We start from the raw sequence: 123786 nt of genomic DNA on the forward strand, positions 1-123786 counted from the left end.
AAGATTAAAATTAGCCTATTTCTAAAAAAAATTACTTTAACTATTAGCATTTTCCTGTTTATATCTCGGCAAATAACCCAAATTTTGTAGCCATATTGAATAACAGCTACTTACTACACAATTTATCAGCTTTTTTCAAGTGAAAGTGATTTTAAAGAGAGCAATGCAAATATTTAAGTATTAGATACACGTACATATATACTGCCCTCTGCAGAATGAAATTAAACCATCTGGGATGCTGTATTTCAAGAGTACTTTAATAAGATAGATACAATAGATTTAGAAACATTCAACTGTTATCAAAGTACTCACATAACTTGAAACATACATTTAATTTTTTCCTAAGTTAGGACCACATTTTATGGAATATCCATTCAGATGTTCCCATTGTAATGGAAAAGTATTTAGCCAGTGTCTGCATCTTTGAAAACACATCCTGAATTACTGACCACCTATGAAATCATCAATAAGTCTCTCAAACTGGAACTTCTAACGATCACTAGAATTTAAGGGCTGTTACAAGGATTTGAAATGAACTCACAAAACTCAGAAATAAATGAGCAGTAAAGCTTGGTCAGGTTATCAATAATAAAATCAGAATAACAAGTTCAGTTAATGCCTAAAAAGAGATAACTGGCCTATGCAGAGCAAGCAGGTAGATCCCTTCCAAAGACCGTTACTTCTTAAAATCCCATCTCTTTACAAGATTAACACAGGATTAATATCAGTGCAGCTGTATTTTTGTCACTTTAGCTAACCACAAATATTCTGCTTCTACATGACATTACCTTAATGCTAGCTAAGTATAACTTGCCATGCTCTGGGGTTATTTGCTGCTGCAATTTTAGCTTGTGCTCATACTTTGTCCTGAGCAATAAATAAAAAAAATCCTACGTGACTAAAATAACTTTTTCCAGAGCCATTTTGATCTTGCCTGTCCCTACTTGCAATTTCTGCTACCTTTGCAGTTTCTGTTACTTATATATATATATATATATATATATATATATAAAACCTCGATTAAGCAATAGAGTTAGGCCACAGGTTTTCTGCTCTATTAGACCCTCTGCTTTCTCAGACTACAGTCTTTATGGTCAGGTTACAGAGTGATGTGGATTTTCCATTTTTCAGAGGATATATAAAGTAGCAGTTAATTAATTTGGAGAGAAGAAGGAACAGCAACATACAATGCCAAACTAACTCTAAAGCATAAAAAAATGTTTAGAATCCAGCCTGAACCAGCAGAGAGCAAATTAATAGCCAGAAGCTAGGCAGCAAAGACCAGATAACTCATCTGAAAGAGCAAGAATACATTCCCAACAGAGAGGTTACAGTGACACAAAGTGGAAAGGATATGGCAACACGGAAAAGTGAATAAACTCACAGAGATTCCTGTTCAAAATACACTCACTGGTTGTTGCTTTTAAAAAGAAAAATCTACATCAAAGTAAGAGAAAGACCAAGGGCTGCAAGTGCTCTGAAATACAGCTCAGCACTGCAAAAAGAAATACTCTCCTGGATTATCCATCAAACATTCTGCCCAGTTCTCCCTGACCCTGTCCCTGGAAGCCTGGGAAAGGTTGGCCTTGGCAAGTCACACACTGCTTGCTACTTGAATCAATTCATTTACTGCTGCTCATTTACTCTCACTACCAGCCATAAACACAAACAGGAAGCAGTATGTATTGAAAGCAACATGAAAGGAGATGGGGAGGCAAACTGGAGTGGGAAGTGGGAAAGAGGAAAGCTTAAACACTGAAGCACGTGCTCCAGATAACTTCAGGCTACTCAACAGCAGCTGCAATAAACCATTACCAATACTCCAGACAATCCTGAAGTAGTTTTGCTGTAAAAGGGCATCCTGATACAGAAGTCCTAACTAACTCTTAGCAAACCTAAAAAGCACTGGTGCTGTTTCTATGTAGGACTTGAATGACTGGACTCCCTAGGAGATGAAGCATGGGAGACGGCAATGCAATGCAGAATGTGCCACAGGCAGAGAATATTTCAGAGTGTCATCGAGAAGCAACTGGACCAAACACAGCCCGATTTCAATACAATGTGTTATCAATAGTTATGACTGCCATTTTTGAAGAGAGGTTCTCACTCTTCCTGTGTGATGATCTGCTAACCTCCTGTGTAGATGCCATGTGCCTGATCTACCCCAGATAAAATGCCTTGTCTGACTTGGAGCAGTTCCCATAGGAAACAAGGGATTTGGACATTTCTCCTGGACTACAGAGCAGAGGCAGTAGCTTGAACTACTTGCCAAATGCCCAGAACTCAGTCATAAATGGCTACTGCATGCATACATGGCAACCTGGATTTACTGCTCAGGTGCAGAGGAGACATTCTGGGCACATGGTGTAAGCTCAGCGAATCCAAAGTGTGTCAGATTTGCTGCACACACAAAGCCTGCACGCTTGGCAAGACTGGCACGTCCTGCTTGTCAGAGCCATTGCATGTGCCCAGCATTGTATATCTGCGTGCTAAGCTGCTGGGGAACTGAAGTCCATTTGCAGGGTCACCATCTGTACATAAAACTGGCTTGAGGGGAGCAGTAGGACAGCCCTTTGGATACAGCACAAACCTACCTGTGAATCCCACCACATTCCTGATCCAACAGCCCTGCAGCCAAAATGAACATGGAGCTGTAGAGAGTTGCAGGAAAAAAAGTGACTTCCCTATAAAGAAAAATAGGGATGGAATATTTGTGAAAGGAAATGTCAAATTTCTACCCTCTTTCTTTCAGTTTCATGAAACTGCTTGAGTACATGATGGGTAAATCTCCTTAGTTTTGCCAAGGATATCAAATCTGAGGAAATGTTATGTCACTCTTGACCTACCAGTTGAAAATGACAAGGCAACAAACACAACAGAGACAGTTTAGTCATAAATAAGCTGGCCCAAATGAGTTGGTCCATCTATAGGAATCAGTGCTATGCAGAGAGACTGTCCTGAAAAAGGTGTACTTTCATTAATCCAGCATAGCCTTCTGCATAGACCAACTGCCTCTTTATGGAGCTAATTAGAGCAGAGCACATCCAGACACTCTCCTTATCTTGCCAGCTGCTCCACTGAGATGCAGAACACACTTGTGTCCTCTCAGTCAGCCACAAGACAATCGCATGAATGTCTGCTATGAAAAATTCATTGTTAATACCCACTCCGTAGCTGGCAAGCTATCATTTGTTACCAGCCTCATGGAGTGACTTCAAAAGATGATGAAAATGTCCTTGCAAAACGGAGAATCTGGCTGCACATTTAAATATGACAAACACAAAGGTGGATGTATTAACCAGACCTTTTCATGGAGACAAAAGAAGAACAAGCATCAGGGAAATGAAGCTGGCATCCAGTCTACCCAGCTGATAGCAGTGATACTAGATGAGTCAGTTCAGACACTTTACCAGGGCATTCACATGAATCAGGAAAAAAAAATAGTTAAGGAATACAAAGTTCTTTCTTATGTGTAACAACTTCTTAACAAGTGCTTCTGGAGTGTGAAAGTGCACCTATCCTGTTGGGGGGAAAAGTTATTAATTCCTCCTTCATGAAACAGCTGCTGGAATTTTCTCAGAACTGGCCTTCATATTTGGTTACACTTCCGGAAAATTATTCTATTTATATACAGTGGAAGAGGTATAACTCACTTTGGTTTCCATTTAACTCCCAACTTCCATTTGAAAGTTGTCCTTCTGTTAACATCAGTATTGGTTTGTGTTGTTTCAGAAGTCAGATTCTGACCATTTTATGGCTTTGCTGTAGTGGTCTGTTGTGGTTTAGGAATGGTATTCTCCAATTTAGTACTCCCACCAAAACCAGTGCTGCTGCCCCTCCCCTGTGGTGCACTTGAGAGGGGAGTTGGAGGCACAAAAGGCAGAGAATAATGTGCTAAGAACAATTTACTGGAAACAATGAGAAAAGAAAACTAACCGTAACAGCAACAATATTAGTAACAGAAGAGTGCAGAAGAGTGATTCACATGCCAAAATGCTCACTGTGGACCCCGCAATTCCAGCCATGCCACCCTGACAGCAAGAGAGCTTTTCCTTCCAGAAGGAGAGTCCCTTCCCCTTGTACCCCAAAACGAGGTACAGAATAACTTCTGGGTCCTAGACATGCCCCCTCCTTGCTATTGCAAAATTAACCCTGTCCTGGCCAGAACCAGGACATAGTCATACTGGAGAAAACTGGTTTTTCTAAGTAATAAAACTGTAAAGCACAGCAGCATTTTAAGATATTAAACCTTACAATTAAATATTGGGTTTGAACCTTGTAAAATCTTTGGATAGCACATAAATTCTGAAAGCTTTTTTTTTTTAATTCTCTCCTTGCAATGTAATCTTTTGATAGTTTTGTCAAGATTAGGCTGAATCAAAGTTAAGCCTTTTTTTTTTTTTTTTTTTTCCTTTTTACCTAAAAGGAGCTGGAATCTGTTCTGTAACCTCATTTGCTACATCTGGAGCTACTATCGGGCTTTTGATCAGACCAAGACTTACAGATGGAAAAGTTCTACTTTAAAATTCCTCACATGTTTGGAAATGTCAATAAAGTTCTTTTAAAGTGTCAGAAACTGTTGGGGTTCCTCCCCCCTGTCACAGGGTCCAGGGGGAGGGGACCCTCGGGTAGAGGCACGGCCTACAGGGTGTCCCTGCTCTCTGGTCACATGTACCCTAATCCCATTCCCCGTTGGTTATTTTGTGTTCCCCTGCCCGGGGAGGACCCTGGTTGTCCCGTGATTGCTCAGTTCTTCGGCAGTCCCCTGGCCAGGTGCCTGGAGAATAAAGATCTCTGAAACTTCTATCAAGAATCAGTCCCTATTTCTTTCCACGGGCCTCACTGTCTAATGCATGTTGCAGGAGACCCCACTGCAAAAAGAAACAATTGCTCTGTTTGTAGTTTTGCTAATACCAGTTACAATGGTATTGTCTCCAGTCAGAAGAAGGTATAAAGAAACAACCAAATGAGCCCTTCTCATTCCCTTACCCCCTCAGACACTAAACTGCACACAAACACCTAGGCACAGAAAGAGATGCACACACATGCCACTCTGCTTCTTTGGAAAGAATATATTAAAGTATTGGCCTTGTGGAATAATGAAGGAAGTATGTAAATACAGCATTCTATTCTTTCAAGAAAAGCTTTAAAAATGCACGTACTCCTCTCCCCCTAAATTATGGTAGAAGATGGGTCATAATAGCTAATGTAGTAGGCAAGAAGGGAGAATGAGCACAATTCCCTAAACTCGATAAAATAAGCAATTACTCTTGTTATCTGAATGGCTCTGTCAGTGGAGAAGTTGTCTGTGTCATAACAGAATCTAACAAAGGCTGTTGCCTTTAAGCATCAAAGGCTTTGGCCTTATTATCTTTCTAAGATGTGCATGTATAATAAGTTTTCCCAACAAATGGCGAGGAAGCATCTCTGGCAAAATATAAAATGGTGATAAACTATGTCCAAATGATTAATTCACAGAAATTCTCCATCACACTGCAGCTACATGTGCCCGTCTCTTCTGTTATGCCCTTGGAGATTTTCATACTAAACGTATGTGCATATTTTTCATGGCCACTGATATTTGAATTGCAGCCTGCTCCCATGCAGAACATAAAACACTTCAAACTGCATAATGCTGACTAAATTAGAAGTTCTCCAGTGGCCTGAGGTAGCAAGGGCCATAATAATGAGTGTGCTTAAGTGGTTTGTGTAGATTTTTTTCCCCTTTAATTTTAATGCCCCGACTTGCTGCTGTCTTTTCTAAAGCTAGGGATTGTCTCATACAATCATAACAACAGGGAAATAGAAACTGCATTATGCTTTGAAAAAATGTGGGATGCAAAGCAGAAGCTCCACTCATCAGGCACAGTGATAGCCAATTCAGCTCTGTCAGTCACATGGAATAGAAAATGCTTTGGTGACTTTGTCCATACTTGTAATTATATTTGGGCTGTTCCATGTATAAAGTCACATTTACTGGATAGAAAGAAACAAACCCTTCCAATTACATTCATATTGCACATCTAAAAAAAAAATACACATGTGAAATCTGATTTGATTAAAAAGATAATGAAACTGGGTACATGAAGCCTGTAAAAATACTGAGAATTGTACTTATGGCATTACAATAGGTCAAAGTGGACATCTGTAAGAGCTGCAACACTTAGTGATTTTGCAATGTTTTCAATGTTCTGGTATTGGTTATTTTTCTTGGGTTTACTCAAAAGACAAATGGATGAAAATGCTTACACTGCAGCAATGCTCACTTCCATGGTAATTGGAAAAATATACACAAACTGTGCTAATATCCACGGATGTTTACAGTCAGGCAGATAAACAGAGCCTGGGCACATGTTAACTGTTTCTATCAACTTCCCCCACCTCTAAATAGAGACCATTTTTGGCCAGCACATCGAGGAGCAAGGAGCTGTTGACTTCACAAATCAATGCAAAGGAAGACGGGCTCCTCAGAAAATCCTTTTCGTGTGCCCTCTTTTGTTCCACAGTGTTTTGGGAAGTTCATTTCTACACTCCCTGCTCTACACAACTGAGGCAGATGTTTAAACTCGCTTCTCAGAGGATTCAGACTGATCCCCATCTGCACCTATCCACTTCATCTAGCCTAAGATCTGAGGACTTCTTTGCAGATGACTGCAAACTTATGCAGCTCAAGTTCTCCTATATCAATATGGCTACACAAATCTTCCCCTGGCAACAGTCCCTGGACCTCTTTCTCAATGTGAAAACACAGAGTAAAATACTTTGGCAAGCAGTACCTAGACTTAAATGGAAGGACTGAACATGATGGACTTCTGCCCTATCTCCAGATTGCTCCAGAATCCTCGTGTGGAGCTCCTGGGTCAGTAAGCAGTAAGGGTGGCTCTGTTGGTATAGCAGAAAAAGATCAGCAGTGGCTCTGCCAACTCTCTACAACAGGTAGGAACTCCTGAAGCAACACCAAGACCTCCCAGGAAGTATTGTCTCTTCTCTTCGGCCTCTCTTACATATCTTGCATATCCTCTTTCCATAACATAGAAATGAATACATCATTTTGGATACTGTTCAGCCATTTTACTTACTCAAAGTGAGTCCAAAGTGAGGAATGAAACTACTTGTTAGTTGTCAGAGAGTACAACCCTACTTGTTGGAGTGTCTTGACCTTGTGCAGCTCTTTTCCTCACTTTCATTTTATACTTTGTGATTCAGGCACTGGGTTGGAAATATAGATTAATTTGTTTGTTTGTTTGGTCTGTCTTCATCCCCAAAATAAAAGCATGGTAAATTTACTGAGTCACAGCTTGGCTGAGGCTGGAAGGGACCTCTGGAGGTCATCTGGTCCAAACCCCCTGCTCAAGCAGGGCCACCTAAAACTAGCTGCCCAGTACCATGTTAAGATGACTGTTGAGTATCCACAAGGATGGAGACTCCACAACCACTTGGTTCTGTCTTCTTTGCAACTTCCTTTCAAATATTTTTATGTGCTAACAAAATCCCCTTTGTGGTCTTCTCCAGTTTTCATCCCAGCTCACTTTCTGTTCAACCTATACTCCATCACCTTCTCCATGACAATCTTGTGGGAGACAGCATCAAAAGCCTTGCAGAAGTTGAGGCAGACAATATCCACTACCTCATCCACCACAGCAGTCATTTCATGACAGAAGGTTATAAGTGGTCAAGCATAACTCCCTGGGGTGATGACTTGTCCTTTATATGCCTGGAAATTGTTTCCAGGATTAGCTACTCCATCACATTCAAAGGGATTGAGGTGAGGCTGTAATTGGCCAGTAGTTCCTGGGGTCCTCCTTCTTGCCCTTTCTGGAGACAAAGTGACACTTGCTTTCCTGCAGTCCTCAGACACTTCTAGTGACTATGTAATTCAAAGATTATCAAGAGTGGCTTCTCGATGATGCCAGTTCCCTCAGTTCTGATTGGTGCATCCCACCAGAGCCCATGGACTTATATATGTCCAGTTTGATTAATTATTTTCCACCTTGATCCTCTTCCATCAAAGGTAAGACTTCCTTGCTCCAGCCTTCCCTCTTGGTCATTCAGCCCTCAGATTTCTGAAGGTAGGTCTTTCTGATAAAGACTGAGGTAAAGATGGCATTCAGTAGCTCAGCTTCTCCCACGTCGTGTCACCAGGGCTCTTGCCCCATTCAGCAGCAGACACATATTTTCTCTAGTCTTCCTTTGCCAATTATGTACTGAGAGAAGTCTTCTTGCTACCTTTAACATCCTCCCCTAGATTCAATTCTAGATGGATTTTGGCTTTCCTAACATCATTTCTGCCTGTTCAGACAGTGTCTCTCTTTTTTATGTTTGAGTTTTGCCAGGAGCTCCTTGTGTAACTCATATAATCATCCTGATATTTTTGCCTGACTTCCAGCTTGTTGCAATGGACTGTTCTTGACCTTGGAGGAGGTAATCCTTGAATATCAAAGAGCTTTCTTGGGCCCCTTTTCCATTCAGGGCCTTATTCCATGGGAGTCTGCCTGACCAGACCCCTGCAAGGCCAAAGTCTGCTCTCCTGGTCCAGAGTCATGATCTTGCTTTTTTGCCCTACTTCCTCTTCTCAGGATTCTGACCTCCACCATCTCATGGCCACTGCAGCAAAGGCTGATTTCAACTTTCACATCCTCAACCTTTCTCATTTGCAATTATGAGGTCCAGCAGAACACCTGTCCCTACTCAGTCCTATATCATTTAGGTCAGTAAATACTGTCCAGGATCCTCCAAGGTAGCATATGTGTTGTTCCTTTGGAAGATATCAGGTGGGTGAAATTTCCCCAGGAGGACCACAGCCTGCAACATGAGGTTTCCTCTGCCTACAGAAGACCTTTTCCATTTGTTCTTCCTGCTTATGCCACCTGTAGTTTACACCTACTACAGCATCACCCAGTACTCAGTAACTGATACCCAAAAGCTCTCAGCTGGCTCACAGTCCATTCCCTAGGCAGAGCTCTATACACTCCAGCTGTTAATATTACACAAGGTCCCAAAAGCCCAGTAAACAGGAAGATGTTTGGTGTCTGAGCACTTATTTTGACTATGAGCATACACTGCTACCCATCAGTAATGGCATATATAATTATTCATGATTGTTGTACAGGGTATACCACCAAAAGTAGGCATGGTTTACTCAGAATACCTGGTATGACTTCAAGGGGCATCAGGTAAATTCCATATCTCCTGAAATATCTGTCTGCATATTTGTTTACCTTAAGGTGTCTGAATGACAGAATTTCCAATCATCCATTTAGTTTGGGTAACTTCTGCATTGTATAATCTGCTCAATGCATTGCTTTTACTGGCAAAATTAAGTCAGGCATGTATTTTAACACATGAAAAGTGAACAGGTATGCTGATTCATCAACCTGAATTCATGTGACAGAGATTCTTAAGATGCAAAAGCCCTAATATTACTGCTTTCAGGTACATGAAGACCCTTGCTTGCCAAAGAAATAAATGGGCAGTGATCTGGCTTCAGTCTCTTTCTTTGCCTCTTTCTCTGGCATAGCTTGTCCAACATTTTAAAGTGCAAGCACCGGCAGCACTTTAGTCTTCGTCAAGTCAAACGTGCTTCACTGAGGCCAAGTGGACAGCTAACCTTTAAAGAGGCTTTTTAAGGAAAGTTTCAATTTAAATTTGCATCCTTAGTCAGAGAGCAGTGTGGTGAGGATTCATCTGCAGCTTCAGGCAGATTTTAATTTAAAACTAAAAATACTACCACAAGAATAGCCAACTCTACTGCTGGTGTGATGTGTAGGCATCCTATATAACACTCTCCTGAGGCAGACATTCCAGCTCTTAAAGCTGAATAAAATATTTTCTTTGTCATACCAAACCTTGCATATCCCCAAAGGTTTTCCAGAGAAGGTTTGAAAATAAAGATGTGTTTTAGGAACTCTCATTTACAAAACAGTATGAAAAATAGTCAGGTTTCAGTACCTTTTAATGAGCAGGTGAGCTTTGTTTAGTCCTGCCTTCAGAAGTGGAATATTTATACCACCTTCCTCAGTAAAACAATGCATCACTTACCTCTTGGGCATTCACATGTGAATCTTGTCAAGATCTACTGCCAAGTTCTGAAGTGTCATTTTTAGGATGAAAGATTGTTAGAGAACTATCTCACAAACAAACTTTCAAGAGTTGATTGATGTTAGAGGCACCTTGCTCTGAGTGAGACACTGTAGCTTGTTCAAATTAGTTTACAAGATTTCTCATTTCAGCTCATTAAAAACACAAATGCTGGATGCTAATAACTCATGGAAGTAAGGTGCTTTTTACGTATCCCTTTGGAGCACACGCTGTGTTCCCTAGCACTCTTAGGATTGAATATGTGTCTTGGGGTGGCCAAACTGGAACAATATGTGATAAAGGTTGAATTTAAAATAGAAAAGGCTTCCACACAGTACTTCAAAGGAGAGTTTAAGTCATGTCTTTAACATTTTACCTGAACCCTGTTTTAAACATACACATTTTCAATCCCACTAAACTACATAAGTTTTGAGCATTTATCTCCTCCAGGTAAACAACATATATCCTTTTCTAAATCCAAACCTAATGATCATAATTATTCTTAAATAAAAGCTCATAAAAGAAGAGAAACATATTTTTCAAGCAAAATGCTGCACAAAGTGGTAAAACCGAAAGGCTTATTTAACAAGGCCCTGTTTGTGTGGCTCAGCCTCCTCGTTAAAGGATTCCCTTTCCCCGTAAGAAATAAATTCACCTTTCCTCCGCAAACCATCCCTAATAAAACACTTATCAAGAGCAGGAAACAAGTTGATAACTTGGTAATGTGGCCACCTGTCAGTTGGGCACTGTTCCAGTGTTACTGATTTCACAGAGGCTGCAGAAAAAGCTGTAGTAGAAGCTGTAGGCCACAGAAACCAGCTTGCAGTAACTTTCAGGTGTAACTGACATAGGATTAATAGATCCAATGTCCCAGATTACGTAGTTTGCTTATGGTGCAAAATTCTAACTCTCCCCATCTCAGAACATCATCTCTTTGCAAGCTGAAACAAACTGCAGATACGTGTTCCCCCTTCTTAAATTACCCTTGCTTTGATGTCATTCATGGCATGATTTTAAGACTACATAAATAAAATACATGCCTGAATGTTAACCAAGCACTGAGCAGAAATATGAGTATGAACTGGTTCCACTCACAACTCTTAAGTAAATGAGTTGTAAGACTTACTTTCTAGCTTCTGTGTAACACCCAGTAAAACCCCTGGCCTGGGTCTGTGAGGAATTACCTAGAGCCAAATGGAAGACACAAAAGATGGGTACTTAAATGAACTCCTTGCAGATGCCCAAGTAGTTAGGCACCTCATTCTCCTTGGGTTTACAGTAATGCCTCCCACATGTTACAATTACTTAACAGCTCTCCAATTTTTATCTTAAAGCCAGTCAGACCACTTCTCTAGCCCACATCTTGTCACCAACTGAACCAGTGTATTAGCTGTGGCTCCTGTGGTTCAAGAGATGCCATTGTCACTATAAAATTTTCATATGAGCATAATTGAGCACTTTCCACAGCAGTTTGGCCCAATTTAAGGAGCCATTGCTGAAAGACAGGAAAAGGAGTAACCGCCGATTACCCAAATATTCTATTGTCAGAATTATATAGAGCATTTGCTCTTTATGTTGTTTAATTCAGTTTGGAGACTGCACCCTTCTTATGATGAAGACAGGTCACAGAGCTTTAGTGATGAAAATGAGCACCTTCAATCCCCTTAATTTATAAAGTATTTAAACCTTTGTACTTCTGCAAGAGCTGTCACTTGCATTATTTGTCCTTCTCTCTTTAATGGATAGTTGTAGTTCCCCTACGTTGATCTGAAATCTGACACATTCTTTTCTAATTAAGGACATCTAATGGAAAAGTTACACTTTCCCATGATGCCTACTACAATAAACCCTTCTAATTATTAATGTATCTAGGCAAGTGACATCTCATTATTTTGGGTGACTTCACAAAACCATCTGACAGGGAATAATGATGACTCAACGCCAAACCTAAATTTGGAAGAATTTAAGTAGATCAGAGATTTTTCACAACCATAAATATTTTTGATTCAGATGGTTTAAACTAATAGATACTCAGACTGGAGGGTTCAGAACAGTTATACTTCTTCCCACTGTAATGGGAATGCTGACTGCAATAGAGAACAACACTGGTGTGTTTTGAAGTGTGCCTGTGAATATGCTCTTCCTGTCACAGTTCCATTTCTTAATCTTCCCATACCTTACTCCTACAGCAAATACACAGCATAGTGACTGGAACAGAGAATGCACAAGGGCAATTTTAGATAATACTTAAAATTTGATTTGGCATTCACTCACCAGTATTATTTTTTGAGTTCTCCTTTCCTGTACGTAAACAGGGGAAGGCTTGGATCCCTGTGTCTGTTCGGAGTTCACCCAACTATCCCGTGGAGCCTGCATTGAGCAATTATGTTACGTGGGGGAGAGACTGCCAGAAAGCTCTCCGAGGGTGGCATTAGTTGTGCCAGTGTAGGTGGGTTCCTCAGCCGCCCTCTCCCCATAAACTCTGCTCAGGGCACAGCAAGAACAAGGCCTTGCAGATGCTTTAGGAGCCTCTCTCACCACCCAAGCCACGCTGTCGCTGCCAGGGCAGCCACAGTGACATGTTCCCAGCCTCTTCCCGGTCCTTGGGGCACAGCTTAGGGCCGGAGGCCGCACCACTCCCCCCGCTCACTTTCGGAGCCCCAGAGCGTTCAAACCGCCCGTGGCGCTGGGGACGGGGCCTTCGCCCCTGCTGGGAAACGCGGGGGCGAGGCGAGGCAAAGCGAGAGGGAGAGCCATGAGCTCCACAGCAGTTCGCTGAGGAAAGGGCCACGCCGACGGCCGGCCACCCTCCAGCCGTCCCAGGGCAGCTCCCGCCCAGCCCGGGCCCGCTATCCCTCATTCCCGAGGTTCCGGCCGTCCCAGGACAGCTCCCGCCCAGCCCGGGCCCGCTATCCCTCATTCCCGAGGTTCCGGCCGTCCCAGGGCAGCTCCCGCCCAGCCCGGGCCCGCTATCCCTCATTCCCGAGGTTCCGGCTGCCGGCGGCCAACGCCGAGCCGGCAGCGCCCCCTGGCGGGAAGCCGCCGCCATGGCGCCCCGCCTGCGCGGCCCGGCTGGGCCCTGGCGCGGCGGCAGCGGCGATCTCAGCGCATCTGGGATCATTGTTATCAGCGCGCTGCAGCGCGCCTCGGCTGAGGGGACAGTGATTTCTGGGATTGTCGATAGCCATGAATAATTCAAGGCGCTGCCGCGGAGGCTGAGGAGTCCGCGATAAGGGTATCGAGAGATCAGCGGAGGTTCCAACTTTTTGAAAGTGAAGAGGGAGTGTTAAACTCGATTCCTGGTGCCCGGTCCACTTGTATCAGCCGGTCCTCGCGTAGCAGTTCGCATCCTGGCATGCTCTGTGCACCTCTCCAGTCCCGGTAGGATGCTACAGGATGCAGAGTCCAGCAGCTGACCTCAGGTGGTCCAGTGCTCCGGTCTGGCTCCCAGCTCAAGCAAGGCAGGGTCAGCTGGGAGGTACGAGCTGTCTGTCCAGGGCTTCATCTGAACCCTCAGGTCTGGAAATCCTGCAAGACTGGGAGATGCACAGCCCTACGGATAACCTGCTACACTGCTTGGCTGTCTTTGTGGGGAAAAGCATCACTGATAGGGACTCTTGTTTCAGGACTGTGACAATTAACTCCTGTCCTCCTACCCTGCAGCGCTGAGAAGAGCCTGACTCCATCTTCTTGAGAACCTCCTTACAGGAATCAGAAGGCTGCTGTCTTCACTAGCTGCATAGCTATCAGAGGGTCCCATGTAGGCCTCTTTTGCCCATGCTGAACAAGCCCCATTCCTTCAGCCTCTCCTAACAGGGAAAGAGCTCCGGTGTTCAATTATTTTAATGTCCCTTGCTGGACTCATTCTAGTTTATCCATGGCTTTCCGGCACTGTGGATCCCCAGACCGGATGCAGTGGGGCCTAACAAATGGTGGCCAGAGGTGATTGTCTCCTCTCATTCTGTGGCTGGTACAGCACAGGTTGCTGTTGGCCTTCTTTGCAGACTCTGTGCTCCTATCTTATGTCCACCAAGGCCCCCAAGTCCTTTTCCACAGAGCTGCTCCCCACCACTCTGCCTGTATTTCTCCTCAGGGTTCTTCCTTCCCAGGTAAGGGACTTGACATTCGTCCCTGCTGAATTTTGTAGTTTCTGCTGGATAACCCACTGAGGTACTATTACTACTGTTATCTAAGCTTGATCACCCGAACAATTTTTTATCTGTCTAGTTATCCACTCATCCAAACTGTGATATCTCACCTTGGATATAAAAATACTGTGAGACAGGGTGTTAAAAGCTTTTCAAAAGTCAAGGTGCTGCCTTTGCATCCACAAATTCAGACATTTGTCATAGAAGGCACATCAGACTGATGCCTTATCAGGTTTCCTAGACACAGAGACTGGACAGGAGTAAAATAATAAAATAGGTATTTATTTGAAAGACCTTCAAAGGTACACCCTGGGAGCCAGAGGCTATTGCCAAAATGGACCCCAAGATGGACGACAGGTCATGACTTCTTCACACCTTTATAGGTTTGGTTCATTTGTATATCAAGGTTAATTCTCCAATTAAAGCTTCAGTTCAATGATGTAATTTCCCCTCTGCTTGCCCCCCTTAGAAGCTCTTTGGATTATACTTTTTGGGCCTAGGATGGTCTGAGTGTCCTTGGAGAGCAGGCCCGGAGAGGCTTTTGTTATGTCTACCCAGCCTGAGAGAGCAGAAACCACAAGAAGGCCACAAGAAACTTCAGAGTTACACTCTAAGCAGTACAGGATTTGAAAAACACAAAGGTCAAGATCCAAGGCATCAAGACTGTCATATCAGACTAGTCAAGCAGTTGGCAAACTCATGCTGACTCTTGTAACATTCCCCATGAATCCTGGGAAGGAGCACGATCCAAAGCCTGGGGATGGTGGTGCTCCTATCTGGGCACCAACACATTTGTGAACGTTTTTGTAGTGTTTTTACTTCTCATTTCAACCAAGACTGTCTAAGAGCAGTTTGCCACTGATGCCAATGTTAATTGTTCTTGGAGCTTTCTGTTGACAGTGTTGTTGCCTGCATAACCAGCTAAGGATGAAACATTACCAGCAAGGAAACTCTAGCAGAAAAGTGATTTACTCAACATTACACAATGTGTCTGTTGTCAAGCAGGAGTAGAACTCAGGATGTACTTCCTTCTAGTCATATACTCATCCCCAAATGCATCACATGATAACTAATGCCAAGAACATAGTCTTCCATTCAAACTTTTGAGACAAATAAATACTTCTTCCATCCAGTGACCTCAGCTTAAGGTTTCATTGCATTATAAATATACATGTCTAACATGTATAACACAAAAGCAACACAATGGTGAAGTGAATTATCTGGATTGCAACATGCACTTGGCTCTGATAATAAGCACTTAAAGCGAACATGAGCTCATTGGGGACGGTTAAAAAACCTAGGGTGACAGACTGAAAAAAGCAGGTACATGAACTGAGACAGCAAAGCTGGCAAAAATATTGTTGTTGGAAATGGAAAGTAAACACTTATTTTTTTATGGGAAATTTCTAGGTGTGTGTGGTTTTATTTTGATTTTTAAAATACTACATTTTAACATAAATATAGCTATACAGCTCTCATTCACGTTTTAAAACTTCCTGTGCAATTTTTAATTTTAAAATGCAGAAAGCATAGGGCAGTGTCTTTCTCCTCTTATTCCCTTCCTGAATCATCCTTGTTTCACCTAGGAAATCACTGCTGTGTCTTTGTGTCTTCTTAAAAGTACAAAACAAAGAATCTAGGTTTTCTGTATGTGTGTAACTAAAAGGAACCCAGTGTAACAGAGCCAGACACAGAAGGTGAAAACAGTATAGTATGGATTTCCATCCTATCATCAGCTCTGCCTTCTGTATTTGCTAGTTGTTTGGCATGTTCTGCTTGTGAAATGGCTGTGCAACACTTCTAATGTTGCATGGTGTCTCCAGGAGAGAAATAAGGAGTTTCTCATGCTGTGCTTATGCACAGTTCTCCCAAATTAATTTAAAATATTCACATGTACATAACAGCTAACATATGAGAAGGCTATTGCTAATTTCCAGATAACAAACAGGCTAAATCATTTGCTTAGTTTTGTTGATATATCCAACCAAGACAGAGTTTTCTGGTGGTGCTTTTTTGGTAGTTTTCTTTTGTCCTCTTTGTCCCCTCATCTCTATAAATGAACTGCTCTTTGTGTTGCTTTGATGCAACAGAAAGGCACTACAAAATTAGTCCATTAATAACATTTGTAATATTTATCGAATAACTATTCATCAGATTAGCAAGTGGCAGGGTCTTTGAAGGTGTTAAGCAATGACATAGTGCCAACAGGGACGTGAGCCACCAACATATTAAAAAGATATATAAAGCAACACAACAAACACATTCTGCAGCTCCTTGTCTAAGAACATACCTATGGCCTCCTTGCATGCACACTGTGTTTGCAAAGAAATTATGCAACCAGACAGGGTGGGTGGGATACTCCATTTCTAGATTATTTTAGCTCAGATTCTTCTGCAGTTCCCTGCACTTAAATCCTGAGTGGCTTGGATGTGGTAATTGCACGAGTACAAATCAGGCCAGTATTTGGCTCTTTAGTTCAATACTTATTTACTGAAAGGTAAAAAGGGACATTTCTTTTTTTATTACAACTTCTCAGCAAGCATTTTGCCACACATAGGAAACCATTATTATGTTTAACCAGTGCTATCACAAACCCCAGCACATTTAGGAGCTGTCATGGGGCACTGCCTAATCTGAGAACACCACTGTCTTCTAAACTGAGCAACAAATTGACACTACTAATGTTAGAAGTCAGTATCTTTGTCTGATCATCAAAGTTTACATTTCAGGATACTTCAGAAGGTATATCTCTCTTCACACAGAGGAAATAAGGAAGAGCTTGGTTGCAAGTAATTATTGCTGTGCAGAAAACAGTACCTGGAGCGATTGGCTTCCGTGGGAGCTGGACCCAGGTCTGCTGGCTGGCTGGCTGAATCACAGGACTACTCAGCATGACTTCACAGTCTGTAATCTGGATAAAACACAGGAAACCACCTGTGGCTACACTAAGGAGAGGCATTCTATTATTGCAGGATTTGCTATCTGTTTCTGAGTCTAATAGCTTACTTCCTAACTGTGCACTGATTTGAATGTATTTGTTTTATTACACTTGTCAGCATGATGAGTGCCAAAAGTGAAGTTATGCTGGGCTAGGAAATACAGGGTGTTGCAGTCTTCAGTATGTACTAGGTCCTTTTCCTCAGAATATTCAAAGCCTACCACAGTCTCAGCATTTTAAAAGACCCTTGCACACTTCATGACGATGCTGGATTTGCTTGAATGCTGATAACACAAAAAAATGTTGGCAAATTTTAGCTGCAACCTGTCCACTCTCTTTGTCCAAGGAACAGAAAGGAAAACCCCAAAGTTTATGTATCACTGTGTAGGCTAAGAAGCAATACAGCATGCTCACACAACAGTAACCATGAATGCTGTTGCTGTGCAATGAAAATGATGGGATTCTTGGAATAGAGATGACAAAGCACCACGAAATTCACTGCAGGAGGATGTCTATAAACCACCAAGGGACTAGCAGAGGTGTAGTATGCGTAACACCCATGTTATTGTCTGAGGGACATATGTAGATGACAAAATATCCTTCCATGGCATTCAAAGAGATGTTGTATGATACAGACAAGTCCATGGGACATGATGGGAGTACTGAGGGAGCTGTCAGGTGTCATTGCAAACCTGCTTCAATTATCATTAAAAGGCTGTGGTGACTGGCCAAGGTTTCTGCCAAATGTGAGAAAGCACATCATCCCTATCTTCAAGAATGGCAAGTAAGAGGATTCAGGGAACTGGACCTTATCAGTCTCACCCTGACTTTGGGGAATGTGATGGAGAAAATAACCCTGAAAATAATTTCCAGTTATTTTAAGATGGTGTTTGGGAGTAGACAGCACAGATTTACAACAGAGGAAATCATGTCTAACCAACTTGATAGCTTTCTATGAAGAGCATCTCACTGGATGAAGGGAGACCAACGGACAGGGTCCCAGACAACCACGTCTAAGTGGCCTGTTTCAGCAGGAGGGCAATGGACAAGATGTACTCCAAAGGCTCCTTCCAGCCTCAGCCATTCTGTGATTCTGTAAAATGCATCTGTGGCATTGCTAGGGACTACACTACTTTGTGTGTGTGATTGACACATACACCAAATAAGCAATTAAAATACATGATAGGAGATAAACACTACCATGTTTTAGGAGCATCTATAATATATATCTATATATCTATATATCTATATATATCTTGTATTCCGTGGCCCAAGCAGCTGGAAAAGTGGATGTCTGCATACACCACTTAACTACCAGCACAGAGAATGATACTTTCTGTTTGCTCTAAGTAAAGGTATATGAGGAACAGATTTTGAACGAAGTCTGTGATAAACAGTAAGTGCTTTGGAGTCCTGAGCTGCTGAACTAAGTGAATCCCAGGGCATTCAATATTAATTCTGACTATTCAAAAAACAACCTAAAAGAGAGGCAGATCCTGGAAAGAAAATCAGAAATCCCAATCTAGTAGCTGTGCTTCCATCTCTAGCTTTTACTCAATTTGTTTTCCTTTTACTCATTCTTCCCATTCTTAGGAAATAATGGTGGCAGAAAGTGACTTGGAAAAAACATATATGGACAAATCTGTGTAGAACAGTCGAAATCAGGCCCCTTGTGATCAAATCTATTGCACTTTATTGGCTACTGTCTGTGCAATGGTTTTGTTCCACAACTCAGCAGGAAACCTCTCCACCGGCTAATTGGAGGCCACCGATTCTGTGGGGTAACAAATCACTTAGGCTTATTAAAGACAAGAACTCACAGCCACATATCAAGTGTATACACAAGCACATAATATTTTTAGGTTATTTATCAGGAAATGCCTTGAATGGGCCTGTTTTCCAACACTCACCTTAACCTATTTATCACCTTCAAGAACCCTGCTCCAGTACAGCACTATCCCTCTGCTAACAGCCCTGATATCACACTCCTCTTAAAGACCAGACAGACCTATTTTGAGAGTGTTGTACATGCTTAAAAACTCAGAAAAGAGACCAATTAAAATGCTATAGATGCAATGCTGGGAATATGGCAATCATACTTCAAAAATCTGTTTGCTGTTGTTTTTATGACTGCGTGTTAACTCCATTAAGTTTTAATGCACACTGGAATGCTGTGAATGACAAGTGGCAAAAATTGCTTTGAAAAAATTCCTTGCTGTGACACTTTAAGGAGGACACTGCATTAACAGTTTATTTCAATAATACAAACTTCTGAGAGACTGGAAATTAAGTGTTCCAAATGAGCTTTAAATATAGCACAAGGAGTTTCGGTTTTAATGGACAAAGCCTGTTCCCACTAAATGTACCCTTGTACTGCCAAGAGGGCTTTGAAATAAAATAAAGTGGCAAGTTCAAGGCTATTAGTGTCAGAGTCAGACAAGCCAAGCAATTGTAAATTAAGCTGATCTCGGTATTAAAGGAATCTCTTTGCATGAACTCTTATGTTCCCCTTCACTCTCAAAACCAAAGTTGCTCCCTTGAGAAGGTACCTGGCTTCTGAGGCAATTGCTGAAGCATGAGAAATACTATAGATGACTGCATGAGTAATTTCCAGCTAACAAAGTATCTTTACTTAAAATCTGATCTTCATTAATGCTCAAAGTGCAGAAAAAGAAAATTAAATTCAAAGAAACTTATAAAAGCTTCTTGTAAAATAACAGTGCTCCTCAGCAAAGCCTTTGGGTTAATAACTACAGATTAGTCAAGTCTATAATGCTAGACTGAATCATAACAAGAACTGGTTTTTGTAGCATTTCCTTCTTTGGTAAAACCCAGAAGATATCACTTTTCATTATGAGGTAAGCAAAGTCTGCCAACAAAGATTTTCATTTGAACTGGAAAGGAGGACACAGAAAATGAACAGCAAATGGGAACAAAAAAAAGTTTTCACCTTTGAAAGTCTGTGACAAATCAGGACAAGTTAATGAAATGACAGTCTCCATCTCTGGCCTCTTTGTCCAAGTGACTGCAATGAACAACCTGATCATAACCCTCATGCAATGGCATGTCTGGCACCCCTTCTGGGTGCTTTGGATGCCTTAGGGCCTGGCAAATGCTAGTAGAGGTCTGGACAATTGAATCAAACTTCTGGTCTAGTGAGATACTGGGTTTTGAGGCCCTGGTGATGGTACTGACTGGACTTCCACTGCCTACAGCAGAGTTTAAAGAGCAGCCCGTGCCAGCCCTGACACAGACACACAATACAGGACTCTGACTCAAACTTACCTCCTCTCAAAGGCAGAAAAAGAAGCCATGGTAAAGAACCTGTTTCGTTTCTCCACTTACGGTGGCAGCTGAATCAGGCCAAAGAAACAGATCTTTCAAACTAAGTGCAGCAGAAGATATGAAGGGTTCCCAAATCTAAAACCACATCTTTTTCTTCCTGTGTTAATAAAGCCAACTCTTCACATAGTGGGACTTGTTGATAGGACAGTCTGAGGAACCCTTTCTTGTGTCAACACAAAGAGCCTATATGTATATGCCAGCAGGTCTCCTTTGGCAGTGTTGCATTCCATTTAACTCTCTTTTCTGCTTGTTATTTGATGTACTTGGGCTAAGATTCCCAGATTTACTGCACTATTTATCCTCAGTCACTACGCAGCTTAGGAATTGGTTAATAAATCTATCAGCTAGAGAAACGAAAGCCTAACTCTTCCCTATCCTAGACCAATGTCTTATGGGGCCACAGTCCATGCATCTTGAATTATTTTTTCACAGTGAGACAGATTCATCCAGAAGAATGAAGCACACCCCTACCTTGCCTTATAGTTCTGAGGTTACTACAGTCTTCTGGGCAGTAGCACACATGAATTTGAACCCTCTTATATTGTAGAGAAAATACCTCTCTCAACCCTGCAAAATGTTTTCTGTACTGAACTGGTCAATGTCTTACTGAAAAGGGCCTGAAAAAAACCCCTAAACACCCACACCTCAATCTACTGTAGGTGGGTACTTCTTTCAAACAATAAGGGTCAAAAGCAACAATGTTAATGTTTTCTACTGTTAATAAGAACCTCCAGTTGTTTCTCTGCCTTGAGGTCCTTTAACCAAAACTGTCCACATGTTTCTTTAGGAAAGGACAACGCCATTAGCTTAATGTTATGGTTTGTACCCAACACTTCAGTAGATCTCTCCTGCCATATTATCTTCAGTAGCAGCTCTTGAAAACTGTGAAAGCAGAAACAATGTACTTTTATGCTAAAGCTGAAATTAATTCTGAAGCAGAATTCTGCTTAAGGAGTGGTTTTCTTCAACCTAAGACACATCGGAAACAAAATGCCACTCTAAATGTTTATAGTCTTATACATTTGGTGACATATGCATCCTTAAAAATGGAACAAGAATATTTTGCACATGGCTTTACCAATTACACCTGCAATGTTATTAGCATGACCAGCAATGACCTCAGGGTGCTAACAGGCTCTGATTGACCTTATCAGCTCATAACCACCTTTTTTTCTGCAATACCCCTCTGCAACCTCTTCTCCTCTTCCTCCTGGGGATTTAAGCTGCCAGTGTTTGAAGTCAGCTCTGACAGAGCACAGCTGCAAAACCTCCTGCAGCTTGGCCACTCCGCTGTTTGCTGCCTGCATCCTGGAGTGGTACCTCAGATGGCCAAACCAATGAAGCCATTGGAGAAACAGCTAGCACACCCAGCTGACAAATCCAGACAGCTGCAGGACAGCAGGACCCCACCACTTTCACTGGTGCTATTATTTTTATCACTGCACCCAAGTTCTATCCCTAGTTCTGCAAAACTCCAAAACCAGTACAGCAAGGAGCATGCTGAAATGTAAAATCTTTAGTTATGTACTGAGAACATTCAGGTAATTGGAGCTCCAAGATCTTTTTGCCTTTACCTGCAGTACTTGAGTCTTCAGAAAGATAAATATAGTGTCAGAGGCTTCTGATCCCTTGGGTTTTAATTCCTGATGATTTGCATTTTAACTACTTAATAAAAAAATAATATTTACTAAGCAGAAAATTATTTCTACTTGTAATTACTGTAACTTCCATTTCAAAATTGCTACAAAATCAAGTTATAAAAATGTATTTTTAAGTATATGCTAGTGTTACTGTCCAAAAAAACCCAGCCAATACCACATAAAAGGTTTTATTCTCAAAAAAAGTCAGCTATATAAAATATTTTAACATTCTGTTTAAATATTGGTGACAGATAATGCATTTCTTCAAATAAAGTGCTGTTTTTACAAATAGGTATTTCATTTTTACTTTTACTGCTGTTCTAACCTCATAATATTGAATAGATAAAGTATATTTTGGTTAACGAAGAATGCAGCATTACTTCTTTATATTTCTTCCCATGAAACCATTACATTTTAAATCTGGACTCCTTTATCTGTATCCAATCAACAGAGGCATATTCAGTTTATGTATTTCCCCATGTAGGAGGTGTCACAATTTGTGGTGGGCTTCTTGTCTTCTTCTGTGCTTTTGTTGCTCTTGACTGTGCTCATGTAGGTCTCCCATGGTTCTTCAACTACAGGCAAGAGTGGAATGAAACATCCATCTTCTTGCATGTTTATCCATTCTTCCTGCTCTTCTTTGTTTTTCTTAAATCCAGACCACTGATGCCTTGAACAATTCAACACTTAGGTTGAACTACAGAAGTAATCTCTTTATTATTTTCTTTTACTTTTTGTGGGTTTTTTATTTTAAGCATGTTACTGCAGAAAATCCTATGTCCGTGTTGTCAGGACTAACCTTTCTAATTTTCATTTGTACACTTGGATTTTCTCAGTCAGATGCCAAGCTTCACCATAAGAAAAAAAATATTTTGTTCCAGTAGCTACCTTTTAGAAGAAACGGCTTCTTGTGGTTTTGAAGAGCAGCCAGGTGCTGTAAGAGGGAAAAAAAAGTCTGAAAAACTGCAACCAGCAAGACTCACAGCTGTAAACAAGAGAGTAATTCCACAACTACTGGAAACAGACCCACATTTCCCAATGTTATACCAGAATCTAACAATTTGATCCTGTAATTAATTTTGTTCATCTTAAGCTGTCTCCTGTATGGAGAAGGAATAAAAAGTCAAACTCATGTGTGAAAAGGTCACCTACTGCCACAAAGCGTCGAGTATCCCTCTTTTTTCAATGTGCACTTTTCCAGCAAGTGATTACCTGAATCCTGTATGATTTTTATGTGCAAGTCTATACTGATTTTGCTCCTATTTTTATGCCTCGCTCTTCAATCTCTAACTCCCTCCTTTGGATAATTTCTACTTGATATTTTTGACTATGAATCCAAAAGTGAAAAGTGAATATACAAACAACTCTGTATCTGCAGATATATATGTATCTATCAATATATACAAGATACTATAATATGTAAAGAGAAACCGGAAGACCAGAATTTCCACTAACTATAGACTGAATGGCATAATTTTCTTTTTCCATCATAGGCATACTCTTCATTTAAACTTTTGTCTGGATAATATGCAGTCTATTCTTTTGATATCTATGTCCTGCCTTTGTTCATTGCCCTTACTAGATGTTTGGATTTTCTCTTTTCTTCCCACCTATCAGAGTGTTGTTTAGATGGTGGAGATTGCACTCATTTGATTGGGTGCATGAATCTTGACACAGGCCCCCAAAATGAACTAAACAATTAGTCCTGGCAATTGGGCATTCAGAAAGTCCAGTTTTCTTTTTTACCAGAATCATGTAAGCAAACAGGTCACCTCAAGCCACAAAGAGAAACTTTTCCTGGGGTAATATAATTTGTTAAATCCCATTCTCTCAGAAAGCTGGACTTTATGCCGCCACTTGTTGTTTCACTGAAGTTGGAGGTCAGACAAAGGAGGAGCATTTTGTTCCTCAGAGCAGTCATTTTGCCTTATGCCTCCATGGGCTTGTCATCTGCTCTAAATTTCGAAGCAGCACAGTAACTCTGTATCTTCCTAGTAGTTTCTCTGATCAAGGACAGGGTGTATTATCAATTTTCCATGCTGTAATGGTAGCCAAACTACCAAAGTGTCAAAACCCACCAAAACGTTCACTCTTGGAATGAATAGTTTTATCAGAATTTTCTAAAGGTGACCAGTCAATTTCCATTAAAAAGAGAGATGAAGGCAACACTCCCCATGTGTACTGTTTGCCTATTCAGAGTTCATTCATGGTGCCTCCAAACCTAATGGCTTACAGGTCCAATAACCTCTCAATTATTTACACTGCTCTGCCTTATTCAGGTCAGGCAAGGACTGGAGCATGGAATTCCCACAGCCTAACCTAGTGCCCCTGGCATGGGGTGGGGAGGAAGCAGTCTCAGTACTTCTGACAGAAAGCAAATGTTTGTTGAAGCCTGTTGTTTTCTGCAATGCAAAATTAGCTCACTTCTAGCCCCAGGGATGATACAGCAACTGATGTACAACAGAAACTTTCTCCCAACTGTGAGCTTTACTATAATTGGAATAGCTCATCTGCCAAAACCCAACAAACACTCAACTCTTCCAGGAGTTCCTGCAGTATAACAGGGAGCTCAGGAGTAACGATCTCAGCAGGAGGTGCTCAACCAGAAGCTACAAGAAGTCAGCAAATGATTTTGAACTGCCAAAAAAAAAAAAAAGAATCCAGAAGAAACTGTAGGGTGTTCCCTAAAGAAGCCTGTTGAGTGAAGTTAGTTGTATCATCAATCCTCTAGTTCTGATAGTCTTGCTTTTATTTATTCTGCCTCTCCTTGTTTTCCTTCTAGTGTATTCCCTAGAAGGGTGAATGTAGATAACCACTGCAGCTCTCCTTTCCTATAAACACTCACCTGGATGCACTTCTTTTTCTGCCGCATGCTATCTCATACCAGCAACAACTCCTGACTCAGTGGTAGCAGGGGAGGGACTGAGCCTGGGCAGGGGGGATGGGAGCATTTTGGGCAGAACTAAAGCTAAGGGGACACTGGAGCTATGGATGGGGAAAGGCGTAGAAGTTGTAGACATTTGCAGACGAGGTGATGATAATCAGTCGACAGACCTCCCAAAATTATAAACTACAGTTCCAGAAAGTAAAGATTAAATTTCTTTCCCCCTGCTTTTTCATTTCTGATTCTTATGGATATACCTGGATTATATTTCACTTTCTTCTTTACACCCCTACAGGCTGCAAACCTCATAAAAGCAAAGATACACTGACAGCCACTCTGGTTTAAGTACTGAACTTTTAAAATTACTCAAAGTATTCACAAAATCACAGGGTAGTGTGGAAAACAGTGAAACCAACACAGCTGGAAGAGCAGAATGTTTTCATTATCCTGTGAGCTACATCTAGCTTTCTAAAAGGGCAAATCATGATGGCTTTCTTGCTAATGGTGTCCAGACAAGCTCCCATGAAGAGCTGTGGAGAAATGAGATGTTACAGACCATGCAAGAAGCATAAAAATTTCACATACTACTTTTCAAGCGTACCACAGGAGGCAGCCAGTTACAGATGCCATGATGTAAATCAATGATTAGACTGTAATGAGCTAGAGAAGTAAGTTCACATCAGAAAAAAACTAATTGTATTTACCATGGAAAAACTTGGGAGGGATACAATTTCAGAAGCCTTCCTTAGGTGGGAGTCCAAGATATATTAACCTGAAGTACTAGCAGAAAAGAATACAAAACAAATACACAAAGGAAGTAATAGCAAATTTCTAAGCCCGATGTCCCAGAGAAGCACAAGGATTAAGCAGCTGAACTGCTGTGTACAGAGCACAGGGTGTTGTTTAAATTGTCACATAACTGAGATGTGGTAACAGTGATGCAAATCTTTTTAACGGTTCAAGATGAAATGTAGGGAAACAGAGACCAGTGAGACGGACAGTAATACCAACCAGATTAGCAAAAACTGTACCAAAGAATCTGAAGTTCTGTGGAAAACAATCAAAAAGAGATTTGAGAAGTCTTGCCTCATCAACCTACTAGAATCCCTTGAAGGTGCCAACAGTCTTGCAGATAAAAGAGGTCCATTTGATGCCTGGATTTTGACAAGGCACTCACAAGGTCCAAGGTTAGCTCTTAAGATAATAAGGAACCCACAGGGTAAAAAGAAAATTTATTGTGTAGATGAATAATCTGTTAGGGAGGCAGAGGACAGAAGGTTGCAGCAAATAGTGATTTTTTCCATAGCAGAGAGATTCACCACTAGTATTTCATAGGGATCTGCAAAAGGATATTCAGGATATGAACAGTATATTCAATATATGATTTTGAGAGGGCATATAGAGTGAAGGGAAAAACCTTCCTAAGTTATCCATGTAAATAAAAAGAAAGGTAAACAGAAGACTGACAAAAGGACTTCATGTGATATCTGTGCCCAAACAATAGGACAGCAGACAAAATCTGATGAAGATAAATATGAAATAATATTAAGTAAGGCAAATGGAAAAGAAGATGTACGTGTGTTTATATAAAATTATAGGCTGTGAGCTCAAACTCAGTAGATTAGCTGGGCTGTAAGAGGTAATTTCAATTAATGCCAATTCAGTCTCCAATTACAGTCAACACAGCACAGTACTAGAAATAACTAGGAAAGGGCAAGAGAATGGAAAGTAGAGAACACAACTGAGAAACAGACATCACTCTGTCATGTAAATCCATAATATGCCTACATTTTGAACACTTTATGCTAGGCTGGTATCTCCCACGTCTGAAAAGGTAATATCAGAAAAAGAAAAGAGAAAAACTATGGTATAGGAATGACAAAGCAGTCTATAAGCCTTCCACTTGGAAAAAAACATGAATGGAGAAGAGTATCACAGTGATCTGTAAAATCATCAGCGGCATGGAGGCAGTGAAGAGGAAACAACTGCTCACTGTATCTTCTGATCCAGTACAATGAAGCAAAAGAAGTCAGGACATGGCAAGTTCACAGCAAATGAAAGCAAGCAGCTCTTCCCATAGCGTCAGATGAGACTGGATGAAAAAGCTGAACACAACTGTAGGGACCTTGGATCTGACTTGGTACAGCTGCTCTTATGCTCTAAAATGTTACACATTCCTGGAAATTACTTCAAGTTCCAGAGACTGCCTAAGGGTTCTGCTGCTACTTTTTACAATAAAAAGCAGCTTACCTGGTGCAGAAACTTCTTTTATCTACGTGTTCTCTTCCTCTTTTCTGTTAGTGCTTCTGTTTCACAGCAAAATCTGTATCATGGAGCTCTCTCACACAAAACCCAAAAGCTAATCTCTGATGCAGCCTTCTTGCAGCATCTTGTCAAAAGCTCAACAGGAGCAACTGTTGCCTCCATTCTTAAAAAAGGATGCTGTCCCCAACTCCGTGCCACCATTCTTGTCCTTTGATATCTTCAAGACACTTAAGGTCAGCAAGTTGCTTGCAGGTATGTTACATCTCTATGCTTCTTTGGTTCTTGAGTAATTCCAGTTCTTTGCACCATGCAATCAAATCCCAAATAGCTTCTGCTCACCTAGTAGTACCTACAGAAGAGGTTCTTCAGCTCTGGGATGTTACCAAGAGACATTCAGAAGTTCCCATGTATGCTGACTATGCTTAGAATGGGAAGTTGCACAATGCACACAGGGACACCTGATAGTGGCTTTCAGCCAAGCAGACTACATAGAATACTGGAAGTAGCCCACATTCACTAACTACCCCAGCAATTCCTAGTTTTCCCCAAGACATCAGCAGGTCATCAGTTAGCAACTGCTTTCACATAGCTAGTGAAATGCAGCTGACTGAGATGGGAACAACTGGGACTAGCTCATTATTAAGGTTTCCTAAAGCATACAATATCTGAATTATTTAACATCGCCCCTAAACAAATGAAATTATTTTGTGAGTGGATGAAAGCAGCAAAATAAGCAATTGAAGAAGAAGCACTATTAACATGGTGAACTTCTCAAGGTAGTCAATGGCTTTTGTTGTTTCTACTAAAACATGGACACAGAAGTACACATGTGGATAGGTTATGCCCCATTCCTTAATCTGGAGTAACAGATGAGTATCTGCCTTTGTTTCAGGTGGCTGGCAGGACAGAGATTTGCAATTTTTATATCGGAGAGCGTAGGAAATGTATTCATTAATTACAGGTCAGCAACACCTTCCTGAATGCTTTGGTTACACGCAGTGCATTTTAAAAGGCATTTTCTCCAGCTTGGCTAGCAGATAACGCTGGTGCTTGGAATACACTATATAGATAATATAAAAATACCACCTGTGCAAAATAACTAAATGCACACTTACATAAATACATAATTAACATAGCTGCCTCAACTGTTATGCTAAATTGTAAATCTTGAATATATTTATTCTACCTGATCATACTAAAGTGTCTGCTATAAAGAGTATGCAAAAGAGTATGAAGAGTATGTATCATACAGGAACACCTCCCACTGATGCTACATACATACATACAGACACTACAGACAGTATACTGTATACTCTGGATTGCTATACTTACATCCATTTTCTGTGTTTAGTAATGTAAAACAAAAATCTTATGCTTATTTCAGATAGTACTGAGGGGTGTATAAACATCTTACAGATACCTCTACTGTTCACGTTGAAATCTTCTCTACAGTCTCAGCAAGAAACATACATCATTAGCCAGGAAAGCAGCTAACTGGCTTGTTTGTCACATTCTGTCTTCCAGCCAAGTATTAAATAAAATATCCACACATTTGGACATTAGGAAGACTTTTTTCACCAGAAGACTGATTAGGCATTGGAGTGGGCTGCCCAGGGAGGTGGTGGAGTCACCATCCCTGGAGGTGTTTAAGGAAAGACTGGACATGGCACTCAGTGCTATGGTCTAGTTGTCATGGTGGTGTTTGGCTATAGGTTGGACTCTGATCTCAGAAGTCTTTTCCAACCTAACTGATTTTGTGATTCTGTGATTCAACCTGTAATTAATTTTTCAGTTAATTTCAGGTGCTACTTACATTGGGAATGACCTGGCGGCCGTGTGTTACTAACACTACTCTCAAAGGAAGAGTGGAAGTTGTGTATAGTTTCCTGTAAAATCTGTCTCTCTCGACCCTGTAAAAGAATAGTAAAATAAAATAAGGTATTCTTAAATTTCTGTTTAAAAAATGAATTTATTATGAATTCACAACTAATGTTTAAATAATGTGTGTCTATGTTCAGCATACTATTAGAAATAATAACAAATCCTTACCTCACAGATACATATAGAAAACCTTGTAGTAATCTTTTCCTGATACTACCAGACAACAATAGAAACATTTTTGACTTGCTGACTTCGGCGGGGGAAGACATGCAGATAATCAATGTGATTGATAAAGCAAGCTTCGTTTATTGGCAATACAGAGGCACTTATATAGTATGAGTGTACATGCTTGTCAGTTCTTGATTGGCTTAAACTTATGAAAGCACATTCTTGTTTCTACATAATTGGGTTAGATAAAAGGCTACATTTGGCAAGCTTCTATTATTTATGTTTTGACTTGAGAAATCAAAGTTCTCCCTCCCTTCTCATGGTCAGTACATCTTATCAGCATAGCACTGTACCTCCTTAAAACTCCCTTTTTGTTCTCAGGCTTGTTTCTCACGCAGGCATTTTCTCATGCCGGCCTTTGCTTGTGCAGGCCTTTGCTTGTACAGTTCTTTTATTGATCTGTACCTTTTGGCTTTATCAATGATCCATGTCCCTGATCCTCTAACCATTCTTCAACATTTTCGTTACTTTCTTCCTATCTTTACTGCATGTCTTAGCATGGAACATCATCCACCTCCCCTAATTTTTAACCTCATCACTAGTTGATCTAAACTTGGGGAAATTGTCTGTGTTCTGTTTGTCTGAGCTTCCACTATTAGAGAGCGAATGGACCTCAAATCTAAAAAAGCTGCTGAGAAGCTTCAGCAGGCCTAATCAAAGACAGGTTCCAGTACAAACTCCCTCTGACAAGAGCACTGTTAACTGTACACATCTTAGCAAATCTGTTAATATTGATATAAAATTCAAAGGCATTAAAAGTGTAAGAAATGAGAGAAGAGCTATTTACCTAATTACAGAGGAATCAAAACCTGTTACATTAACCAAAGGACACCTTTCCTCTTATACTGCATTCTCTAGCTGGACTATTGCAGCCAAATGATTCTTTTTAGCACTGCTGAAATCAATATTCAGAAACTGCAATATTGCTCCTGTTTACAAACAGCTTCTTCACTGGACTAAGAAAGAGTTATTGAAAGAGAACAGGAAGTCCCCCAAAGGCACTTTGTTTGGAAAAAATTAATTTAGCTTTTCTAACTAACATCTGCAACTGAATTTCAAAATGTATGTTGAATTAATTATACAAATAAGCCTTGAAATAATTTACTAAGTACAGTACTCCAAAATGTACCTTTCCTGCATTCAGTTCAGAAATAGCTGCCAAAATTTGCTGTCTTGATCCATCAGTTTTAATACCCAGCTCTTTCAGATCACCATCAGTAAGGGTAAGAAAAGCTTCCATATCCACCTGCATATTAAAAAACAAAAAGAAGAAATAAAATAAAAAAATATAAGACAAATTTACCTATGCAAATATTCATTACTACAGGTTAGAAGTGGTTTGTTAGGTTTATTTAATCATATAACTTACTGTAAATATTGTGCAAAAAGTATTTTTAATGAATTACCAGCACCAAACGGTACACATTTTACCACTCTGTTGTAAGGCTTCTAATCTGCTGTTAATCATTTAACTAATCGTGATAGTAAATCTAAGATATTAATGGATTTTTAGTTTTTTTCCCCATCAATTTCTATTAATACAGAATATATACTCTCCACAGAAATTCCTCTGCCTACAGTAGCAGCTACTTGAAGATGCCTAAGGTTTCTCTCGTTTCTTCACCCTTTCCCCCTAAGTATTTTTGGAATTTCAGAATATTGTGTTTACTTTTCCAGTGTCTCCTGAGAAAAACCTAGGTTTTGTTCATATATTAGTTTTTTTATTAACAACATATCCATAAGGCTGTGATAAGAGTAAATATCTAAAACTTTCCATATTGATATAACCTTCACACACAAAGCATATTAATTCCTACACAATGCTCCCTTGCCTATCATGCAGGGGAACAATAATAACCCAATATATTGTGATGCAGCTAAATTGTCTGGACTTGTGCTGAATCCTGAACTCTGTAGCAATGTCAGTTTAGTGCATGTCCATTCACTACCCTTTGCTTTGACCAAATAAACACACAATATTTGCTCCCATCTGATCCTGCCTTTAATACTGCAGTGAATTAATTTTACTTATTTTCAGCAACATTTCCTTTCATTGCATCCTTTAGCAAGTCAATGTCACCAGTCTCATCTACCAGGACGCCTACATTCCCCAGTTTAATTCTCCTGTTGCTTTTGCAGAGTGGATAAAGAAGCAGCCATCTCAGTGACTCCCACCCTGCTGTTCTCCGTCTGCAAATGAGGTTCCAGCTGTGATTCCAGGGATGATACAGTATGTCCTATAAACTGTTTAGCCACATTGGATACAGATATATATAGAAAAAGCAGAATGTAAAAACAGAGAGGAAAAGAGGAAAAAAAGCCCTATCTACATAAAAGGTGCAGGTTAAGTGCAAAAAGCTCTGCAATTTGCACTATCCTGGAGAATGCCACAAATACCACTTGATCCATGTTTCAAGGTCCTCTCTGCAATCAGGAATGGTTATAGAACTTGAAATCTGAGATTCTGGATCACAAATCTGATGCAACACGTTGTTATACCCTACTTCCACTAAAACAGTAAAAAAAAAGATCTTTTAGAAGAGACTTACCTCCTGTTCCTCAAATATAGGCTGATATTTCTCAAGTGACAATTTCTTAAGGATGCCAGTCAGCTCATCTGTAATAATAAAAAAAAAAAAAGAAATCAACCTCATGGATTAGAAAAGATTTTAATCATCTCAGTATTATGAACTGAAAATATATATTAAAACCTGTATTTCCTGTAGTCATGTATGGTAACAAAAAACCAACCAGATTTATTCTCCATTAGAAATTGAAATACTGGTTTACTCTGTTCTCACCGACTTACATAGACTGTAATTCCATCTAGTCTTACTTTGCTAGGATATACACCATTGTATTGCCCTTTCTACCTCATTAAAAGGATCTTACAAAACCAAACCAGTAAGGAATACCTAAGCACTTCAATGTCTAAAATGCAGGTGCTTGGCCCCAGATGGCTGACCCAGATTGTGCAGGTTAGACAGCAAAACTCCTCAAGCAGGCAAGGAACTGAATGGCCTATTTCTGTGTCATCATCCAGGAAGGTAAAGTGTAGAGCAAGCAACCACACACCTGCTCATTCAAAAAACCATACAACACAGGTCTTTCTGAATCCTCTTCTCCTCATGTGCCTGACATCCAGGCATCTTGAACACAGACAGCTGAAGTCCAGCTAAGATGAAAACAAGTTTTACAAGCTCAGCTTCCAAGGCTAAGAGCATTGAATATTGTCTTTCCTCTTAAAGTCTATGGAAATTACATGTTGCAGGACCTGATAATGACTCTTCCCACACATCTAAAATGTGATTAGCTAAAAAGCATAAAAGCACTTTCAGAATAACCTGACATTATCTCTCTTAATTATGCATTACCTCTCTCAGCTAAAGTTTTCTTTTTATTACTTTGCTATTTAGTCACGAGTAACTAACGATCTGTTTTTTCCCCTTAAGTAGCTAAGTGGTCAGTTAAACTAAGAAGTCAGAGTCAAAATGAAGAACATGAATTATTACACTATAAAATTAAACTATATTTAATATTCTGCATATAAACTCACTTTCATTTTAAAGACATCACTAGTCCACTACCAAATACACTTTGTTTTCATTTATTTAATTTCTTTGTCTTTTGACTTTCCCTTTTCTTTCACCATCAGTAGCAACAGGAAGAGAATCTCACCCTCTAAGCTTCTCAAAAGACATCAAGTACCTCAAGATAAACACACTGTTGTGTACTATTTTGGAAGACTTCTTCTTTACATAGAAAAGTCCACAGACAACTGGAGAGTAAAATTCTAGTTGAGTCTTATTTTCTGCTATGGTTTTGTTGCCTTTTTTTTTTACCTTAAGTTCAACTAACTTGGTATGTCTAACATGACTTGCAAAAGTTGACATGGTCTCAGGCTAAAAGCTTTAGTACCCTGACATTAATCCATGGGAAAAGGTAACCAGTTTTAGAAATGTATCATGGGAACTTCTCCACATTGTTTGATGAAAAATATCATCTTAGAGAGAGAAAACAGGATGTGCATTAGAAGACCTTAGATATATTATGAATGGTTTTTTTCTTTTAGGGTGTTAGCTACCCTTGCATTTTTCATCATGCTGGTGTGCTTAGACTGTAGGCCATAACACAGGAAGAAACTTTCAGGGTCTCTGAGCTCAGAGTCTTACTGTCATAAATAACTGTAACACCAAACACCTTTCACACACACACACAGACTGCTTTCAAGTGTAGGCCCTTCATGTTTTCTCTTCCTCTATCCCTCTTTCAGTTCCTGTATTATTACACTAAGGTTGAACAAAACCTGAAACCTCTCACTTTTACAATTCTTGCTTAACATGTTTGTCCTTTGCTTTATCACTCTCATTTGCTCTACACTTACCTTGTCTCCTTACCCACACCCCTGGAGCAAGCTTAAGTTCTTGGAGCTCTTAGTGATTTTGCCACGTTACCCCTAATAAGCACCTCCTTTTATATTAGTCTGTAGTAGTAAGGTAAGATTACCTTTCTCCAAGTTTTCAGAGCCTTCTTTTACTCTCACATGGTTTCGTCTTTCGTTATTCTCTACATCACTGGCTCTCAGCATAGAGCCAAGCTGTTGATGGTCCACAAAGTGGTTGCCTAAAAAGAAACAAAGAACACCTCTGAACCCTGCTGCCTATTGTTCCTTCACAGTAACAGTCAATGCAAATCAATTTTCTTATTCACTTAAGTTCACTTGAAAGAAAAGACAAGTTAACACTGCAGACCTTCTGTACTTATTCTTCTGATTACTGCTTGGCATATCAGCATTTGTACTGCTATTGCTGAATCAAATCAGAGTCAGAGAAGCCCTTGAATTAAAGGAGCACTTAGCTACAAAAGCTTGCAAACACAATGAACCCAGAGCTACTTGAGCTACCGACAAACAACCTTCCTACAAGTGAACTCACAGTATCTTGGCATTAGTGTGTGGTCACAAAACCCAGCTTCACTAGGTGAGATGAGAGCAGCTGATGGCTTGGGGAATTAGTCTCGTTACCCAACAGTGAGCTCTCTTCCTTTTATGTATCTCTTAATCAACAACTCTTATGTTATCAAGTCATCATTATAAAATGGCACTAAATGTGAAAGGATTTGCTCCAGCAGTCACTAGAACATGTTACAGCTAAGCCATGAAAAGAGGACAGAAAGAAGATCAAATATCACCTGTTTTCAGTGTCAAATGGAATTACAGTGTTAATGGACAAAGCTGGCATAAGTGAAAACAAACCAAAATCAATGGAGACGATTTCAGAAAAAACAAAAATAGCATAAAGTACCTCCATTTCTTATTTAAAAGGTTCTGAGTCAAGTTATTTTCTTCACTTTTTTTGAGATATTTGTAAGAGAAAAAAAAGTTCTTGATATCCTGTTTCCAATGCAGTAATATGACTTTTTAGAAGTTGCAATTTAGACTTTAAAGTCTAGTTTAAAAGGTATTAATCTTACTGGAAAAGTAATAACATTATCATTCTTTCTTATGATTTTAGTTAAAAAGAGGTTGTAATAAGGTTATTTTGGTGATTTAGAAAAAAATATGTACTACAGATCTTAATCAACTTCATGTAGCTATAACTCGCTACAAATAAAAAATGTATCTTTGTAGTGATGTGCTCCCCTGCATTTACCAAAACACCAAAAAAAAGTTCTAGTTTTGTACCCTCAGCAAAGGGTGAAAAATAGGACTTAAGCCATGAAGGGGGAAAAGGAAGGAGGCCATTTTAGAGTGGCCTACCGACATGTTCTATGCTAGCTCTGAGATGATACCAGTCTCTCTGTAAATGGAAAAAATCACAGGTTTTGGGAGAGAAAAAGGCAGTTATTATTGCAGGAACGCCAATCTCACTGTAAAAACCACCATAATATATTTTCTAGAAAGAAAAGAGACCTCATTCTCATGCAGACACACACACACAGTCCAGTACAGTTACAGCTTTAAACATGTAGTGCTCTTGATGAATGAATGTCCTGTAATTACAGTGAGCTACCCACCATCCTCTGTAATAGTACCACTGCTGGAGCCGTTGCTCTTGGCGTGTCTGTGAGAAGAAGAGACAGAAGACTCTGTGTTTTGAACCTTAGGAGATGGGGAAGGTGACGGGGAAGGTGTGAGAGTTGGTGATGTGCTTTTAGACGTAGATGAAGTCCCAGATGGAGGTCTTTTGTTCATCTCCAGTTTTTGCTGCAGTTAATGATACAATCATTTCAGTTAAAAAATAATCAAGAAAGTGTTTACCTATATATGATCCTTTAATATTACTTAAGTTGCCTATCATTTCTGCAGAGCATATAGTCACAACTAGAAGTTTCTGCTTGATGTATATTGAAATAATTGGAGCAATAGTGATTTTATCCCAGATGAAAGTCTTGTCTCCTCAAATTCATAAAGAAAAATACATTTATTAAGGCTGTACTTTTGTAATAAGAAAATTATTTCTTGCAAAGCAAGACTGCCTACAAGTACTACAATTACTCTTTTTCTAAAAGGACTGTTGTGGTTTAAGTCCAACTGGCAACTATGTACCACACAGCCTCTCACTCACCTCCCCACCTCCCATGGAACAGGCAGGGGAAGCAAAAGTAAAACTTGCAGTTCAGATAAAAACAGTTTAATAACAGAAACAAAGTAAATTACTTTTACTCTTCAAATAGGGATTTTCATTCAGATATTTCATTAAATAAATACAGCCTCAATTAGAGATTCTCAAAGCATATGAGATGCTAATTTAAAGTAGCACTTCATGCTGGGTTAACAAGAAACATGTAGCAAGCATAAACTAAGTTTTGGGCGCATTAAACCCCTCACTGCACTGGAATGGAAGTTTCCAGCCAATCCTGAAATTTATTATTACCTAACAGGAGTCAAGTGATTTATTAAGAATTTTGCAAATATGGAACACATTTGGAGGCATGGAAAACAGGAAAACACATGAGTTAAAATGGGGAATAAGAATATATGTGTGTACACATATAGTCAGTCTTTTCCAAAAACAGTCAATGCACCTCATCTCCTAAATTCTTTAATCGACATATATATTTTGATGTCTGCACTGTATGACCCAAAAAGAAGGTGATTTTTTCCTGGATTCCTGCATTCAGAGTTTAAATACCTTGTCACTCAGACTACTACAACAAACTGATAAAAAAGTTGATCTGGATGAGAATGACAGGGGTTCATGTCTTTACAATTTTGCTTCTGCGCTGTGGCATAAATGGAACTTTTCTAGTTAATGAAAGAGGTGCAGATTTATAATATAAAACTTATTTGAATGGTAACACTCTTCCATTACTCTATCCCATGTCAGAATATAATACTTCCTTAGCCCTGCACTGAATTTACTAGAAGTAATGTAACATGATAGAAATCTGAGAGGTCTCTGAAGAGTATCATGAACTCATTTCAACTTTCTGTCCCAAATTTCCATCTAAATTGTTATTGGCCATTTGTGTTTCAGAATGGTCTTCCCTCCCTAGCACATAGTCTGCAGCCATTTAAATTACATCATCCTGAAAAATGTTACTCATATTTTTCTTTTCCTTTCTTTAAAGCTTGTACCACCTCACCCCTTTAGCAAAATTGATCAGTGTAATATCACAGCATTTTTAGATCAGCTATTTCCAAGTTTAGACAGCAGGATCCTAGTGGGAGGACACATGCCATTCCTCAAAGGATATAGACATTAAATTTCCAGCATTTACATTGCTGATTACAACAACAAAGTAGACTGCTAGCTTTTGCAGTCAGTGTGGATCCATATTTGATAGTGTTCTCCCAACAGAAATCTCCAAAAATCACCTCAGTTGAATGATACATGAACATCTATAGTGAGATCCACACTATGACATGTTTTGTTACTGGTGGATAGAATGAAACTTCTAGACATCTAAGCAAAAAGCACCAGAAAAGCTGTTGCCTTTCCAAAACAGTGGCATAAATGTTGTTTAAAAATCTTTTGTTCAACGGTATGATGAACAGCCTTTCCAGAAGATGATCTGCAGCACATTGCACTTCAGTACTCCTTTATCCCCTGATGTATCCCACTGTGAGTGGAAACAGTAGTTAAACTTCTCAGTGGCAGCATTGCTGCAACACAAGGCCGCTGGATCTGCAGTCCAAAGCTCACAGGTATTATCTCTCGGTGGGCTGATTAACATAACTGAGAAAAATGAGACTTTTGGGGGGCACACAAGGAGCTCTTCTGAAATTATTTCCAAGCTAAAAACAAGCTGAAAGGACATGCTGAGAGTTTAATTAAAACATACTGGTCAGACCACCTCTGAAAGAAAAAGCATTTGGTAGCTGCTCTGCAGAGAAGACTTTAATGAGGGGAGAGGATGATAAAGGGGTTTTGTCTACAGGAAAAAGAGACGGATCATTTATAACTCAGGGAGCAGTTACATGGGATAAAAAGGGAGGAAATATTATCATATGCCAAAGAATTGATATGAATCCTTAGGCTTTGGTGGTCCCACTGAGTTAGAAATTGTAGCTCCCAGTCTCATCTTTGAAAAGCAACCAGTAGTCCCTCCAAAATCAGGACTGACAGGTCAGAGACAAAGTGACTATTCATGGAAACTGTTTCAGCATTGGTAGTTGCACCTTTTCCTGATTTTTGTCCTCCAGAAATTTCCGAACAACTTCGCAATTTCGTTTATCATTTTTATGTATTGATTAAATACGAATATTGTGTACTGTTGTCATGTAAGACATCACAGAATGAGATTGCAGAAGTATTAAGTTTATACTCTGGTCATTTTCGTTTCCTCAGGCAAAATTTCAAGAATCTCACTGAAAGATGCAAAGAAAACAAAACAAAACAAAATAAGCTGCTTGGAGATTACATAGCAAAAGTTGGAGAAATTTTGCTCTTGCTCACATACTCTAACATTTGCAGTATAACAGGCATTAGAACATAAACCCCAAATTATGTGTTTTCTTTCTCTTGCTCTCTGAAACGTAATGTTTCCCTGTGTAAATAAACCCATCAATTTCTCAACAGCGTGTCACATCTGCTGTTATGATGCTGCTTTCTAATTCTCTGTCTCTGCACATCTTCAAGATTTAAAATCTTAACCCTCAAAAATGTTGTACAAAGTAGTTAAGAACTTCAAAGTACATGCACAAAAACGTGCAGGTCATGAGGGTAAAGCTACTCATTCCATGGAATTGACAGGGAAGTCAGCACAGATAGTAAAGCCTTGCAAGCAAAACCCAACTTTGGTGATGACCTACTGTTTAAAAATAACACCTTGTGGAGCAGACTGGATACATGCATGTTGCTGTGCTCAGCATATCCTGGTACAAATTATGTCATGCTCTGCATTCAGGTTGAGCCTTTGAAGGGAAGCTAGCTAGAGAAACTAACTATACCACTTCAGGGTAAAATCCAGGAATAACTAACATAAAACACTGGATCCAGACCATAGAAAGAAATAATGAGAAACCATAACAGTGCCGATCTACCCTAAGATCAAGCATTACATTTACTGTTTTTTAACACAGAGTGGAACTAATAATAAAGTAAAATCATGTTTTATTATTAGGTTTCATCTTCTGTAGACTTGCACTTAAAAGTAAGGTTTGTAGAGCTGCAAAGTTTCCACTAACGTAACAAGTGTTCATTCATTTTTGGCTGTGCAATGTTGTGCACCAACCACCCATAACTGAGATATGTCCTATTAAAATTGGCCAGTTTGAAAGTGCAAAATTTTACATTTCCTGTTACCTTTACAACATGTCCATTGCCAACAATCTGAGCACACTGCAAATCTGACAGAGTAGATGAAGGAGTTGACTGGACTGGACTGTGCTGTTGGCTGGGTTTCTGTTCAGGTAAGCCTGCTGCTTTTCTTCTTTGGGCTGCAATCTGAGACAAAACATTATCTGCACTGCCACCTAAAACAAAAAACAGAATAAACCCAGTAAAGGAAACATTTTGAAATGTTTGTTAACTCTCAAACATTCACTTTCATTTAAAAACTAACTGGATGAAGCAAAAAACAATTGTAAGGTTCAGATCTGTCCAGCAGATCAGAAAAAATATCAGAAAATATAACAAAAATCAATTGCAGAAGAGAAGCCATCCCTGTCTATACACACACACAGCTGACACCCTTAGATACAACTTTCATGAGCCACTTCACCATATTGTCTTCAACAACTACCAGGTAAAATGCTTGCAGCTTTGGTTTTAATTCAAAATCAAACTGGTTTAATTGATTTTAATTCAAAAAGTAAGCAACGTGTAAGAGTCAGCTCTATGACATGCATGGTGCAATGACATGGGGTGGGCCCAGTAAAATCTGCATGAGTTGGGCCGACCACTGACACTTCTGTAACAGATGTGAGGCTTCTCTTCCCTTAGGTGGGTGTCCGAAGTTCAATCCTGTGACCACTAAATTTACAGAAGCTTTGCTTTTACAGTGGTAAGAGTGCTCAGAAAAGGTTTAGTATCTTCTACCAGCATCACAAACACTAATTTTTTACCTGAATAAGATACAAATTACTTTCTTATTAAAAATGGTACCTGATCTGTTATGCAGTTCTCCTCCATGCCTGTTAATTCCTGAGATGTTATTGGATCCACCAGAAGAATGGGGAGAATGGTTGAAGTTATTGGAATTTGAAGGAGATGCTGGCCTTCTTGCAAATGTTGGTAATTTGACTGGTCTAGTACCTTTGCTAACAGATGTCTGGAAAACAAAATGAAAAATAATTTTGTTCTTTCTTGAAAAAAATAAAGATCAAACTTCAACTGCTATTTTATTTATCCCAAGTTCTGAAACTTTCACTGAAGAACAAAAGGGATATCAGAAAGAATCTTATTTTACATATACATATATACTGAACATATACTTTTATATATATATTCAATGAAAAAATTACACTATGTTAAGCCATTAATTCTCCTTAATCTTTGGCCAACACAAATGAGCATATATGATGCACCTGAGATATGATATACACAGTATTCTGAGCAGTGGGGAAGAAAAAAAAATGTTATCACCTGAAATGTCTTTCCTGCAGAATCCTGTCTTTGTCTCTCCCATCTTAAAAAACAGCTACCACCAACTTCTCATCCATCATATCTCTATTTCTTACAAATTAAGCTGCAAGAAGTGATACAAACTTTCTCTCCACCAGTTGTATTTTTATATTCCCTGCAATCTAAACAGCTAGCTGCACCACTTTATTGAGTTTTATTAACTGAGGCACTACTGATCTAGTTACACACTACCCAAATCCTCAGCCACATCCTCCTTCATTTCTTTCTTTTACACCATTGGCCACTAACAGCCATCTGACATATGAGCTTTTGCAGCTCAGCTTTTTCATGTCTCTTATCCTGTTGTCCAAACCACTTCTTCCAACTCTTACTGTTTCCCTCCTTCCTATACCCTTAGCAAGACACTTCTTTCCTCACAGAAGGACTGATGGCTAGTCCTCCCCTACTTTCCCTGCTCCTCACTTTATACACACACCAATTATTCAGTTATGTTATTACAACTGTCCTTTTTGGGATGCTAAACACGTACCTTCCTGTTACATCACTTCCCTTCTAATAGTCTGCCTTATTCCACCTAAATCACCTCTACCGGTATTAAGCTAACTTCCACTTAAAAAAAAGAAAAGAGAAAAAAAATCCTCCTAAATGTCTTCCTTGCCCCATTTCTGGAGCTGACACTGAAATACAGTTCTGGACTAGTCTTCTACAGTAAGGGGAGTAAGCACTTCTCCTTTTTCTCCAACTACAAAAGAAAAGGCTGTCAAGGTTGTTTTATTTCCTATCTCAAGACAAACCACCTATTTTTCTTTTGGTTTGCATTTTCACTGAAAACATTGTAGAATCAGTAAAGCTCCTTCTATTAAAAACAGAAATAATTGAGACTTTTTCCAGTCTTAAAGTAGTTCCAATTTAAGGCTATGTGCCTTCAAGCCCACTTGATCACTACTCACTACAATTTTATCTACTGCTAATCTTTCAGAATATTATGTCTGTACATTGGTCTTACTGGTATTTCTTCCCCCCTGCTCAGTTCCTAAAAATTGAGCAATTTTAATTCTTCTTTTTCTGTCCCTGGTCTTCCAAATCAGAGCAGTTTCCCCCACACTCTTGGTGATTCTGGTTAACAGCAAACCCCCTCCCCCCTCCAAACCATAGAAAGAAAGAAAAAAACCCCCAACAAAACAAAAAAAATCAAACAAACAAAATCAAAGACCCCAAAACACCCCAAAAGTCAAACCAAACCAAAGAAAAAGTTGTTTCATTTCACATAAAAACTTTTGTTCCATTATGTTCCTTCCAGACAGATGTGCATTCTTCCTAAGCAGCACTGCTTAAAAGGACAAGCCATTGCTGAGACAGTGGGTTAAAAATAATTTCTAATCAAAGTGGCTCCAGGTCAGCAGGACCTGAGCATAACACAGTATTTTCGTACACATTTTGTTTGCTTACTATATCAGAATTCCCACTGCTGTTAAAATCATGCTTGATGGCTCTCTGTGGCCAGGCAGTTCTCATCTGTTCAGATTTGCCATCTTTGCTGAGTCGTGTTCGGTCAGAATTCCAAAGCTCAAAGCTTGAGGGTGGTAAGAAAGGTGGTATCACTGCTTTCAGCTTATCACTGGGCAGCCTGGTAAATGGAGCACTACTCCTCAGCTGAGAGAGGGAAACAAAGAAAAGGAGGGAAAAAGATAGTTCTTAAGAAAGATTACTGGGAGCTGGTGATGAATTTTCAAAATTTTAAGTTAAGTAAAAAGATGAAAACCCAAGTATTTTTAAACAGAAAGGAAATGAGACACAAAAGTATTACTTGAGAAGAAGTATAACATAGTAACAGAGAGAAACCAATGAACATTGTGGCACCCCTCAGTATTATGACTATTCATTTGATACAACGAATATGGTTCATTAAGTGGCAAAAACTGTCTCTTCCTTTACTAGGCTAAAAATATTTCTCAAGTTGACCTTAACAAGAATGTTAAAAATCAATTTCCAAAGAAATAACAATGTAGTCCTCTCTGTATTTCCAGACAGGATACCTGGACACAGTGAACAACTGTGTGTTCTTGCTGTATCTGTACTGAAGAATGAGACAAAACTACCACAACTGATTTTGCTCCCTGGAGTTCTGCCAGTCAGTCATATAAAATGTTCTTACAAAAGAACTCATATTTCTTACAAAAGAACATAAAGATAATAACCAGCCAAATTTAATGACATCACCAGTGACTAAGCTGCAGGGAAATATAAAGCTACAGCATAACAAAAGAAGAAAAAGCATAACATAAACACACATCCCAAAAAAAATATTTCATGGTTGTCTCTACTAGTAATTTCACACCTCCATTGTACCATGTTCCATCCATGTTTTCCTCACTTCATATTGCTTGTCAGCAACTAAGCAGAAGTTGCATCAATTTTACTTTTTTATTGCTGATCAAACAAAGGTATGGGTAACTCTTGAAAGAAGTCGGTACAGCTTCCCTAACACAACACTTTTAGTACTTTCCAAAACTAAGTTCTTTTTAAGAACTACTGGTGGGTGTACCAAAGCCTGTCAGTTCCAGTCTAGTGACTGTAAACAATCTCTTTTTCTAGAGGTGACTTGGACAGGAGGTAAAAACTGTAAAAATTATGGGAGCTACATGACCCTCTGAATTAGGCTGAAGACACCAAGAACACTGCAACATACCATGGTTGTCAATAATTCATCGTCCTTTCCTCCTTTCGCAGTGTTTGCACCTGAAAAATACATAAATGATGTTTTATTGTTTACATGCTTCTACTTTTGTTTCCAAGGATAGCTCATTGTTTTTAAACAATCAACAGCTTTACCCTCAGTAAGCACACAGCATGAAGATTTCCAGTGACACTGTCACACACCTCAACTAAAGTTAAGCCAAGTCTAACTTTACATCACAGACTGTGGGGGACTGTCATGGAGAGCTGTACAATTTCAGTAGATGTGCTTTACAAGTTGGGCTTTTCCCATTTCTCTTTCTTCTCAGAATTATTTATTTGTTTAAATAAATTGGTTTTCATTACATAAATTAGTTTATGGAAGATACTAATACATTTCAGTGACCTGTCCAATTTAATGGTGTTTACTAAAGAACAGTAACATGGTTATATTAGCATTTTCCTGCTTAAATGATGCTGCACTCAGCATGATCAACAGTGAGTATAAACATCTCTCCTTCTACAGACTACAAATACATTATGTGTTCTTTCACTTATACTAAGCTAAAGCAGAACTAAACCAAGGAATCAGAAATAGTATCATCTTGAGTACCCCACAAGAGCTCATTTCCCGTAAGACAACTGCCTTTACCACCAGCTTTGTTATTTGTGTTCCAAGCTGTAGCAGCATCAAGGTTTCCAGAGGTGTCCGTATCACTCTGTGAGGCTCCTTTTATAGTGGAATTTAATGATGGTTCAGGCTCATCTGGAAAAGGCACAAACTGATTGGAAGGAAATCCATGGCGCAATGTCTGAGTCAACTTCAGCTTGCGGAATCGATTGGACATCCTGCTCCACCAGGACTAGATTGATAAGAAGACAAAACAATTTAGTTCCAATTAAAAGAAAAAAAAGAGGAAACAAAATGTGTAATTAAGTAATCCTTCCAGCAGCAATAATTCTATCAAGGAATTTTTGAAATAAACTAAAAAGTAATGTTAAAGTGGTTTGCAGTTACCAACCGAATCCTTCACCATGATTTGTATGTGTTATATTAATCTCTTCCCTTATTTTTAACCTGGCAAATATTTTAAAATGTTTTTCCACAGTATCTGGAAGGTCAAAGTAGATAGAAGTATTAGGGCAATTTGAATAGGGAATTTTTGCAGCTACATAGCAAATATTTAATTTTCCCACTAATTTCCAATTTCACCATCAATTCTTACACTCTCAGGAATCAATGAGTGGCCTCTCTATTTTCTGCTTTTCACAGGTGTGCATATGAGCTTATCTGATCTGCATCAAAGCTTCTCCTCAAGATTTTCAAAATCAGTGGCGAACTGGAAGAGTTCTGACAGTATTCCTGTCAAACTAAAGATCCACAATCCATACAGTGCTGCTACACAGGTAATTTAAACCAGACTGGAAAGACTATAAACTGAAAAAAAGCAAGGTAAGGAAACAGCAGCTGTGAAAACAACACAAACCTTAGGACTACGTAGCTATATCCTCCATCCATGCAGGTACCACATATGTGGAAACTTACACAAAAGGACTACCTTTGCTCAAAATACAATTTTTCAAATATTCACAGACTTGCATGTTTTTGCAGGCAGACAGTGCAAGCTGCCTCAAGTCTTTATTAAGACATTTCTCTAGACCATACTAAACCTATGCCATTTGCACTAAAAATTATGCGACTTCTAGGTAAATCAGATTTTAAGTACCTTCTGATTATTTCTTAGTAAAATTTTCCCTTTCCCTTTCTGGAACACTTTTCTATAAAAGTCATGGTATAGTGACAACACTTCAAGGCAGCTTTAGGCGATAGCAAATCCAAGTAACAATCCCTTCTCACAATACATATTCTACTCTCTTCTTGGCATTAAATATTTTTCAACTACTCACTGATAAATGTCTTAGCAACTGTCTTATGGTAGAAGTAATATAAACTGTAAACTTATTCTCTGCATTGTAGCAGAAGACCATTAAAACCATTTCAAATCTGCACAGAGCATTAGTAAAGTATAGAGTTCTCACACTTCTGTATCTCTTTGGCATCACAAATAATAAAGATTTACATTACTTTCAGCAACAAAGATCTGATGAAAAAAGGCGTAAGAGACAAATAGCTCTGGAAAAGCAATGAACCCACAGCTCAGCATTTATTCACCTTCCAAAAGGAACTGAAGTTCATCTAGTTTTAACACAGAGGACAATGAGCTCACAAAAGACAGTGCTCGCACTTCCTGGTTTTGGTCACTGAAGCCACCTTGCTTCTGTAAGAAAGATCACTTCCAACTGCCCATCATCTCTCTTCTCCTCACAGTGCTTCTGCTTCCTTAATACACGCTCACACCACAAACTACATCGAAACGGAGTAAGTACAGCCACTGTGTTACCAGACAAAAACTACTGCTCTCTGAGAAGAAAGTAATGACACTGGAGAGGTTTCATCTTGCCTTCTGGTGTTCACAGTATAATGATCTATCTCTGGAGTTTTTAATTTGCTGTTGCAGGAGGTTGCAGCCTCTCCATATACCCCTACCACATCACACATGTACAGAAGCTGTAATAAAGGGCTTTAAATAGACTGAAGCAGTCAAGTAACAAAAATGCATTTCTGGTTAAAAATAGGGTCTATCAAAAGGGTGAAATCTAGTAGCAGTGGGAGAAGGCAACAGTATCAAAGAACTAGAAGAATGGTGTTGCCATTTCAGAAATACCATAGACATTTTTAACTATGCTAGGAATTAAAGAGTAAGGGGGACAACTGGAAATCTCTGCCCTCTAACAATTTTAACTTAAAATAGAAACTGAATGTGATAATTCACACTGCTCTAATACTGACATTGAGAGTGTAACTTGCTGAAGAAGAACAGGCAGAAAGAAAAAAGAGGAAATAAAATATTTGTACATGGAAAAGGAACAACTTTGTTTTTGAGGCTGTTGGGAGGAAAGGGTTAAAATCAAAGAGGAAGAGGGAAGGGTTTCTGCTCAAAGTGACCTTTCAGCTGGGAATGCTAAAAATGTAGGTGTGGAAAACTCCATTTATTATGCCTACTGTTGTTCACCCTCTGCCTGTTTGGAGAAGTAGAATTTCTGTGTAGAGGTAACACAGTCTCACAGACATTCAGGAAGCCTTTTCTTACAGGATGAGCTAAGCCTACTGGAGCCTGGGTCCCTGTGTGTCTCTGGCACCCAGCCTTGTTGTTGAGGTAACAAAATAAATCTACTCCTTGCATTTTAGCTGTGGCTTGGTAGTTGCCTTGGTTACCCATGTGTGTTGACTCACATAGAGGCCATGAAGTGGTGAAAAACAAAGCAGTTAACAGTTCTTGTTCGATAGAGGTGAAGAATGAGATCATGAATATCCACTACACTATCAGCAGGTAAAGGAACAAGGGCCCGTATTGTGCATAAATTAAAAATAAAAGAAACACATCACAAAATAAAAGGTCTACTAGTTAACGACAAAAGTGATCAGAGGTGAGACTGAAAAGTGTTTATTTTTTTTAAACTTCAAAAGCAGCCTACCAGTGATCAGGTATTTTAGTATGAATACCATTAACAGGAGGAAGGCAAGAATATATGCACATTTGCTTAACAGAGTAAGAGTATTTAAGTGAGCTTATACAAATTAAAACCAGACAATATTGATTAAAATTACCCCAGATTAATTATAGGCAACATGACCTCTGAACAAATATTGATTATCTTTAGTAAAAGTTAAAGAGTATGGAAGAAGTTATAGACATCAGCCAAAAGGCAAATATACAATCACTGAAAAAGGAAAATCTGAAAATTTACTGATCAAAATGCTTAACATGACAAGGCATAACTGAAAAAACTTCATATGTCATCACAGCTTGTAAGACACAGCCGGCATAGACTTGTTGAAAATAAATTCTATCAAATGAATCTCTTTTTGACAGAGTAACCAGTCAGGTGAGCAAAAAGGAGGAAAATCTGTAATGCAGCTTGACTTTAATAAAGCTTTTATTGCTATTTCATGTAGCATTCATCAAACAATTGAGAAAAATATGATTCAAGTAAAATTAATAAAGGGAAAAGATCAGAGCCAAAAAATGAGACAAATTGCGAATGATTTGATCTCAAATTGGGAGAACATACTTTGTGCAGTAGGTTTGGAAATGCTCACTAACAACTGCAACGATGAAACAACATGTTTTTCACAGTCTATGGAAGACATCCATCTCGACAGTTTTAAGTTGTAAGCACCTTTAACGCTCTTAATTTAAACACTGCCAAATTGACATTATTCAGTAGAGGTCAAGCTGGCATGCAAGAAGAAGAAATCAGGAGTACTAATATAGGAAAGGAAGCAAGTAGCAAAGCAGGTGTACAAAAGAAAAAAAACTTCAGTCACAACATAGCAGAAACTAAGTATAGATGTACAACATTACTGCTGCAGCTGCAAAAAAAGTGAATTTCACTGGTAACAGGAAACACATCCATGACACAGTTTCTGTATGCTACTATGTGATACTGAGACCATAGTTAGAATCTCATCACTCATTTTAGAACCCTCATCTTGACAGATAACATACAAACTAGAAATTGTAAAAAGTTTAGGAAACAAAACCTACAAGCAAGGAAATTTGCACTGATCAATTTTGTTTAGACTAGAAAAAATAAGATTGAATATTTTAGTTCTCTAAGTATTTATACAGTTCTTATAAAAATGAAGGTGACCACTGGACAAGAATCAATCGACTTAATGGACAACATAAGAGATATAGGTTAAATCAGGAGGAAAAAAATTCTGACCCCAAAAAACAACAAGCAGTGGAATTGGGTGCTGATGGAGATCATGGGATGAGGGGATCTTCTTCACCACAGTGAAAGAAGAGAGAACCGAATGTCTGTCAAAGATGTTCTTGGCATGTTTATTCAGTCTCCACATTTAAAGACAAGTTAGGCTCATGAATTCCCTCTCACTTTCACCTTCCCATGATCCTGCAGACCTCACATTCAGACACTTGCACTGATCTAGACAGAAAAATGCTGTACTGGCAGAGTCGCCAGTATCTTTTGTTTACAGTTCCAGCTCACCACAGAGCAGTTGTCCACATGGAAACACTGCTGCTACAAAACCCAGGAGACTTGGTTCTCTCCAGCCCTTTCTCCACATGCTGGCCCAAAGAGACATAACTGTTATGACATTTCCCTCCACCCAGAAAATCTGAAAATGTAATTTTTACCCTCTCTGAGTTTTTGTATGAAGAGTAAGATATGTAACATACTCATGGTTAGACAAGCTGATTAATAGAGCATTAAGCAGTGATGGAAGAATGGACTATATTGGCTTCCAGATTACACTTAATTTAGAACTATACAGAACACAATTTCTGCTGAAAAAGTACTTGATTATGACTAGTAAGTCCTGTAATATTTTGTAGTTCTGAGACTAAATACTTATACAGTCCAGAATATTAAATTTGTGTCAACACTCATGCGTATATCCTCATCACTGAAAAATCTTTTTTATTTCATCTCACAATCTTTTATGACCCCTATTCAAGCCTTTGTGTCATAAAACTGCAATCCAATCCACTGTTGATCTGTATTCCATAAAGCCAAAAGCTAATCTGAAAATTTCCCATCTAAATAAAATAGGTCCATCTAAACTGATAATGAAGTTGTATCATATTGAATAATAGCATAATCATATAAAAACAACCACATGTTCCTTCATAGTTAAAACTGCAAAACAGATTTGGGCAGAACTTTAAATGGTCTTTAAAATTCATGTCAAAAATGGCCTGGAAATTAACGTGTGTTTTCAAGATCCTAGTAATATTTATACATAAAGGATGACGACATGGACTCCAGGAAATTCTGAGGTACACCATAATTAAAGATGATTCACCTAAATAAACTGATGCCTGTAAATAGGCAACAAGAACAGCAACAACAAAACTCTTTTTCCTACTCTTCTGCAAACAGACAGGGTAAGATGCAGTATCTTTAAGTGGCATACTCTTGTTCTAACTCCATGTTGTTTCCCACTGAACCACCACCAGTTTTGAGTTAAAGATACAGCATGCCAGAAGACATGTAAGCCTCAAGTGCACGCTCCTCCACTACTCTTCATATTAAAATCTCTACTATGATCTTTTTAATTTTCAGTGCCAATAGCCTGTTTCCATTTATGGCTATAAAGGAGCCTACCCTCTGTCCAAATTTAAAAGCAAGATGATAATGGAAATTGAGTTCCAAACTTATGAACATGGTACCTTCCGCTTAATCATGAGATCTCTTTCTAGGCACTGAAATGATTCAATGCAAACTCTTCCCATTGCCTTGACATCTGACAAAAAGGAAGTTGGACACACGCTACGCTCCACAAACCAGAATGCACCATAAACAAGGAATTCAGACAACAAACCCAGTTACATATTAGATCCAAAATACTTCTTAGCCATTACTTCCTCTGCTTACACATTACAGGAATTAATGAGTTTTTATCAAGAATGAATATATTTACCTTTAGGCCTCCCTTGTCATCTGGCAACATTGGGATGTTTAAGGATTGCCTACTTCTGGAACAAGGCAAAGATGATCTGTTGTTCAGTTTATTCTTGTCTTTATCCATGCATGCTGATGCCAATAACCTTACAAGCTCTGTGTCTAAAAGGAAGCAAATTAAGATAATGTTTGGTCTGTTTTGCTTTCCCAAATTACAACCAATACACCAACACTTTCCCTGTAAATCCCATATAAGTAGCAACTGATCTATCTCTCAAACACAAAGCAGATGAACCCCCAAACCTTCTTTCTTTTTTGACCTATTTTCCCATGCCTTCTCCCCACACTGTGGGCTGCAGTCTTATCACCTCTCTAAAGGTATTTATCAATATAAATAAGCATCCTATTCAGTTGGAATCAGTCACATGTGACCAAGTGAACTGCCTCCTCTCGCACTTTGTACAAGTTAAGAACAATATTGTGATGCTCCCTTTTCTCACCTGACACAGAAGAAAGGAGAGAAAAATGAATATTCTTTCTTCAAGCGTAGGTTGCAGAAAAGAAGTTCGAAAGTAAATCCCAAAGAGAAAGAAGATGTTCAGCCTGGACAATGAAGTGACTGAAAAGAAATGGTAAGAAAAAAGATGGACAAAAAAGAATTAAGAAATATAAAGTAAGAGGAAGAAAAACAGAACAAGCACGACAGAAGACAGGAAAGAAAAAAAAAAAATTCTGTAAATCTGCATTTTGTACAGCAGTCAGGTAGAATTTTCAGAAGGGCATACAGAACTGACCGAGAGAGAAAGAAGTAACAAGACAAACTATTCTGTCACAGAAGTTAATTCTAAAATAATTCACTGTATTTATTGTCTAAAATGCTGTACTATTAGTGATCTACTTTTGACAAGGAAAAGAATCTGCTAGTAAGCAAAACCACCACATGTGTAAATTCAGAGACTTCATTAGCAGTAATGGGTTTTGGTTTCAGATAAATCCATTCAAGTACCAAGGATGGTTAACAATAGCAAATAATGTATGCTAAACAAACTACAACAAAAACTAAATGTGTTTCATTCAAGCCTCCCCAAAACACACTACCTTGTTCTACAGCACTTTCATACAAACAACCTGAACCCTGAGGTGTGATTTATTCTCAGCCTTTACAGAACTAGTGAGAGGTTCAGCCAGGAGTTCCCTAGTTTTGCTCTGACTGTGCTCTTTATCCTGTCCCTTTGTTGCTCTTTATCAAGGGGCAATTTCTAGCTCCAGCTCATAGCTCTGTGCTAATGACACCACAGAATACGAGTGCCCCCACAATCAAAAGCCACTCAGCTGGCTCTGGTGACACAAACAGCACAGTTTTTAGAAACAAAGGCAAGAGGAATACACAAAATCTGTTATTCCATAAACGTATGCATTCATCTAACCAATTAACTCAAACCCCACCATTTTCACACATTGTCCTTTCTTGGTCCAGTCCAGCCTGCACAGCAGAGGATACTTCCCAGCAACTGCAATGTATTTTCTAGATTGGAAAGAATGTATATTTGTTTATGTTGTACATTTCTCCAGAGCATTTTGAAATAGCATACCTGGATCATTCAGCAGCATTATCAGGTCAAAAGCTGTGTATCCATTTCTTGCACGACGGTTAAGGTCAGCTCCTTGATTTAACAAATACTTTACAACATTTTTGTTTCTTTAAGGGAAGGAAAAAAGGCATTGATTATGTTAAAGGACAAGTAAGTGAAGAAAGAAGCCCCCAGTACTCCATTTTCAACCTTTTGTAACATTGCTCCTCAATTCAAAATCAGTTTTACACATTCTACAGCTAACCTAGTGTAAAATTTGTTCACAAGCTCTTCAGAAGCTCCCACAAGTCCTTTGTCAGTCACTGTTTACTCACTACGAAGTACATTAATCAACATGCAGAAAGTCAGCCTTAAAAGCCTAATTTGAATAATCAGTTTCTTAAGCTGATCCTGTGGAAGTGACTGCAATATGTTGCTATACACCTTCTCAATGAAAGCCATTAATGCCTAGGGCAGTAAAGCAGATGGAACGACAAAGGTCAGTTCAACAATCATCACATGTCACCACTAATACTTCAATGTAATGTCATTCTCACAACTCACACATTAAGAAATTGCATACAGAAAAGCCAAATTGACTGAAGATAATTTATAAACTTCAAACAGTACTTCACTTAATTACAGCTATAAATTATATAATTGAGAAGGCAGATTATCACTTCCTTGAGGCATTTAAAATGAAAAAACAATCAGCATTAAATGTCAACCAACACAAACACCTTCTAACAAAAGCTCCTCAAAGCTAGCTCCATGAAAGACACTCATCATCCCATTCCAGTTAGCCCCTCTCCCCTCTGATACACCTGATTAAATAAGCAGGACTTGCCTTGTGATTTAAAAACAATACTTGATTCAGCCTATGAAATAACTGAACAAACAACAAAGCTAGGGAACATATATTTAATACAAAACTCTTGAGCAGCAACTGGTCTTGTATAAAAACAAACTCTGACATGCATCAGCAACACAGAGAAAAAACATTCTCAAGCACCACAGGTAACTACGAATTCTGATAATGAAGCTGACATGGATCTCAACATCTCCAGAGCACCACTTCTTATCATACAGATGACATTTTCATTCCTGAATTTACTCCACACAAAATCAGCCTAAAATGGAGGAGGATTGTTACTCCTCTCTTTTAACAAAAATTCTGCTTATCATCACCACAGCTCCTCTGCATACTTCCTATTACTTTTCTCTTCTTTAAAACTATCGTCCCTCCATCCTATTTTCCAGTACTATACCTTGAAGACACATAGAGACACAATTTTTAGTGCCTCTGGCTCACAGAGATCTTGTGTGCTCCCTCCTTCAAGCCCAAGACCCTTTGCACTATTGGTGGTCCTGAGGAAGGGTTAGCTGAGGCTCTGTAGAGGCTAAAGCTTTACAGATTTTATGAAAATTTGCAACTCTCCATGATAAGAAAAAGGCTCAGATGCAAAGTATAGAGTTACAAGGGTAAGTATTTATTTATGCACATGAGGTGTTCCAGCCACATTGGGGCACTCTGAATGTGGCTTTACACGCAGGGCTCTTGTACACTTCAAGTGTATTACTAACATTGGTACTACGGTTGCTCATCATAGTAAAACTTAGCACAGCAACTGTACTTCTGCAGCATTCTTGCTGCTCATCTATTGATCCAGATCTCCCTAGAGTCAGTCCTGCTGTCATTACTTACCTATGACACCAGACAACACTGAGAGGGTTTCATAGATGGCTGTGATGCTGGCATTATCTTGCATAACTAGGGTATCCTTTATCCTTCATGGATAGTTTTGTTTGCAAGAGATCATGCCCTAATTTCCAGGGCTGGGACATCCTCCCTGTCTTTTCACTCAGCTGGTGTCCTTTAGTTAGCTTTACTTAAGCATGAACAATACCAAAGACCCCTAAAATTCCACTACCTCAAACATTAAGCATATTAACAAAATTAATTAATCAAGTTTCATACTATGAAGACTGACTATTAGGGAAGGGAATTTTCATATCCCAGTCCTCCATTAAACTGAACAGCCAGTGTCTGAACACATGCAGGACTCAGCTTTGTGTGTGCTTCCACAGACAAGAGAAGTACCTGAGTACCAGCAAGGGGACATGCCAGCAGCCCTGCACAGCACTTTGTGCTGGCTGCTTCTATTCCAGCTGGTGCTGGGTGACTGCTGCTAAGTGAAACAGCTGCACCAGAAAAAGTGATCTTTGTGCACTTCTGTGGAATGTCTGTCACTACTATCAATAAAAGTCCCAAGAACTACTTCAGCAAGTTTCACAAGGCAATGACAACTTGACCTATTTTTCCTCTTTGTTGCACTTGCACAGTCCAATGAGATCTGCTGACTAAAAACGAAAGCTGGAGCAGAATACCTGCATTTATACAATGACTGCATTACCAGGCAGTGAAGTGAACCTTCACCTTGCTGAGGGCTCATCTACAACAACAGAGAAAAGTTCACCTTCCTAAACTGAATATCCTGTATTCAGAAAGGGTTAAGTATACGATAGATACCACATGTGAAGTACCAGCCAGGCCAGTTTCTAGGGTCTGACTCCTAAGCATCTACTTACATTTATGAAGGAGCTTTACAGAAAATGACAATTATTTCGGTTGCATTTCCAAAAACTCCATGAAAACTAAAGGCTGAATAGAAGAACACAGGAATGGTTTTAAGACTGGAAAATAGGGCACATGGAAGGGTGATTGTCTTGAAGTTTCACAACTTCATGTAGGCTTCCAACTCTGATAGGAGGGGTGATAGTATCTCTCACCATACTGAAAAATATCAAAGGATGGAAGCTGAAATCTGCACCAAGGCTCCTGGGGACTGCCTGTTGCACTATGTTCCCAGTATTTATTGAGCTTGCTTCAGGTTCCCAAATGCTCCACTCATTCTAAAGTCCAGATATCCCAGAAACACAGAATAAGCTGAATTAGAAGGGATCCACAAGGATCATTGAATCCAACTCCTGGCCCTGCACAGCACCTTCCCCAAGAGTCACACTATGTCCCTGAGTGCTTTGTTCCAACACTCCTTGAACTCCGTCAGGCTTGGTGCTGTGACCACTTCCCTGGGGAGCCTGTTCCAGTGCCCAAACACCTGCTGGGTAAAGAACTTTTTTCTAATATCCAACCTAAACCTCCACAGATACAGCTTCAGGCCATTCCCTCAGGTCCTCTCACTGGTCACCACAGAGAAGAGATCAGTGCCTACCCCTCCTCTTCACCTTATGAGAAAGTTGTATCTGCAATGAGGTCTCCTCTCAGTCTCCTCCAGGCTGAACAGGCCAAGTGACCTCAGCCACTCCTCACACAGCTTCCCCTCAAGGGCCTCCACCATCTTTGCTGCCCTCCTTTGGACATTCTCTAATTAATAGTTTAATGTCTTTCTTACACTGTGGTGATCAAAATGTGATTCACATCTGCTCCAAAAAGCTGAGGCCAGTGCAAGAGTCATGAAAAACTGAGGTCACAAGTCTCTTAGTTTCTTGTAAGACCTCTCTGCTTCTAGAGTCAGTATTGAAAAGGTTTTTTTCTACTGGAGTGTAAGAAAAATTGAACTGCTTTACTGCTAGATACAAAGAGAGCACATATCTTACCCATGGTACGTGGCCTGCATTAGAGCTGTCCAGCCATGAACATTATCTTGCTTATCAATATCAGCCTTTTTCTCAACAAGGAGCTGAACAAGGGGCAGCTGTCCAGTTACAGCCACAATCATTAAAGGAGATGCACCGTCAGCATTGGTAATATTAACCTGACTTGGATCTTCATCAACAATCTCTTTAACCAGCTGAAAGTCTCCTGCAAAACAGTGATAAAATATAACCTAAATGAGCAACAGAGAACTGCTTAGCCACTGAATTACTATGTATTTTGATTTGCTGACACTGGTCTGCATTTAGTGGAACTAAAACAGAAAAAAATAAAGTACTAGGGCAACCATAGCACTAAAGTTAAGTACCTGTATTGATATTTCCTCTTTTAGTTAATTAGTACATCTTTCCAGCCTACATAAAATTGCATTAGGGTTAGGGTTATTTTCTTCATTTTCTCTACCTATACACTTAAGGTGCAATCCCATTACAAGAATTATTTTCTGAAATGAATGACTAAGGAAGGCTCTATGAACTGCAGCGCATCCTGCCTGTGAAGACACAAATAGGAAATATTTCTATTAAATTGCCGTAAGATAATGTCATGCAAGGCAAATTGATGATGCTGAGGCACCATGATTTGTCCTTCAAGGATCCCTGTTCCATTTCAACAGGCTGAAATCACAGAATCAACAATTTTAGAATCAAAGTAGGTGGGTACAAAGGCACTCTAAGAGGTGGTAGAGGCCATCCCTTGCCTTAAGCAGGTAGAACAACGCCCTGTCTCACACTGACCCACAAGTTCCTCTTACAAAGATAGTTCATTAATTCTAAAAACCTTTACTGATGGAATCCCACAACCTCCCAAGGAGTTGGTCTATTCCAATGCTCAACTTTCTTACATTCAGAATGACTTTTTCTTCTGCCTCCAGTATTTGAACTACACCTCCAATACAAAACTTCCCTACTCCTTGCTCAAGAGTAAATCATCATTAGTCATCTTTCCTGTTCTTTAAAAGTTAATCTAATTTTCACCTTTCCACATCAAAGAGCTGGAAGTCACTTGAGTTCTTGTCTAGATTAAGAAAAGCAGTATGAAATGTGTTACTGAATATTATTTGAACAAGGTTGTGGGTTTTTTTCTAAATCTTGAAGTAGGACTGCTTTTAAAAAATATATGAAGTAGTCAGGATTACCACAAACAGATAGCTTAAACTCACCCATCTCCTGTATTTTTTTTGATGTCTTATGGTAGGCAAAAGCAGGGAAGAAGATAAAAGAAAAAAAGATCTCTGTGTGTACCATCACAGGAACATGGACAAGAACAAGCAAATCATCAACTGCTATGCAAAGGGAAAAATTCTCACCTTTAAAAAAAATCTTCAGATGGTAAACTGCTTCATGGCAGCTGGAAAGTCAGCCAGAATTCCAGACAAACCCTGCAGGCACTTGAATACACTCACTGAAACTCACACCCACCAACGCCACTCAGCTAATTTCTTGGAACAGGAATGACAGAAAAGCACAGAACTATTTTCTGTATCTTCCAATTTGGTAAAAGACAGCAGGTGGCTTTTTTAACACAGACCGAGAGCACAGACTTTGTTAAACAGAAACCCTGGAACCTACAGAGACTTCAGAATTTACTTTGAATCCTGGACACTCCTTAACCTAGTGAGTTACTTTTTTAACAGTGCTGCCATCCATAGCCAAGTAAAGAAGTCCAAACCCAGTGTGCTGACCAGTATTCATTTGGCCCCTCCCATGATACTTCTTCTGACCCAGCATTAACATTTGGTAATCTCAAAAATCTGACGGATACAAGAAGGGCACATGATCACTCCAAAAATTTAACAGACCTGAGGCTTTCCCAGGAAGACATTTTGGTAGATCACATGTGAAGAGTGGGAACAGAAAAAAATCATGTTTCCCATGCTAGCAAACAGACATGCTCTGAAGTTAGAAAAACTAGATAGGGTAGAAGAATCATGGCAGTATGTGGGGTATGCCCAGCCACTGCCCTGGAGGGACATCTGCTGAGATAAGGAGATTGCTCAATCTCCCAGCAGGACCCCCCCTGGGAAAGCAGCTACTTTTCAGTCACGGCAAGAAGACAGACCCAGAATCCTCTGGGAGACCCTATGCAGATCCTTTGTAACCCATTGACCTTTACCCTCTGACACCCACCCCCTGTATCCCTATAAAGCTAGCCCCCTGCCCCTGCAAGGGCAGAGAGAGCCCATCCCTGGCCTCCCCTCGCTGGAGTACAGACCAACAATAAAGCTACCTTCATGCAGAACAGCCACACGAGCCCCTCGTCTCTCTCCCTGGTCTGGCCTGGGGGTGCCCTGCAGAGCTGAGCTGGAATCACGAGCTGACAATCACTAAAGAGCTGACAGACTCTGCAAGGGCCCCTCTGCCAGCAGCTGAGGGAAGACACTGGGCCCGCGGAAGGCGATTCCTTTTGGGACCATCTCTCCGGACCAGTCACCTCTTCCTGGGTCAGAGCTACTGACCCCTCAGCAGCTGCCATAGCAGTACTTACCCAGTTTCAAAGCATGAAAGACATCAGGTTGACTCTTTTCTGTATCTGAAAGAAATATAAACATTTCTACTAGCAATCAAAAAAAAGCCCAATAATTTCTAGTAAAATTTGTATAGGAAAAACTATTAAAAACTTAAAGTATTATAAAACATATGTTTAGATATACATTTAATAAGAACAAAGAAAGTATTGACAACTTCTTTATTACCTTTGGGAAGAATGACTCACCTGTATGGTTCTCTGTGCAAAGCTAGAAACTACAAAAAGGCACCAGCACAGGCTTTTCAATTTCCATTCTTCCTCAGGAAATTGTACTTGGAAACTCTTTTGTTTCCTGCCTGGAAGTCTAAAATATCCACTAAAGAACCACAGTACAGATTCTGTGGTCTGGTAAAACCCTCAGTACAACAGTGAACACTCAAATAGTATGGGATAATTTTGAAAGGTGACACAAAAGGAGTTTTACAAGCTGCTCCAGTTTTATTTCCTCTTGAGTATTTCCAGGTTAATTTGCAAAGGTCACAAAAATAATAGTGTCAATTTAACTACAGCTTGCTACTTGTGAATTAATATCCTTCAGCTCCCAGATAACCATCCATAGTAAGAACTGTAATTATTACAAATGGTAATATTTTGACTGAATAATCTTTTTTTGATGTGGCTTAACAGTGCTTTGAAACTTCTGACACTATATAAGATGAGAAAAAATAGTGATGTATTTTTCACCTTCCACTGAGGCCAGAAAAATGTATCGTCCTCTATCTTCCAAATTATTATGGACACTACAGAATCAACGGGGTAACAAGATTTTATGGAAAACAAGGAGACACTGAGAGATTTTGTGAGCCCAATTCTGTCATTTTTATGAAATACAGAAAAGGTTCATGTTCACAGCTTGACTCCAAAGAAAGTCATCTTAATATGCTGAACAAAACCAATTGCTGAAAAGCCCAAAATACTCCAAGAAACTCTTATTTTAAGACCAGGAAAGAGAGTGATGGGTCCTACGTTTTCTCCTGATTCAGAAACTGCTCTTATAGAAGGAACTGTGTGTATGAGGTAACCACTGGAAAACAGATTTCAAAAGACTAGTTTAGGAAAGGACCAGGCTCCATACTTGCCATGTGAAAACCGTGGAAGAGAGGCAGCTTCAGGGAGCAGGAGACCATGAGAAGATGCCAGAAGGAAAGATTGCCATCTGGGAAAACCTATGTAAGGACAGGGACAGAAGGCAGGCAACACCCAAGCCACTCCAGGCAGTTCTGAATTTGCTACTGAGAACAGCCCTGAGAAGAGAGCTGCTTTCTCCTGGGAGGCAATCTGCCCTATCTATGGCAATGGATCAGAAGAAAAGTTCTTTTTTTTCCTGTCTCCATATGACAGAAATGATCTTTCTTCTTTACAGGATATTCAAGACTCCAGCACTAGAAGGCTGAAGTATGGTCAAAAACCAATGCAAAAATTTGTGGGGAAGAGTAACATTTTTACTCCCCTCTCTGCCCAAATGAGTTACTACCCTCCTGCTGACAGAAATTCCCCCTCAGCACAGGTGACAAACATTAATCTGCTTTAAAGCAAGTCCAGTATCTTCACTTAAACAGAGTCCTTCAATACTTTAAGTCGTACGACCACAGAAGGTTTTGAAGACTCATGAGGCCAACTCTGCCTGCACATACATCCTGTACACGTAAACACGTGGGCACTAGTGAATTCCATGGATCTCTGGTTCTGTCTACTGTAACCAACTTATGTCTGTCCTCAAGAGACTGGTCATGAGCAAACATCTACAGTGAATCAGTTCTGCCTGGCAGTGTGGCTGTATGAAAGCTCAGGAGTTCCAACTTAACCTGTAAGTCAATATCTGAGTTAACACCTTCTCTACAGCAGAAACAGACGCCTGATTTTTGTTCTTACATCTTCAGGTACAAGGGAAGCTTGACCTGCCCTGCAGAAATGACACCAAATATAGACAACAAGTTCAGGGATTGTGGACATGTCCACATGGCAGTACAATACAGACATAAATAGGTAAGATTTAAGGAAGTCTATATGGGTATCACAAGTGGCATAGAGTCTGAAGTGGACTATCCTACCATGCAGACTTTCTGCCACCATGGCTGGATGGGTGGTAGTACCTGCAAATGGATCTTTCTAGAGCTAGCCACATGCTTATATTTTATAGCAAGCAGTCCAAAGCTGGAAAATCCAGACGCAGCTCTTCCAAACCCTCTTGTTAAGCCTGCAACCACTGCTGGTTTGCATAAATTTCTTGAAAAGTGTCCCCAAAACAGACACATAAAGACAGGAATCTTATCCTGCTAACTTGGAAAAAATCTGCTGAAGTTGGGCCCTTGTACCTCAGCTGAAGCAGGTGTACCTACTCCAACATTTTTAAAATCCAGCTGCAAATTACAAACATCATGTACATACAAAATAAGCTCCTCAATTTCTAAATACACAATCAGAACTGCAAGAAAGTAAAACAAAAACATAACATTCCATACCTGCCTGAGGTCTGATCGTTGTGAGAGATTCCAAATAGTCCTTCATGTCTTTGTGTTTGAAGCCAACAGAGATGTCAAAAGGTGTTTTATGTAGTACATTCAAGTGATCAGGATTGGCACCTTTCTCCACGAGCTGCTGTGCCAAGCTCACCTTTCCACTAACGGCTGCCAGCATTAAAGGACTCCAGCCCATTGTCTTTACAGTGTAGTTACAATCAGCTCCCCAGTCCAATAGCAGATGTACCACTGCCTCATGTCCATGCTGAGCAGCTGCCATCAGTGGAGTGATATCAGGAAGGTCGTCTCTGCTGCTGTGAAGTACATTTGTGCTAAAATGGTCATAATTGTCCACAAAAGCTCCGGATTCCAGCAACAATTTCACCATGCTGACGTGGCCACCTCTGGAGGCCATTGTGAGGACACTGGCTCCTAACTTGTTCTGTGCATTGAGATCAGCACCATTCTCCAGCAAGATGTGGGCCACACTTAGATGTCCAAACCTTGGGAGAAAGAGAGTAGAAGAGATTTAACACCTTGGATTGCAAAAACCAACATACCCTGAACCCAGAAAACTTTGTTACCAAATTGGCGTATTGAGTAATATATACACTATGAGGGATCATACACACATCACTGAATGTGACAATGGCACCTTGCTGGAGGAGAGCAATCATCAGCTAAAGACTGTAAATTAAACCATTCCACATGTACCAGTGACCATGCTCATAAAGCAGGCACCTATTGCAGAGGATGGTCTGACCAAAGCATCAAAGTGCCAGCCTCATTTTCTGCTGCATGGCACCAACTCATAACTTCCATGAACCAGAGAGTCACTTTCATCCTCTTATTTCCAGAGCTGTATCACACTAAAGGATCAAAGCCAATTTGTTTCCAGGGATCTTAATTAAGTACCCTCATTACTACTGAACAACAGGAATAAAAACTGCAAAGAGTCAGTGCTAACTAAGGAAAAAAAAAGACCATTTTATGAACTGGATAGTCAGTCTTTTATTTGCATCATCCCTTGTTTTCTAGTTGTGAACCACCAATGAACTCCCACAATGGAAGAAGACTCTGTGAATACAGACACGTGCCCATGGAGCTCAGAGAAAAACATGGTGAGTGGCCACCACTGTTGTAAAGTTAGCTGAACTTCCCTCAACACCAAGGAGACCAGAGGCAATCTTTAAGAGAAATGGCTCTACTAGCAGAGTGGGACAATTGGCCACATGAACAGCCTCCCCTAAAACAATCAACAGAAAGCATTTTGTTCCTCAGTCAGACAGACCAGCAGGGGGGAAGTGTTTACACAGTTCAGCCCAGCACTGAGCACCAAAACTGAGCAATCAGAAAAATTAATTTCAAGAAACCAAGGTGCTTGAGTTGGCTGACAGCCACATATTCCTTCCTGGTAATTGGGGATACCCAGTGTGTAAGTTGACACAAGCAGGCAGCCAGAACAACCACAAACTCACTCGGCTAGAATGCAAAGAGTAAATTTACTTGTTACCTCATGAACCTGGGGATGCCCAAAGAAATACACAGGCAGAGACACACCAGTGGAGAAGCATGCATCATTACCAGTTCATGCTAAAGAATCACTGGCCTACAGTTCACACAGGCTTATCAAGAATTATTCCCAGTTGTAAGGTCAGTTGAGTGATTTACAATTCTCCTTGACAGTCTTGTGGTTTTTAACCCATTCCTTCCAACACCCAGCACTGTGATGATGAGCATACAGCAACTGGTGTGCCATGCTGTCTTGTGATTCGACTCTGTTGCAGTTGCTATGTCAGGCTTGTGCTATCATTTTGGGAGACTGCTACATTACTAGGCCAAATTAAAACCCTGTGTAACATCAAATATCTTCCAATAAGGAAACTTGGCACTAAACCCTCCTTGCATGGAATATCTACGAGAACTTGGTCAGAGTACTGAACTCTGACACCAGTTTTACCAGCAACCCAGTTTTGGTATCACTTGACTATCAGAGGCGCTGGTACTTTATCAGTAAGCAAAAGACAATCATGCAAGCCAGTTATCAGTGAGAAAATGGAAACCCTTTACTGTTCCCCAGCTGAAGAACCCCACATTTTAATAAATGTAATACCTTGTCAAGACGTGTGCCTCGTGCTCTTGCTGCGGGCATCATGCACTACTATATGCTTGTGCACACTGCGCTTAGCACAACCCAACTTTGACACTGAAAGCAGCCTTTGTACACTACAGCTAAGCAAACGTTAGTCAAGGAAACCCCAAAGAATGCTACTAACCACTTAGAGCAAACATGAGCCCCAGAGTCCCTAGTTTCCTTCCAAAAAGTACACAGTTGCAGGAGGAAGCCTCTGGGGTCTGTCTACTTCCTAGGCCTACCCTGGTAGCCCTCAGTGCATCACCTCAGTAGAGCCTGCAACCCCTGCACATGGTTAATTTTATGCATATATGCTACCTCCTGTCCAATTTCAATAGGGCTAATCACAGCCAGAAAATTAAACATCTATGTAAGTCTGAAGCCTAGCTTTGATCAAACAGTGTATTTCCTTTCTAGTTATCCATTAATAAGAGAAACATGCTCTTCTATTTTATGCTTTCTCCACAGACTTCAACAATATATACAGTACTTTGCCAATGTCAGCCAGTGATTTCTTGAAATCAGTGAGTTATAGTCATCTGATGTTATTGTTTTTAGGGAATGAGCATATGGTTTTCATTAAGGAGAAAAAAAATCTAAGACTGTTTCTGCAACTTATTTTCTTTTTTTTTTTAAACCTTCATAAAATAACAAAATTGTTGAACCTTGTCTTCCTTGTTCTTACTGAGAAACCAGCTGTATGACTCATTCTTTGGGAACTTTCTATGGCCATTAGTTGAAAAGAGAAATGTTGACTTTGAAACAGATTCTTTTCTTCCAAGTATTTTAATGTTATGAAATTTAAAAAAAAGAGACCAAAACAACAAAAAACATTTCTTCTCTCAGTTAAGCATTCAGTTATTACAGAACAGCAATGCCCTCCAACCCTGCAAAACACACCTATGAGCCCAAGGTGTGCTTATAGCACCAGCTCCAGTATTAGCAACACGGGAACCTTCCACAGCCCAGCAATGGGTCATGCAAAGCACAGTATCACTGACCCAGAAAATAACCCAGTTTTGTCATTAAAAACCCTCACCAATGATTTTCCACATCCTCCAGTAAGCCACCTAAGAAAACATGGGAAAGCCAAGTGAAATTAACTGTTTCTGTTCGCTTCAGTATGCTTTACATCAGATGTGAGTTTTCAACAAGTAGGTAAGACACGTATATACGAAAAAAACAAAACCAAAAAACCCATGGAAAATTAAGTAAAGCTACGTGTGTATACCTGGTGTCACAGAGGGGAGCAGTGTTTTGTGTTCACATTATCTCCAATTTTGCACTGGCTTAACCAAGAAGTAGAGTGCACTGCTTCAAACGCCACATTCCTACTACGAAAAGATAATTCCTAATGCCCCTAACGCATAACACTTAGCCAACTCTACACTCGGCAGCCCCTTCTCACCCACCCCCAGGGACGGGAACAGGTGACCACTCGGATCCCCCCAGGACAACTCCGGGATCCACCGGTGACGACCGACCGCGGCCTCCAACATGGCGCCAGCCCTCTCTCCCACGCTGATTCTCCTGGGGTTCCCCGGCGCTCCCGGGCGCCCTCCCTCGGTCCGGGGACCGCGGTTCGGAGGGCGAGGGAGATCAGCGCCTGTGGCAGCCCGAGGGCGGAGAAGGCTGAGCCTCGGCGGCCCTCCCTCCCTTCCCCGCCCCGGGGCTGCTGCCGACTAGGCCGGTGCTCCGCGGCGAGGCGGGATGGCGGCCGGAGACGCACCCCCTCCACCGCGGCCCTGATCCCTCCCTCCCTCCCTTTCTCCCGTACCTGGCCGCTTGCATGAGGGGGCTCCATCCGTAGTGGTTCCTGCTCTGCACCGAAGCACCCTTCCGCAGCAGGAACCGCACCAGCTGCTCGTGGCCCCCCGCCGCGGCGAACTGCAGCCCCGTGTTGCCGGCCTCGTCCGTGCAGTCCACGGGCACGGGGGAGGCAGGCGGGGACGACGCTTCACCGCGGGGCTCCACCGCCGCCTCCTCGGGGCCGCATGAGGAGGAAGAGGGGGCCCCCGGATCGGCGGAGCCGCCGCCACCGGACAGCCCCAAGAGGCGTCGGGCGGTCTCGCAATCGCCCTGCTCGCAGGCGCGGAGGAAGAGCTGGACCTGGGGGGGCACCCCGCACTCGCCCATGGGCAGCGCTGCCGGGCCCCGAGCGGCTGGGCCGCCCGCGACCGCCGCCGCCGGCTCGGCGGCCGCCGGGAAGGCAGCGGGGAGGAGGGGACTCAGCTGGCGGGAGGAGGCCGGCCCAGGGCGGCCGCAGCGCCCCGGCTGCTCTCGCACGGCGGGAAGGGGGAGCCGGGCTGCGCCGCGCTCCGCGGAGCCGCCAGGGTTATCCCAGCCTGGGCCGGGGCGCTGGGCGCCTCTCTCGCCCCGCTGGCAGCCCCAGCGGCGCCCCACGGCTCCTGCCCCCTTCCGCAGGGGACTTCTGCCCGCTGGGCTGCAGCCGTTTTCCGCGCCGTTCTGACTGCCACGCAATTGTCTCCGCATTACGCGTCTTTCTGCCCGGGGTCATGGCAGCAGGCCTTCGCTATGGGGCTTACTCCCTCTCACCTGATACAACAGCCCCTTTTTCTGGCTTCACAACCTGACTTACTACAGCCTGGCGCGGTCCCTCCGTCAGCCCCCACTCCGCGTACATGATACTTCAGCCTTTGCTTGCACCGTCCTACTTTGTGTTTCTTTTAGCTCCAAAGCGGTCTCTCCCGTCAATGAGACACAGGATTCGAAGTTTGGTGTTTTCCCCTACAAACACCCATTTCCCACCTCCTGATAGCACTGATTAGTCTTTCAGTTTAAAATCTTTGAGCATAAAATGTGGATTTCCTGTGTGTCTTCTCTTCAGTTTCAGCCCCCCATGAAATCCTGAAATCTTTTCTAGGTTAAACTGATTTACAACACCTAAAGCAAGGCAAAAAAGAAAAGAAAAATCTTGAACTTCATCACTCAAGAATATAGCGTCCTGTCCTTGTAAGTTCAGACCAATAATTTTCTATGAAAATCAGTGACTTCAATGGCAGGACAGGGCACTTGTTACAGGGTGGAGGGTTTGGGGATAAGAGGACTAGGAAAATTTACAAGGAGTATAGTAAAACTACCAAATGCCACTAAAATGTAGCAATCCCCTAGTTTTAGGCACTGGTATCCTTATCTTCCAAGTTATACAGCTTTTTGGCTCTGATACACTGCAAAACCAGATTGCCAGACTATAACGGCAAAGGGCCAAACAAGTTACACTTGGAGAAAGTCTACAGCAAAAAGAGTCTTGGCTGCAGTTAGGGTCACTTTTCCTTTGGGAAAGTACCATTCATAGCAAAGAAAAAATTTGCATATTTATCATTACAGAACTCATAGAACAATTTCCTGGACAGGGCACATATTCAGTGATACTTCCTTCTTTATAGATACCATGTGTTACATGTGATACTGTATACACTTAAGTTAAATAATTCCTTTAAGCATAAAGAAGCTTACAGTGGCCATCATCAGAGTGAAGATGCATGGCTAGGGAGTATTTTAGTCCAGTCAATACAGCCATCCTTACATTACAACAGTATGAGGAGCTTGCCATTGTCAAGAAAGCTGGATGGTGCAATTCACTCCCTGTAAGATTTCAGAGCCTGGAAGAAGGAAATGGCAAGAGTGATTAATGCAATACATTATTCATGATTGAAGAAAACTGGGTCATACTTACCATATCAAAGTGCATGCTCGGATATAGTCAAATTAATGACAGGATCACTCCAGTTTATCTTTGAGATAAGCTACTGAACATGTTGATCCTACAAATTTATGTTATGTAGCTGATGATTATGCTATCAACTTCTACTAATGGTTTGAAACTCCAGACAAAGATATCATGAATGTAATTAGGAACCTAACAGCAAAAGCTGCAGCACTTTTTAAAAGAAGGTTATAAGACATAGGAAATATTTGCTGGAGTTTAAAAAATGAGAGGGGAAATTATTTGTCCTGAATTCTGCTGCTGTCATCTGATGGTCATTACTATCTTCAGTCAGCATCCTAGGCATTTATTCTGGTGTGATCACTCAGGGATTTCTGTCACTGACTGAGAATCAAGGCAAGGAAAAATAATCAAATTTCTTCTGAAATTAATAAACTGCTATGGAATATTCTCCTGCATGATGCAGTACCAAGCTCTTTGGAAAATACAGGACTTGATTTCTTGACCAATGAAAGAACAACCTAAGCCTTTCAAACTGTTTGTTAGGGTAAGATAATGGAGAAAACTTAAGTTGGAAGATAAGATGGGACAAAACAAAAACAAGATACTCAAGTGCAGATTGTGTGTTAGTTGTTTAGAAGATTTGTCCAAACTGCATCTTCTTCGTCCAGTCAGTGAAAAATGCATTGCTTTTGACAAGAAATTCCTTCACATCAGTTCTGTGCTAATTTGTATAGGTCAATGTTAGATTGCTCCAAGGTTAAAATAATTCTAAATGACAGAAAAAGCCCTAATGAATGAAGAAATTACTTTCAAATAAAGAAGATGAGAAAAGTGCAAGGAACAGAACAGGCCCACCAAAAAATGCAGAACAGATAAGGCAAGAGTAAACATGTGAAGTCAACATTTGTGAAACTTTTCTAAGTCTCCACTGTTAATGATCTCAAAACACCAACAGGGAGATACAAGCTTTATTGATGCTACTCATCATACAATGTGACACAAAAGAGATAAACTTAGAGTCATTGCTCTACAAGACTCAGAACTCATCATTTGCCAAACAAAGTCTAGGAAATCACTAGAGATGTAATGTACCTGTGGAACTAGTAAAGTAAGTATAATATGGCAAATGTGCAATGATGTAGAACTACAAATTGGCCAGGTAACGTGACAAAAAATTCTGTTGTTCTTACAGTAGTAATATGACGTAATATATTTGGACATATACCATGACACATGAGCAAATTTCTACCTCATGTATAATTCAAGATCATGTAATATGGAAGACTGTAAAATTGCCATCCTAATCAAAAGCATCTCAGAAATGTAAAAATGCAAGTAGTTAAGCACTCTGTTCCAAAGAAATCCATAAAACTAGAAATAGCTGACTCACTCATAATCTGCATTACCAAAGTCTGGGGATGGTGGCATCTCAAATCCCCAAGAATGATGGCATTTTTTCATGGCAATTTAGGAGGTAAAGACTTATTTTCTACTGTAAACTCTTACTGATGTGAATCTCAAGAAGGTCATACTTCTGAGAAAAAACCTGAAATTTTTAGTGTGTCTTTTGTGTGAAGACACTTATCTCTGCTTTAATGAAAAGGCAGACACGTGTATTAGAAATACCATCACAGAAAAGAAAATGCTTCCCCAGTATCACTGGGCTCATGTATGTCAACTGTGGTCCTTTCAGGCTGTAGCGGGTTGGGTTTGTAACCAGGCAGAAACACCAATTTAGTGTAGTGGTTTGGTCTAAAATACTCACTACTGTTTATCTTCTGTGAGATAAGAATTAGGAGAAATGCAAAGCAGGCACCAAACTTGAAAGAATATAAAGAAGTTTATTAACAGACCTAAAAGAAGGGAAAAAAAAAATTATACCACCTTCAGAACTCTTCTTCTCCCCCCACCTTCCTCCCTTCTCCCACTGACAATGTAAAAAGACAACCCTTAAGATGTTCAGTCTGTTTATCACTTCCATAATAACCTTGTTCAGTCCATTTAGAAAGAGAAGTCTCTTCTTGCTCATGCTATGAAAACAGTATCACAACGAGACAGCCACCCACTTCCAAATATTGTTCAGTCCATTTAGGAAGAGGAGTCTCTCTGCTTGCATGTGAGTCCCTTCCCCCGACTTGCAGCTTTTCACACAACTGCTTTCGAGGGTCCACTCTTGAAGTTTTTGGGGTACAATTTTAAGGTTGAGCCATTCAGAAACAAAAAAAAACAGAGGCCCTTCTCCTTCCCTGGGAGCAAAGGGTCTTCCTCATCTTCATCATTAGGACTATCTCTGGGAGCATCTCTAGGGACTGAGGTTTTCTCCTTTCCCATTTGGAGCAAAAGTCCTCATCACTTCCATCTCTCCCTGTCCAAACTTCTCATGAAATTACAGCTGCGTCAGCATCTGCCTATCTCAGCGCAGGTGCTTTTGCTTACGAGTTGAACACTCCACCCCCCATATCTTCATGAAATTACAACGGGATACTCTGATATATCATAGCTTCACAACAGACTTTCAGCTTTAAGCATCTCCTCTCTCTCTTCCCTCAGGTTTTCAGCTCTTCACAGCAATAAAAGGGTTAATCTCACCTCGGCCTTGCAGCTTTGCAGCTGGAATGTTGAATTTTTCTTATCGCAGTGGAGAGGGGGGAGAGCCGAGCTGCTCCGGCTGCCCACAGCAGGGCTGTGGGGGGGTTCCACAGCTGGAACAGGCCCATGGCTCCAGGCTGGCTGTGGCCCGGCCTGGCCTGGCCCAAGCAGGGCCTGGCCGGGCCCACTGGCCCCCGCACGGGGCCCGCAGCCACCTGTCCCAGCGCCGGAAACGAGAGAGAGAGCTTGGGGGGGAGTTTGTCTATTCGTAAGTGTGGATCACAGAGGTGGTCACAACTTTAAGTGGCTTAAAGAATTGTCCATATTCAAACTGGCCACTGATAGGTTCTATCAGGTCCCAGAGGAAGCTGTAAGCACCCCTTAGCAAGGACATCCCTTCCGGGACTATGCTTGCTAACCTATGACACAGGCGTAGAAACAGAAACAACCTTGAAAAATTACTAAAATCCAAATGTTAGTAAGTGGCTACAGTGTAGGATGACAAAGATTAATTTCCCAACGTAATATCTGCTTGACTTCTTGGTTCAGAATTTTGATCATGGTCTTCACTTTGTCTACTACAACCAGCTGCTATAACTTTATGAGGAATTTACTTCATTTATATGTTTCAGAATATGCCATAATTTTGACAACCTTTAAAAGAGTATTTGCAACTCAGTATTTTAATTCACTGTGTCTGCACAAGACTGTATGAAAAACCAGTCAGGTTTCTAACATAACATACCTTCATTAACACATCACATCATACCATACTTTGTGGGCAGAACTGCAGTTTTGTTCCAATACTTTGTGACAGCTAAGCTTCCTGGCCTTGGTTTCCTTTATGTACATTATGTCTTCCACTGCCTGCAGTTCATGCTTGCTATTTTGCTTAAGAGAAAAGTTATATGCAAGCAATACATACCTACAGCAAGCAAATGTATTGACTGATGCCTTTGACATGCATATTCTGTCTGTCTTTAAGCTGCCCTGGCTTGTGTGTGACCTTTTGAGCAAGGCATTTTGTGTGTGTGTGTATTATATATGTGTACACATTCACATGTACATGTGCACATACACGTACTGCAGAGATCTGCAAACTGGCACAGCTGAGGTCTTGCCCAAGTAATCCACTGAATGCCACCTCGTTTTATTGACCTGTCACTAGGAGAATTGCACACCTTTCATCAGCCTGATAGAAGATCCCTGAAACAGGCAACAGTTTCTATCTCACTCATCAAGTCTGTGTTTTTAATCTGTTTTATTTTTAGGGTTGGTCCTCTCATCTCAATTCCTCAATCTCTCTGTCTCTGCATTATGCACCCAGCTTCCCTCTTGACCCAAAACCTACCCTGTAAAACAGGGCTCCTGCTGAAGCACCGGAGACCCTTTGGCACTGGGGAAGCAGGGTGTGGCTCATTTCGTGCTTTGCACGTGCTGTGCAGCTGTCTCAAATAAAGAGTTTCAGTGCAAACACATTAAAAAAAAATCCTTGCCACTGGTAGTACAGTGGGTTGAATTATATTTTAAAAATATTTGTGCTAACAAAGGAGAGAAAGAGCAGCCAAGGTGAGAATTGGGGGGGGGGGAGGGGGTGATGCAGGGCAGTGCTATTTTATGCAGTTAAAACAATGGTGACCAATGACCCGGTAGCTCCAAAGCCATCTCCAGTGGGTATGTTTTATATAACTTGGATGAATCCTCTTCTCCTTAACAAATTTCCTATCTATGTCCAAAGTATTCATACATCATGTTTCCTATCATGTTTTTCTGATAACTTTTTTTTTTTTTTAGAATATGTAAGCGTTGACTGTTTCTAAAGCTAGGAACTTTATTCTGAAATACATTATTTGATATGTTATTTTTACTCCAAAAGTGTGAATTTAGGAAGCTGTTTAACTTATTGAAAATGCAGTCTTTATCAGCTGTTACTTCTTCCCATTCCATTTCCATTTTAGATTTTTGCTTTGTTTTGGCTGAAATCACAGATCTAACAAAAGAAAAAAAGGAAAACTTTGGATGAGGTAAATTTTAAATCTTTTGCAAAATTTAATAGCTCTATTTTTTCTGTAATGTATATGTCATCACTAAAAATAAGAATACCTTTTAATAACTATACATGTGTCAAATAGTTCATCTTATCTTACCTCTTCAGGTGTTCCCTATAAGTAAACCTATTCCTTCAATGAGTTCTTTTATTTTCGGTGAACTAAATATTACCTGCAATTCAAATATACTTCAGAGAGCAATAGATACACCCTTAATTTCAGCTCTTACATTCATTATAATGTGAATTCTTATGGACAATTACATATTGTTGTGGTTAGTCTTCTTCTCTTAGTGTTTTTTGAAAGGTTTAGTTAATAGTTTGGATACTTTTTGAGATTTAAAAAAAATTCCCTTTTTAAAAATAAACTGTTCAAATACATTAATTATTCCACCAATCTTCTGTTTTAATTTGGACAACTAAGGGCACAATAGATCTTTCTAGGTAAGTAATTAGAGTTTTTATCTGACGTGCTTGGTTACCCTACTTATCTATGGCTGAAACTCCTGAAGCAACTGAAATGATAACTCACTAAACACTAAAAAATCATAACAATTTTTTTTTAACTTCCATTGTTATTAAACCTGAAAGAAATAAGAGAACTTCTTAAAAGGAACTTTTCCATGAAAATTTTACTACAAGTTTTATGGCTAGCAGTAAACTCATTCACTTGCCTTATTAATTGTAGATTCTTTTTTTCCTCTGGGGCTTATTTGTACGTTCAGAAAGAATTCTTTACACCTTAAGTATTTCAGCTCAGAAAGTTCAGTCTTCCCATCACATTTACATTCCAAAAACTTTTGAAAAGGTTTGAGAAAACGTCTTTGCCTTCATATTCTTTACATCTTGTACAAACCTCTTTGTGAATGCAAATAATTGATTCTTAATGATTTTTACATTAACCTCATTATTGTACTTTCTCTTGATGAATTTCCTCTGGTTTATGTGTTTGAACATCATCCCCAGACAACTACTAATATTTGCTAGCATTACTTTCAATTCCCACCACGATGGTGATCACAGAAAGTCTTCACCCTTTACTTTGCTGTAAGAGCATTATTATGGCCAAGAGCAGTTCTGTCACATTTGGTTCTCTATTTCCTGCTTTTTGTTTTAGACCTTTTTTTAGTCATGTGATCATGTTCTTGTGCTTCTTCCATATTGTTCTAATACTTAAAATACTTAAATAAAATACAGATTCTTGTAATATTTAAGAACCTCTGCAGCAGAACTCTGTTTTGTTTTGGTTTGGTTTTTTTTCTCACTCTTCTTAATTAACTCTTAGTCCCACATTTTGCTCTTTACCTCTTCCCAATCTCCCAGATAACTTCCTTTGGGAGTCCAGGAGGATCTCTTCTCCTTTGATTCATTCCAGGAATAGGCTTCCTTTATTCAGAAATGATGGTGAGCAAGGAGACAAAGCAAACACTGGGCATGCAATCACTGGTGCCACCTGACTCTTCAGACCCAAAGCTTGCTAGACACAGCTTCCTTTATATGCAATGTAAATTCTCATGTCCAACATACTGGTATTTATTAGTTGTCTACAAGGCATATATTTTATGCCTATATAATTACTTGTGATAGCTAGCTGTATAGCTGATTAAGAAATAATCTGTCTATATGCACAATCACCTGCAAATCCACCTAAATTACTCGATTTATACTAGCTTGCCAGAATCAGTCATTGGTTTTCAGCACCCTTCTGTCCAGGGCATGGCCTCCACAGTAGTAGAGTTTATGTTGTCACATACAATATCTATTATCATGTAAAATCAGAAGGAGCTAATAGCTGTATACTCTGACCCTGTTAGTGATGAATTTTTTCCCTTCCTTAGTTTTATTCACTCCTCAGCAGTGCTGGTGAGCACCGCCCAGTGCTATGTACTGGCTGAAGTTCTCTCTCTGGGGATGGCTGAACTCATCTGCTGGGTTGATCTTGACAGGCTTCCAACAGCTGATGATGTCGCAGTGAACAGTCTCTTTGTAAAATGTGTGGAGCAAATGACACCTCAAAACCCGTTCCAGCTCCCTACTGAATGTGAGAGAGAAACTGTATCCAGTTATGTTACATTTACATTAAACTATTTCAAATGCAAAATCAGGAATTCTCGTGTCATCTCACAGCATCCAGATCACAAGTGTAGACAGATGGGGCTGCATCCTGTTAGGGCCTGAAGTAAAAAAAAAGCAGTAAGGCTATGTTGTTGAGTATGAAGCAAATCTGAAAGTTTTGACTAGTGGTACTGTTGTTTCTCTCCCCCATAATTCTGTCAAGCCAGACAATGGACTGTCCATTATCTGGATAATAAATTTGGGATATTCGCTAGTCTTCTGGATTTCCCTCTATGAGGCCACATTGGTTGACTTCTTTTTTCAACCAAGAACACTCCTTTCTTCAAAAAAGCTTGTCATTAATGCCTATAAGCTTCTTAGCCCATGTTCTGCTCTACTTCTGAAACACATGCTATTCTAGAGGCAGCAGAATGGATGAAGCCTGGTTTCCTATCAATTTGTTTCCTTCAACCCCAAAGCTCTTCCTAGTACCTTGTCAGAAATAACCTCCCTTGCTGTCCTGCAGCTCTGGATATTTCTGTCCGTAGACAGCCAGCCTTGGGGCTATCCCAGTCACTTCCAACGGCCGAAGCACCTTGCTGTGGCCCTGGCAGCTTTTTGCCAGCCGAGCTTTGCCTTGCTGGGGGGTACCCCTGCATATCTGCTATGCAGCTACCAGTGCTTATGAAGGTCCCTCAAGCTTCAGGGCGACCAGATCACCTCTCTCTTGAAGGGTGACAGAAGGTGTGTGAAGGGGACGTGTCTTCCTTCCTCCTCCCCACATCTCAGCTGTGACCTGGCAGAACCGGGATGGCCTCCACTCCCTCCCTTCCCCGGGATGGGTCAGAACCAGTACTGGTTCCACCGGTTGCGTCCCCAGGGAGAACGCGGAGTAGGCTGGAGCCGTATGCGTTCCCTGGGGTGCTGGAATCCTCGGGGGCCAAGCAGCCTTTCGACCGCCAGGAAACAGAGGGCCATAGTTCCAGGGGAGGTGGCTGGCGGGCGGCAGGGGCTCAGCACCCCTGGGGGACAAGCGAGGCGGGTTCCCTCCGAGGGTACCACTCCCCGCCCCACGGCAGCGCCCGTGCCCGGTTCTTCCGCGCCGCGCCCCTCCGGGCTGGCCCGGGGCGGGGCGGGGAGGAGGGAGGAGTCGGCGGCGGAGGAGCCGGGCGGGCTTCCAGGCGGGGCAGCGCTGGTGGCGGGCGGCTGTCGCGGCGTGGGCAGGTCCGTGAGAACTTCGCCGAGTCCGCCCGGGGCGGAGGCGCGCCCGTGTCCCTGAGAGGGCAGCCGCTGCCCGCTCGCCATGGCCGGCCGCCTCGGCCGCGGGATGTGCTGGGGCAAGCGGGGTCGGGGCTGCCGGGGCGCGGGCACGCTGCTCGCCCTGGGGCTGCTGGCCGCCCTCGGCTTCCTCGTGTGGCGGCACGGCCCGCCGCCCCGCCACGCCGCCCGCCGCGCCCCGCCGCAGCCGCCGTCCCCCGACACCGAGCTGCTGCGGCGGCCGGTGTACGCGAAGCCGGCGCTGGACCCGGGGGCGCTGGGGGAGCTGGGCCGGGCGGTGCGGCTGGAGCTGAGCCCGGCCGAGAAGCGCCGCCAGGAGGAGAGCATCCGCCGGCACCAGATCAACATCTACCTGAGCGACCGCATCTCGCTGCACCGCCGCCTGCCCGAGCGCTGGAACCCGCTGTGAGTACCGCCGAGGGCAGGTGGGGCCGGGGCAGAGGAGCCTGCCGCTGCTGTGGCTCACAGAGCCGCTCCGCCAAACTGGAGTGTCTGCTGGCAGCGGTCAGCGCGGGGTAGTCGTGTCTCTCTCGAGTACCTCTCGCTCAGGAGCGTGGAGGCTTTTGGAAACTTTCCCATCCCAAATGCTCTTGGATTACAGCGTTCGCTCTCAGAGTTAAGTGTATTGGTGACTTTGCCTGGCTGCCGCACCTACTCAAGGCAGCCCAAAGTCGCGTGTTGGTGGTGCGTGTGCAGGTTGTTTTCCCCCGTAGCCCTGGTAGTGTGGTTTCAGTCCTTAAGCAATGCCGCGCTGCCGTGTTTCTCCTGCTGCTGTCCCCTGCTGCTGCTGCCGCTGTCCCCTGGGTAAGTCACCGTGGGCAGCGGCATACTTTTTCAGTCACTCCCAGCTTTACAAATGTTACGCTTCCCAGACTTCAGCTGTGCATTGTATTCAAATGTCTTAAGGCACACAGTTTAAAGAAGATTGTTTTATAAGCAGTTTTACCAGGAGCGAGCTAGAAATGGTGCTCGCGGAGGTATGTAATGGTATTCTGAAGTGCGACTGTGCTTGATCCGGGATGCATAGTTGCTGAGACAAGTTACATTTACAGTTTGACACCAGTGACAGATGATGACATAGGCAATTGTGAACGAAGGATTAGATAGTGTTTGATGAAGTGGCTCTAGCTTACAGGCAGTGGTTCAGTGCAGCTGTGAAGCCAGCGTGGCGCAACAGGTCTGACTGTTCTGCCCTTACACAAACACTCAGTGTGGCACCGTCTTGGGCTCTCCTGGGAGTGAGCTGCCGGCTGGTGAGGGGAACGGGCTAGCTAATTACGGGTATGTACTAGCCACACCACAGGGGATGGGATGGAGCCATGACTGCTACTGATTCCTCACAGCCCTCACTTCTGTTACACCTGAGCTTGGCTTCAGCTGTTTTGTTTCGTTGCAACAGGTTTGTACAATATGGTAGCAAAGAGCTGTGGAAAAAGCAGGGATCTGGCTCTCCCATGCATTCACTTCACGCTGGTGCATCCTGCCCAGTATTTCACCAACTCTAGTTGTAAGTGCTGAATCTAAAACATGACTCTTACGATGCCTTTCAAAAAGTTGCAGTGCAAATGCAAGGCCTTTTCATCATAAGTTTAAGCCTGACACTAGGCTTGTTTTGCTTAGTTATTACTCCCCTCTTATAAGCAGTCTGTAGACCATAGGTCAAAAAGGACCATTTTAGTTTCATTTCCATGGGAAGAATTAAATCATTTCAATGAGTTGTTTTGGACTTCTGCCATTTCTCTATGACAGGATGTTAGAAGAAATGGAAGGTCACAGTTGTTGAACAGGGGACATTACAGATGCATGTGGGTGACTATTCTAGAAATGAAAATAATTTGAATAGGTGGATAGATTTTGCTGCAACAGCATACTCTTTTTGATTTGAATATATGGATGCTGAAATGACAAAATATATCCAAACCAAAAGGATCACAAAGCATCAGTGACATAATCTCAGAGATAATTGCCTTCTGAAGCTGGAGCTGTATTGTACTGTTGTATCTGCTGGCAGGTGCTGCATGCCTCTGTGCACAGTTAAATCTAAATTATAGCAAAAATGTCACAGAGCATCTCTCCCACTCACACAGCAAATGTAAAAAAAAAACGTTCCCAAGGGCAATTTTGCAATGAAATATTAACTCCTTCTTTTAAGAAGGAAGACCATGTAAGAGATTAAAGTTAAAAAAAAAAATTAAAAAGGTATCACCAAACCCACAGCAATAGAAAATTCATTGCACTTCATTCCAAGATCAGAGGCTATACAGTTTGAAATCTCAAGAGTAGGGAAGAGTAGGGAAAATCTTACTTTTTTTTTTTTTTATTTTTTATTTTAAGATGGGCAATGCTTGACTATTAATGAACATTTTGGTGATGGGTGAGGCTGCAATGATAGGAGATAAGTAGTAATGGTAGATGGCAACTAGGCTTCAGCTGTCCACCAAAATGATGCAAAGGCTAAAAGTTAGGTGTGATCAGTGAAACAAGTTCTGTGCCCGAGGACCAGAAGGTGACAAATGCACCATTTTTTTACTGGAGTCCCAGAGGAGAACCAGAGAAGTGTGTGCTGGTGAGCCTTGGATCTTTTCCAGCCATGTTATTTACAAAGTGTGGTAAGGGAAAGAATTAGTAACAGATGGGTAGGTGTGATCTATTGAGAAAGTTAACAAGGCTTTTGTCAAGGATGACGTGTCTCACAAACCTGTTTGAGTTCTTTGAAGGTCATAATTATATGGATAAAGAAGTTGTTGTTACTTGATGAGTTCCTTAAACCACTGTGAAATAAGGTGGAAATTTCTTGCATTTATAAATAACTGAGTAGAAGCTGTGAAGCGTTTGTTTTGGGCATTTTTTTGTTTGTTTCTGTTTTGTTTGTTTTGTTGGGTTTTTTTTGTTTTGTTTTAAGGAGTGAAGAATCACTGATAAAGTCCCACAGAAATCTGTGTTGGACTCAATTTTGTTCAACTTACAGCATGGCCTTCATAAAGAAGTGACTAATTTACAGATCTTCAACCTGAAAGACAGGTGCGCTGCTGGAAGTGTACCTCCTGCAGGGCTGCTGCAATACATGGTTGATGCATGCAAGTGGATAAAACAAATTCTGCCACTTCCCTGTTCCAAAAATCCATTTACTGTAAAGCATAAGGAAGTCCACCCACTAGAAAATTTAAATCAAATATTCAGGAGATATTGACAGGTACTATGTTTGGAGACTCTATTCTGGGCTGTGGGCTTTTGGTCTGTTTCAGCATATTCTTGTGTGTGTGGAGGCAAGTCTGGAAATTTTAGATACCAATAAAATAGGAGAATAAAAGAAAGGGAAACAGAAACAACATTACCACCACCTGGATGCCCCACTGTTCCTTTTAACATTATTGTCCTCCCTCACTGATCAATGAACCCACTCTCTGTGTGTGAATTGGTGAAAACATTTGAATCCGGCGAAAACTGGAGTTTTGCTAATAAGATACAGAGTATCTGAGCCAGTAAGCTGTTAAATGTGATACACAAAATGATTGCACAAGGTGTTGGTTGCTGTATCAGAAACTGATGCCAAAAGTCTTTTCCTACTGTTGCATGTTTTACATCGTGGACCTGCCATGGGAACAAAAGTGTGGCAGGTAGTTGCTAATATCTGTGTCTTGTAATACTGTGCAGGAAGAGAAGAATAGTTTGGCCGAGATTACTCTCTCAAATAATGTATTGATTGATGATATTTGACTGTGAATCCAGGAAGTTTCAAATTTAGGTCTTTCTCCCCAACAGTGAAAATATTCAGAAAGTCTTTATTCCTTCTTGTTCCCACCACCATAACATGCTTTTTGTGATGACTGCTCCTGTTTCTATTGACCCACAGACCCAAAGAAGTCAACAACTACTATTGTTTCCTTAAGCAGTTTCTGCTTCCTTTAACTGAGCTTGTCATCAGCAACTTATAATGTTTCATCACCTAGTAATTCTTTAGTTTTATTGAAAGCATACATATAAACAAATAAACAATATGTATAAACAATCTATAAAATGTCCATTTGGAAGAATCTTATGGATAAGGATGTAAGTTACTAAATGATGATACAGTTTGTACGAGGCTAGAAGTGAATTAAGCCATAGGGTCAGAGAAAGATGGAGGTTGGAAGGAAACTGTGGTGTCTAGTCCAACCTCCAAGTCTCCAAGGATGGAGATTTAACAGCCTTTGAACACCTCTTTCAAGGCTACATCACTTCCACAATGATTTAATTTTCTTTTTTTTCCCCTGATCATAATGTTGTCTGGATGGCCCAGCTTGTCTTCCCAACATCTACCCTTCATTTCTTGAGTTTGAACTCACAAAGGGAGCAACAAGTACAGGAGTTTGAAAACCAGCAAGTGTCCTCTGTCAGAGCTTGACTTAGTGAGGGCCCTGTTGGGGCTGATGCCCTGTAAGTGCACTGTGATGAGCTCTGGGCCGTGGGGTTTGGCTCCTGCTGCTCTGCCTTCCTCCCTCTGCAACAACACGACTGCATTGTGTCCCACAGGGCTTCTCGTTGTGTGCTTGTTTTACAGGACTGGAGGGCTAGGCAGACAACTGATCATTCTCTTAGCCTTTTACAGCTTATTACAGTGTGTAAGAAATATATTTCCAGTTTTTCTAATTGGGTTCTTTTAGGTTAAGGGCTATTTTCAAGCACTGCTCCTGATTTTAGACATTCTACCTTCTTTTTTTTTTTTTTTTCTTTCTGTCTTACAGTAGGGATGCATTGCTTGCTTATTTTGGGGATGGTTTCCATAAATCACACAAGGTGCCTTTTGGCACAGGAATAGGCACTTTGGTGCTGACTCAGCATTTCATGTTTTCTCTTTCATGGTAGAAGCCTGATTCAGCCCTTGGGGCTCATTTTACTTGTGATCACAAAGAAATGGATTTTTAATTCTTTCCTGTCTTTCCTAAGCAGCCACAAAAGCTTCCAAAATATTGAATGTGGTCTGCATAATATTTTTCAGCTTAAAAAGTTTTTCAGCTTTAGAGGTTTATTCTTTAATTCTAGGTAATTTTCTATGTTTTGGGAGAGAGATTCTTTATATAAATATTTTGTATATGTATGATTTTATGTATATGTTTAAGTATGTGTGTATATCTTTAAGTCTTTGTATACATAGCTAGATATACACAAGTTATATATAAATTCCTCTGTCACCATCATTTATGCCTATAATATTATTTATTTTGGTGGACTATTATGTTTGACTTTAGCAAAACAATCTTGTGCTTAGATTTTTCTGCCTTTCAAAACTGTTTTTCCTGTTTGTTCCCATATTTGAATTTGCTTCTTTCAGAGTCTCACTTTCTTCTATGGTTTGTCTTCTGGGCTGTAAATACTAAATTATACCAGGATGTCCATTTGATAATATCTGCTAGCAAGTTCCCAGAATAAGCCTTGATACTAGGTTTTGGTTCCTTTTCTACTCCAAAAATCCAGCTACTCCTGCCAGGAGTTTTAACCTGACCCTGTTCTGGGAAAAGGTGCAGCAGTTGAGGGTTTCCTCCTCAGCCCACAGTGACTGTCTGTCTTCACCCAGGAGCTTCTCTTTCATCTCTTACCTAAAGATGAAAAGGTGAAGCTGCAGTGACTTTTTTTTTTTTCAGCATGTATAGGAAATAGAACTCTTTGAAGAGGTGAGCTGCAGCAGCTCAGCCTTTCTGGCACATCCCTTTCCTGTAAACATGCACATGATGGTGCACCTTATGCCCAGAGCTGGCTTTAGCAGGGGTGTTCTCATGCTTTGCATCTGATCAGGAGAAACAGCACACTTCTTATGAGCAAAGGCTTTGCATTAAACACTTAAAGGTGTATTTGGTCTAGCAGTTTTGTAACACTGTGATCACATGTTTGATGTTGGGATTTTTTGGTTTGATTTCTGAGCTTTTCTGAAATAGGTAATTGGTCACTAGTAACTATATTAATCATAATAGCTTTTAGTTATTACTTTAGTGCTAGTTGGCAGGATTTCTTGAATCTATAAACAGGCTTTAGACCTTCAAAGCAGTGTTTCTCTAGGACATTTCATTCTTTCCTCATACAGTAAGTGGAGTAAAAATAATTCTTCACTATAGTTGGTTTTTTGTTTGTTTTTAATAAGAAGGCTTGCATTTTATAGCAGTACAAAATGAAGCAATGCTTCCACTATTCCTTGGATATTTAGCATATATTGCTATTTTTGTTTCCTGTCTTCTGTAAAAGTGTGCCACTTTTCTTTGTCATTATGCTTTTAGCAATCCCCAGCAAATAAAAATAATCACATGTTTATTTTTAACCATTTTTCTTTCCAGCTTCTGGTAGACTTCCTCAACTTCCTTTGACATCTAGATTAGTGCTTGGTTTTGACTGATTTAATTTTAAAATTGACAAAGTTCCCAGATCTGTGATTGATAGTAAGCAAAAATTGATTTTTTTTTCTTTATTCAAAAACTGCCTTTACTGTAAATAATTGTCTATAAGGATCAGGTGCATCCACACCTTACTTATAGTGATGGATACAACAGCTTCTTTCCATTACTGCTTTGCAAAATATTTTTTCTTGTCCTGAATCAAATTACTCACACTAAGGTAAGTTTTTAAATGTAAGTGTAGGAAATAGTATGTCTCTGTGCAAGTTTAAGTGTATCTCACTATGTTGGAAGAAAATTGAAAACATTTGAGGAAAATGTAGCCACTGTTTCAACTCAGCAAAATAAAATAAGAATCAAGTGGGTTTTCCCATTGTCATGTGTAGAATTTCCTTCTCATCTGCACATCCAGAATCCAGGTCAGATAGGAACTTCTGTAGCCTTTCTCTAACAATTTGGAATTAGGAGGCTCTATGGATTTCTTAAATTTGTGGGTTTGAGGATACAGATTTAGTCAATTCTCATACTTGGTCTTTCTAGACATTTTTTTCTTAATGTATTTTTAATCTGTCTTAAACGGGTCTGCTTTCTGTGCCTGCCTCCCCCCTGCCCCCCAACTTCTTAACAGATACTTTCTTCTGTTCCAGACTTACTGTCTTTCTTCCTTGCTTCTCACAAATGCAGCCCTTTATTATCTGAAATCTTAAGACAGCTTTTGGCCCTCTATCTTGCCAAGACCTTCTTGTCATTGGGAGAATCGTTCTATAGAACATTAAATAAACGGTTTCAAAACCTAGCCAGCCTCTGTTTCCAGAGACTTGATCATATCACAGTGTTGTAGACTGTACAGGGGTGCTGTCTCTAATATGGTTTGTTTCAGCAGATGTAATTTAGGGAGCTCTTAGCCAGCCTACTGGGCTGGGACAGGTGGTGGGGAAGTGTAGGCCAGCATGCTGAACTCACCTGCTAAACTCTTCCAGCCTTGCCCTGAATGTTTGGGTCATTCTGGCAGTTATCAGCAACTTGCTGCTATCTGCTTTGCTAATCACACCAAGACACACCTTCTGTAAACATCAATGCCTTTTCCTGCAATAGCTGAACATACGTGGCCTGTGTGGGTGTGTAAAACCAGGTGGAGCCTCTCCATGCTCAGATAAAATTATTTTTTTATTAAAAAATAAAAAGGAGAAAATCTCTGAACTGACAGTTGGTTCAAGGTAGTCTTATGTGAGAAAATAAATTTGTCATGAAAAGCTGGGTAGTGTTTGGAGGAGACAGGAATAATGTGGTTTATCATATCCTTTAATTCCACTAGAAATGTTGCACTTCTGTATCCCAGGTTTTGGGTGGTGTTGCTTTTGGCTCACGTGCTGGATTTTATCCAAAAGTTGCTCTCCCACAGAGGGGTGAGGAGTGGCTGTTCAACTATATATTCAGCTTGGAGTAAGGGACATGGACTTGGTAACTGTGTGGGGTGGCTTAGAAACCAGTGCTGCCAGCTGTGTCATGCTGCAGGGCTTGGGATGCTTGTGGAGGGATGTGCAGAACCCCAAGCTGCTGCTTGGGCAAAAGTAGAAAATGGGGTAGAAGATCCCAATACATCTGTGTCCTCTGCTCTGGCTTTGGGAAGGTGGGAGAAGGAGGTGTTTTCTCTTGGGTGAAGATACCTGGCAGATTCCAAAGCCCACATTGCTGCCTCTGCAGTTTATGGAGTGGGAATGAAGATGATTAAACTAGATTGAGATGCCCATGGATGCTGCCATTCATCCCCATCAACCTTATTGACTTACAGCTACAAAATGTCACTTTTGAGCACACCTCTTACTGACGGAGCAGTTTAGGTTGATGTTTTAATTGTTCAAGTTAGGAAGAGGAAGGGAGGTTGTGTGGTGAGTCAGCATGTATATGGCCCATCATAACAAGCCCAGCCAACGTGGCTCCTAGCCCACCATGTGAAAGCCAGCCTGAAGTAGAACCCTGGCAGTATTTTCTAGATGACACTGTGATAGGGCATATATGTCACATAAGTCAAATTGGATCAGCTCCAGCAGTGACACGTGCTGTTTTGCACTTCTTGAGAGAAGCTACGCAATTCTGAACTTGCCTCAGGCCTTCACATTGAAACTTCAAAACCAAAACTTACATAGTATACCTTCAGAAAGCATTAAATAATTTATGTGCAGTTTGTGTTCTTAACAAATCTTTGAAAACTCTCAGAAAACTTCTATTATTTTCTTAAAATATGAGTAACTGTGCATATAGAAGATCAAGTTTGAAGATTAAAAGCCTGTTTTCCCTTTCTGTATTGTTGTCACAGTTGTGGTGAAAGTCTTAAGTAAGAGCATGTCAGCAACCATTCCTAATTAACTCATGGCAGTGTGCCCAGTGTGCACACATTCATGCTCTCTCTCCCTGTGTATAGATACACATCTCTTAGAGAAACAGCTCCTTACAAAGAAATAAATTGAGTGATTACATTAATTGACACAAATGTTCTTGAAAACAACCCATTTAATTTTGTTTAGGCATTTCCTGAGTGATGTCTCCTTAGTTTCTAATGAATAACCCATTGTAAAACTTGATAACAGAAGACTGTGTAGTGTAGTAGATTCCAAGGTTAATTTATTAAACTTGTCAGCTCTATACTCTCGGTTAGACTGGGACTTAAAAATGCAGTGTAAAAAAAGGTAAAACCAAAAACCCACAGGAATTTGGATGTATGATGATACACTTTTACATGTTTGGCTTCAGTTTGCATTTTGTGGACTTAGATGTTTGAGTAGCTGCTGTAGTGAATCATTGAGGAAGGGTGAGTACATAGTGACCCTGGTTTTGTATTTGGATACATACTGGCATTATTTTCTGTTTCTTCCCATCTAGAGATTTAAAGTTATGGATGAACACATTTAGAATTCTAAAATATAGATGTTGTCTTAGTGTAAATTGATAAGAAATGACAGAAGACAAAGGTTTTGTTTGTTCTATGCCTGTCTTATGCCACAGTGATCAAGCAGGAGGGTCCCTGGAACACCCATCCGGTGTGGCAGAAAGTGCATGAGGGAATTGAAGGATGATGCAGAAGCAGGCTGCTGCTGGAACATTGTTGTGTCCTAACCTTCTCCTCGGAAGGTGGTTGGGGCAGTCCTGGCCATGTTTTCTCTGGGTGTCACTCCACTGTGCAAAAGGCTTCTGCTTCTGCATTTTCTAGTGAATCTGCAGAGAGCAGGAGTGACCAGAGGACAGATACTGAGCAGGTGTCACTCCTTTGCATTGCCGTACCTACTGTGGTTATTATTCATTATATACCAGTGTTTGTCATTGAAATCTGAGTCCTATTTAAAACTTTATGCATTTATTTTGTTAACTCTAAAAAAGCTTCTTGGATGTGCTGGCAACAGGTTTTTCCTCGGTGATTGATCCTGGTATCTGATAACTGTTTCCAAAATCAGGTTGACTAAAGATATGGGTATTTCTCTGAAGAAAATGAACCCACTCAACATTCATATGTTTTTAATTTAAGTCATTGTTTATTTTAAAATAGATATAATTATTACAAAATAGTAAAGTTCCTGTGATTGAATAAGATCATGAGAGTAGTGAAAGAATACATTGGACTTCTAATGTGTCTACATTTACTGTCCATGCTTGGAAACATCATGCTTACAGGCAACTAATTTCCTCATGTCTCTGTTATGTTTCTACCAACCATTTGGTAGTGATGATGGCTAGGTTCAAAGTGATGTATCACAGCCAGTAGTAGGGACTATAGGTAGTTTCCTATAGTCATTTAACTTTACTCATAGAAAAGTTAAGCAACTGTTCCATAGTCAAACCTCTATAGACAAGATGGAAGTGGGGACCCACTGAAGTCTCTTGGGCTGTGCTGGATTAATGTCTTAAGGAGGGTAAATTGAGTTGCCTTCTGGATCTGCAGAGTCCAGTGTAGAGAAATGGCTGAGTGAACAGGGACATGTGTACGTGCACAATCCAAGCTATATTAGTGAACTGTCCTTGACTAGGGAAAAAGGAGAGGAGTAATGCTGATGTGGCAAGCAACAGGATGTTGGGAAGGGGGATGCTGAGCATAGAAAGAGAAAGACTTATGTTAGTCGTGTGCATATTAATCTGTAACCAGTCACTTGCTGTTAAAGGCCGTGTGAACAGTAGCTGTAACCCAATAGTGCGGAGCTTGCTTACACATGCTTGGGGAATTAGAGTATAACTGTGGGTCTGACAATAGAATAAACGGAGTTCCATCATATCTCTATGAGAAGTGTGGTTCATCCTGGCAGATCTCTGGCCATTGTCCAGATGATCAGCTCAAAGGTTACACAAAGTTTTAGGATGAATAATGTGAGATGCAATTAATTGTGTCTGAATGTGATCCTCCCTATTGGAAAGGACGGTGTTATGGGTTTGAGTGTGACATTGGAGAGCGCCCTAGTCAGAAGCCAAAAGCAGGTTGAAGTATAGTATGCATAAATATACATTCCCAGGATCTGCAAAAACTTATTTTGGGACTGCTGTCACCAGTTGCTGTCATTTTAATGACATACCATAATTGATATGCATTTGTTTTTCTGAATAATCCAAAGTAGGAGTGAAATGATTCACTTGGAAAGTAGGAGCTGGGATACTTGGCTGACACATGGAGAATAAAAGTGCATCTTGAAGTTTGCAAACATGAATACAGAAGATGGTTTGCTAAGGCACTTCTGTGGTAAACAGGAGCTGAGAAATGGAAAAGATGAGTTATGACCACTAGGCTTTAAATCAGGTTTTGTACTCGTAGTGGGTTTTTTGAAGCTTTTATGTCTTACAAAGGGGTAATGTTTAGTGTCCATATGTGTGCCACTTAATTGTTATCCAGCAACACTTCCAAGCATTTCCATTTCAGGGATTCATTAGTTTTTTAAAGATTTTCTTATGCTATAATTTTTCCAGGGTTTAAGTGCTTTGGGTTTTTAATCTCTGGAATGGGATTAATTTTTGAAGTTCAGTAAAACTCTTTCATTACAGAAAGATAAGGAAAAGTGTGCTTCACTTTAGCAATACTCTTTGAGACTGCTAACAGTTGAGACCTTCTAGCAGTTTAGCAAGAAATATATGTCCTGGAAATAATTTCTGAGATAAACATGCAAATCTGCACAGAAATTGAGTAACAGGTTTTTTTCCTGTTTTTTTTTGTTTGTTTGTTTGTTTTTGTTTTGTTTTTTGTTTTTTTTTAAATAAGGTTATTGGGGCACCACTCAGGTCAGGGTGTCTGTGCTGTCCAGCAGCCTGCCCTGCTACCATGTGGGTTACTTCTCTGCACTCCCGTGCTGCCTTTCACCACGGAGCTGGTAAATTAAACCCATTTTTTAGTGCTGGCTGTTTTCTTGACTTTGGAAACCTAAGAAACGTGTGCTCTGGTATGTCCTGTAGTAGGCTGACCTTTTCCTGCAGCATGGGGTGTGCTCAAGGAAGGAGGCAGCAATGCACAGTGAATCACAAACAGTGTGGGGCTTGCCTTGCTCTTTGCCAAATTATGTTTCCTATCTTCAGCATGTAATTTTCAGGCAAAGCTGTTGAAGTCTTTAATCGATAATTAGACTTACATGTTTCTTTAGCCCTTTTGGGTTTCCTTTTTTTAAATAATGGAATATAGCATTATTATTCCATGACTCTTCTGGACATATATTTCAATGAATGCTTTCCTGGTGGGTTTTTTTTTTTAAATTTATTTATATTTTCCTTCAGTTTTCTAAAATGGATATATAGAGACCCTATTTCCGTCAAGAAATGAATTCAAAATTACCTGGTAAAAGCGACTGATATATGTGGAGATTATTTTTCCTGGCAGGACTGAGCAGAAATGTCTTTCAGTAGGCTAAAGTAAATATGTATTTCTAAAATTGGATTCATTCAGACGGTTTTTCTGCATTAAAATAAAAAAGTTAATTAAAATGTCACTCATCACCCCTTTTCATTTTTTTTGTGTCAATACATGAATGTCTGGCTGAATAAATCAATTCTGTCACCAGGTGTTGGTGTGAGACAGTTCCCTCTGTGAAGGCCCCTCAGGACAAGTTACAGCCTGGAGGGATGCGCATTTTTGTCCTTCACTAGATAAGTGTGTGTGTATGTGTACCTACCTATGTATCTATGTATGCATGGGTGTTGTTGCAGGGCGTTCCTTTCATGTTTGAGAAGCAGCCTTCTGGGTGCCTCCTTTGCTCGAGTGTCATTTGTCCTTGTTGCTTCCTCATTTTCACATATTGATTACAGACGTACTCTGCAGACTTTTTGTTTTCCTCGTAAGAATTTTAATGTTAGGTATAATCAGATTCAGATTTTTTTTTGCTTTCTGTACAACAGATCTTAATAGATACTGCCTAATCTTTAAAGAAACCTGTAAGTCTTTTTTAATTGCAGACGCAGCAGACTTAAATAGTTTGTAAAAATATTCTCAATGTGCTATGGGTGTAAGCAGTTTGATTTCAATGTCATTTTCTTAATCTTTTGGGGAATTTTTGTGCCCCTACATTGACCTAAGGGATTTTGCTGTCACATTTTCTACTGATGAGTTTTGATTTCCCTTTTCAGCTCCCCACAGAATATGTTTTGGATGACTCGCTGCTGTTCTGTGTTGGTAGGAGGGATGTCCTACCTGCTTTGATATCTGTTGTGACTTAGAAGTGTACAGAAGTTGAAGTCTGTCCTTCTGCCCCTTACAAGCCTCGGTGACCCCAGGCACTAAAAACTGCTAATATAGAATGCTCTAAGCAAAGAGAGAAATTGTAATAAATGCCACTATTATTTTAAAAGTCTTCTAGACCAGGGGATTCTTTTAAGAATTTATACATTTGGCTCAGCTATAAGTTTCTTGGCATCCTTATGTTCATTTAGGGAAGTTCATATATGTATTTATAGGAAATACATTCTGGAGCTTAATCCAAAGGTTTGCAAACTTTCTGGCTCTCCATAGGGCCAAAACCATGCATTTCTATATCTGGTTTAGGTTTTTGTGGATCTTAATATTAGATTTTGCCAGTTGTGTGGTCCCTCCAAATTCTGCTTCAGTGTACATACATTTCAGTTTTGTTGCTGGTTGTTTGGTTTGGTTTTTTTTCTCTTTATATGTTGCTGTTCCTTCACAGTTATATTTTTACTGTCTAGCACTTGTTCTATTTTCTAAAGCACAAGTTATCGGTAGTTTATGCTACTGTTTTTACTGCACTTAGGTTTTACATTGCCTTTATTTGTTTTCTTTAATTCGAAGCACGTTTTGGCCATTGCTAGTTCTTCTGTTTGAAATTGTACAAAGACAGCTACTGCAGCTACACCAGCCCAGAATACTTCGTATTATTTTTCTTTTTAGACATTTTGGTAGTTTTCAGAATTTTATTCATAATGCTTCTGTGGAAATGGAACCTCTGGAAGAGCAACTTCCTAATGTGTTCTCATACAATTTTGCACACACATGCATTTCTTTTAAGGTCCTTTCTGTGTCCTTGTTTGCAGTTAGTAACTAGCATACAAATGGATTTGAGAATTGTTTCCTGAAAATTAATAAATGCTTTTACACTTGTACTAAGTGTTATCCCCCCTTTACAGATGCAGAGAGAAGAAATATGATTATTATAGCCTGCCAAAAACCTCTGTTGTGATAGCTTTTTATAACGAGGCTTGGTCAACGCTTCTGCGAACTGTTCACAGTGTTCTTGAGACATCTCCGGATATACTTTTGGAAGAAGTTATCCTTGTAGATGATTACAGTGACAAAGGTAGGAAGGATAAATCTAAGTAATATTGATTGGTTTTTGGTCAGCCAGTTATAGGAGAAAAAGTTATGCTGTTCAGGTCACATACCAGAAAACTGTACAACAAAGGCATCTCACGGGAAAATAGTTTTTCTTGTAGTGTGCCAATGAAAAATTTGGCTTCTGGACCAAATTTAGTTTAGAATGGGGAGGGACATTTGCTGTGTTGTAACAGGAGTGCTTGCATGTATAGATAACTACAGACTGATCAGAGCTCTTCAGATTTCCTGAATTGAGCAAGTTTTGATTGCACCAATGCTCCCCTGGTGTCTCATATAATGACAGTGACCTAGTTCTTTGGTCCTGTTTGAATAGCGGGACATAAAGGCAATGCTGGCATTTTCTACCACACATGAATTGTGTTAAGAATAAAACTTTTATACAGAAAGTTTTAAGTAACATTTGAGAAGCATTTATGAATCTGGAAATGAATTGGAGAGGCAAATGTGAAGCATTCAATTTCTCAAAAGTAACCGTGATTTGTGTCCATCCAAGTTCTGTGCTTTTTCCTGTCCTTTCTAAACATGTATAGCAGAATCAGAGCTGGAAATGCCAGAATCTTTAGGGCACTACTATGAGTAATATGCTACTGAGGAGAGAGCTTCCTTAGCATGACATAAACAAATCATTTCAGGTTATATTATTCCCTCTTTTTTTTTTTTGCTGGTTACAGAACATTTAAAGGAGACTTTGGAAAACTACGTGGCTGGCCTACGCAAGGTACGTCTGATCCGCGCAAATAAGCGAGAGGGGCTGGTTCGAGCCCGGCTGCTGGGGGCGTCTGTGGCGAAGGGAGACATCCTAACATTCCTGGACTGCCACTGTGAATGCCACGAGGGCTGGCTGGAGCCGCTGCTGGCAAGGTGAGTTTATGCTCTGGGCTGGTTTTCTCTCTTACTGGAGAAGAAGGGGCGAGACAGTTTGGCCCACTTTTTCAGTGGAAAAATGACTCATGGTTTACCAAAGGTTACTGCAGTCTGCTCCTTGAGGCACTGCAAGTGTTTGTCTCCTGGCTGTGGGGAAGCAAATGGAAGCGTGAAAGGTCAGGACAGGACATGGTGGGTTTTTTGCCTTTTTGTTTTGGTTTTTTTCCTGAGGACCAAGCTGCTCTTTTTCTTCAGACAATGGTAAGTTTTGGTTTTCAGGAAGACTAGTCCACACCCCCAGCTTTGCAATTACCTTGGTAAAGGAGGCTACTTCTGTCAGCCTGGGTGGTGGTGGATGAGCAGAAGGTCAGGAAAGATGTGCGCCCCCTGCAAGGAAACATTTACGTAAGCAGACTGGAATACAAGTCAATAAACTCCATCTTCTTAGTCCTGAGCAAATCCACCTTTCCAGACTGGTTCTGATATAAAGCATCATGGTGTAGGATAGGGAGGAGTTAATGTTATGTCAACACTGACTCTTGCTTGGAAACCATCTGTCTTGGGACACTGTACTTTATGCCTGTGTAGTCTCTTGTCTATACTGCAGATTGGTCAGGCTGTTCAGAAAACTTCTGTTAATTAAAAGCAAGCAAGCAAACAACAAAAACCCAAGGAACCTTCTCAAAACTCTAACAAAAACCCTCTAGAAACCAGAATAGTAGCGCTCTGTTACAGCTGAGAATATTTATTATATTCTGGAAGCCTCACCCATGTGTAGCCAGCAGCTGTACATGCACGACTCTTGCTATGGGTTCAGCCACTGGTACCTCACCACAGCACCTGCTGCTCCTGCCATGTCATGAGGTTTTTGCCCCTTTTGCTAACAGCTCGTGTCTTTACCCCCTTGGATGCCATTAGCAGATACTGATAGATGCAGGACCTGAATCAGACCTCCTAAATATGGTATATAGAAAAACAGCTCTCTTCAAAACATAATCAAAGGGGGAAAAAAAAAAAATCTTTCCTCAAGGCCGGTGGTTTGATTTGGATCCTGTGACGATTCCCACCAGATACTGTAGGCTATAGAAAAGGACCTATACAAACAGTCCTATACAAACTGGAGAGAGACTTCCAAAAGCACAGTGTCTTTATCTGTGGAAGGCTTCCTGATTCCTACTGGGACTTGTGTTCTCAAATTCCCCATGTCTCTTTGAAATATTACCTAGAATGCAATTTCAGTTTTTGGTTTTTCTTGAAGTTGTCATACTTACCTTGTTTCTAAATTTCACACCGAGTGTATTCCAGGCAACTATGAAAGGAAAAGGGATAACCATCAAATCATAAGCGTGGGTTTACCAGCTGTCCCCTAAAGAAAGTGTATGACTGGGGAGACGATTCTGTGATTTCTTCACTTCTTTAGCGCACCACTAGATGGCAATCTTGAGGAAGGATTGGGATTTTTTTAAACGTGATCATCACCACCTGTAAAAAGTTAGCCTTCTCTTGGAATTCCTGCCGTATTTGCTGCAGATGCAGACGTGCATCTCTAAGGGGGTATTTCTGCAGCATATCTGACTCAAATGTATGGCAGCAATACAACTGTGTTAGCATTTTGCAGTGTAAACACAGTTGTATTTGTAAGCTGCCTGTGCATTGTACCATCTAGTTAATTCTTAACTTACAGAAAAGGCAATGGCTTTTCACTTACTTCATTCCTTTCATAATTGAAGTCATATGCCAGCTACCTAATTTTTTACTTATTTACCCTCTTGTTACAGGAGGGGAAAAATATTTTTACATTTTATTATTTGGTTTTCTTTTCTTCTGCGTGTGTGCATCATTTTCATTGCTTTGTACAATGAGGATTTGTACAAAGTTTTATGCAAGTGAGACAGGAGATAACAATATTTGTGTAAGCCTTTTTGTGTGCTCTACCAAACAAGATCTCAGTGGGAGATCATAAAGAAGAAAACATCTGTTTCACATATTCCCTCCAGCAACAAGAAACCATTTCATATTTAAGGCAGTCTTTCTCAGCTCAGACAATACTTCTTTGGAAGTGCTACTGTTCCCTGCTGCATTTAACCATCACAAGCTACTCTAGTTTCAGAGTATGAGCCCTTGGTCAGCCTACAGGTTTTAAGTTTAATAATCCCATGAGGAATGAGCTCCCTTTGAATGACAGAGGCACTGCATCTTTTACTTGTTTGACAATATGATGTGTTCAGTTTTCCTTCACCTCTGAAATATGTAAATAGAAGATGCAGGGCTGAAGTGCATACCTGCATCTTTAAGTCACACAAGTTACTTCATTTCACTGAACTATCAGGGGATGTCTAACATTAGAACAGGGAAGATGATAAACAGGGATTTAAAAGAAAGACCTTGGCTTGAGCCTGTGTGCTTGCTGTTGCTCCTAGTACTGAGGGAGGCTGTTCTAGAAGGTGAGGAGAAGGCTAAGAATCCCCCTGCCTTCTGTAACGACAAATCCTTTTGGGAAGGAATCCTGAAAACCCTTCATGGTATTGAGAAATGGGAGGAAGAGGTTTATCTCCTTGTAGAAGTAGATCTACAAGAAATGTCATCAGCTCTGATGTATTCTTAGTATGATAAAGATCTTGACTATCTTTAGATCACCCTTGGTGATAGGACTGTCATTCTGCAATGCTATCTTGTTTCTCCTTTTCATCTCCTATGTTGCCAGGGTTTCTGGAAGCCTCCTTCAGGTATGTTTCATTGTTGGAGGTGTAATTCCCATGTTGCAGGTTTGTTTTTTTTCTAAGCTCAGGGCTTCTTTTTGAGTTACTGTTATAGTACTCAGTACATTTGCAGATGATCACAGTTTCAAGAACAGCCATGACTTCAAGGGCCAAGAGGATGGCCAGTTTATTATTTATTGTTGCAGAACAATGCTCTCTTGAAAACAGTTACCTGTACAAAAGAAAATAGACAGTTTTTGTTGATAAAGTGGTGCTGGCTATGACAGCCAAGCCAGATGCTGAATGTGTTATCTCAAGCCATCTGGCATGCCTTGCTTCCACAGTCCAGGAAGGCTGATGCTTGCCAGGTGCCTACAGTGGAGTCCATCCTGAGATATCCTCCTGATGATCCCCAGTAGGAAAATGGAGGTTATTCTTGTATTTCTTGTATCATCATTTCCTTGCATTGCAGCATGAATTGAAAAGGAGCAAAACTTCATGTTTGGTATCTGTAAGCATTCTTTGTTCTTGTCACTTCTAATTTTTTATTTTTAGAGAAGTTTCTAATGGAAGTCACCTTTTTGTTTTAAAAACATACCAGGATTGCTGAAGAAGAAACAGCTGTTGTCTGCCCTGTTATTGATGTTATTGACTGGAATACATTTGAGTACTTGGGAAATGCTGGTGAGCCACAGATTGGTGGATTTGATTGGAGGCTGGTCTTTACTTGGCATAGTACCCCTGAAAGAGAACAAAAACGGAGGAAGTCCAAGACTGACGTGATCAGGTTAATTTTTATGCATCCTGTGAAACTATGAATGTGTTTTTGATTTCACCTGAAAATGCCAGGTGCTGAAAGATACTTGGGAAATGAACATATTACTGAAAATTATGTATTTTGTGTAGTTCCCCTTTTTTTTTTCAAAATAGCTCTTGCTTACCATGCTCCTGGAAAAAATATTGCTCTAAAAGCTGAAGTTCCTGTGTCATCTTCCATATGGACAACTTATTGCAAAGTAGTCTCTTGACTCCTCTAGGCAAACTCTTACAGATGCTTATCAGGACATGGAAAGAGTTTAACTGATTAGCTAATACTGGAGGATGTCCTCTGTGCAAAGCAAAGAGCTTTGTGTTGTAAAAAATGTATCATGGGCAACGATGAAAAGGGAAAAAAATCACTAATCTGATTAAGAAGGTAAAAGTAGTTTTGAAGATTATTTTTTTCCTGTGCTGTAATGATAGTTGTAGTTCACTGTGCTATTTTCAGTGGTGAACCATTTTGCCAGTTCTTTACTGGGGTGAAACTATACACCTGCTATCCACTATGGTTTCTTTGAAGGGCTAACTTGCAGAGCTAGAGCTCAGGCCAATGTCTTCATTATGGGTTTTAGTTTTGTTTTATTTTAAGACAAGATGCCATCAATTGGTATTATTTGTCACTCAAAGGTTGTATTTTTAGGAGAGGTGAGATAATAGAACAAACAAGGCATCTGGAAAATGGGAATGATAGACAAGATCCTGAAAGCTGAGCATCTGCCATGTTCAACCTATCCCCATCTGCTGTGGAAGTTGCCATATTTCAGCAGTTTATTGTGGTTTGGCATTTTCAATACTGTGATTTTGTTTGTACATTTATCTGTTACCGTATAGACCACAAAAAATACGGAATTATTAATTTTTCTCAGTCTTTTCTAGGTTGCTTATCATATGCAAAATACTCAGTATTTCACAAATATTAATGAACTTACCCTCAACTGAGTGAACTTTCTTTTAAATGGGAAAAGCAAGGTAGTAATTTAGTCTTTCTCAGCATGTATTAGTCCACATCCTCCTTAAAAAAAAAAAATTCAAAATGGAGTAAATATTTTTAAAACATTTAATTCAAATATGTTGCTTTTTTTTCTTCATGATAAGAAGAATTGTCTTTGACATGCCAAGAAGAAAATGATGAGGGATAAAGTTTCATGGTAGCCTGAGGACTGTGAGCTCAACAAGTGTCTGGAGAAAGCAGCAGTGCTAGGAGTGGTGTCACCAGCAGCTGGGTTTGGAAAGACGAGATCTGGAGGGAAACAGAAGGACTTGGCTGGTTATGGAGTTTGTTATTTTTCCTTCTGTCTTGTCTCATCTCATTCCATTCTTTGAAACAACATATGACAGTGTGAGACAGTGCTGCTTCAAAAAGATAGCTGGTAAAATTAGTTTTGACAGATTAAGAGTAATTGATCACTGTATCTCACATTTGTTTATATTTACCTCAACAGCAATTTAGTAAAATTCATGAAATGTCAGCTGAACTTAGTTCTAATCAGCATTATATGCTTGACACTTTAAAGAGAGTCACCCTAAGACTGTAAACAATTAGGAACAATATTGAACAAATACAAATTTATGCATGTGTGCACACTCTGCCCTTCTGAAAGTACATCCCTTAAGTGCACTGTCACCCTGGGCCTTGTGGCCTTCAATGAGGAATTAGTTATGACTCCTGATTTCACTTTATTTTTTTTTTCTCCCCCAAACTTAGTAAAAAATTTAAGAACATACAGACGGTAGATTTTCTTAGAAAACAAATCTCTTTAGGAGCTATATTTACTTAATAATTGATATCTGAGAGGTTTTTTCAATTGATATTAGTGGGATCAAGGATGTTGTTTTTAATTACTAAAGCAGAAATATTTCTTTAATTATTACCCAAGTGAAATAGATAAGGATACAGCACTTAGAATTTCAGAGCCAACTATACAGCTCTGCCGCAAGGGAGCTAATGTTCTGTTATGTGAAAAGGCTCTTCATTTACACACAAAGACACTGCAATAGGAAAAAATCGTTTTAACACAATATTTTTACATTCTGGTGCTTTTTTCAGATACAGTTTTTTATTAGAGAATTAAATTCAAATGGCCTTATAATAATTGATGGATTTCTCACTGTTACTTTGTATCCAGAAAAGACTGAGAAAATAGAAAATAAGAATATATTGTATTTTTTTATCTGTTGCATTGGTTTAATATTTTTTCTTTTTATTCAATTCAGAGTTACTGTCCTCTTTTATAGGTCTCCAACCATGGCAGGTGGATTATTTTCTGTGAGCAAAAAGTATTTTGATTATCTTGGTTCCTATGACACAGGAATGGAAGTCTGGGGAGGAGAAAACCTTGAGTTCTCATTTAGGGTAGGTGGTTTAATTGAAAGTTTCTTTTCCTCAGAATACAACAAGTTCTTATTTCTTTCTTCATGCCCTTTTACTTAATGAGGTAGCTGTAACGTAAGCAAGTGTTAAGAAGGGAGTATTTTGGAAGGTGTTTATATGAATCTTGTTCTTGCACTTGAGGATAGCTGTGTTTTTCTTAAAAACAGCCATTTTAAAGCAATTTTTAAAAACATGTCTTTGTCTTGAGCTCTAGTATAAAATGTAAAAAGGGGTGTGATACTAGTGGGTGAAGTTTACATCCCGCAGCTTGAAGGAGGTCATTGGGAAGAAGATTTTTAGTTCTTTGATGTGACTCAGAGTTCTTGCTGTGCTTGATAGAGTGAGCAGTTCCCAGTGGGGCAGGAGAAGGCAGCCCCTGTACTAATTTTAAGGCTTTATTCTGTTTCACCTGAGAATAAGTTTGTATAAAGGTTATAAAAGGTGGGAGGGAAGATCTCCAGTAACTGTAGAGCTGTACTGCACAGGAAGCTGGACCAAATGCTCAGGTGTGAGGCAGATAGCTGTAAGGAAAAGGATTTACAGCCAGAAAAGAGAGGAGACACAGGACAGTCCAGACTGGTTATCAAAGCAGTGTTGTTCCTCCTCAGCTCAGCTGTTACCAGTGCTGTGGCTGATTCCCACTGAGCACTGGCTGCCTGTGGTTTGCCTCATATCACACTTAGGTCATTGAAGCAATCCAATGGTGATGTAAGAGGGAAGCTGTAGGGCCACTTTTGGCTTTCAGGGAGTTCACAACCTGTTCTCCTGGATTTTCTGTGTCTGTTCTGCCCATCATCTGTTATATTTGATGGTCATGTTTGCATTTCTGTGAGTTATTGAATTGTGGTACAGGAGGGTTTTTGGTTTTTTTACCAGGTGACAATGATTTCAGGGATAAATAGCATTTTAATGCTACAAAACTACTTTCTTTAGAAAGGAGGCATCAGCAGACTGTCTCTCTTGATGTCTGTGTGTTAACTAGAGAAGCATGGAGTCTTTCTAGCTGTTGTTCTGGTCTCCTGCTGCCTGCAGTGCAGAAATCGTACAAAAGAGGGTATAAAAATAAGGAACAAAAATTATTAGGAATGATAACAAGCACGTGCCTAGAGTTGATATGGTTTCTCTCTGGAGGGAGATTTCTCAACTGGAAATGCTGTTTGATCTGAGTTCATGACCACCTCCTTTTCCACTTAGGGAAAAGTTTCTGGCATGTAAGCCCAAACACAACCTACTTAGTAGTCTTGGTCTAGTTCAGCAGGCCTCCACCTGAAGTGCAAAGCAGCTGACCCACCTCCATCAGCCCAGTGACCCTCTGAAACAGAAGTCTTTGGTTCCTGTGTATCCAGAGCTGCAACTCCTTGTAGAAAACCTCTAATATGGCACACTTGGCATGCAGTTCTTGGCTTTCTTCTCTTTGTGCTTGCTTTTGGGGAGACCAAGGCTTGCAGACAGCCTGACGCCTTCCCTTTGATGCAGAGTGCCCCAGTACCAGCTGCTGCTTTAGACTCAGCCTTTCATTGTCATTGACCTCTATGCAGCTCTGGCAGCCAGTCTCGTTTTTTATGTCACTGGTTCTCCTGAGCCAGGACTCCTGGGTGGGGTGCAGCAGCATGTATGAGCAGTGCCTTTACTCCTTCAGCTCGCAGGACTGTGGTCTCTTCATGGGACAGAGGAAGCATCAGAGGCAGCCCAGCACACAGGAGAGGCACAAAGGGAGCAGCAGAATCCCCAGGAGGCAGCGCACAAGCACGCTGCCATGCCCTGCAGGGGCTAAGCCAGCACGTGGGTGCAGGTGGATCAAGCACTCCTGGGCGACAAATGATTTAACAGGACAGACTGTGCAATGGCCAACAAATATGCCTGGCCATGGCAATTTTCCTAGTGCAGATTGCCAGTAGCATCTGGGCATTTGTACACAACATGCTTTGCTCTGTTTGAGTTGGAGCCCTTGTACTTGTGCCCTGTGTGGTGAGGATTTTTGTGGAAGAGAGCAGAGTGCTACGATGTTGTTTAACTGTGTTCTTTTGGCTGCCCACAGTGTTCCAAGAGGTTGAAAGGGATAAATCATTGTTAATGTTGTTGTCCTTTTGTTTTCTAGACCTGTCAGACCTGAAAATTAGGAGCAGAGCTACTCAAAACCACTGTAAATTAATTTATTGTTGTTCTCGCCTCTGGAAACACCACTCTCTCCCAGTGACATGAAAAGACTTGTCCTCAAGCCTCTTCTTTCTTGCACTTCGATTATTCTGAACTGAAGAAATTCTCTGTGGTTTTGAGAGGTGCAACAAGGACAAAACTTTTGCTAAAAGCATGATGACTAAGAGAGATGGAGGCTACGTGCTGAATGCAGAATCGAGTCAATGTACCTTGATTTGGGATTGCTTAATGCTATTTGGCTGGATAAAATTTCACTTCATAGGCATAATGGGCATTGAAACTCCTCTTTCTGAGGGATTCAAAACATGCTCTTTCATCTTCTCCTCTTGTCCTCAGAGCAAAGGGGACCTGGTTACAGCTTCCCTCCCCTCTCTGCTCTTGGTCCTGCAAGCGGCACTGCAATGTAAGTTTGTTTCTGGACTAAGGCTTAATATCCCTGTGGTCTGTCCTTCAGCCCACCATGTGCAAAAAGGCCTTTCTTTTCAGAAATGTTATTGCCCATAAGCCTGGATGATATGCCTCAGAACACTCGGGGTCTTCTCTTTTGCAGTATTTTTGTATTGCTTCTTTTTGTCTGGATCTGGAGCTCTGCCTTGTGTTGAGAACACCCAGGATGGGTCCATGTGTCTGGGGTGCCTCTCCACTGAGCCAGCTTCCAGCAGATTGTGCATAAGCACCACAGTGGGGGCTCAGCCACAAGTCATCAAGAAAAATTGTAGCAGAGAGAGCAGCAGAAACATAAAGTTTTCCACATTTTGCCCTTTTTTAGGATGTGGCATCCTTTTTATGTTTTTTATTTCTTCCAGATAGTCTTAAAATGTTAGCATGAGCTGGTAGAGCTTTTATTCCTTAGCATTCAATGACCCAGCACTAGGTCAATTGTCTAGAGACCTGGCAGGGATGGTGATCCCAAGGCGAGATCTGAACATTTTCTGTAGGTTTTCATAATGCCACCATCTGTCTCTGAAAACAAAAGAAAATATGCCAATAGCATGCATCAATATGAAAGTGAAAGTAAAAAAAGGAATGTCACCCTGTTTTCTTATTGAAGGAAAAATGTGTGCTTTTGTAATGAGAGCTGTGAATTAGCCAGCCCTAGTAAAGAAACAGATCTGCATGTATGTGAGTGAGCTTGCAAAATATACATGAAACCTAATGTGCTTTTCTGTTACAGAAGGTTGAACTAGTTTTATGGAGAATCTTCTGCAGAGCCACTTATTTAACACTTAGTAATCAACGTTAGTTTCTCTGTTAAATTCCTTGCTTTATTTTATGGCTGTTCATTTGTACCTGATTTTATATAGAGGTCATAATGTTTTCCATTCAAATGAAAGCAAATAAACATTTTGAGATTTTTTTTTAGCTGAAATATATTTAATTTTCTTTTGTAATAGGAAGAGAAGATGATTTTTGTACTGTTTTTATGGAATACATAGAATTTAATGAGCATTGCTTAGCAGCCTACAGTTATTTTTTAGAGAGCTTTAATTACTAAAAATTCAGCTGTTATGGAATTCTTTTTTTCATCAATTTAACAGAGGTATGGTCAGTTTGTTTCATCCCTTTGAAATCAGACTTTATCATGGAAGAGCTGAAGCATGTGCTTCTTTCTTAGCTACATTTTTTATTTCAGCAGTCTTTGTTATCTGTTCCTAATATCTTATTTAAAAGTAGATTGATCTTAGGATCAATTAAAAATTCTTATGTGGAATATAACGTTGGAAATTGTTAAACTAATATACTTACGGTTCTTACTATTTGCTGACAAATCCTGAATGGTAGATTGTAGCTTTAAGAAAGTAATCTTGAACAGAGAAATAATAATTATGAAAAATATTGTTTTGAAACAAATCTTAAAAAAGGAGGTCGTAAAGTGAAAGTGGATAGTTGGTTTCACAGCAGCTTTCAAAATGGCAGTAGTGTAACTTACCTAAGAAAATATGCAAATTATTTAGAAGATCAGTACAGAATTCTAGATTTCTTGTATAATTCCTTTAATCATCTTTGTTCAAATGGCAAATATACTGCTTCCCTGAAAAGCAGCAAAAAGAAGAGAGAAACCTCACATGAAAAACAAGAAATGAAAATTTTAAATCCAGGAAGTAACAATTATCCAGTACTCCCTATAGTTGAATAACCTATGTCTTTAAGGAAACTCTGTGGTTTAAAGTTAAACATATGTATTAGAGTGCTTACACTTTCGTAATTAAACACAGAATTGTGCCATGCATAAAGTCTGATGTTGCTATCCAAAACCAAATCAATGGAGATGACACTCATTGATTTTCAAATTTAGAAATTTGAGAGAAATTCTAAGTAACTTTAAAAAAACCCTTAAAGTTAACAGTCTAAAACCAAGTCCTATCTTGTGTGAGCTGAAAGCCTTCATCTTTTTAGATCCTTAAAAGTCCCGGAGAGAGAAGTGGGAAAAATGCCATCACTGATCTTTTGACACTGTTAGCAACAGAGCTTTTTATTTGCTGCCTCATAGCTTTCACTCCTGCTGTGTTCATTTGAATAACATGTAATTAAAAATGTATGTCGTATACAAGAAGGTTGTCAGGGAGCAAACCTCTACCCCTTAAACCTATCTCAGCTAATTTCCTTTGTCTTCCATTTACAAAGGAATGATGAGCTGCCACTTATGCATGGTTGAATACATGAGCAGAAGTCTAAATCTTTTATGGAAAGTCTATCAGAGCCATTGGTGACAGCCTCAAATTAGTTCAAGTACAGCAACATGTCCCATCTTTCTCCCATCTGACTAAATTTCAGAAACCTTGTTTCACGCACTCTCCAGAAACAGGCTGTCTGCCATGTTGTGGTCACAAACAATATTAAATAGGAAATACCCAGCTGTGCTTTCCTTTCAGGTAATCAGACTTGAGGTTAGAACGGGTGATGGGAAAGTGGCTGTGTAGATGAACTGCCAAAAGTCCTTGGTTTTCAGAGGAGAAGGGTGTAATTACAAGAATGTGCACGGAGTGCTGAGGCTAATGGATCCACTTGGTGGTTGTTTCTGGATTTTATCTTATGGGCTGTTCATTTCCCGACCTGGGGAGCCAGAGAGGCCGGAGGATATCTACCTCTCCTCAAACCAGACCTTCAGAGCACAAGGGCAGAGTGGTGGTTGGCAGGGTTCTGCCAATTCCACGTTCAGGTGCAAGTACTTCCTTGGCATCAAGCAGGAATATTGGTTTAGATGGGGGAGGTTGTTTCATTGTTGTCGGTTGGACCACCATAAGTTAGTAGAAGTATTTTGCTTTTTCTTTTCATGTGTTGTTTCTGGGTGCCATTCCTACCTTTCCAAGGGAAAAGATTAGTGTTATTTTATCACCAGGCACCTATGCCTCCCTTCTGGATTGGTAAATTTACAAATGGGAGCAGGACTGACTGTTCTTCAGTGATATAACAAGCATACCTGTTTTGTCAAGTCAGGTTTCCAGTAGAATATGTAGATGATATATAGATGTATAGATTTCTGGTAAGAATTAGTTATCAGCTATTGGTTTCTTTCCGAGATAGCTATTTACATGGTTAATTTGAAAAAGAAACATGCTTCTCTTTTCTCTCCTCTTTTCTCTCCTCTTTTCTCTCCTCTTTTCTCTCCTCTTTTCTCTCCTCTTTTCTCTCCTCTTTTCTCTCCTCTTTTCTCTCCTCTTTTCTCTCCTCTTTTCTCTCCTCTTTTCTCTCCTCTTTTCTCTCCTCTTTTCTCTCCTCTTTTCTCTCCTCTTTTCTCTCCTCTTTTCTCTCCTCTTTTCTCTCCTCTTTTCTCTCCTCTTTTCTCTCCTCTTTTCTCTCCTCTTTTCTCTCCTCTTTTCTCTCCTCTTTTCTCTTTATTTTTTATTTTTCTTCTTTTTTAACAATGTCTGCATAACTTATATTGTAGACCACATCTTATCATAAGAAAATAAAATTAAGAAAGGAAATTGCTCTCCAGATAAAACCAGAGATGTGGTTACATCCTTGTGAACTCAGAGCTAATTACTAAGAGCAACAAGGATGTAATTTTTTCCAGTTTAGTCATCAAATGAGACACAAAATTATTGTTTGTGTTACTTGTAGTATGGTGTATTCTTGAGATGGTGTTATTCTCACACAGGCTTATTGTTACTATATCCTTGAGCTTGCAAAGACTCAAATTAATGATACACACAATGTCATTCTTTGCTCAGATATGGCAGTGTGGAGGAAGTCTTGAGATCCATCCTTGCTCCCATGTAGGTCACGTTTTCCCCAAACAAGCTCCGTACTCACGGTCCAAAGCTTTGGCAAACAGTGTGCGTGCAGCTGAAGTGTGGATGGATGAATATAAACAGCTTTATTACCACCGAAACCCACACGCTCGCCTGGTGAGTTCAACTCCATTGTTCCTGCAATTTCAGTAGCATTTGTTTTCAACCTACTAACTATTGATTAAGCTAATATTTAACATGAAGTGATTTTTATGTTTATTTCTTATTTCTTCTGAAACTCCTTCCCAGGCATAGAATAAGTGTATGATTTTTAATTGCTTGGAAAAAATTAGAAATTCTGTAAGAGTACAAAGTGGCCCAATCTGTGTCGATATTAAATGAATGAATTAATAAATGAAAGAATAACGTGAAGTGAGGTGATCAAAGCAAGGAGAATTGTGCACTTCTGGGAAATGCCTGATACAGGATTCTCTCAAAAAGAATTATAGACACACAATTAATGAATGCAAATCAACAAGTTTCAGTGGACAGTAGTACAGCATGGTAACAATATTTAGGAAAATTACCCGTCTTGTGATAATTGTAAAACTTTGGACTGATATAAAATAAAATAGATTTTTCTGTTTGTTTTACTGCTGCACCATGTTTAGTTAAAAAAAAAAGAAAAAGAAAACAAAACCAAAATCAATATTAAAAAGATTAATTAAAATCAGTCATGGGAGCTCAGATGAAAATGTTCCTAATAAAATGTTTCAAGTATCAGTTCTGTTGGTTTTGGATGTTCTTTTAAGTTAGTATTTTTATTTGCCTTGAAATGAAGATACAAGATCATTTGTTGCAGAATTTTTAAGGGTGATTATTACTGTGAAAATTGAGTATGTCAGAACAGTAAAGCAGTGTGCAAATTCATAACTTGGATGTATTTATGATGAGGGGCCTGAAGGCTGGAGGACAGTAACACTGCAATGTCCTCACAGTGTCTAGAAAGGAATTAAATGAACTTCTGGCACAAGGTCCGAAATTCAGGCCCCAAAGAAATCATTGTCTGCTGTTGTTTCTGGAAGGGCCTGATCTCTCCAGAATGATCTCTCTGCATGGAAAGTTTTCGAAACGCTGCCTTTCTGGTTCTGTGTCTGGGGTGGGCTGCTGGGCACCTGTCTCCTTCTGCACTGGATCAGAGCTGAGGGACTAGTGTGGGGCACAGGGAGTCCCCAGCTCATCTGAATGGCCAACCCCAATAGACACACCAGGGGAAAACTGTTGTTGAAAACATAAGGCTTTTAAAAGATATGCTGGAGGATGCTGGAGAAGATGAATTTGGTTAGCTTTCATCTTGTGTTTCTTTGGATTAAATTGGGTAATTAGATTATTATAGTCCACACATTTGTAATAATTGGTTTACACTAACATCATAAAAGCCATTTAGGTTTTATTATCAGAGTCTGAGTTGGAGAGAAATATGGGATTCACCCATAGGCAACGCCAGGCTGATTTCAGCTTGTCATACACAAAAAGAGCAATAAACACTGACAATTTTTCTTGTGAAGTGCTGGGCATCTTACATTACATGTGTGTAATGACAGAGCTTTAACTTTAAAGGATATTTCTGTGACAGTATGGGAAGTTTCGTGTATTGTCTTACTGTAACACAGTGGATTCAAGCTGAAACTCAAGCAGGTTTTTTTTCCCCGTATCAAAACAGCTGCTGCTAAACTTTGGTTTCCATAATACTCTGTGCACCACTTGTTGCAGCAGTTGAGTTCAGACCTTTTTACTTCATCAAACCCAAATATTCAGTTCTGTAGCATAACAGGAAAATGATTGATGCTGCAAAAATTGGTTCCGTGAAGTTTCACTTCAAGATTAACGTTCAGACCTTGGAGCTAATACATCATGCTGTTTGTTTATTCAAGCAGGCATCTCTGCCTCTGCTTTACAACTGCTTTGTGTTTTCAGTGGTATTTCCACAGCTTTGAGAAATGCAAATACATTTGTGGTTTGATGTAAGAGTGCGTCAAGTGACCTATAAAAATCTGGGGGCTGCAAACGCTATCGCATACCTGACTATCTGAAGTCCCTAGTCAATACAAAGAGAGGCTTTTGAAGACAGACATAAAAAGATGTGAACTCTGCTCCAATCCATAGACAGGGAAAAGTCTGCAGTGAAAGCTTTTCTCTGGAGGTTTAAGATTTCATACTCCCCACCCCTCAAAAGGATGAAGTTCAAAGGATGCATTAGCAGATTTTACGAATTTCACCACTTAAGTGTAAAACTGTACAGGTAATTTGCAAATGGATGGTGGTATAATTTAAAATCCTCAAGATTCATTCTCTGCTTTTGAGATTTTCAATTATCTATCTAAAGGAAGTTTTATTTTCCAATATGCCTTCTCAGTCTCCAGCAATCTGTATTCAAGGGCTTCCTCACTTCCAGATTCAGGGAGTTTTCTCAGACAAACTGTCTTCTAGAATATTTTAAAGTTTTACTTGCACAGTTCCAATTCTTTTTTGTCAACATTTAACAAATGTAAGGATAATGAAATCAAATCCGGCACCCAAACATGGTGATTTTTCCTGGCTAGAAATCCTACTCATCACTGTAGCATACGGTTCCTAATAATGTATACAGATAATTTAAAAGAGCATCTGTTCTGGATCGGGTTTTTTAATCTTTTTTTTAAATCTTTTTTTTCTTCTTCTTTTTTTTTCTTTTTTTTTTTTTTTAATTTTTTTTCAGGAGCCATATGGAGATGTGACAGAAAGGAGACTTCTACGAGAGAAGCTGAAATGTAAGGACTTCAAATGGTTCTTGGAGAACGTATATCCAGAACTTCACGTACCCGAGGACAGACCAGGTTTCTTTGGAATGGTACGTGGCTGCTGAGAAGGGGGCCTACTTGCAGTTCTCTGAGCTCTCCTACTAAGTCAGTGTGAAGGTGTTTTTGTGCCAAAATTAGTTTGGGATTTTGGTAGAATTCAGTTAAAATTGGTAGACTTTAAAATGTGGTTTCTATCAGAATCTTTATTTAAGGGAATGCTGTTTATGAAGGAGTTCTGTGACAGAGTAGGAGAACAGGTAAGGTTGCCAGGAATTACTCCTTTTAAGTGACATCTTGGGACTGTTAAAGGCAGCAAAGGATGAGGTTTTTATTTCTTGAAACGTTGCATAACAAAAAAAGAGAACAGTAAAGTGTTCTAATTTAGTTGTTGAATTGAAAAGGAAAAGAGTGTTCTTTAACACGTGTTTGTACATTTTGTCTGATGAAAACTATGATGCTCTGCTGATGGGAAGAAGAGCTGGTGCTAAGTGCTTCCAGATCATAGGGGATTCTGTATATCAAAACCAACATATTAATTTTTAATCTGGAGGTCGCTTTAGACCAGCAAGGGTTCACAGGCAATGGGTTCAATATCAGAATCCTCTTCTCTTTTTAAGAGTTGACAGCTCTGTATGCTTCTTGCAGCTTACAAATAAACTATAGCTCTATGTATATCCATAACTCCATTACTGCAATCTCATTTGGAAGGGATGAAGGCAGAGATGTTGCAGCAAATACCTGTTTCCTCTGAAAAATCACCAGATACCTGCTGCATGTTAGGAACACAAAACTGCACCTTTCCACCAGGCAAAGATGTATTCAATACCTTCCTGATTACCAATGCCACATTGACTTAAAAGTACTTTTGCTGGTAACTCGATCACTCTGCAGATCCAGCTAAACTGCATTCCCACACTGCTGCATCACATCCAGCCCTTGTCTTGCTGCCATCTGCCCTTCAGTTACTCAACCTCTGCTGAATCTCCTTCAGGAATGGAAAAAAAAAAATCTGATCTCTGTGGACATACAAAACATTCAGGAACCAAGTCTCTCCACAGTCTGCTCTAACAGCTTTGTAACTTATTGAATGAAAAAGATCCTAGTGGGGAAATGCTGTGGTTTCCCCTGGGGAACTGTATTTCCCCTGGGGAGCTGTGGGAGTTCCCACAGGGAGTGCACCAGCTGTCAGAAAAGCCCTTAGGAGCCTCTGGGAGAGTTGCCACCCTCCTCCATTTGTCTTGGAGCTTGCAGGAGAGGTGGTATCTGTGTGATCACTGGCGTGGAAGGTATTATCCACCATTATCCAGTACCTTGAACAAACCCTGGTACAACATTGGTTCTGTTTTTGCTCTTTTGTGTTGAATTTCCACTGACAAGGTCTGAGACTGTTGAAGCAGTAAGATATTGTAAGACTTACCTTCCAGGAGCATTTCAGGAATTTTATTCTTCCCTCCACCCCCATCCTTCCCCCTCCAAAAGAAAGGGTTAGACTGGTGCCAGTGATAGTGCTTCAGCCTCCTGGGGAAGAGAAGGGATTTGTGCAGTTTCTTTTATGATTTAATTGTCATTCTCAGGTAAGGGGTTGACAGTACCTAGAAATAATAACTCTTGTTCAGAGCTGCTTGAGGTATCTAGAGTGTAATTTAGGTGTGCTCTATATATTTCTCTAAAAACAATTCATAAATGCTGTCACCTAGTCGTGAGCATAATTAGAATACACCACTTTTTGGGAGGAGGAAGAATTTAAAATGTGATTGAAATACAGTTGTACTCTGAGAAACTGAGAGTGCAGAAATGACACCTACTGATTCAGCTGATTTGTGGATATTGAGTCCCATCTGCTAGCTTCAATGAATCACTGATGGTGTTCTTTACTCCCACCTTAGCTGTGCAGTGCTTTTATGGTCCACAAAAACACTGTGTTTAAAAGTGTCAGCTTTGGTAACAGCTCAACTTAGTGTGAGGTTATTTAATTGTTCAAAGAGAGTATGGGGATTTTTACCTCCCTTAAAAATCTTTTTACTTTTGAACTGAAGTTGAAAATATTTCTAACATTACCCATATGTCACCCATGTGTTATTCAGAGTCAAGAATTATTGAGCAGCATTCAGTGCTGTGGACTGACAAGCAGACTCTTGTGCTACTTTTCCTGATACATAGATAAAAATATCCATACTACCCTTAATTGTCTAAAAGGTTAGCTGCCTAAAATTTTACTTAAACATACTGAATTATGAACCTTTTTGCCTGAGATATGATTGCTTTCCTGCAAACTGCCTGAGACCTAGAAATGAGATAAATATTTTCTTGCTTCTTCTTGGGCTTCAAGCAGCTTTGAAACTTTGTAGGACATGATTGACTTGAATAATTTCTTTGTGGGGGCAGGAAGGAGTGAAGCTGGTAGGCATTCAATGGGTTAAAGTAAGAAGATGTCAGCACTTCTGGAAAGGCTGATAATACCTTTTAGAGCACTGATGTATCTTTATCTGGCAGAGCATCTGGTTTGGCCATCCTTCAGCATGTACTTACTGGCAGAGTGGATAGCCGTGCTTTGGTAGGTGTGAAATTGTAACAAGAGTTGAGCCCCAGCTCTGCACAGATTGCCCACCTAGACAGAGCAGACTAGGTCAGCTTACAAATCCTAACTACCCTGGGAAGGGATGGTGTGGGCATCTGTAGGAAGAACTTTGAGCCAGCTGGTGTGTTCAGTATTAGTCAGTCTGGTGACACTGCTGCATTGTGCATCTGGATGAAGACAGAGGAACTGGGCAGCTCTGTGATCTTTTCATGTTATTGGTGACCGTGGAAAGGCATGGCTGCAAAACAAGGGAATAGTCAGGGCTCTTCTCTCCTCTAAGGTATATATTAGGTATTGTTGGAATTGAGGTGCATATCTGAGGCTAAAGAGTATGGTCAGTCAGTGAATTTGGCTTTGAACTTGGCATCAAGATTATTTTTAAAAAGAGAGGTGACACAAAAATCAGGATTTTGCTCTAATTTTCTGTACGTTTGATCACTTGGCAGTGAGACCATACTACGTTCTGACACCATAAGTTTTTCTTTGCTCTTCTCAGTTTCTAGCTGATATTTCTTCCGCTGAATGTGAAGCAACTAAGCTGATAGATGTCTGTTGTGACTTTCCATCCAGTTGCTCTTTCTGCCATCTATCTGTAAAGGCATCTGTCACTGACTGAATCAGCTGGGAAATCAAAAACTTGAATTTTTCTTTTGACAGCTTCTTTCCCCGTTTTCCTCCATGACCATCTCATCTTCATTTCCAAGTGCTCAGTCATAATTTTCTTTTAATTTAGGCTAGATATAACCTTAAAAAAATCGGAAGGAAGATTTTAAACTGTGCCTTTAAAACTATGAAGAATTTTTTGTTGCTGCATCATGAAGGAGAACATTATTTAAATAATCTAAAGAACACATGGTATATATGGTCAGGCTTGTAGAAGAAGAGAGCTATGTGGTTTAAATTACATAATCAAAGATATTATTGCATGTCTGTTGTTCCAAGTTCTCAGAGGTACCGGGGTCCCTTCTCTAGGATATACCTCTAAAACTGCATTATAATCCAATTTGTAGAGCTGCCACTTGAGATTGAAATGGTAGCCAAGATTAGGAGTGACTAGATGTGGAGATCTTATGCCCATCACAGGAAAACATGCACCACTTGGTTGGCTGTACAGCCTCTGAAAGCTTGGGAGAGGCTTTCTAAAAGGAATTCAAGTGTTTGATAGTAATCTCAAGTGAACATACCATTGTTTGAACCACACACTTATATGTTTTTGAGCCTGCCAGGGAGATCTGGACTTGCTGGGGTGAGCCAGGGAATCCAACAGCAGTGTGTGGTTCTTTCAGGGGATTTTAGTCATCAGTGCCTTTTCAGCATTGGCCTTAAGAAGTTAACAGGTGATATGACAATAGCATTCACTCGGTAGAATCATTCCCTGTGACTCCTTGGATTACCTTTGAGGTAAAAGCTTATGTTTGATCAGTACTAGTGAAGCTGTTTGGCTTGCTGCAAATTCATATCTTAGTGTGTCCCACAGTATCATCTGTCCATATTACTAATAGATCAGCACCACTGGCAGAATAAAGAGGATTCTGATCTGTTTTGTGGATATAGAGAAAGGTTGGCAGCGCTCCACTGGCCGTATTTATCAACTAATGTAATGAAGGTTTAATGTCAAAAATCTGTTGTTGATGGTTTGTTTACAATGGACGTTGTCTTAAAAAAATGCAAGCCCAAACTAAGAATTATTCATAGAATGACATCTGTATTGTGTAGTTATATGCAAGAGTCCAGATGTTAGGAAACAACAGATTTAAATTTCTCCAAGCAGTACAGGATAAGGTCTAAGGTGAATATCTCAGCAGTTGCTGTTTATTACCTGTCTCAGCCTCCAAACAGTGGTAACTACATGGCATGTAGAGTAACACCAGCAATGTTTCAATAGGAGACACATGTTGTAGAAAGACACAGCCAATAGTCCTGCATGGGTAGAATGTTGTAGATCTGAACGATGTGTTTCAACGGCAAGGTGATCAACATTTTTTCTTGCTTCTGTTTCTCTAATGCAGCACTCTGCAAAACAACTAAGGTAAGTCACAGAGAAAATTTTGTTCTTATTGCATGACTTGTTTATGGTGGATGTGGGAATAAACATAGCTTCAAAAATGAGTGGATGATCACTGTTTTGATAGAGCTGTTGCACGTAAAAGAAACTTAAACTGTATATTCTCATTTAACAAGAGAGAAATATTTTGCAATTTCTCTCATACTTTGTTTCTGCCTTAGAACAGAGAGTAGGTTTGTGGTTTTTGTTGTGGTTTTTTTTTATAAATGATGCTGCAGCCAGATTTTCAAATCTTTCTGTGTCATTTCAGATCAGGTAATTTAAAAGCTTTGAATATACTATTCCTACTAATTAGATCTTAAATACGAATTGGACTTCCTGATGTAGTGTGGGTATATCTACCAATGTCTGACAAAACAGAAGAGCCAGGTCAAAATATAGATCATGTATGTGTAGGAGGATGTCAGCACGTATCACAAGCGTTTATGCATGAAAGAGAAAAAGGAGAGAACATACATGGTAACACCCTGGAGTACAGCCTCATGTTCAAACCATCTGAAATGAAGCTTAAGTTTAGTAAGCTTTTACACAGCTTTTGTTCTATGTGTTTAGGCATTGAGTAACGTGCATAGGAGAGTTACTGTAGTTCTGGTGGTGCACGGCATTTTCAAATAGATTATTTGAAATTTCAGGCCCCAAATGAGAGCTCACACTTGAGCACATGCCAGGGGCTGATGGCAAAGAGCAGCAGTGAAGGCATTGGATTGCCTGGAAGGGGCATCATGGATAAGGGCTTTGCTGCCCTTGTAGCCAGTAGACAGACAAGCAGAGTCATACATTATTAAACATGCTAATGGGAGACCCTCTGTTCCTGAAGACAGCTGCTGACAACAATTGTAGAGATAAAATTACCATTTTATGTGGTTATGACTTTTGAGTTGATGTCTCCTGATGTAGAATGTAGAAACATGAGAAGCTTATTGTTTGGTTTATGTAGTTCCATGGCAGTGTTAAAAATAGTCTTAAGACGCTTCTCTTTCCTGTTTTTCTAAGTGTAATTCTTGCCTCCTATTAGGAAGGTAAACAAAATGTTTTCTTTTGACTGTTCAAGGAGGGTTGCAGTGGTCTAATGTGGGAGTGAGCACAAAGCAGTGGAAAGAAGATGCTGGGTAGCACTCAAAGTAGAAGTTGGCAAAGCAAACATAGATAGAACACAAGTATTTAATTTTCCAACTTGTGTGGTTTGCTCTGTGGTGGGTTTAGGCCCTGTAGTTTGTCTTTTTTGTTTGGTTTTAGCCTCCTGCAATCCCTATGTGTATGGTCATTTTCCACATTAAGAACTCAGGATACGATTATCATGACTAGGGAAGAGCAGTGAAATTACACCTTGCTGAACTAACTCTTCTGAGATTTACTCTGCTTGTTCCTTTTCTCTGTGATATAATTACACTCAGTAACAGGGGCATTCAGCTTCTTGTTTACAGAACCTATTCTGCTCTGTGTAATTTCAAATTTGGTTACATGGCTAATACCAGGAATCAGTGGTTGTTATGTCATTGTGTATTTTTAATTAGTTTTGCCTCCTGAATACTTAAATGCAAATCCTTGTTAACTAGCCTGCTGTTTTTAAAGTTAGCTGACTTAATATTTTAAAATTTAATCTAAAAGTTATGCACCTCTTCTGTCAGAGATCAGCAACATGAGTAAAGAGCATTTAATACCATACCTAGTGTCTCTTTCCAAAGATATATTTTTGCCTACTTTCATGATTTCTGATTCTAAAATCTTTCTTGTTCTGCCTCAAGAGGGTACTGGTGTCCTTTAGAGAACAAATCCTCCTAACATTTGACAAACTGAGAAAAGTGTGTAGTCATCTTTTCATAAGAAAATTGAACAAATAGATCCTGGGGGAAGAAGGCATGGCAGACTCTTTTGTTCTGCATGAGTTGCTGGCTTGTTGGGTTTCAACATAGTTTTTCATAGTTTCTACCTATTTCCTTTGCAAATACATTGGAACACAGTGTCATTCCTAGGGGAAGCCATCGTGTCTGGCTGCTTCAATGCTCAAAGTCAAGACGGTCCAGACAGTTTTATTTCACATTAGTCTGAGAGATTTTACCATTCCATCCCTTTGATCTATTCCAGTTAATGTGCACCAGCTTTGGGATGGATCTCAGAGCCCAGCAGGAGGGGTGTAGAGTGACTACAGAATACCTTCCTTACTTTAGACTAATATTTTAAAATATTCTTTTGTTTTGATTAGCTGAAGAATAGAGGAATGGAAAACTTCTGTTTTGATTATAACCCTACAAATGAACACCAAGTAACTGGACAGAGGGTCATACTCTACCCATGCCATGGCATGGGACAAAATCAGGTAAGAATAATGTTTTATTTTCACTTTGACTAACACTTATGGTTGTAATGTAAGGAAGTGTGGTAAAGTCATTGCAGTAATGCTGAGAGCATGTGTTGCCAACAAGAAGGTGATCTTAGCTCGAGTTTTAATTCTTGCTCTAAATGCTTTTTATTTTGATGTATCTTCAGGTCAGATTTTCTTCATTCTGAGGATGTGTCTACCCAGCCCAGGGAACTCATGCATACCTTTATTATGCCTTTCCACAGGGCTCCTTAGCAGGGGTTAATAATACATCAGTGCAGCTATAGTGCTCACTCATCTCCAAAACCCCTCTGAGCTTCTGTCTGTCCATGCCTCTAAAACTCTTAATAACATTGCCAGCCTCACCTAGTTCCACCTCTGTCTGTCATCATGTCTCTTCCTTGTGGTGCTTGTATAACTGCACAAGAGGTTTTGGACCACATCTTCTCCAGTACTGCACTCTGCAGAAATGTCCTCCTGGGCTTGGGCTCCACAGTCCTGGAGAGAAGGGGTTCTCTTTAACACTTCCATTCTTGCTCTCTTGGTTTTAAGTTCTGAAGCTGAAAATGCTGGTGTCTTTGTCCATGTTGACTGAAACTGTGTGCAGCAGTGGTTAGTGTTGATGCCCATGAACCTCTCTGCGTAATGCCATGGTAAAAGTGTTGTGGGGCACTGTGTGCCCAGCTAGAATGGCTGTTTTGCATAGTTTTGAGTGACCACCCTCCAGAATTGAAGTTTGGTGTTTGGTGTGGGGTGTGTACTTGCCTGTCTATCTTCATTTTTGGCTTCTAACCCAGATTAGACTAAACACAGTACTTGAGATATGGTCTCATCAGTGACAAGTACAAAAGGTCTTGTGAGACCTCTGGTACATAACCCTATATCAGGTTGAGTGGCGTGACTGTTTGGGTCCTTTTTTTAAGGAAATTAATCCAAACATTCAATTAGGAATGTTTGGAAAAAAGAAAAAAAAAGGAAAACAAAGTTTGGAAAGAAACCAGAGATGTGCCAGATAAGCTGTGTACCTGCTATCATTCTGAATTCTGCTTTTAAAAAAAACCATAAAAGCTCGAGGAGTGTTAAACAAGTCTGTATTGAGGAGAAAGCTTCTAATATGAATTGCATTTTGCATGAGAAAGGGAAAAGAAACGACAATGTACTTCAGATCTTAAAAGGAAATAGATTTGTTGCTGATAGCAAGTTTATTGCCTAAACTATTATAGCTAGAACTATTTAGTATTATTTATTAGCTCTTGTCTGGTTTATGTCTTAAGTTTCCTAATATTTCTGCCCTGAAGGCCAATATGTGGGGGAAAGGCAGGAGGAGAATCTTGCACCATAAAAGCCAAAGCATCTCAGTACTGACGGATGTATGCCGATTATGCTAAGCCCCACCTCACCCCTTTTACTCCCTCAGTTCAGTTTCATGCCCAAGTTAAGCATACTTCTATAGATCTATATAGAAGGGAAGTTAACAATCAGATAACCCTGTCAAGCCACTTTCTTATAAGTAAGAGTTGATTGCTTTTGTAGATTAAGAAGTATTTCATGTATAGGATTACCTGGTAACATGCCAAAGGTATTTATAGATTTTCTTTTCCTTGTATTGCAAATTACAGAGAGGAGAGGGGTTGCATTTTTTGCATTTCTCTGAGCAAAAGAGTTCGCTTAAATTTTATCCCCCACCAAAAAATAAAGGCATAGGATAAAGGGTGAAAGCAAAAGAGAAGTATAATTGAGAGATGAATTGTCATGAGATGACATTTTTACAGTTATCCTTTGTTTAGCTAGCACTAAGAGATTAACTGAATTTACTGCAAGATATCACATCACTGGATATTAATGCTCTTCCATCTCTGCTGATGGTGCAATGCATCTGTGTACCTGCGGTAGCAGGCGCCAGGCTGAAAGCAGCGACACTCTCGGAGCTGTGCACACCACTCCCTCTGCTGGCATGCAAGCAGGAGGAGGAAGGAGAAATGGAGAAACTACCTGACTGCAATATAAACCAATAAAGGAAAATATGATATGACTCAAGAGAACTGTAGAGCCTGAGGAGGGAAGGCCAGACACAGGAAATGGGTAAAAAAAGACTAGTGAAATGGACAAAAGCATGGGAGGGCTGGCAGGAGCCAGGGAGAAAGGGCCAAGGTGACAAAGGACAGTAGTAATTTGGGATAGAGGTTGGGCAACAGGTGATGAGCATGACAGAGGAAAGAGTAAGACAGGGAGTGAACCAAGCAGAGTCTTTGGAGAACATTTTAGTGGAAAGGGGCAGCTGAGATACCAGTTGCAAACGGGGGCGTGAGTAGGGGTGATAGGTAGTTGCAAGAGAGTAAGTGGACAGCAGGAAAAATTATGGGTGGGGTGGACAGAGGAAGGCTAAAATAAGACAAGATGTAGAAACACAAGTGAGATGGGAAATGAAGTTGGGGTTGCTGGACTTGCAGATCACTTTTCTGGCTTATAAGCAGCTGTGAAACCTACCAGCAGGACATTTCTCTCCATTTCTTTCCTGTCCCACCACCTTGTTGACAGTCATTCTGGAAAGGTAGCAGGCTGTACCTTGTGGTGTGAATTCCTAGGCAGGTGAAACTGTCAGGACCAAAACAGTCAAATCTTCCACATTTACATCCATCACTGTCTGCTGATGAAATGATTGTGGCAAGCTTTGGTATTCCTCTAGTATCAACAACCACAGACGTTCAGAGATGTTTACTGACAACTGGCAGCCCTTAACTTTTGTTTGGCCCCTTGGAAGGGAATCTGCCATCCTAATCCCAAAATCTTCCTGCCTTTTCTCCTTGAGTTTGTTCTCATCACTCCACTAATTACTTATATAGAGTTTTAGCAGCAAACCCTCATTCCAAGCTTCACCCCAGTTTCCTGTAGGGGACAACTGCAAAACTCTTCTCACTGGAAACAAATCTCCACTTAGTGACCTCTGAATATTTGTGTGCACTGTGCCGAGAGGAGAGAGCTCTGTGCTCTTGGTTAATTATAAGGTCCAGCACCTTCTCCTGTTTTACATCTCAGTGAATCAAACCACTCTCAGAAAACTAAAGTTCCTCGTAGTTTATTGCTGTTCTTCCTTGAATCCGTGGTCTAATTGAGAGGGTTTCCTTGCCTCCTTTTGTGTGAGCATGAGAAAACTAACTGGAGGGTTTTTTAAATTAGTATGTTCATTATCACAAGAAGGTGAGGATAACACTGCAGTGTTACGAGCTGAGTGTATATGGAAGAGAGGCAGGAAATACACAAAACACTGGCTACTGATTGCTTGCATCTCAGGCTGCTTATGTTTTCTGGGAGTATGTGCCCCACATATGAGAATGAAAAGCTTTGAAATTCAACACCAGTAAGGCCCCTTGCCCTTCTTGGTATGGCTGGGAAGCAGTACAGAGGGCACCAATACATGATGGCAAGAAATCAACCTGATGTGGTAAGAGGATGGGAAAACACTGACTGACAATGTTCTTCCCAGAATTCCCATTTGGAGCTGATACATTTGACGTAAATAGCAAGAGAGAAGTAAAGAACTTAGCAAAGCCCTTGGGTTTTCAGCAAGAAAGAGTATCAGACTTGCTAACCTCTCTGCTGGTTCTACCCATCAAGTGCAAACTTTCTCCTACATGCAAAAGAGCAGTAGCTAGGCACAGAGAAGGATGAGAGTGTGTTTCAGGGTCCAGTGAGGTAGCCAAAATCTGCTGCTGGCCCCAGTACCAGTGAGACACTGATGCAGCTGAGGCATATCCTGTAGATTGTCCAGAAGCCAGAGACACTGGGAAAAAGGCCTCATCAAGTTTGCCAATAGCACTTAAGGGGATCTACTGATTCTCAGAAGGAAAGAAATGCAGTGAGGCTGCTAGTTATTCGGCCATGGATTAGTTTGAAAATGCTTCCTTTCTGCTGACAGAATGCAAGAAAAGGGAACTAAAAATGCACTATACCTTTTGAGGAGGAAGAGATTTATTCCATGTATTACCAGAGCTTGGAAAAGCCTAAAGCCTGAAGTACTTACTCAGTTTGAAGCAGTGTAGGGTAATGAACTGTATTATGTTCATTGGGCAACAAGGCAGGAGTGCTTGGTTGTTAGTACAATAACCCCATTCCTTAAAGTTATCCAGAAATTAACCATTTTATTTGCTGTTCTTCGGAATTTGGTGCAAGTCCTTGAGAGACCATTCAGGAAAGATGTCAGTAGTAAGAAGTGGTCTGATCTAGTAGCTGTTCCATTTATTCTTGATGCATCTGGTAGAGTCAGCAGCTTGCAGGCTTTCACTTACACAAATTGCTGAAGAGTTATTATGTCTAATAAATCCCCTAACGAGCAAGGCTCTAAATATGGCTTTGTGAAAGTGGCAGCTGTAAAAAGTGTCCATCCACACACAACTGAGCAGAACTGAGGCTTTTTCTTTATTCACAAGCCATGGGATTAAAATGCATGTCCCTGTAGTTCACTGTGGCACCCAAAGTAGCAGGTTTTCCCTGTGCCAATCAGGTGCTGAACGTGGGCATAAAGCCTAAAGGCCAGGGAATAGCCCCTGCCTATTAGGGAAAATAATAAAGAATAGGACCAATATTCACACAATTTACTTTTGTTGGTGGTGAGATTTTTTTTTTGCATAAGGCAAATGTAAAGGAAGTGCAACCTACACTGTGGGAACAGATCCTAGCAATAGTTTTCAAGGGGAAGTCATGGTCTCCAGGGTCTTATGTCAGCAGGGAGACTTCAAACCTGATGTTGCTTTCTCAAAACACTCATTTCCCTTTGTGGCTTACCACAGATGAATGGTGGTAAACAGGTGAATTCTGGAGGGGTTGGTCGCTTCCATCATTGCTGGAAAAGAAAAGCCATGAGGCTCCATATAGTGATGCAGTGGGGAGCATTGGTCAGTGTAAGGCTGTGACAGCCACCTTGGCAGGGAAATTCCTGATTGTGATAATGGGAGTGGTAAATTTAATGAAACAGCTACCATCAGTGTAGTCTAGATCAGAGCTTTTACACTTGGAAATGGATGGCTGCAGATTTTGTAATCACACAGTCCTGTTTTATACTAAAACTCAATTTCCAGCTCCTCTTTCAAGGTTATTAGCCTTGGTGGTTGTTAAGGAGGTTTTTGTGGTACGTTCAAGTATATACATTTCTGAAGTGGTACAGCCCCTTTCACAAAGTCTTACCGTCTCCAGAAGTGAAACAAAACAAAAGAGGGTTCCTTCTCTCACTCATCCTTTTATTGGTCTCTGCTAATGCAGCTGTACTATGGGTAATAAGCAATTTTCTGATGTTTATAAAACTCTCCTCTACTTTATTGAGTATCATCTAAATCAGATCTAAACACACATCCGTGCACTATAGTCATCTAAATTATTCATAAGTGTGCTAAATACAAACAACTCTCAAACTCTGCTGCTCTTTAATGATGTCCAAAAGTTGGCAAATGTCCATGATAAGTATAACATTTTGAGGAAGTCTTCAACCAAAACTGCTACAGAAGCCAGGAGTTTCAGAGTATGTTCAGAACACTTCTGTAGAATATCATACAACAAGCAAAGGTAGTAAATTGTCTTTAAGGAAGTTTTGTTTGTGTCTAAAAGCAGCTGTAACTGATTTACTTCAAATAAGATCTTAAAACTTTAGAGAATAAAATGCTCATCACCATGCATCCTTAGGACTGGAAATGACCATTATAACTGGAAATGAATCTGGACCAAACTGCATTTGAACTATGCAGTGAGTAACTCCTTAGTTAAAAGTAACATTACTTTGTGATGACTGAATTAAGAAGACATAATGTCAGGCTAGAAACTGTTTTCCATCCTATTTTTAAGGGGGGGTCTAGAAAGTGAAAGTCAAATAGTACAGTTGAATTCTGTAAATTCTTTAATGCTGGAATGCCTGTGTTCCAGGACGTTTACTCAGCATTTCATGCATTTTAAGTGCTACCAGAGTAAAGCGGTGCTGTGATGAGATTGATTTTCTGTAAAATAGTAAACAGCAGAAGTTAAGGACCCTTGAATACTTCTGGCAGAATTTCCCTTCACAATAGCAACTTTTATTTGTGAACCTAATTATAGTATCTTAGTATATGCTTCTTTATAAGTACACCCTGTGTACATATGAAATGACTGTTGTCCTTTGTTTCTTCTCTTGGGTTTGTAGTTTTTCGAGTACACATCCCATAATGAAATACGATACAACACACGACAACCAGAAGTCTGCGCAGCGGTCGATTCAGGGACTGACTACTTGACAATGTACTTGTGTCAAGAAAATGTCCACAGCGTTCCTGAAAACCAGAAGTTTCTTTTCAGAGAGGTAAGTGTGCCTGCTTGGGTTTGGTTTTTTTTGGGTTTGGGTAGAAGGAGCATTGTTGAAGTTTTTAAATTTTTATCTTACTGCATACACATCATGCAGGCCACAACACTGGCACAGGTCTCTGGGAGAAATAGGCTATCTTGGCTTTTAATATCTGAGCACAGAAACAGGGTAGCAGGCAAAGAGTATTCCACTCATAAAGAACAGGAAGGTGAGAGGAAGGAAAGCACCCTTGTTAATATTGAGGAGGCTGGGAACCTTCTCTCTTGCATGTCACCCCTACTGTCTTTTCCTGAGACAGAAGTGCCTCAATATAACCCTTCCCCAACCAGTTCATATAGCTGGACTACTTCTGCTCTCTTTTCATTGACTTATTTCCCAGTATTTATATTACCATATATCCCCAATACTTCACACACCACCATTACTTTAGGCTCTTTCCTGCTTTTAAGCAGCTGTCTCTACATAATATTCGAAAAAACTTGTGTTTAGTAGTTTTGAATCTCTAAAGAAGCGCCTGGATGCCTGAGAGAAAATAAGCTGGATGAAAAATTATGACCTTGTTCAGGTTCTGGAGTGTTGTTATTTGGCTAAGGGAAAAGGTCACATAATATATCAAAATGGTATATTTACATAATGTGTGTGCATAATGCATTTAAACTCTACAGACTCCATGGTTGACAAATTTCATGCTTGAATACTACCACCAGTGACAGATAGCAGGGTAAACTCTAGAAAAATAAGATGAAAATTACTGTCTGTTCTTTAAATCTAGTCCAAACTGAAGCTCATAGTGATATTACTAAATAAAAATGTTTAAAAGGCTGACTTTATAAATGATGTTTCATTTCTAATGCTGACTTTTAACAAAATTGCTCAAGATCATATACATTAATCCCTAAGATTACATATGTTGGAGGATCTTCAGTCACTTCAAGAAGTAATTGAGAAAACTGTAATTTTCAAATTGAGAAAATGAAAAAATTGAAAGAACTTACGGAATTCATCTGCTTCCAGTGTATTCCTAACCATTAATTTTATCATCTGAAACTTTAGGAATTACTTTAAATGTTCTTTCTTGTGATCACTTTGTGCCTGTGTGTGATTTGAACACACTGCTCTGCTCCAATTCCTCTTCTGCTGCTGCGCTAAATCAAAACCAGCAGTCCGCACCTTTCAAGGCGAGTGAAGGGTGAGGTGCCAGCCCCACATTTCTCTTGCTTTGTGCATGGTAGTGTCAGACAGCTGTCCTCATGGATGGAGCATAATCAAAGGTTTGAGCAGCCTTCCCAGCAGCCTGGCAAGAATTAAGTTCTTGCCGACACTGAGTCAAAAATGAGTGAGATGGATACTGATTAATCCACTCAAAATTTTGAATTATCATGACAGAACCAGGAAAGTCATTCAGCAGCTGAGTCTGACAGCAAGCCTGTGAGCCAGCACACAGTGCTGGGCATCAGGAGCTGTGGCTCAGGATGCAATTAAGTGCAGCATTCCTGATGATGGAAGGAGCAGACTTCCACAGGAGTCAGGGCTACGCTCAGAAACAAGGCGTTGGCGTTTTGCTTTCAAAGCTGCTAGAGGCTTTGGGAATGTCTGCATATGGGAGTGGCACTCAGGCCAAAGGGACAGCCTCAGAGCAGGGCAGTCCTCCATGGCTGGCTACACTGCCCTTTGCAGCTCACTGTCCTAGCTGACAGTGCTCCTGGATTGGAATGAAAGACTTGAACTAGAGGTCACTGTAAGAAAAGGGTCTGAAGTCTCAAAATGTGTTCTTTAGGGAATTTGACTGTGGAGGCTTGTCAGACCTTACACCTCTGAGGCAGCTATACTGCCCTTTAGCAAAGCAAGTGAACTCGACACACATCTGCAGGCAAGGGGGCATGCTTAGATATTTTTATTTTTTCCACCAGAAATATACCCTATGAAGAGACAGGAAAATTTCTGGCTAGAAATATGTCCAATATTTACACTTAATGAACAATATTTAACTTCTACTTACAAGATGTGCAATAAATTGATAAATTTAGGTAATGCTTGTGCTTGGCTTTGATCTTTTCAGCCATGTTCTGGTCCAGTAACAAAAGGCAGTGAAATCGAATGAAGTTAGCACATCCTTTACAGGCTGAGATGTCACTTCATGAGTCACTCTAGAGCAATGTTTATGTACATTTACATAAGTTTAAAAGCAGGATCTTTTGATAAAGTTTCAGAGATCCTCAAGTTAGTCTTTACTTTTAGGCTTTGCACTACCCCATTGGAAGGATATGTACGAGACTTATTTATTGCAAATGTCTTCTGTTCCTTTAAAACACAGTGATATGTCTGCAGTTTTTGAGACCTGAAAAGCAAACTTTATTTCTGTCTTTTGTAGGATGGTACCCTGTTTCACTCACAAACCCAGAAGTGCTTGCAAGCCGAGGCAAATGCTTACAATGGGAACCCAGCACCATTGTTACGACGTTGTACCAACTCAGACTACCAAAAATGGTTCTTCAAAGAAAGAAGTTGATCCAGATGTTATCTAGGATATAGCTGAATACAAGAAAATATGCTCTTTCTAGTCAGCAGTTAGTCTGCTGAAAGCAGTTAGTGTTTTGAAAGTCTCTTAAGTGATATATTTTTGTATGGAAAGAACTGTAATTAGTTTACAAGCCTTGGATCTCATTTCCTGGAGCTTTAGAAGGCACTAAGTATTGAGAACTTTATAAAGTGCCACAGAATCTGCTCCTTTTCTCTTTATTTGGCAGCTACATAACTGCTTCTGAAGTGTCTTAGGTTCTTTTCACAGGTGACAATGTATTTTTTTAATCTACTGTGTGGAAATAAGGCAGTCAAAATAATTGCACTAATGTTAATCTGCCAATAACTTAAAATGTCTATTTTTCTACTAAAACATTCTGCAGCTGGGTCTTTTAACAGATAGTAGTTAATAATTATTCTCATCTTTTAAATACCAAGAAGGTAAATGTAGGCCATATTCTGCCCTAAGTGACTTACCACAAAGCCCTCACTGAAGACAGTGTGGATTTACACGTGAAAGCAGAGTATGTCTGCACGTTTTTGCACAAATAACAATCTAGATGCATACAGATTGCACATGCTTGACAATACTATACCTTAAATGTTCTGAGAATTTTAGATGTTTGTGGCACTTGACAAGTTTCTAATCAGGCTTAAGATTGGTTTGGGAGTAAAATGGGGATTTTTTTCGTCTTTCTTAAAGGCAGAAGGCAACAATATTTAAAGGTGATGCTTTGGGAAAAGCTATTTAGATTCATATGGGCCCAGATATGGCTGTGTCCTGGAATGCACAACCAACTTTAACATTATGTGGATTTTCAATATGCATAAAACTTTCAAGAAAAGACCTACCAATAATTCTTTTGAAAAAAATTCAAAATTACAGTTAGAGAAAATGAATCTTAAAATTTAAGTGTTTAAATGATTCATGTAAAAATGATTGTATTTTAAAAATGGTTTGGCAACTGATTTCTTTGAAATGCAGCTAATATTAATACAAAAAGGATTGTCTTTTGAGTATAACTTACATTTTATCTGGGAACTCCTTTTAGATGAGTTGACCCTGCATATGGTCCTGTTGAAAACATGGGGTCTAATCTGCACCAATACAGGATGGTTTGTGCCCTGGTGTGTGGGATCTGCCTCGCCCCATCAGACAAGCTGTGTGTGTATAGCAACGTATCTGGCCAGTGACCATCATTAGAAGGGTTTCAGCTCATAAAAAGAGTTTCTTTTTCTGTCAGATGAAGGAATGCTTATGTGTAGAAGGATGAAAATTTCAACCTTTTTCCTCTCAGAAGTCTTGGCATCTGGTTTGATTAGTTTGGTATGTGTTTTGTTATTTGCTTTTGTTTGTGTTTTCTGTAAAAAATGTACAGCCTTTTCTTTGAATCCCCATAAGCTCATGCCATTTTGGCATACCTATTTATATGATTGGGGTGTGGGGGGAGGGTTCTGTCTGTAGGAGATACATGTATAGGTTCTTCCAAGGTCTTTCTAACCCATATAGATAGAATGTTTTTGTGAGCACCTTTAAAGTTTTGTCTCTGTGGGCCGGACTGATGAAATTGATGTTAGAATTAATAAAATATTTTGTGATTCAGTAGAGTAGGAAATGTCTTATCAACTATTTCTTTTTTTTTCCTGTGGTCAGTGGTTTTCATTCAATCATTTTGCTGATCTCTTAGGCCCAGATCCCTGCAGCACTTGGGAGAAGACAGCCTTATTTTATGGTGTCTCAGGTTCTGTTTCCTGAACTCAGTAATGCTTCTGTTCATCTGGTAGCAGCAGTGGTTTACACTTTGTGGAGCCACAAATCAAAAGTGGGTGGCTGAATGAGAGAACAGCAAGGATTTTCTATTAATTTTTGCTTTTCCTTCTTGGCTGCTGATTGAACAATGTTAGTAAGCTGATAAAAGCCCAGCTACTAGAATCATGGCCAAAGCTCTCACTGACCTCCATTCTCAGTGAGGTTTGAGTCTTGGTATTTCAAGATTTCATCATCAGATGGTGGTATACAAGTGAAACTTAGTAACTGGAAATTATTTTCTATACATCTTTTCACTTTGCCCTTGTTTAGAGGGAAGTATTGATGTTTTTGGCTTCCTGGAGCTGAGATGCTTTCACATATGCCAGCAAACCAGCTAGCCTGGGTTGCATATTTGCTGCACAAACACACTTGAGTTCAAAAGCAAACACCAAGCATTAGCAATGCCACCAGCTTGCTCCCTCTGTGTTGGCCTTTTAGTCCATCTACTTACCATTTTTTATTCCTTGATACCCTTTTCTTCTTTTCAACTCACTGGAGTTTTACTAATGTCTCGCTTCAGGTTTGGAGGGTGAAGGACTCCATCAAGCATCCAAGTAGTGATGCACATCTTCAGACTTCCTTTAACATCTTCAGGCTTCCTTTTGCAGGAGGTCAGAGCTACCTGCTGAGGAATGGACTGTGGACTTTGGACTTCTCCTGAGCAGAGATGGGGCTGGGTGCCTCATAGAAATGGAAAAATGGCAAGATTTCAGTCACAAATCAGTGCCTATTTCTTAGTCTTTGTATTCCTGTATTTATTTATTTATTTTAGAAAGACATCTAGACTACAGTCAGGTGCCTAATTACCATATTTATTTGAAATCATCAGGTAATGATTTTGACTTTTTTCATTTATTCACTCACCATTTTCCTTTCATTTAAAAATTGTGGGTCTTCAACATGGGCTAGAACTTACTGGATTTTCACTTAAACAGAAGACAGTACATGAACCTTCCCCTAAGAAATAAACCACTAAAACCTCTGTATAAATGGCCTTGACTGAACCATTATATTGGGGGATTGTTAGAGCTTGCACAAACACCTGGGAACAACAGTCATCATTGTACATGCATCAGTCAACATGAATTGGAAGTAGTATTTCTTGCTGGCTCTGCTGAACAGAGACTCAAAACTGTGTTCCATTTTTGTTATATTTATAGGAAGCGCTAAGATGCACTGCAAGGGGAAATTCATGTTGGTTCCTAACACCAGGACTGATGAGATTGTGCTCCTATTTCCTATTTATGAAAACATGGGCACTTACACAGTGATAGTGCTTGGTTGATAATTTAAAATCTGAAGGTCTTTTAACTTCATTTGTCTCTCTTAAAGCCTTTAGATTTGGAGATTAGCTTGAAGTTAGTTGAGCTTTGTCCTGATACCCTGATATAAAGGCGTAGCAATCAAGATGTCCAGAGAGACTGTAGGGTTAGGATCATGCACTTGTGTGTATATGGTTGCAACTGTGCAGGTTTTTTGACAGTATTTGAGAATGCTGTATACTCTTGTAACAAATATGGAACTTTGTGCTAGCAAGTTAGCTGAGGTAGGTGGGAAAGCCCTTGGGAGGGAGGGAAAAGAAGGATAGCAGAGCTCCCCCCTGCTCTGTTGAGCCACAACAGCAATAGCTGGGTTCAAATTACAGCATTGCAGTATCCTTACACTTCTCATTTACAGAGGAAATACATGATGCATGTACATGAAGTACTAAAATTACTATGCCTAGATTAACAGTTTTCAATATTTTTTTTAATCCATTACTCACTGATATTTTTATTAATAGACAAAGTCCAATTAGACTGGTCCCAGTCAGCACTTACTTTTGCATGCTTCCAGGACTTGCAAAGCTGGTTGGAGACAAAACAGGGCAGGACCTTCTCAGTGACCTCTCCAAACTCCAAAAGTAGTAAGAAGATGAATATACAGGGATATACATACAGGAAGTGAGTTGCTGGCTTAAGGGGTTGCATGATGTATTTTGTGTAGCATCAAACCCTCTCCGAGGGTGGGAGAGGACTTGCAGCAGATGCAATTTATTTGTTGGTGTTAAGGGAAAAATCAGTTTTCTGGATTTCTTGACTTTATCCGTGGTCTGAACATACTTAACTTGCAACTGAAGAAAGAGTGGTCAAGGGAGTCATACCAGTACAGATGCTTAAATGTGAAATTAATTAATTAGGTACTCTGTGATGAGCAAATATAAATATATAAAGAACAAAATTGTTAACTGTGCGTACATTGTGAGAAGACTTAGTGCTAACTGAGAAATTGGAAGTGATCATTAGCGGGAAGATACTTGACAGTGTTTTTACAGAAATATGGTTGAAGGATGCACATGATTGAAACACTGAAATGACTGGGTAACATGCCAGGAAGAAAGCAACATTTGATTTTTGAGTTAAGAGGACAGGTTTTATAATTCTTGTGAACTGATATTTTAGCCAACAAGG

The 123786-nt window shown here is 40.2% G+C and overlaps 2 protein-coding genes across 4 annotated transcripts; one reads left to right on the forward strand and one right to left on the reverse strand.

Moving 5' to 3' along the window:
* Positions 1–22320: 22320 nt before the first annotated feature.
* ANKS6 (ankyrin repeat and sterile alpha motif domain containing 6) lies at positions 22321–64181 on the reverse strand. 2 transcript variants are annotated; one of them, XR_011148324.1, is made up of 18 exons: positions 63748–64181; positions 59840–60339; positions 57336–57380; positions 54794–54998; positions 51197–51303; positions 49624–49766; positions 43765–43975; positions 43126–43175; positions 41886–42089; positions 39957–40122; positions 39156–39325; positions 35422–35611; positions 33913–34029; positions 31956–32023; positions 30536–30652; positions 29111–29207; positions 27283–27646; positions 22321–23082 (listed from the first exon to the last, which is right to left on the reverse strand). XR_011148324.1 is itself a non-coding variant. In XM_069004221.1 (17 exons), exons 1-17 carry the CDS (start codon positions 64104–64106, stop codon positions 23033–23035), a joined length of 2799 nt encoding a protein of 932 aa, XP_068860322.1. In that variant the 5' UTR covers positions 64107–64180; the 3' UTR covers positions 22321–23032. The 2 variants fall into 2 exon arrangements, 1 of the variants encoding a protein (XP_068860322.1); XM_069004221.1 differs by lacking the exon at positions 27283–27646 and having other exon boundaries at positions 63748–64180.
* A 9364-nt stretch (positions 64182–73545) lies between these two features.
* On the forward strand, positions 73546–121142 carry GALNT12 (polypeptide N-acetylgalactosaminyltransferase 12). 2 transcript variants are annotated; one of them, XM_069004227.1, is made up of 10 exons: positions 73546–74035; positions 87589–87758; positions 88468–88657; positions 91961–92146; positions 94414–94531; positions 100882–101058; positions 103640–103771; positions 110568–110681; positions 116848–117003; positions 119378–121142. In XM_069004227.1, the coding sequence occupies exons 1-10, from the start codon at positions 73656–73658 to the stop codon at positions 119513–119515; spliced, it is 1761 nt and encodes a 586-aa protein (XP_068860328.1). In that variant the 5' UTR covers positions 73546–73655; the 3' UTR covers positions 119516–121142. The 2 variants fall into 2 exon arrangements, with proteins under 2 accessions (XP_068860328.1, XP_068860329.1); XM_069004228.1 differs by lacking the exon at positions 91961–92146.
* Positions 121143–123786: the final 2644 nt, after the last annotated feature.

Source organism: Aphelocoma coerulescens, chromosome 2 (assembly GCF_041296385.1).
Source record: "Aphelocoma coerulescens isolate FSJ_1873_10779 chromosome 2, UR_Acoe_1.0, whole genome shotgun sequence".
Classification (NCBI taxonomy): domain Eukaryota; kingdom Metazoa; phylum Chordata; class Aves; order Passeriformes; family Corvidae; genus Aphelocoma; species Aphelocoma coerulescens.

Bases quoted from the DNA above. Each gene is read 5' to 3' on its own strand.
- ANKS6 (XM_069004221.1), bottom strand. From the start codon at position 64,106: ATGGGCGAGTGCGGGGTGCCCCCCCAGGTCCAGCTCTTCCTCCGCGCC. The intron at 42,090-43,125 runs GTATGTTGCAGT...TCCCTCTCTCAG, and splicing joins ATGAATTATTGACAACCATG to CTGAGGAGTAGTGCTCCATT. The intron at 30,653-31,955 runs GTAAGTCTCTTC...TTTAATATGCAG, and splicing joins CTATATTTGAGGAACAGGAG to GTGGATATGGAAGCTTTTCT.
- GALNT12 (XM_069004227.1), top strand. From the start codon at position 73,656: ATGGCCGGCCGCCTCGGCCGCGGGATGTGCTGGGGCAAGCGGGGTCGG. The intron at 92,147-94,413 runs GTTAATTTTTAT...CCTCTTTTATAG, and splicing joins TCCAAGACTGACGTGATCAG to GTCTCCAACCATGGCAGGTG. The intron at 94,532-100,881 runs GTAGGTGGTTTA...TTCTTTGCTCAG, and splicing joins ACCTTGAGTTCTCATTTAGG to ATATGGCAGTGTGGAGGAAG.